This window comes from Rhea pennata, unplaced genomic scaffold (genome assembly GCF_028389875.1).
Source record: "Rhea pennata isolate bPtePen1 unplaced genomic scaffold, bPtePen1.pri scaffold_23_1, whole genome shotgun sequence".
Taxonomy (NCBI): Eukaryota; Metazoa; Chordata; class Aves; order Rheiformes; family Rheidae; genus Rhea; species Rhea pennata.
This window is the reverse complement of record NW_026907675.1, coordinates 4068286-4210341: the sequence shown is the minus strand read 5'-3', so window position 1 is coordinate 4210341 and position 142056 is coordinate 4068286.

The window sequence follows — 142056 nt, the reverse complement described above, 5'->3', positions numbered from 1 at the left end:
CTCTTTGTTTATACCTGCCAAGTCTGGAACTCTTTGGAATTAAGTCAATCCTTCCCCAGTAACCAAAAGGACCAATAGGGATGGTATGGACCAAACTTCCCAGCTCAAAGGTACTGGAAGGAAAATGCTCTCCACGCAAGGGTGTGTTCAAGTCCTTCTCCTTGGTCTAGCAAGGACAGTGCCCGTTTGCGGCCATCCTGTTGCTTTCTTCCTTTGCAACTGCAGGAAGAGAGGAAGCTTTCAACAAAGCTCTAGAGTGCTACATATAGTTACCTCAGAGCTCAGGCCCTGCTCTTTTCACAGCCCTCTTTTCTCCCCACTCCTGGACATGACAACTTGCGACTGTTCCTAATTGAAAGCTGAAGAAAGAAGTCACATTTTCACAGGTTGATCGAGGAAACTGAATACTGCACTGCCCCCGCACACTACAACAGCAGCTCCTGCCTATCTGCTTTCACCAACAGTTTCTCCACACACACCCAGGGTGTTTCAGCTTTCCAGGAGGGGAGAACATCCCGGGGCAGAAGCAGCACAGGAAGCAGCTGCTCTGGTCCTCTCCCTCCCTGCTGCCTGCGGGGTCACTAGTGCTGCAGCTCTCACAGCTCAGGGCTTCTCGGTACCCACCAGGCCGCAGTGCAGGCTGAAACCCCCCACTGTGTCCCCGGGATGCTCACGGGCAAGCTGCTGCCCCCAGCGCAGTGCAGAGGTTTCTCTCCCCTCCATCCCCTCCCCTCCCCTCCTGCAGACTCGCCCAGACCCCGGGGCAGAGCGGGGCCCTGCGGCAGCAGCGCCCGGCAGCAGCGTTTCCCCACGCACCAGCACCAGCAGCCAGGGACACACAGGCCCCGCCCCCACAGCCGGAAGTGACGCCCCCTGCACCACAGACCCTCCCACCCCTCACTCCTCCAATTGGCTCCCGTTGGACGTGACCTCGTGGGGCGGGACCCCAGGGAGGGGCGGGAGGGAGGCAGCAGTGCGCGTGCGCTGTTCAGGGGCCGGGTTTGGGGGGGGGCAGGGGAGCCAAGGGGAGGGACCAAGAGGGGCGTGGCAAAGAGTTGGGGGCGTGGCCGGTCAGGGCAGAGCATGCGCAGTGGCCCAGAGGAGGGCGGTGAGGGGCGGGGTGGGGGCGGGTGCGGGGCTGGCCGGGCCCTGCGGGCGGGGAGGGGGTGAGAGGTGGCTGCTGCCGCGGGGCAGCGTCTCCCGGCCCGGGGCCACCCGGAGCCTTTAGCCACAGCGCCAGGAGCTGCCGCGCCGGGGCCGAGGGCTGCGGGCTGGGCAGAGCGAGCGGCCGTGCGTGCGGGGCAGCCGGAGCCGCCGCGGCCCGGCTGTGTGGCAGCAGCGAATGGGGAAGGCCCGGCCTGGCCTGGGCCGCCTCCGGCCCCGGGGAGCCCCCGGCTCTTGCGTCCTTTCTCCTTGTGGCCCCATGGCTCGGTGCCGGATGCTGTGGTGCCGGTTCCTCAGCACCATCCCAGCTGTGAGGAGAGGGTGCAGGTACAGCGGTGCTTTTCGTGTCTCGAGGCTGGAGGCAGGAGGCAGCCAGTGCCCCGGTGCCCCTGCTGACAGCCCCGCTTTCCCTGGGGCAGGTCCCCAACTCCTCTCTGAGCCCAGCCAGGCTGTGGGCACCGTGAGGAGCAGGACGTGCGGAGGCTCCTGAGGGCTGTGGTCAGAGCCAGGGTCTCGGGTATCGCGGCAAAGCGACTGTGGAAGAGCTGTGCCCTTCTGGAGGGCGCTCACAGCCCCTCCGGACACCTCCCCAGAGAGAGTCAAGGGTCTGAAGGTGACATTTCCTCAGGAGAGCAATGACCCACAGGCACATCACACCCCTGTGTGCTCAGCTCTGCCCCACAAATACCTCCTGGCAGCGAGGCAGTGTTGAGGGGCATCTGCATGTTGGCAGGTGCTCGGGGTAGCGAGGACAGATCCTGCTGGGGTTGGCAAAGGTGCTGCTGGTGCTGTGCATGTCGGGGGAGGAACTTTGTGAGCTTCCTTCAGACCTGCTGGTCTCTCCATCAGCTTTGGAGTCTCAGGCCCTTGTCCAGGCTTCGCAGCTCCTCTCCCTTCCCCCCACCCCAGCAGCTGGGACCTGAAAGCAGAGATGTGGGGAAGCTCCTTGCCTTTGGTGTCATCCCTGCCTGGAGCTACCTGCTGAGAAGCCCCTGGGAAGTGTCCTGGGGGTGAGCAGGAGTTGTGAGGAGCCCTGCCCCATGCAGACCCCTCTCCGTGGGGGAATGACCCTGCCCTGCGTGGGCCACTCCTCCACCCTAGAGCTTCCCCAGCCTGTGTTCAGACTGTTTGTAGTTATCCCTGTGTTGTCCCCAAACTGCGTTCTATTACCCAGTGTGCAAGCAACCAACAGACACACAGGGTCCAGAAAATTGTTTCTTTATTTCTGCACAGAGATGGGTGCCAGGTGGTAGATCCACAACGCTAGCACACCTTCTCTGCTTCTGACTCTTCTTCCCTTCTTTTCCTTGAGTCTTGTTTACTATTTGCAGGGGTTTTTTCACAGCATCGCTGAAACAAGGGTGGCAGCATTTCTTTGGCAGGAGACTTGCCAAGTGCTGAGCTGATGGTGATTCAGCTGGGCAAGCTGGTGGGGGAGCAACCTAGAGGAGACACTGACTGCAAGAAGAGTGAGGAAGCAATGGCATGGGATGGCAAGGAAAGGTGCCAGATGGTGTGGGGAAAAACAAGCCCATCACAACAGCAGCAGGAATGCAGGGAGCTGTGGCGTGGGCTGTACAACGAGCCACTGGAGAGGGCTGAGGATTAGCAGGAAGAGCAAGGGTTGCCCTTGGAGTGGCTGTGTGCTCTGGAGTGCCTGAAGAAGGGCAGCCTGTGCAAGAGGCATGGAGTGCAGGGGTTGAGAGAGGCAACTTGGTGGTGCTGCCCAGCTGTCAGCTGCCAGGCAGGCTCCAAAGCTGAAAGCAGAGGCTTGGAGGCAAGGCCATGGGGACGGGTGTGCCCATGGGGACTGCCAAGGCGTTGTGCTGGGGGTGCCCCCAGCGATCCCCGGGGCTTGGTGAGGGGTGTTTCCATGGTGAGCTGCAGAGCTTTGTGATGGTGGTAGCATGGTGCCTCCAAGGCCCTGGTGATGGGGTGGTCTCCATGGGGACTGTGTCCCTGCTGGAGCAGACCCCCTGGGGTCCTCCCACTGAGGAGAGCCGCTCCCTGAGGAGGCAGCAGCTGCCCTTGGGGCCAGAGCAGCAGGACCCCAGCAGAGGATACTGCAGAGTGACAAGGAGCGGCAGCAAACGTCTGCTCCCAGACTGCACACACACTGCCAGGCACGCCAGAGCGCAGGGGCAAGGTGAGCCATGGGGCTGGAGGCAGGGGCAGGCAGCAGGCATGGGAGCTGCCCGGAGAGCAGGCAGCTGGTTTGGCAAAGGAGCTGGGCTGAAAGAGGCAGGCAGGAGCTGCTGCGGCCAGGGGGGAATTTCTTGCCGGTCCTCGGGACTTTCCCTGGGACAAAGCACAGCAACCTGCGTGCTCCAAGGCCCCCACAGAGCCCGTGAGCTCTGTGCTGAGGGGCAGAGAGCAGCTCTGGGCCCAGCTCAGCCAGGCCGCGTGCAGCCAGAGCTTCCCTTGCCCACGGCCCTCAGGTTTCCTGCTCTTCACCAGCCACTCGGACCAAGTCAACCACCTCCACCCTGTGAGTCCTTCTGCCCACAGGTGGCCAGCAGCAGCTGCACGCAGCAGTGCAGCACAGCCGGAGCCCAGCTTGTTCCCACCAAAGGCACAGGCTGCCTCGGCTGCCCAACGCACAGGGCTCACAGGCTTCTGCATGTGTCCTCGCAAAGGTGCAGAGATGACCATGATGATGACTTTGAAAGCCTCTGCCTGACTCCCCGGAGCTGCCGAGGAGCAGGTGGGAAGTGCTGGCAAGGAGCAGGAGGTCTCTGCCTGCCTGCAGGCTGACTACATGCTTTGCCTGGCGGCCTGCAAGGACATACCTGGGGGTGCCCAAGGCAGCTGCCATTTCCCATCTCTTGCCCCACACTGACAAAGCCTCTGCCCAGACAGCCTGGCTAGCAGGAGAAGCAGAGCACCCTCAAGACCCCTGCCTTGCTCTCTCCTGCTCCTGCCAGGGCTCAGCTCCAGCCGAGGCTGCCTCCTGCAAGGCTTGGCCCTCTCCCAAGTGCTTCTTACAGCCCTGTATCCCTGGCATCATGCGCAACCAGAGGCACCAAACTCCACAAGCCTTCAGAATTGTTTAGCTTTGTACATCATTTCCACTTGGCAGATTTTGGAAGGACATGACTTCTTTGGGGTGTCTGACATGGCATTTTCATACACCACCTGCTTTGCCATCCCACTGCTGTTCGTGCTGGCATCTCGTTATTTATTTTATTTCCCTCACATACACACCCCACTTAGACTTTCTCAATCTTAGCATGCTACTGGAGCAAAGGAAAGGAACTGGGGTGTGTGATGGTGGTAGGCGGGGAATACAGAGGGTGTTGAAAAAGTGCAGAAAGCAGATGTGCAAAAGTAGGGGACTCTGCTGAAAGAGTGAGATTTTTCTGCTGTCTTGCTATGGGCAAAAGCAGGAAATGAAGAGCAAGAAGAGAAAAGAAACTTCTGTCTTCCATAGCAACTCTATGTAAAGAGGTGTGGACAGGATGCAATGGGTCCACATTGGGGCCTTCCGCCAGCAGGCAGTGGGGCAGGGCCTCATTGTAAAGGAGTTTTGGGTGCCAAACCAGGAAGAGCATCCCTCCTCCTCAGCTACAGAGGTGAGCCAAGGACAAGGAGCAAGTAGAGATGGAGGACTGCTGGACCAATACCATCAGCCCAGACAACAGTTCCTTGTTCCCAATGCTCCTGCAGCTCCCTGGGGGCCTTCTGGGGCTCCTGTTTGAGGAGGCACACAGAAACCCTTAACTGAAAAAACTGCTGTGGATCCTGGGCAAAATCCTGCCTGAGAAGCTTGTGTGGCTCGGGAGACCATGTGGCATCCAGGACTCCTGGGTCCTGATTTTGGGGCTGCCCTGATGCCCAAGGCCCCTCTGGGGATGGGGGAAATCCAGGGCCAGGTATCCATGGGAGTGGGATGCCTGTGGTGTGCAAAAATGACCTCTCTCAGGCCTCTTTCTAGCTATTTCCCTGACTTTGCATCATCTGGAGACATTCCTGAAAGGATTTATCAGAAATGTTTGGGAAATAACTGGGGGAAGGGAAGGGATTGCTTTCCAGGACATGAGAGGAAATCTCTCTGCTCCCTGGCTGGGCCATCTCCATGGCGACGGCATAGTGAGCCCCCAGATGACACGAGCTGAGGTCACAGCAGGATGTGCTGCATCACAGGGAGGTCTCCCTGGTGCCATGGGTGGGGGCCCTCACTGCCCTGCGAGGCCCAGGCACTGCTGGGCACTGCTCACGCAGTCCCCACCACTGTCCTTCGTAGTGGCTCCGTGGCAATGACGGGGGACAGGAGGCAACGGGGCTGCACTAGGAGCCCTTGTCAACATGTGGAGGAGCAGCAGCATGTTGGAAAGGAGTATTGGGTGATGAGATGGGAAGAGCGTCCCTTGTCCTGGGCTTGAGAGGTGAGCTGAGGGCAAAGGGACAAGCGAGATAGAGGACTGCTGCAGGGACACCATCAGCCAGGAATGCACTTCCTTGTTTCCAGTGCTTCTGTAGCTCTCCAGTGAGGATTGACTCCGTTTGTATCCTTTTATGATTCTAACTTGGCAGAGCATATTTGGGGCTCTGACATGCCATCGTGAGATGGCCACAGCCTCTGTCCTCCTGCAAAACGGGCTCCAACCTCTGCATCCAAAAGACAGTCTGTTTGGGAGAGCACTTTGTGAACAGGTGGAGGCATCACTGTCACCCCGTAAGTCTTGGCTACCCCAAGGACTTTTCTCTGTGGGGTGCACTGCTGGGGTGAGCCCAACATGGCCATCTCCTCCAGCCCCCTCCTGACGCCACACCTCCACTCCCGGCACCAACAGGCCCAGGGCGCAGGGCAGTGAGGAGCCCCGCAGGCACCATGCAGCAGAGCGGCTGGGCCCAGCGCCCCGCACTGCCCGGGCACCCAGTGCCGGGCTGCCCCCAGACCCCACCGCGCCCCGCACTGTCGCCCACAAGATGGCGCCATCCCGCGGTGGGACGGGAGGGGGCGGAGCTGGCTGCCAGGGCAGGAGGGCGCTGCGTTGCCATGACATCGCCTGAGTGCGGCCCTCCTATTGGCTGTCCTGAGGAGGAGGGCGGGGATGGATTGGAATGACGGCTGCGTCAGCCAATCGGAGTCCAGAGTGGGAAAAGGCCAAGAGAAGAGAGAGGTGCGAGAAGGGAGGGAGCGAAGCAGGCGAGAAGGGAGCGGGAGTGAGAGCGGGTGCGAGTGGGGCTGGTGGGGGCTGAGGGTGCATTCAAATGCTGGCGGGTGCCCTCTCGCTGCAGCAGGGTCAGCGGTGCTGGCAAGGGGGCTGCTTCCCTGCAGGGGCTCCCGAAGGGGCTGTTGGGGCTGTGAGCAGGGGACCCAGCGCCCTGTCACCGAGGGGAACTGACCTGCGAGCCAGGCGTGCCGGCCTGCGCCGAGCAGCTGGGCCTGGGTGGCTTGGTGGGGTTTGGGTGCAGGAAGCTTTGAACCTTTTATGGGTCTGAGATGCATTTTCAAGGGTTTCCCTGATTTGCTGCTGCCCCCACAGCCCCCAGGTGCTGCTCAGAGCTGTGTTTGGGATCTGCTGGTCAAAGTGAGAGCAGGTTGCTGCTGTCCTCGCGAGGTGTCGTGCCCAAGTCGTTGTGCTTGCTCCATAGTTCTTGGTGTGCTCCAGGACCTGTGACTCTGGGAGCAGCTGAAGGGTGTTTACAGAAGAGTTCTGTTAAGTGTGAGGTGTTTTGCTTTTCAGGGGCCTTGGAAGTTGACGAAAGGCCATTTTCACACCCACTGTTGTTATTCCCATAATCCTAGATGAGGAGGAAGAATTGCTGAATTCTGGCTCTGCTGATTTCAGCAATTGAAATGTCCTGGACGAAGTCCTTTGCCATGTCTCAAATTGTCAGTGCATAAAATAGGAGAGTGCTTGTCATGCTCGATGTGTGGAGGATTGGCTGTGCTTGTTCAGCATTTGGGAAGGAAGTAGACTTGTGAGCTGTGGGAAGGCTTCTCCCTCTGACTGGGACACGAGGCCCTGCTCTCTTGCTACATATAGAGACTACCTAGGTGAAAGCTAATGTATTTTTGGGGGGTTGGACCTGCTACGTAATGGGTTCTTTGCTGCACTGTGAGCATTGTGAAGCCAGGAAGTGAATCAGGGAGGCCATTTGGGAGGTGGCTCAGCCGTGGGAAAGGGCAGGGGGAGCTGCAGGCAGCAGCAGGGTGGGCAGTGAGGTCCCTAGTGTTTAAAAGGGCTGTATGAGAAAATGCCCTGTGTGCCATCAAGTGTTTGTAGGTAGCTGGTGGGGCTGGAGGAGGCCCATGGCTCAGCTGTTGATGGTGAGGTCAGTTCTGCGCGAGTCCCTGATAGGCCGGCTGGAGGGAGAAGGCGTGGCTGTTGCTTGTGATGTCACTTCCCGTGGAGCAGTGGATAGGGCAGCAGCAGGTCCGCACTGGGATGTGTTTTTGAGATGGTTTCTGCCTGAGCAGCGGATCAGCCAGGATTTGTCTGCTGGCTGGGGAAGTTCTAGTGAGGTAATTCCTGCCTTGGCGGCTTCTTGGCCACTGACTGAGACCTGGTTGCGCAGGGGACTGTGAGGTCCCATCTGTCTGAGTCCCTGATAGACCGTCAGCAGGCAGTTAGTCATGGGTGTTGAGAGTGAGGTCTCTTTTGTCCAAGTCCCTGCTAGGACAGCAGTGGCTCATGGCTGGGGAAGTTATGTTGAGGAACTGGTGTCTCTGAAGCCCACAGACCAGCAGCAGGCATGTGTTGGGGGTTTGCCCTTGTGAGCAGCTCACAGGTCAGGAGAAGCCACACAGTGGTGGTGAGGTGACTGCTGGGTTTGTTGCGTGTGCCCCGAGGAGGGATTGAGCCCTGCAGAGCTCTATAGCAGTAGAGAAAAGGCAACAAATTAATCAAGCAGAAGTAGATGTCCCCCATCATCTAACACAAATTCTAGTCTACTCTGTCATCCTGCGTTAGTACTGCTATGTTTAAAATGTGGATGATGTTCTCTGATGAACATGGACATGGAGCTTGACTTTGCATTTGCTGAGTTCCTAAGTAGAGGCTTGCAGCCTACTCCTGGTCATCATGGGAGTCCAACTAGATCTTTTAAACTACTGAATAAATCTAGTGCTGGTGTACGCAGTGGTGCTAGTAATCTCTTCTTCCCAGAATGTGTGTTAGGCATGGACGTTGAGTGTGAGGTCTCTTTTGTCTGAGTACCTGCTCGGGCAGCAGTGGTTCATGGCGGGGGAAGTTATTTTGAGGAAACGTGTGTCTCTGAAGCCCATAGCAGCTGTAGGCGTATGTTGGGGGTTTGCCCTTGTGAGGTCACCTCTCTGAGCAGGTGGTAGATCAGGAGAAGACACGCAGCCTGGATGATGGTGGTGAGGTGACTTCTGGGTTTGTTGCGTGTGCCCAGAGGAGGGACTGACTGCTGCAGAGCTCTACAGCAATATGTAAATGTAACTATTCAGTCAAGCAGATGTTCCACATCATCTGACAGGAATTCTGTTCCACTCCATCATCCTGTGTCAGTACTACTACATGAAAAATGTGGGTGTTGTTCTCTGGTGAATATGGACATGGAGTTTGACTTTCCAGTTGTTGCTAAGTAGAAGCTTGCAGGCTGCTCCCGGTCAGCTAGGGAGTCCAGCTAGAGTTTTGAGGCTGCTAAATCAATCTGATGCTGGTGTAAGCACAGGTGTTAGTAATCTCTTCTCCCCATTGTCTGTGTGTGCTTTAGAAATTCCCCCTGTGGAAACAACAAGGAGCTTGTGAGATGTTCCTGCAAGGTCTAAATGCTGTGTCTGTCTTTCAGGTGTCCACCTCCTTTTATGACACATTTGGAACTGTGATACATTAGAGGTTGGTGATTTTCTGTCCAAGTATGCAGCCAGTGGAGAATGGGTGCAAAGTCTGTTGGAGGAGATAGAAGGAATGTCACCCTGAAATAAATATGGGCCACATTTTGAAAGAGATGTTCTTTTCAGAGAAGTTGAGGCACAAATGAGTGACAAGAGGTGGCCTGATCAGGGCTTGTGAGAGCACTCGTCTGCTTCCTGGAGAAGGGAAGTAACCGTGTATAGGACTGTGAGTGGATGCTGAGAGGCAGTGCGTGTTGCAAAGCCTTGGAGAACTAGAAGGGAACTTAAGAGCTGGAGAGCTGGGCTTTCTGTGTTGTGGGGCACTTGTGGTGCCCTGTGCGTTGCTGATGCAGAGGTGCACGTTTGCTGGCCCCCATCTGTGAGGCGAGCAGTGGTGTGTGCAGGGTGTTGCAGTGCAGGGCTGCCGTGTGGTGGGTCCGGGTGGTGGTCCCATTGTTTTGGTGCTCATCATGGGAGGAGATAGCTGGAGAGGGCGGTGCTGTGTGTGGGCAGTGGTGCCAGAGTGGGGAGCTGGGGAGCACTGCAAGGTGAGGGTGTGACTACGCTGGCTGGGCCTAGGCTGCCCTGGTGTCATGGGCCAGAGTTGCTGGCAGCCTGCTGCCTTTGATGCACTGAGGTTCAGGCCCTGGGGATGCTAAGCGATTTCCAGGATCTGCAGCATGGATTTTTCCTGAAGGCCAGGGAGTGTTTCTCCTTGCTCCGGGATGTGAACCAATCCTGTGTTTTCCCTCCTTTCCTCTCATTTCCTCTTGCTCATAAGAGCTTTGGTCTGCAGCAGTGTGTGCTGAGAGGAGCGGACGTTGTGGGAGATGCGCTTTTCTGGCTGGGCCTTAGCCTGCTGGATTCCCTTTGAAGGAGTGAAGGCCTTGTGGTGTTGTGGTCTTTGGAGAAAGGCAGGTAAGTTCTTGGGAGCTGACTGTCAAGGGGCGGAGTCCTTCCTGTAGGAGATCTGTTTGGAGGAGTGCCTTTGAATGGGAGCAGCAAGGCAAAAGTGCCCTGCAAGGGATGTGCAGCCCAGGTCTCTCTTCCTTGCAGGTGCAGTCTCTGCAAGTTACCCCACCATCGTGCTGTAGTGTGAGCTTTCTGTGCTGCAGCGGGGAAATAAGAAAGCAGCCACGTGTAGCCATCAGTGTGCTAAGTGTGGTGTGGTTAGATGCTGACCCTGCTGACTCTGGCAAGGGACTGGATTTTGCCTGCACTTTGGGTGGTGGTGAGGAGCCCCCACTTAGCTCTCACTGCCTTTTGCCATTTCAGAAGAAAGTGTTTGTCCTGCCTCCCAGCTGTCGGGAAGAGAAGGCGTGAGGATGGGCTTCCCTTTGAAAGCTCTAGGGGCCTGTCAGTAGGGAGGCCCCTTTGGGTGAGTGTCTTGAGGGCATGTGAGGCAAAAGTGAGTGGCAAGAGCTGGCCTGATCAGCTGCTGTGAGAGCGCTTGCTCTCTGCTTCCTGGAGATGGGAAGTGACCATGTCAGGGCTGTGAGTGGATGTTCAGAGGAAGCACTGTTTCCAAGGCGTTGGAGGCCTAGAAGGGACTGGAAGGGCTGGAGAGTTGTGCTTTCTGTGTTGTGGGGCCCTTGGGGGTGTCCTGTGTGCTGCCATGTGTGGTGCTGTGCCCTGTGCACCACTGATGCACAGGCACATGTTGGCTCAGTGTTGTGCTGCTCAGCATGGGAGGAGGTGTGTGGAGAGAGCACTCTACTGAAGAGTGTTTGTGTGTGTGTGTGTGTGTGTGTGTGTGTGTGTACCTCTGTGTGTGTGTGTGTATTTGTGCTGGCTTGCCAAACCAGATGTTTGCCCCAGGAATCTAACTAGAACATAAATTGGTGACGAGAAAGGGATTCCCGGGGTTTGCAGCATAGTGAGATTGGTGAAGCGCACAGCTGTACGGAGGCTACGCCACCTGCACTGGTTGGACTCGGTGAGTGGGGTGCACAGCTGTACCGAGGCCAAGCCACCTGCATTGGTGGGACTTGGTCAGTGGGGTGCACAGTTGTACTGAGGCTTTGCCACCTGCATTGGTGGGACTCGGTCAGTGGGGTGCACAGCTGCACAGAGGCTGCACCACCTGCAATGGTGAGACTCGGTCAGTGGGGTGCACCACTGTACCGAGGCTGCGCCACCTGTGTTGGTGGGACTCGGTCAGTGGGGTGCACAGCTGTACTGAGTCTGCGCCACCTGCATTGCTGGGACTCGATCAGTGGGATGCAAAGCTGTACTGAGGCCGTGCTACCTGCATTGGTGGGTCTCAGTCAGTGGGATGCAAAGCTGCACTGAGGCCGTGGTACCAGAATTGGTGGGAGTTGGTCAGTGGGGTTCACAGCTGTACTGAGGCTGAGCCACCATCATTGGTGTGACTCGGTCTGTGGAGTGCACAACTGTACTGAGGCTGAGCCACCTGTATTGGTGGGACTCGGTTAGTGGGGTACACAGCTGTACCGAGACTTCCCCACGTGCATTGGTGGGACTCGGTCAGTGGGGTGCACAGCTGTACCTAGGCTGCACCAGCTGCATTGGTGGGACTCGGTCAGTGGGGTGCACAGCTGTACCGAGCCCGTACTACCTGCATTGGTGGGACTCAGTCAGTGGGGTGCACAGCTGTACCGAGACCTCTCCACCTGCATTGTTGGGACTCAGTCAGTGAGGTGCAGAGCTGTACTGAGGCCGACGTACCTGCCTTGGTGGGTCTCAATCAGTCGGATGCAAAGCTGCACTGTGGCCGTACTACCTGCATTGGTGGGAGTCCGTCAGTGGGGAGCACAGCTGTGCTGAGGCTGCGCCACCTGCATTGGTGGGACTCGGTCAGTGGGGTGCACAGCTGTACCGAGGCCGTGCCACCTGCATTGGTGAGACTCGGTCAGTGGGGTGCACAGCTCTACCGAGGCTGCGGCAGCTGCATTGGTGGGACTCAGTCAGTGGGGTGCACTGAGAAATACTGTTAGAGAAATACTGTGAAAAAAACCTTGCAAATAGGTAACAAGACTCTAGGACAAGGTAGAGAGAAAAGCAGTACTGCAAAGTGTAACGAGCGCCGGCTAAATAGCCTTGATAAACATCAGCGCTTCGAAGAATGCGAGGGTTAGGTAAGACAAAAACAGCACTATAACCCAGAAGTGACCTTAGGTTCATTAAGGCCTGGTCCTCACAGGACAGTGAGGGCCACCTGCCACAGCACCAGGGAGACCTCCGTGTGATGGGGCACATCCCCCTGTGACCTCAGCTTGTGTCATCTGGGGGCTCACTACATCATTGCCATGGAGATGGCACCACCCGAGAGGAGGCAGAGAGATTTCCTCTTGCATCCTGGAAGCAGTCGCCTCCCTTTACCACAATTATTTTCCATAATTTTCTGATGAATCCTTCAGAAACATCTCCAGATAGTACCAAAACCAGTGAAATACCTCAAAGAGGGCACTGGAAAAGTCACCTCTGGGATCATGCACTGACAGCTCATTGCACTGGGCAGACCTGTGCAAGGATCTAGATGTTGGAGTTGGTTTGGGGTTTGGCATTTTTACAGGATCAAAGTCACATTGGATTGAAAAGCAGAAAGTGTGACCACTGGCTGTGCCCTAGGCGGTTGCCCCAGAGGGTTGAGAAGCCCCACAGGGTATGCAGCAGTGATGGGGAGACCCCTCTCAGCCTGCCGGTGTCTGGGGAGAGGTGATGTAGGGTTGTGAGGGGGGCTGGGATAGATGGCTCTGCTGGACTCACCCCAGCACCACCCACCACAGCTCAGAGACAAATCCTTGAGGACAGCCAGGACTGGTGCAGTGGGAATGGGACTCTTTCTCTTTACAGGCTGCTCTCCCAAACTTGCTGTCTTTTGGGTGTAGATGTTTGAGCCCAATTTCCAGGAGGACAGGGGCGGTGGCCATCTTAAGATGGCCCCTTCAGGGCCCAAAACATGCTCTGCCGAACTAGAAGCACAAGAGGATCCAGGGGAAAGGATCAAAGGTTCTCCCAAACAAGCAGATGACTCAAAGTTAATACAAAGTGAAGGATCCATTTCCAGCAAAGGCATTTCCAGCAAGTCTTGAGAAACCCCCAGGAGCTGCAAGACCCCAGCCTCTGTGATACAGGACCCCTCTCCTGCCAGAGCCAGACCCCAAAGCATGTCCCAATCCCAGGGAAACCTGGCCCTGGATTTCCCCCATCCCCTGAGGAGCCCTGGGGCTTCGGGCAGCCCCAGGACCCACGAGTCCTGGTTGCTACATTGTCTCCCAAGCCAGAGAAGGCTCTCAAGCAGGGCTCTTGCAGGAGCCCTCAGCCCTGTCCAGTCACCCCCACAGACTGGGATCCACAACAGGTTTTGCATCTCTCTGCAACACTTCTGGAAGGAGCTCCCCAAAGCCTTACCCTTGGTGGAAAGCAGCAGGAGTGCTGGAAACAAGGAACTGCAGTCCAGGCTGATGTACTGCTCCAGCAGTCCTCCGTCTCGCTTGCCCTTTTACTCTTGGCTTGCCTCTCCAGCTGTGGAAAAAGCATGCTCTTCCTGTCTCATCATCCAAAGCTCTTCTCTGACATGCTCCTGCTCCTCTGCATGTTGGCAAGGGGCCCCAGCATGGCCCTGCTGCCTCCTGTCCCCACTGCTTGCTGTGGAGCATCTCCACAGGGCAGCTGTGGGCAGGGAGGGCATCACTGCAGCAGCAGGGAGACCTCCCTGTGGGGCAGCACATTCTACTGTGACCTCAGCTCATGTCATCTGGGGGCTTGTTCTAGTTAGATTCCCGGGGGCCAAACATCCAGTTTGGCAAGCCAGCATAAACACATACACACACACATGTTCTTCAGAAGCAAGCAGTTTATTAGCAGATACTTACAAACAGACCGACCTGACAGTAATCTCAAGAAGGACCACCTCAACACTTGTCCCGATCATCTGCATGGTGAGAGAGAGAGTCGGCAGGCACAATCCCTTCAGGTGTCCCCGAGGAGGCAACGTGGTCCTCTGTTGTGTAGCAGTCTCCCTCTCCTTCAGAAAAATTCTGGTATTTATTTGCGGTAGGCGGGAGTGCCGACACATTGTGCCAACAAGTGCAGGGAGTCTAGCCCAACTCTGCCCCAGTCGCATAACCGGGCTATGATACAGCGCACGCGTGCAGACTTATTTCGGGGGCCACACTTGACTTTGGGGGTCACTACTTCATTACTCTTCAACTTCTGACCTTCATGTTGACTGCTTCTCACGGTTATTCTGTGGCTGGAAGAATCTATATGTAACCAACTGCTGTTCTTTCTGGCAGATTTCCAAGACCTTGTTTGTTACTTATTGTATTACACTTAACACAGCGGTATTGTTCGAGGCACTAAAAAGTTACAGCACTAGACTATTCCCACCAAGTATCAGGTAGTACAGATACAAAAGTTACAACACGGACCATTCCCACCAAGTATCAGGTAGTACAGATACAGGGCTCAGTAGGTCACTGCTGTGGAGATGGCAGAGCCATCTTTCCTTTTAATTTCTTCAAGTCCTGTATGGCTAATTGAAGAGGTCTTTGTAATGTAGCTGAAAGATGGAGATGGCAACAATACACAAGTATTTCTGAAAGGGTTTTTATTCTATGATCATTATTTTTCAGCTGTCAGAAGAAGGGAAGTCAACAATCCCCAACTGACATCGATCCAGACAGTCTCCTAATGAAGTCTGGACATGCATGAAAAACAGCGTCCTAGACCTCAGACACTGTATAGAGCATCTTCCTCCTCATCTCCCCAACCCTGCCATTTCTCTCATCAGTTGCCTGGCACTTATATGACTCCTACGACAAGCTGCCCTTATTCCACTGAAGTCGGCAACTGAATGCTGCAACACATATGCCCTGATTCCCACCTTCTTTCCTTAGAGAACTAGCTGAAAATAGACAGAGAAGGATTTTTCTTGATTGCAAGGAAAAATAAAATAAAATAAAGCACATGATACAGACTTGGAGATGCCAAGGGAAATCCATCCCACCTGTAGCAAATCCATTGCTCTCCCTGCAGATCTTCCTGGACCCTTGGGCCTGAGACCCTGAGGCTGACGGAGAGACCAGCAGGTCTGTGAGAAAGCTCAGAAAGTGCCCTCCCCCACTCTCTGCCCATGCACAGCACCAGCACCTTTGCTGGCCCCAGCAGCATCTGTCCCCATGGCCCCGAGCACCTGCCAACAGGCAGATGCCCCTCAACACTGCCCCACTGCCAGGAGGTGTCTGTGGGGCACCTGGAGCCACCACCAGCACCGCTGTACCTGCACCCTCTCCTCACAGCTGAGACTGCGCAGAGAAATGGCCTCCGCATGTGGCACCGAGCTGCAGGGCTGCCAGGGGAAAGGGCGCAAAAGTGGAGAGCTCCCATGGGGCCGGAGGCGGCCCAGGCCGGGCTGGGCCTTTCCTGGCCGCTGAAGCCACACAGCTGGGCCGCAGCGGCTCCGACTGCCCCCACGCGCACGGCCACTCACTCTGCCCAGCCTGCAGCCTTCAGCCCCGATGCAGCAGCTCCCAGCATGTGGCTAAAGCCGTGATCACTGCACCCTCGGGAGGGCCGGCAGCTTGCTGTACTCAGCGGCATGGCATTGAGGGTACGGCGTTGCGGAGCCCTGCCAGGAGGGCTGTCCCAGACACTCTTCCCAGCACAGGTGCTGTGCGGAGTCGGGAGCCGGGGGGCATGCCTGGGGAGGGCTGGCGGCAGTGCCCAGAGCCCTGGCGGAGCACGCCTGGGGGGCGAAGGGGACAGCGTGGCCCCAGGGAGTCTGACTGCTGCAGAGATGCCAAGAGACGGCCTGAGGTGTCCATGGCGGACAGGAGCCCTTTGGCTTCCCCTCATCCCTGCTGGGCTGCTTGTGCGGGGGCCAGGCCGCTGCCCAGGCTTTCTCCCCGCTGCGTCTTCTTAGGTGTCCGGAGGGGCAGAGCAGGCCCTGTACTTGCAGACCCTCCCCACCGTGCTGGGCCGGCGGCAGCTCGCCCTTGTGCTGTGCACAGCTCTGCTCGGGTCCCTGCCTCCAGGACCTGTGTCAGGCCGCAGGGGGCAGCAGGCCGCAAGAGCCCACCCGAGTGTCCCTGGAGCAGGACACAGTGCTTCCCTGGGAGACACACTTTCTCCCAAAGCAGACTCCGTGAGGTCCACAGGAGTTCCGGCAAGCCCCACGTGGCCCAAGGTGGCCAGCACAGGGCAAGTGCTGTTCTGAAGGGTCTCCTCTTTCAGCTTGCACAGAGGAATGTGCGGCCAAGGACTCCCACTTCCGAGGGAAGCACCATCTGCCCCAAATACCCAAGGCCACTGAAAGTAAACCCAGAGAGGAGAGAGTCCAGATCAAAACGCCTGCAGCCAGGTGAGACTTGCTGGGGAGGGTGCTGCTGTCACCAGGGGAGTGAGCTCTTGCCTTGCACACAGTGTCCCTGTGAAGCCTGAAGGGGAATGAGTAGTTTTCTTCCCATCGAGGACAGAGTCATTTCTGTGCTGACTCTGCTCCCAGTAGGCAGAGCATTTGGGGAACGCCCCGGGAATTGGGAAGGGAGAAGTGGTGCCTCGTTGGCTCCTTTGTCTGGGGCTGAGCAGGATGTGTTCGCCTGAGGGACCTGTGCTCAGAGTGCCTGGAGACTGCAGCAGGGGCAAGGGGGGCAGAGGCTTTTTCTCCTGGCTTGCCAAGGGGGCAAGTGTTTCTGCACGCTGTGCTCAGCACTGGGCTCTTGCCAGAGAGGAGTGAGAGAGGACTGAGCCTGTTGGGATTACCTGTTGCAATGGGAAGCATGTGTCCAAAGGCAGCGCATAGCTTGTGAGCATGGAGTGGAGAGCAAAGTCCTCCTGTGCACCTACCCACTGCCCATGGTGCTTCTCCCTAGAGTGCAAGTGCCCTGTCTGGCCAGCTGCCCCGGGTAGAGGAGGATGGCAAAAGGAGACTCCTTTATCCAGCTGAAGTCCCGAAGACGCTGCAGGAGTGCAGAGCCTGCCGGGAAATAGCGGCAGCAGGTGCTCAGGGTGGATACATTTCTTATGGCAGCTGTCCCTAGAGAAAAGCCTAGTTGCCTGGCAGTCCCATTTGGAAAAGTGCTTCCTTCGGGCCTTGGTGCAGGAGAGGGAAGCCGCTTGGTAGTTTTGCAGGACACTGTTGCCTCCTGCGTTTCTGTGGACCACAGCAGGGTCCCTTCTGTGGGCACTGTTGATGCCAGCAACAGCAATGGTGGGTTTTCCTGTGAGGGCAAGCATCCCGGCTCTCCTGAGCGCATTGACTGCTGTGGTCACTGCTCATGGCAGAAGAGACCCTTGTGGCTGGATGGGGTTTGGGAGCGTACCATATGTCCATGCCCCAGCAGTGGTGGGCAAAACCCCATGGGCAGAAAGGTTTGTGCCAGAGAGCAGGAGAGAGAGGGAGAGCTACCCAACTCATGCTTGATGGTATTGCCATGCTGTGGCCCTGCAGAAAATCCACAAGCTTCTGAAAAAGTGGGATATGGAATATGGGATACTTCTGGGATGCATATGCCAACCAAACTACATGGCCAGGCTGGAGGAATAAGGTACTGGCAGCCTTTGAAGCCATTCAGCCCTGCACGCCTGCCTCATGTGGCGTGAAGTTTCTTCTCGACGCACCTCCATCTCCACTGCTTTCTCTTTTCCCTCCCTTGCCTGACAGTATCACCACTGGATGGGAGGGATCAGTGTGGAAGACACTTCCCTTGATGTGCACGATCCACTGCTGGCCAAAAGGGAAAGGCTGGAGAGCACAGCCAAGATGCAGGACCATTACAAAAGGCTTTTCTTGGGGAAGGAGGCCCTTCAGGCCACCGTGGGCACTTCTGCATCAAAGCTCGTGAGCTCTTCTCCAGAATCCCAGGTGACAGGCAAAGGCAGAGCAGCCAGGCTTGGTGTGCTCCACACAAGATGGTGTGTGAAGATCTCATGTTGGAGGCGCAGCATGGGTGCCGGAGGGCATCTCTGCCCCAAGGCACCCAGGAAAGAGCCCCACTGCTTGTACTCTTACTTCTCCCAGCCTCACTTCCTTGGCAGCATTTGGGCCCTCCGGTGAGAAGGACTCCTCATCCTCCAGAAGAGCCCAGGAGACAGAGCAAACCCAAAATGCAGGGCGGGAAGCCAGCTGCTCGAGCGAAGAGAGTGACTTTCCAGCTGCCGAAGCCTGGCAAAAGTAAGCGCGCACAGCGGCAGCAAAGGCCTGGCACAGCCCAGTGCCATAGCCCTGCGCACACGACGTCCCCTTTTCCTCTCCCTCATCCGTGGGGCTGGGGGTAGCATTCCCCGGCTTCTGGGGGTCCCAAAGGACCTGGGGGAGACCTTCCCTCCAGGAGCCTCTCTGATGCCCTAACTTCAAGCCCCAAATCCCTACAGGGCCAAAAGGGGCTCTGGGTACCAAAGGGACGGCGTGTGCTGGGGCTGTGGGACGACAGTGGCAGCAGGGCTGCCAGCCAGCGGGTGAGAGAGGATTTGTCACCGCTGTCGCAGGAGCACTTCACCGTGGGGAACGCAGGCTCCATCTCTGCTCAGTGCCCAGGCATTTCTGCGGGAGAAGTGGCTGGAGGCCAAGAGAAAACTCCTGGAGCAAAACCTATGGCAGCAGCACTTCCCTGCATAAGTGCCTGCCAACACGGGGGTGTTTGCTGCTCCCCTGCTTCCCCTTCGGAAAGAGGGTCTGCTCCTCGGGCAGCCCCGGCCTGGGAGCGCAGCAGGCTTGGGAGCCTGGCGCCCGAGTGGGACAGCCTGGCCATCCCCGCTGTTAGGCCCTGAGAAGGAGAGAAGAAGCTGCGAGCTTCTCACCATCAGCAATGGCCTGAGCGTGGCCAACAGCATTTCTTGGCTTCTCTCCTCACGCTCAGCCCCTTCCTGTTTAACTCCGCAGCCCTCGGCAGACATCTCGCCTCCTTGAAGAGAGGGAGAGGTACCGCTGATCCCCAGCTGGGCTCCTGCGCTCTGGATTTTCCTCTGTTGCATTAAACCGAGTGGCCAGGTCATGGGGAACTTTGTTGGAGGAGATGTGAAATGGGCACTTTGCAGTGTGGCTGCTTTGCAGGGGAAGTAAAGCACAGCTGAGGGCACAGGGACTGTGCCGTGCCCCATGCAGCCCCCCTCTCCATGGGGGAATGAGCCTGCCCTGCCAGGAGCTTCCCCAGCCCATGTTCAGCCTGTCTGTAGTTATCCCTGGACGTCGCCTGGAGGGGGCTGGGTTGTGCTTTGTGTCTGCTGGGAGACCGAAGCTGGCGAGGTGTGAATGAAGGATCCACAGGAAACATGTCTCTGGGTAAAAGCTGAACTGGAGGACACGGTCATTTTTTATCACCTTGAGTTTTACCTTTTGAAATCCTGGCAGAGGGGTATTCCCATGCAGGAATGCCTTGCTGGGGGCTGTTGCCACGGTGAGCAGCAGGGCTTTGTGATGGTGGTGGCATGGTGCCTGCAAGGCCACTGTGATGGGGCGGTCTGCATGGGGACTGTGTCCCTGCTGTGAGCAGGGCCACCGGGGTCCTCACTCTGAGGAGAGCAGCTGGGTCAGGAGGGAGCTGCTCCCTTTGGTGCCAGAGAGGCAGGTCCTCAGGAGAGGACCCTGAAGAGGGAGAGGAAGCAGCAGGCAAACACCTGCTCCCCGTCCGTAATGGACTCCCAGGCACACCAGAGTGCAGGGGCGAGGCGAGCCGTGGGGCTGGAGGGAGTGAGAGATGGCACAGATGGGAGCGTGACAGAGAGCACCGGAATGGTTTGGGCTGACCTGCTGGAAAGCAGCTCTGCAGAGGAGGACCTGGGAGTTCTGGTGGTCAATAAGTTGACCATGAGCCAGCAATGTGCCCTTGTGGCCAAGAAGGCCAAAGGCACCCTGGGGTGCATTAGGGCATCCTGTAAATTAGAGAGATCACAGCGAGTGGTAATAACAGGTAACAGATTTGGGGGAGGTACAGGAGATTCAGGTACTGGTGATGAGGTCGGTGACTGTGATACCACTTGTGTGAGGCCCTTGCCACTAAGCCTAACAACTGACCTTAAGCACTACCTCTAATCCTAAACCCTACCCTAACCCTTCCCCCAAGGCCCCATTTCAGTCCCCATCTGATACTCTGATCACAAAGCCCAAACCCAAACCCGTAATTCCTTACAGGTAATGCCCAGCTCTTCCCCCAAGAGTCACTCTAGCTGCTAGCTCTTATGCCTAGCCTTAATATGTAAGCCCCAAACTCCAGCATGAACCCAGTCCTCTAACCCCAAACTCTAAAACATACCTTAGCTGATTACCGGGAACTGTAAGCCAAGCCCCAGCCCTCCCAAAGCCTCTCCCCACTCCCTAACCTCCAAAGTCATTCCCTCCTCTGACCTCCTGCCAGAGCACAGCTCTGACACCTCTGTGCATGCCAACACTGGAAGAGACACACTTGCGATGGCGCAGAGTTTGAGTGTGCTGGTCAGGGTAGAAGTCGTCGACCACCCAGGGGCCTGCAGGTGCCTTTTTGAGAGCTTGAGGCTTTGTCCCAACCCCTACCCTGGACTTTAACCGTCGGCTGAACCTTTTCCGATACCACCAGTCCCAAGGCAGGGGAAAAAGTGGTCTGAGGGGAGCTATTTCGCCAGATACCGTATCCTTTAGTAGCCCTCATAGGGAGCTGGGTTTCTCCAAAAGGCAGCAGGAGGGTGTTGGGGGGCACCGAAAGACACACGGAGAGGGCTGTGGGGGACACCCCTACCCAAGGAGCCACCGAGGAAGCTCTCACCCCCTACCAAGACCTTCCCTCTCCATCAGCACTGAACCCAACCTCTGCTGGAACAAAAAGGGGCAAAATACTCATCGAAGCCCCTGGAACCACCCTCTGGAAAGTATAAGCTTGGTGGTAAGGTAGAAGGAGCCCTTCCAAAAAAATAACTTGAAATGGTTTTTGAAAATAACTATTACAACATTTGTATTTCCAAGTATTTATTTAAATTGATGAGTACTGACATCATGTAATTATTAACTGATGGTTATAGCATTTTCTTAACATTCATAAAGGAAGATTGAGATCAATCTTAACAATGTCACTGTGCCCCAAATTCTGCTAAATCCTGATGAAACTCCAGCAGCACATGGTGGTGTGGGGGGGCATGGGCTGCCTGGGAGGGTAGATGAGGGGTCCCGAGAGGAGCAGACCCTGACTGGAGGCTGGGGGCATAGAAGGCCCCCACAGCCCAGCCGGTTCCAGCTCCCGCGGTGACAGTGACCTGCCAGCGCCCAGCTGTGGGTCACAGCAGTGCAAGGAAGGTCCCTGGCACCCGGCCCCATGTGGACAGCTGCCCATCCGCTGCCGGTCCCAGTGGCCACGTTTGCCTGCCTGCTCGGGGCACAGAGCCAGCTGCGCTTGGGGCCGGGGAGTCTCCTCACATCCCCCCAAAGGCCTCGTGATGCCTCACTGCAGCTCAGGAGGCTGTGGGGGCCGGGCAGGGAGAGGGCAGCAGGGATCAGGCCCTGCCATGGGATCCTGCTGCCTCCTCCCCGCCCCGCTCCCAGGCAAGGAGGAAGAGGGACCCTGCAGCGTTTGGTGAGTTCCCGGGTTACACAGAGCTCCCTGCCCAGGGCCTCCCCAGCAGCATCACTCAGCTCCCCATGGAGAATGCCATACGCTTTTATTTATGTATTCAGTATTACATACTTGTAATACAACTTAACAGTATATAGTAAAATTTACAGTATAGTTTACTCTATCAGACTACGGTACAATTTACACAGAACTGTATCTATTAGAAGTCTGCATGTAGTATAGTACAAGATTATGAGCCTATTGCCTTATGAGCCTTTTCCCTTAAGACCCTTCTACACTGTATCTTGGCTCTCCCCTCCACTATACTCTTGATTTTCTTTTTCTCACTAGTGACTGAAGTGGCGATTTTGGGCTGCCACGGGGGGTGACTGCTGGCTATGCTCTGTCTTCCTGGTGGCTCCTGAAGGCTCGCAATCCAACGCCGCCCATCTCTGGAGGCTAAAGACAATGATGCATTAGAAATTACCACAGTTGTTTCTGACTTTAATTCCTGGTTTTGCCAAGAGAATGATCAAGGAGGCCTGCAGGCCTGTGATTTTGGTGGCAGTGAAAAGCTTGGGTCCCTGTAAGTGTCTCTACCGGGAGGTTATTCTCCCACGACAGCATTTCATACCAGGGCGCTCCTCAAAACAAGCCTCAGGGGAGCGCGTTTGTGCTGAACTGCAGCAGAAGCAGAAGTTGGTGCTGCACAGGAAGGGCTGGGGCTCAGCGTCTGCCCCGTCTGCTTTGCCAGGTGTTACAGCCTACAAGACAGTGCTGTCCTTTGCAGCAATCCCTGTCTTTGGGTACCATCCCAGCATTTTCCAGTATTTTAGATAGTAGATTGAGGCCCCTTTTCCCAGACTGCTAAAACTCTGAGCAGCATTGCAGAAGTCCATTTGTAGCTGCCTTAATCAAATACTTTGTTTTCTCCCGGCTGTGAACATGGCTGTGGTCAGTGCTCTGTGCTAGGGGAGGGGACTGGTAAAGCTGCTGGTGGCTGGTGTGCTCTCCTCTCATGTTACTAGTGCATGCCAGCCCGATGGACTGGGGGCGCCCACGGCTGAGCTCTCTGCTGGCAGGAGCTGTCCCTCGAGCGCTCCTCTCCCCCACTGCTCCCTCCCGCAGAGACCCTTTCCCCAGCAGTGGTGGGGAGCGGGGGCACAGGGTGCCATCCCCCAAACTGCACGGCCCTTAGCATACCTCCTTGCTGTGGTGTGATGAAGGTCACCAGCGCAGGGATCTGGGCTCCTGATGTCAGCTTGGCCAGGTATTGCTGTGTCCTACAGTCACATGTGCTGGGCTCAGCATTGGGGAAGGAGCCCAGAGTGATCCCCCCACATCCCTCTGAGGCCCACTGCCACCACGTGGGTGGCAGCATGGCCTTGGCACCCGGGGCTGGTGGAGCATGGCCCAGGCTGCCATGTGACTTGGCTCTTGGGAGAGGGAGCAACCTAAGCCAGCGTAAGGCCTGTCTTGCAACCCCTAACCACAGCTTGCATGGAGGTGAATCCCTGCCCCGGCTGTGGGCACTGAGCAGGAGCCCCATGTCTGCCCCACTGCCAGCCCCAGTCAATTCCTGACCTGTGAATAATGTCGGCGGTTGGCTGGGCTCGGGGATATGGCAGGAGCACCTGGGAGGCTTTAACAGCCCTGTGCATGCGTGATGCCTGCTGTACACAGGCTCTCACCTTCTTGGCTTGGTCTGGCAGTGGCGTCTTACTTTTCTCCTTGTTGTCCCTCCTTCAGAGCACCAGTCCATTGACTCAACAGGAGCCCCAAGGAGGGAGATGGTGAAAACCTAGGAGGACAAGAGATGCCTTGGCTGTGGGGGTCCATGCCTCAGAGGTGAGCTGGCTGGCACGCCAGGCTGAATACGATACTGGCAGCACAGCCTCTAGGGCACCTTTCTTAGGAGCGTTATGGGGGAGCTGCATGGCTGTGACGGCAGCTTGCCCTTCAGGGAAAGGTGCGAGTGCACCACACGCCTGCCCCAAGCCTGGTCTGAAGATGCAGTCAGAATGAGGCAAAGAGGAAAGGGGGAAAGGAAGGGTCTGGTTGTCAGCGCAATGAGACAAGGTAAGATGATCTCCATCTCTGCCCCAGAGCCATGCCTCCTCTGATACAGATGTTCTGGTGCAGGAGCTCAACGTGACACTCTGCTCCCACATGACCCATGACCTGCGCCCGCTCACAGTGCCCCTCCAAAGCCCTTCCCGACAAGGTCTCTGGCCTCAGCTGACTGCTTTCCTGATACCTGTGCACCGATGACGCTGGTCACCATGTCCTGCTCTGTCTGCTGCTCTGACGTGCTGCTCCTAGCCCTCTTCTGAGCCTGAAAAAGGGAAGGAGGCATTTGCAGGAAGGGGAATGAAGCCAGCCCTAGTCCTGCGGGCACAGCTGGCAAGTGGCAGCATCACCCCACTGCTGAGATGCCTCCCTCCCATCTCTCCTCAGTCCCTTTCCTATGGGGGTAAGAGGAGCACAGAGGAGATGAATCCCACGACTCTGCTGTCAGCTCAGCAATAGCACCCATCTCTTCCTTTGGCTCAAGACCAGCTTGGAAGGTTTTCTCCCTGGAACTTTCCAGGGGTGGAGAGCAGCCCAACAGCACATCCTGAAAGATCTCCCTGTTCCCATCTAGGATCCCCTAGCAGTACACAGGATCCTTCAAGGGAGACTCAAACAGACGCTGGCCTATCTCCGTCCGACCTGTCCCACTGCCTGGGCCAACTGTCCAGGTGCTGTGGACACCGGAGAGCATTTTCTGCCTCAAAGTCACGGGCTTCTACATTTTGGTCCAGACAGGAGGTTTGAGTCTGATGATGCTGGTGGTGTGGTGAGACCTGCTGTGCCTAACTTTCAGACTTTGCATTGAAGCACACAAGGAAAGAGAGCCTGGTCCCACTTCTTGGACCAGTAACAGGGCAGAGTGCCACACCAGGTTGGAGATGCTCTGGTATGGAGAAAAGTTGGACTCTAATCAATTCCAGGAATTCTATCTGCCTAGGTCACTCTGTGCCTATGGGAATACCCAGTACCATGTCAGGCCTGTGCTCCCTATAAAAAGGCCTCACCGGCTCTGGCACCTCCTCTGCAGCAGGCCGTATATGTTGCTTCTTTGCCGGAAGACTCCAAGCGGTCTCTATGTCCATGGTGCTAGACTTCCTGCGCACTGCCTGCAAACACAGCAAGGGCACATTGTCCCGGGGCATCACCAGGGGCAACGTGCTGCTGGGTCCCCAGCAGCACTGGGGCTACACAACAAGCCGCACAGAGGGTACGCATGTTCTGCACAGGCAGGTCCCGCTCAGGCGGGATGTGCATCCCCTCCCAGCACCACAATTGCTCCTGCCTGCCTCGGGGGCACCCAGCACAACAGGGGCCTACTGCCAGCTGCACCCAAACACGGGCACGCTGCAAATGACTGAGGCCCCTCATCAGGCATGGGCTGCCCACACCACCCACAAAGACAGCCCGTCCCCATGGGCACGCCTCACTCGGACAGTGCACGCACTAGTGCTGGCTCTTGCATGCTATCTCACAGGGAGACTACGTGCAGAGCCTCCATTTCTCTCACTGCTTTGAATAGGCCCCTTTTTTTCAGCTCTGCTACAAAACCTCCACCAACAGACTCATCTGCAGAGCCTGGCCAACCTACGTGTGCAGGCAGAGCAGCTCAAGAGTGAGGATGTCAGGGACTATGATAGGCGCTTACCTTTTTCTTGGATGGCATGCCACGCTGAATACCACCACAGCCTCGCTGGCACCTTTCTCAGGAGCATAATGGGGCAGCTGCACGGTTGAGCTGCAGCTCTGAAGGCAACTTGTCCTTCAGGGAAAGGTGCAAATGCACAAGCCTGCCCCAAGCCTGCCCCTGACACAAAGGTGGATTCCCAGCGAGGCAATCCGAAAAGGACGAAAGGATGGGTCTGGTTGTTGGGGCAATGAGACAAGGCAAGATGATCTCCATCTCTGCTCCAGAGCCATGCCTCCTCTGATACAGATGTTCTGGTGCAGGAGCTCAATGTGACACTGTGCTCCCACACAAGCCCATGACCTGCGCCCGCTCACACAGCCCTTCCAAAGCCCTTCGTGACAAGGTCTCTGGCCTCAGCTGACTGCTTTCCTGATAGCTGGCTGGCCACCGATGACGCTGTTCACCACGTCCTGCTCTGCCTTGTGATTCAATGTGTTTCTCAAGGCCCCTGTGTGAGCCTGAAAAGGGGAAGGAGGCATTTGCAGGAAGGGGGATGAAGCCAGCCCTAGTTCTGGGGGCACTGGTGGCAAGTGGCAGCGTCACCCCACTGCCGAGATGCTGAGGAGCAGGTTTCCAGGGAAGGACCTGGGGATCCTGGTCACAAGTTGGTCATGAGCCAGCAACGCGTTCACACAGCAAAAGGGGACAACAGTATCCTCAGCTGAATTAGGAAGAGCATTGCCAGCAGCTCAAGAGAGGTGATCCTTCCCTTCTGCTCAGCACTGGTGAGGCCCCACCTGTGGAATGCTTTTTCCAAATCTAGGCTCTCCTGTACAAGAAAGACATGCACCTGCTGGAAAGAGTCCAGGACAGGGCTATCAAGATGACTACAGGTCTTCCACATCTCTCACCCGAGGAGAGCCTGAGAGAGCTAGGACGGCTTAGCCTGGAGGCAGATGGCAGTGCATGGACTGCTGTGAGCAAAGGAGTTGGCCAACATGGCAACAGAGACAAGAAGGTGCACCACTAGCAGGTAAGTTTTCCAAAGGATGAAAAGGAAGTACAAGGGGCCTCACATCTGGATGCCGAGCATTAGAAATGCTAGAACTAAGAAAGGTGCAGAACACACTCATGGACACTCATCCTAGCCACTTCTAAGCTAGGACGAGTCCTTGCTTCTTCACATCAGGAAATTGTTTTCCTGAAAGAAAGAAAACAACCCCACAATACCTCTAGAGCAAGTGAGCACCCCCACCACTTGGGCCTCAGCATCTCAGCTGAGCAACTGCTCTTCTCAGCCTCTCTGCCTCGGGAGAGAGAGTGAAATTCTCTCACAAGGGCAGCCTGAGGAACAAGCACATGCACAAATTCAGCTGCACCAGGCAGACGAGGCAGCTGCTGCCTCCAGGCCCCTCTGCTGTAGTCCTTTGACCCCCCGCCAGCAACATCACAGCTGCCTCCATCCTGATATCCCCGCCAGAGATTTGTTTTTCTTAATGAACATGGTATGAAAAGAACAGACCTGAAATCAAAAACTCTCTTCTTTCCCTTCCACATCCATAAGCACTGAAAACAACTGAGCCAATCTAGTTGTTTCTAGCAACCCTTTGGCTTCTTTCTTTTTTTCTCGAAATGGTTGTTTTCAGTGTGAGTTTTGCTGTTTTCACAGAACGACAAAAAAGACGATATTGGCAGGGACCTCTGGAGATCCCCTGCTCCAACCCCCCTGATCAAGAAGGGGCACCTACAAAAGCTTACCCAGGTCTAGGTCAGGCAGGTTTAGAGTATCTCACAAAGTCGAAACTCCACAGCCTCTCAGGGAACCTCTTCCAGCATTTAACCACCCTCACAATACCTGAAGGTATTTTCCTACCTTCAGGTGGAAATTCATGATTTGCCATTTTGTGCCCGTTGCCTCTCCTCCTCTCCCCAGCTATCACAGAGAAACACTCAGAGCCACGCTCTCATCTTCCTTACACCTTCCCACCAGATATTTAGACACCCTCAAAGGATGTCTAAAGACACTAGCAGTCTGTTTTACAACAGGAAAACAGTCCCAGCCCTCTCAGCATCTCCTCCTATGGGAGATGCTCCAACCTTTCAGTCATCTTTGTCACACACAGCACCAATGTCTTTCACACCCACAACAACAGCAGACATGACCCGGGGAAATGTCGAGGAGATGCAGGGATGCATTCTGGAGCTGGAGATCCAGAATAGACCGCTTTCTGGACCTTGAGATCCAGAATAGACTGTTTTTCAGGGATCATTAGAAAGAGACGATCCACACAACCACAAGAGAAGATCTCATAACCACAAACAACAGCCATGGGCCTGGTACTCGCCCATCAGGCACCACTGCACAAGTGACCTCAGAACTGCAAACAGCAGCCTAGTGACCAGTGCTGGCTTTCAGGCACTGAGGCACAAGAGACCTCACAAGCACAGCCAGCAGCTGGGGGCCTGGCACTGGCCGACTGGGCACTGAGGCATGAGTGTCTTCACAACCACAAAAAACAGCCACGTGCCCAGCACTGGCCTATCAAACACTGGGGCAGAAGTAACCTACAAACCATGAACACCAGCTGTGTACCTGGCACTGACCTATCAGGCACGCAGGCAGAAGTGACCTCACAGCCACGAGCAGCAGCCATGGGCTTACTACAGTCCTATAAAATATCGCTGCACAAGGGACCTCACAGCAACTAACAGCAGCCTTTGAACCAGCACTGGCCTGTCAGGCACCGAGGCACGGGGGACCTCACAGCAACTATCCGCAGCCACGTGACCAGCACTGTCACGTCAGGCACTGCTGCAGAAGCCACCTCACACCCACAAATAGCGTCTGTAGGCCTGGCTCTGGCCCACCAGGGCCTCAGGCAGAAGTGACCTCACAAGCATAAACGACACCTGTAAGCCTGGCATTGCTCCATCAGGCACCGAGGTACAGGGGACCTCACACGCGCAGCCCGCAGCCATGGGCCTGCCACCGCCCTAGCAGGCAGTCAGGCTGAACTGACCTCACAGCCACAAGACTAATAATGTGTCTCCTTGACCTCTGGTATTTACCATGTGGAAGTCTTTCAAATAGGTATCAAACAACTTAATTGCTACTTGCTCTTTGGTTTGGAGGAAGTAGTGACTTTGCAGGCTTCATCAAAGCCACTGGGCATCTGCTGGCTTATCAGAGAGCAAGGCAATAGGCACCTCACAAGCAGAAACAGCAGCTGTGTGCCTACCACTGGCCTCTCCAATACTGAAACAGCCAGGCACATTTACAGAAGCCGTTGCATGCGTACATAGCCTCATCTCATTCACTTGCAGCTGCTTTCACAGAGGGCTCAAGATGCTGGCAAAGATGTTGACAGCTACAGGGACACACCCTGGCATTCTTCCTCCATTCTCAGCGGCCTGAGAAAAGCACTGGGAATGTACGCAACTGGAGCAACCTAGAAAGACAGACAGAATCGGAGTGTTACTGTCAGTTCTGCTGGCCTTACATAGTTGCAACAGATAGGGGCAAATATCTCCCCACCATGCTGAGCTGTATCTGTGAGAGAACAGCCAGCAAGGCAACTGAGACATTCTAATCCTCTTTTTGGCAGAGATGAGACCATGTCTTTATACCAGGTCCCCAAAACAACAGCTAGGACACGACATGACATGTAGGACATCCTCTCTCAGAGACACTCTGAAATGCAGTTTCCACAACAAAAGAGATTGTTGGGAAGGGCATCTCGTGAGGACACCAGCAACCCGCTCACAATTTGCCCAGCAGATCCCAATACAGCTCTGAGCAGCACCTGGGGGCTGCGGGGGCAGCAGCAAATCAGGGAAACCCTTGAAAATGCATCTCAGACCCACAACACGGACAAAGTTTCCTGCACCCAAACCCCACCAAGACGCCCAGGCCCAGCTGCTCGGCGCAGGCCGGCACGCCTGGCTCGCAGGTCAGTTCCCCTCGGTGACAGGGCGCTGGGTCCCCTGCTCACAGCCCCAACAGCCCCTTCGGGAGCTCCTGCAGGGAAGCAGCCCCCTCGCCAGCACCGCTGACCCTGCTGCAGCGAGAGGGCACCCGCCGGCATTTGAACGCACCCGCAGCCCCCACCAGCCCCACTCGCACCCGCTCTCACTCCCGCTCCCTTCTCGCCTGCATCGCTCCCTCCCTTCTCGCACCTCTCTCTTCTCTTGGCCTTTTCCCACTCTGGACTCCGATTGGCTGACACAGCCGTCATTGAAGTCCATCCCCGCCCTCCTCCTCAGGACAGCCAATAGGAGGGCCGCACTCAGGCGATGCCATGGCAACGCTGCGCCCTCCTGCCCTGGCAGCCAGCTCTGCCCCCTCCTCTCCCACCGCGGGACGGCGCCATCTTGTGGGCGGCGCGGCGGGGCCTGGGGGCAGCTCGGCGTCGGGTGCCCGGGCAGTGCGGGGCCCCGGGCATGGCCACTCTGCCGCAGGGGCCCCGCGGGGCTCCTCGCTGCCCTGCGCCCTGGGGGCCGTGCTGGGCTTGGAGGGCGGCCCTGGGGCCTGTGCTGGTGCCAGCCCTGGTGCCGGCACTGGGGCCCTGGGAATGGCCGGGGTGCCGGAGCCTGCGGGCGACGTGCTGCTGCCGCCAGGGCAGGGCAGTGTCCTCTCGGCCCTTCTGCCCCGGCCCCTTCCCCAGGGTAGCCCCAGGGCTTGGCAGCCCTCCCGCTCCGCCTGGCAGGGCTGGGCCACGGCACAGCAGGGGCTGCTCTGTGTGGGGCTGGACTGTGCCCCGAGGGGTCGCTCCGGAGGGCTAAGGAGCCCCATGGGGGCACAGGGCAGTGAGGGGGGGGACCAGCTCTGAGCCAGCTGGTGCTAGGAAGTGGGGGTGTGGGGTCATGAAGGGACTGGGGGAGATGACTCTTTTGGGCTTACTGCAGCACTGCACCCCATAGCTCAGAGAAAAATCCTTGGGTCAGTCAGGACTTGGCAGTGGGGACCGTGCCTCCACCTGTTTCCAAGGTGCTCTCCCAAATAGGATTTCTTTTGCATGCAGATGTTTTGTGTCCAATCTGCGCAAGGACACAGGCTACGACCATCTCGAGATGGCTTCTCTGAGCCCAAAACATGCTGTACCAACTTGTACCAAGCATGAAAGGAACAGAGGTCCTCTCAAACAGGCAGAGGACCTGGGGTCATTACAAGGTGGTTTCCTTATTGTACATGGACATTTCAGCAGGTTCTTGAGAGCCCCATGAGAGCAGCAGGTTGCCCCAGCCTCTCGGATGCAGGACCCTAATTCTTCTCAGAGCCGGATCGCAAAGGGGGACACGATCCCAGGGAAACCTGCCATGGATTCCCATGCCCCCCCACATACCCCAAAAGGCAATGGAGCTGGCCCCACAGAAGCCTTGAGGCTCAGCGCATCTCCTGCCCCATGACCCAGGAGGCCTGGCTGTCCACTAAGACAGATGGGACCCTCAGAGATGACTCTTGTGGCAGCCCCCAGTCCTGTCCAGCCACCCCCACAGCCCTGGATTCACAGCAGTTTTTGCAGTTACCAATCTTTGTGCAACATCTCGGGAAGAAGTACCCAAAGCCCTTACCCTCAGTGGAGAGCTGCAGGAGCCTTGGGAACAAGGAACTGTGGTCTCGGCTGATGGTGTCCATCCAGCAGTCCTCCATCTCCCCTCTTTGCCCTCGGCTCACCTCTGCAGCCCAGGAGGAGGGATGTTCTTCCCTTCACCCAACACTCCTTTTCATCGTGCTCCTGTTCCTCTGCATGTCAGCAACGGATCCCAGCACAGCCCCCATTAACTCCTGTCTCCAGTCTTGCCATGGAGCCACAACAAGGGCAGCGGCAGGGAGGGCGTGAGCAGTGCCCAGCAGCACCTAGGTCTCAGAGCGAAGTGAGGGCCCTCACCCAGGACACCATAGAGACCTCCCTGTGATGCAGCACATCCCGCTGTGACCTCAGCTTGTGTCATCTGGGGGCACAGCAGGTCAGTGCCATGGAGATCGCACCGCCAGGGAGAGAGCAGAGAGATTTCCTCTCCCCTCCTGGAAAGCAGGCATCTCCCTTCCCCCAGGTATTTTCCCAAACTTTCTGATAAATTCCTTCAAGAATGTCTCCAAGTGGTGCCAAAGTCAGGGAAACATCTGAAGTGGGGACCTGGAGAGGTCACTGCTGTGCTCCTGCACTCCCTGGCTGCTGCACGAGGCAACAGGATTCTGTGCAGGAATCTGCGGTTTGGGGGTTGGATTGGGGTTTGGCATTTTTACAGGATCAAAGTCCAGTGGGATGAAAAAGCACAAAGGGTGGCCACAGGCTGAGATGCTTAGATGAGCCTCAAAGCTGGTGGCTGCTGTGGATCTTGCTTTTATTTGAAGTCGGGTATAGGAGAATAAGGGACAGGACGTAACCTTCCTCCTTTAGGCACCAAAGCAGGCTCTTTGATTTGAGAAGCCTTCAGCAAGGTTTCTCGCTCTGTGGTGCTTAAGATAGAGATGATACGCCAGAAAAGAGCAAGCACACATCATCCAAAGAGCTCTACCCAGGACCCTCGTCCCTGCCAGACTCCAAAGCCATTGGTCAGGCCATGTAGCCAATTGGAGGAAGTTTTCCCATTTCCCATGAACTTAGTCCACCTTTCCTTCTGTGTGAGCCTGAGAAAAGCCAGGTCTCAACTCTGGGCTTCAGATGGTCCTTGGGCTTTTCAGTGTCACTTTGGGGCTCTGCTTCTCCCCTGGGTACGCTCCTCAGCCCCCTGCCCTTCCCCACACCAGCACCCTGGCTCCTCCAGGGATCTGTGCAGCCCAGGCACCCTGGATCCACACTGGCACCCTTGCTCTCCCACGATCTGTACAGCTCTGGCACCCTGGATCTCCCACATTTGAGGATTCAAGGCTTCTCAGGACATCCCTCATACTGCAGTGCTGCTCTCTGGGCTCTGGTGCAGAGCCTACGAGGCAGTGCAATGCCTCAGGGCCTGCATTCAGAAGTTTGTAAGGGCACCTCCCCGCTCTGCACCTGCTAAAGCTTGCGAGCCTCCCTACAGTCAACCTTCCTGCTCTTCCTAGTCTCTGCAGAGCGCTGGGGCAAGTCTTGCAGGAGGGAGACTCCACCCCCCTTAAATACTGTCCGAGATGTGCCTTTCCAAGTCCCTACAGGAGTTAGTTTGCTTAGCCAGCCTCTAGTCATCTGTGACGCAGGGAGCCCAACTCTACCTGCTGGCATCTCTGCCCTTTCTCTCCCTTGTCTCCTGTGTGCCTACCCAGTCTTCTCCATGCACCAGAGGCGTGGGAAGTGTTGCCTGAGAGAACTCAGCTGAACCTATGACACGTTGTGGAGCTGAGGGCCTGACGGAGGCAAGTCTGGGATGACTGTTCCCCCATCTCCTCTCCTACTCCCAGCCCGAGGGTTAAGAAAGTCCTCTGGAGAGAGTGGTTGGTTTGGTATGGCTGGGATGGGTTTCCCTCGACATCGCTGGGTCCTGCCTGTGTTGCTCTGAGTGCCCAGAAAATTTCTCTTCTCTGGGGGCTTGCATCAATGTTTTCCAGACTTTTGTACAGAAAGATAGCTTGCTCCAAGATCCCCCAAATCCCCCCCCTCCCCCAAACACACACCTGCAGGACGGCACAGTCTTGTGGAGATACTTGTTTTGCTTCTCTGTCGTGACAGACATCTTTTGAGCTACCGTCCAGATTACAGCAGGGGAAAAAAATGTTTGTTTAAAAAAATCTTATCCCTGGCAGCAAATACAAACTGACTCCTTACCCCTGCACCTCCACCATTCAGTAGAGCAGCAGCTCATGCCTCTCTGCTTTCCCCGTCAGTTTCACCACCCACCCAGAGTGTTTCAGCTTTCCATTAGGAGGGAACATCAAGCAGTAGAAGTGGCAAAGAAAGCGGCTTCTCTCTTCTTTTCACTCTTCACCTGCTGCCTTAGGTTTCACTAGTGATGGAGCTCTCACAGCTCAGGGCTTCTCTGCACCTCTCAGGCTGCCGTGCTGTGACAAGAATTTCTGCTCTAAAGCAGGATTCAGGAAATGTGGAGGTTGCTGCGAGTTCTTATGCAGGCACAAAGCTGAGTGTATCAGCTAGTTACAGATTAAAAATCTACAAGTAGAATCACAAAGAAAGGAATAGTTTCCCAGCAGATACAGAAGTATTCCTAATGGCACTTGAGGGATAGCATATGACGTACTGTGAGTAACTCTGATTTCCTTGGGAAAAAAAAGGAACTGAGATTGCAACAAAAAGCAACAAAGGCAGGCTATGCAAATGCCCCAGAAGTGAAGTGCCAATCACATGGAAGCACACTAGGAGAATTCAGTTTGACATAGCCAAACTAAGACAGAGGAAACAGGATTGTTCCGTACAGGAGAAGTTGCTCTATGGAGAGAGAATCAGTTACCCTCACAAGCAATGCTGCCACAAGGAGCAATACCCATAAAGTTGCCATCAGGAAATGCCACTTGGATTTGAAAAGACTTCAAATTCCTGAAAAGGAAATTCTGCATGTGGCTCTCAATCAAGGAAATATCTCACAAGGGAACTTAAGTCTATCTATAAAATCGATTCTGTGATAGATTTGCCTGGAGCAGGTGACTGAACTCCAGGACCCAGGAGATTCTTTGGGAGGGGATGAGATGTCAAGGAAAAACAGGCAAATAGGGACCCAAACCTGAGTCACAGCGACAGGCACAGGAAGCTAAGCAGTGCCCCTTTAGCCTCTAGGCTAACCCCACTGCCCAAGCACACAGCGTTCTTCTGTGCATAAGGAATAAGACGACTTAGTAACTGAGGAGCAAACCACAACAAACTAAAAGCTGCTTGTGCCTATGCGATGGAAGGCATCAGGCAGTCTTCTTGCCTCTTTCAACCCCAGCCATCACTTGGGTAAGTTTTAGAGTGGAAAAAAAAGGAGCATGAAGTGTATATGCCAACTTCTCACTGTTCCTTCAGTTTTTCTGAGGAAGAAGATAGGTCCTCCCTGATTAGAGGATACCTCTAGTATGGCCATACTTATCAATTTGTAAGTTATAATGAGACAGGGATAATAAAACTTCTCTCAGACTGTGACACTCTGACAGCGTGTGAGAGACTGGGTCACTCTGAGAAATTGAGACAGGTACATAAAACCATAGAAAAGAGGAAAAAAAAGAAGGAAATGGTCCCTTTGGAGAGATCATTAAGAACAAGCATTTGAGAACTTGCAATTACATGCTGCACTTAGATTCCATTTTCCCTCCTGCTGAGTGCAGTGAAAGAAAAGCAAGGAATTTGAAAAGAAACTTCACATACACAGTCAAGAGGTATGAGAACATGACTACACGGCAGCAGACATTACCTCATCCTTGAACTAGCAAAGGTTCCTTAGTCTATGGATATCCTCAGGGGTGGCAGTGAGGTCGAAAGCACTACTCCTGATCTCCTCTGGCTTGCCTTCTTCCGATGCAGCAGTGAGCTCTCTCACAGTGGCCTGAAAAAACACAGTGAAAGTACAAAGGGCTCACTGAGCGCACGAACCGGGATGGAGCAGTCGCCTGAAAAAAGGCCCATCAAAAAGCCGGTCAAGTTAGACCTTGGAAACTGTCACAGTGTTTCAGAGCAGAGGATCACAGGCTTCAGCTCGCTGCTCAGGTAGCAACAGCAGCCGAGTTCTTTGTTTCACACTCCTCGCTTGGAAGGGCACAGTTGTTTCAGGCTGTTCTCACTTCAGCAGTAACAGGGGAAAGAGAGGAAGCTGACAGAAAACAGGAGGATTAGCACAGGAGGACTAGCACTAGCACTGAAAACAGGAGGGCTACACAAGAAAGCAGCTCAGGAATGAACACGAGAACAGCAAAGGCCTCTTGTGCCACATGACACTGTAGCCCTCCCAACACTGAGGTTTCAGACAACCACAGCAGGCGTTCTCCAGACCAAGGCACCAAAGACAGGAGTCTGGAAGAACTGGAGGCGGGTGAGCTCCAAAGGGAGCTGAGCTGACAACCAAAGGGGAACAGACAACAACACTGGAGTCAGGCAATAAAGACACCACGGTGTGCATTAGAGTGGCTGCAACATGGCTGTTGGCATCCAAGTGTGCTTAAGGAAGGCAAACAACCCCTGGGCCTGTTAGGATAAAACACTTGGATCTGCAGTAGGGATGGGTTCACAAAAAACAGAAAAAGGAAAGAAAGAAAAAATATCCCTTTTTCCTCAGGCTGTAGCATGACTCTGCAGGCCCTTGTTTTCCTAGCCCTCTGAAAGCCAAGTGCTAGCAAACAAGGACAGACCGTCTGACTAGCAGACAGTGCAAAGAGTCTTCCTCATGCATAAAACAGCGAGAAGGATACTTTTGCACACAAAAGCAACCAACCAACCAGCACATTCCTCCCTTTCCAAACTCCCAAGGTCCTTCTTTGGGATGGCTGCTTTCAAACTATCCCACTGTGTACTACTGTTTCTGTGCTCAGAATGGCACAGAAACAAAATAAGTGACAGCAGGCAACCTCTGGGAAAGTGTCATTTCCTGAAGAACGCTCTCCTCTCCCCTGAGGAAAAAATAAGGCAGCAGAGCATTCTTTACAACATACAAAGAGTGCAATGGCTGAATACACTCAACCATCATTCCCTAAAAATGAAATGATAAGGAACACTAGCTTACCTCTGCACTGGCTTGCTTCACTGCTTTGCCCTGGTCACAAGCATTTTCTGCTGGTCTGTAATGCCTGAGAGAAGCAGAGAAAGACAGCAACGAGTTGTTTCAATGTCATCACCTCCAGTGCTGATGAATCCACCTCAGGGTTAGGAGGTGCCCTTTTTGCAGTGCTCAGTCTGGCTACATCCTCCATTGCACAAATGGACAAGGGAAAACATCACATCAGCTTCCAGCACTATTCTTTCTGAGCAGCAAGAGAAAAAAAGAGAAAAGAGAAAGAAGAGCTCACATGCTTTCCCACTGTCTTCTCTCAATGCATGGCAGGAGCCTTTCTCTTTTGCTGTGTCACTTTCACTCATTGGAAAAGGGGGAAGCCACCAGCACCTGCTCTGTAAAGCCCTTGGTGATCTACTGGGGAGGAAGACTGCAAGACGCATGTTATCCTGCCAGGGAAAACAGGAACATTTCCAAGCATGCTTGCCTCCAAGCACAGTTAGCTCACTCCAAGTAAAGACCAGCACACCGAGTTACAACTGGACGTCTCCAAAATGCTCACTTGCATTTTAGAGGCCAGTCAGCAGAGTGACTATCTCCACCTGGAAAGGAGTACCATTAAACCACAGAGACTCTGAACACCAAGCACATACACAGACATTCCCTGTATACACCTCTACTGCCCCCCAAAGCAGTACTTTCACTGTCACCAGAGATGGGACTGTTCACTCTGGCTCAGCCTTTGCGCCTAACACCTGGCTCCTGCTGAGGCCTGTGGTAGGCTGCGGGCAGCACCATTAGGCTACAGCGAGAGCAAACACATACACCACGCCCTCACGGACAAAAAGAATGAGGTCGGCTATCCTTGCAGGTTTTTCAGTAACTCTTTGTTTATACCTGCCAAGTCTGGAACTCTTTGGAATTAAGTCAATCCTTCCCCAGTAACCAAAAGGACCAATAGGGATGGTATGGACCAAACCTCCCAGCTCGAAGGTACGGGAAGGAAAATGCTCTCCACGCAAGGGTGTGTTCAAGTCCTTCTCCTTGGTCTAGCAAGGACAGTGCCCGTTTGCGGCCATCCTGTTGCTTTCTTCCTTTGCAACTGCAGGAAGAGAGGAAGCTTTCAACAAAGCTCTAGAGTGCTACATATAGTTACATTATAGGCAGCATTTCTTTGGCAGGAGACTTGCCAAGTGCTGAGCTGATGGTGATTCAGCTGGGCAAGCTGGTGGGGGAGCAACCTAGAGGAGACACTGACTGCAAGAAGAGTGAGGAAGCAATGGCCTGGGATGGCAAGGAAAGGTGCCAGATGGTGTGGGGAAAAACAAGCCCATCACGACAGCAGCAGGAATGCAGGGAGCTGTGGCATGGGCTGCACAAGGAGCCACTGGAGAGGGCTGAGGATTAGCAGGAAGAGCGAGGGGTAGCCTTGGAGTGGCTGTGTGCTCTGGAGTGCCTGAAGAAGGGCAGCCTGTGCAAGGGGCATGGAGAGCAGGGGTGGAGAGAGGCAACTTGGTGGTGCTGCCCAGCTCTCAGCTGCCAGGCAGGCTCCAAAGCTGAAAGGAGAGGCTTGGAGGCAAGGCCATGGGGATGGGTGTGCCCATGGGGACTGCCAAGGCGTTGTGCTGGGGGTGCCCCCAGCGATCCCCGGGGCTTGGTGAGGGGTGTTTCCATGGTGAGCGGCAGGGCTTTGTGATGGTGGTGGCATGGTGCCTCCAAGGCCCTGCTGATGGGGCTGTCTCCGTGGAGACTGTGTCCCTGCTGGAGCAGAGCCCCTGGGGTCCTCACTCTGAGGAGAGCCGCTCCATGAGGAGGCAGCAGCTGCTCTTGGGGCCAGAGCAGCAGGACCCCAGCAGAGGATCCTGCAGAGGGATGAGGAGCGGCAGCAAACGTCTGCTGCCAGGCTGCACACAAACTGCCAGGCATGCCGGAGCGCAGGGGCAAGGTGAGCCATGGGGCTGGAGGCAGGGGCAGGCAGCAGGCATGGGAGCTGCCCGGAGAGCAGGCAGCTGGTTTGGCAAAGGAGCTGGGCTGAAAGAGGCAGGCAGGAGCTGCTGCAGCCAGTGAGGGATTTCTTGCTGGTCCTCGGGACTTTCCCTGGGACAAAGCACAGCAACCTGCATGCTCCAAGGCCCCCACAGAGCCCGTGAGCTCTGCGCTGAGGGGCAGAGAGCAGCTCTGGGCCCAGCTCAGCCAGGCCGCGTGCAGCCAGAGCTTCCCTTGCCCACGGCCCTCAGGTTTCCTGCTCTTCACCAGCCACTCGGACCAAGTCAGCCACCTCCACCCTGTGAGTCCTTCTGCCCACAGGTGGTCAGCAGCAGCTGCACGCAGCAGTGCAGCACAGCCGGAGCCCAGCTTGCTCCCACCAAAGGCACAGGCTGCCTCGGCTGCCCAATGCACAGGGCTCACGGGCTTCTGCACGTGTCCTCACAAAGGTGCAGAGATGACCATGATGATGGCTTTGTAAGCCTCTGCCTGACTCCCTGGAGCTGCCGAGGAGCAGGTGGGAAGTGCTGGCAAGGAGCAGGAGGTCTCTGCCTGCCTGCAGGCTGACTGCATGCTCTGCCTGGCAGCCTGCAAGGACATACCTGGGGGTGCCCAAGGCAGCTGCCATTTCCCATCTCTTGCCCCACACTGACAAAGCCTCTGCCCAGCCAGCCTGGCTAGCAGGAGAAGCAGAGCACCCTCAAGACCCCTGCCTTGCTCTCTCCTGCTCCTGCCAGGGCTCAGCTCCAGCCGAGGCTGCCTCCTGCAAGGCTTGGCCCTCTCCCAAGTGCTTCTTACAGCCAGGTGGCCCTGGCATCATGTACAACCAGAGGCACCAAACTCCACAAGCATTCAGAATTGTTTGGCTTTGTACGTCATTTCCACTTGGCAGATTTTGGAAGGACGTGACTTCATTGGGGTGTCTGACATGGCATTTTCATACACCACCTGCTTTGCCATCCCACTGCTGTTCGTGCTGGCATCTCGTTATTTATTTTATTTCCCTCACATACACACCCCACTTAGGCTTTCTCAATCTTAGCATGCTGCTGGAGCAAAGGAAAGGAACTGGGGTGTGTGGGGGGGGTAGGCGGGGAATACAGAGGGAAATACTGTTGAAAAAGTTCAGAAAGCAGATGTGTAAAAGTAGGGGACTCTGCTGAAAGAGTGAGATTTTTCTGCTGTCTTGCTATGGGAAAAGCAGGAAATGAAGAGAAAAGAAACTTTTGATTTGCATAGCAGCTCTATGGAAAGAAGTGGGGACAGGATGCAATGGGGCCACATTGGGGCCCCTCGCCAGCAGGCAGTGGGGCAGGGGCTCATTGTAAAGGAGTTTTGGGTGCCAAACCAGGAAGAGCATCCCTCCTCCTCAGCTACAGAGGTGAGCCAAGGACAAGGAGCAAGTGAGAGGGAGGACTGCTGGACCAATACCATCAGCCCAGGCAACAGTTGCTTGTTCCCAACGCTCCTGTAGCTCCCTGGGGGCCTCTGGGGCTCCTGTTTGAGGAGGCACACAGAAACTGTGAACTGAAAAACTTGCTGTGGATCCCGGGCAAAATCCTGCCTGAGAGACATGTGTGGCTCGGGAGACCATGTGGCAGCCAGGACTCCTGAATCCGGGGGCTGGGGCTGCCCTGATGCCCAAGGCCCCTCTGGAGATGAAGGAATTTATCATAAATGTTTGGGAAATAACTGGGGGAAGGGAGGGGATTGCTTTCCAGGAGGGGAGAGGAAATCTCTCTGCTCCCTGGCTGGGCCATCTCCACGGCAATGGCATAGTGATCCCCCAGATGACACGAGCTGAGGTCACAGCAGGATGTGCTGCATCACAGGGAGGTCTCCCTGGTGCCGTGGGTGGGGGCCCTCACTGCCCTGCGAGGCCCAGGCGCTGCTGGGCACTGCTCACGCAGTCCCCACCACTGTCCTTCGTAGTGGCTCTGTGGAAATGATGGGGGACAGGAGGCAACGGGGCTGCACTAGGAGCCCTTGTCGACATGCAGAGGAGCAGCAGCATGTTGGCAAGGAGTATTGGGTGATGAGATGGGAAGAGCGTCCCTCGTCCTGGGCTTGAGAGGTGAGCTGAGGGCAAGGGACAAGCGAGATTGAGGACTGCTGCAGGGACATCATCAGCCAGGAATGCACTTGCTTGTTTCCAGTGCTTCTGTAGCTCTCCAGTGAGGATTGACACCGTTTGTATCCTTTTATGATTCTAACTTGGCAGAGCAGATTTGGGGCTCTGAGATTTCATCCTGAGATGGCCACAGCCTCTGTCCTCCTGCCAAACAGGCTCCAACCTCTGCACCCAAGACAGCCTGTTTGGGAGAGCACTTTGTGAACAGGTGGAGGCATCACTGTCACCCTCTAAGACCTGGCTATCCCAAGGACTTTTCTCTGGGGGGTGCACTGCTGGGGTGAGCCCAACATGAGCAACTCCCCCAGCCTCCTCCTGACCCCACACCTCCACTCCCTGGCACCAACAGGCCCAGAGCTGGTCTCCCCCTCGCTGTCCTGTGCCCCATGGGGCTCCTCAGCCCTCTGTAGTGACCCCTCCAGAACCCCCTCCCAGCCCTGCCAAGCACAGCAGCAGGGCTACCAAGCCCTGGGGCTGCCCTGGGGAAGGTGCCGGGGCAGGAGGGCCGAGAGGACACTGCCCTGCCCTGGCGGCAGCAGCACGTCACCCGCAGGCTCTCTCACCCCGGCCATTCCCAGGGCCCCAGTGCCGGCACCAGGGCTGGCACCAGCACAGGCCCCAGGGCCGACCTCCAAGCCCAGCAGGGCCCGCAGGGCGCAGGGCAGCGAGGAGCCCCGTGGGGACCCTGCTGCAGAGCGGCCATGCCCGGGGCCCCGCACTGCCTGGGCACCCAGTGCCGGGCTGCCCCCAGGCCCCGCTGCGTCCCGCGCTGCCTCCCACAAGATGGCGCCGTCCCGCGGGGGAGGGGGCAGAGCTGGCTGCCAGGGCAGGAGGGCACAGCGTTGCCATGGCATCGCCTGAGTGCGGCCCTCCTATTGGCTGTCCTGAGGAGGAGGGCGGGGATGGACTTCAATGACGGCTGTGTCAGCCAATCGGAGTCCAGAGTGGGAAAAGGCCAAGAGAAGAGAGAGGTGCGAGAAGGGAGGGAGCGAAGCAGGCGAGAAGGGAGCGGGAGTGAGAGCGGGTGCGAGTGGGGCTGGTGGGGGCTGCGGGTGCGTTCAAATGCCGGCGGGTGCCCTCTCGCTGCAGCAGGGTCAGCGGTGCTGGCGAGGGGGCTGCTTCCCTGCAGGGGCTCCCGAAGGGGCTGTTGGGGCTGTGAGCAGGGGACGCAGCGCCCTGTCACCGAGGGGAACTGACCTGCGAGCCAGGCGTGCTGGCCTGCGCCGAGCAGCTGGGCCTGGGCGGCTTGGTGGCGTTTGGGTGCAGGAATCTTTGAACCTTTTATGGGTCTGAGATGCATTTTCAAGGGTTTCCCTGATTTGCTGCTGCCCCCACAGCCCCGGGTGCTACTCAGAGCTGTGTTTGGGATCTGCTGGTCAAAGTGAGAGCAGGTTGCTGGTGTCCTTGCGAGGTGTCGTGCCCAAGTCGTTGTGCTTGCTCCATAGTTCTTGGTGTGCTCCAGGACCTGTGACCCTGGGAGCAGCCTGAAGGGTGTTTGCAGAAGAATTCTGTTAAGTGTGAGGTGTTTTGCTTTTCAGGGGCCTTGGAAGTTGACGAAAGGCCATTTTCACACCCGCTGTTGTTATTCGCATAATCCTAGATGAGGAGGAAGAATTGCTGAATTCTGGCTCTGCTGGTTTCAGCAATTGAAATGTCCTGGACGGGGTCTGTTGCCATATCTCAAATTGTCAGTGCGTAAAATAGGAGAATGCTTGTCGTGCTTGATGTGCAGAGGATTTGCTGTGCTTGTTCAGCATTTGGGAAGGAAGTAGACTTGTGAGCTGTGGGAAGGCTTCTCCCTCTGACTGGGACATGAGGCCCTGCTCTCTTGCTACATATAGAGACTACCTAGGCAGAAGAGAATCTTTTTTTGGGGGGGGAGAGGGGTTGCAACTGCTACGTAATGGGTGCTTTGCTGCACTGTGAGCATTGTGAAGCCAGGAAGTGAATCAGGGAGGCCATTTGGGAGGTGGCTCAGCCGTGGGAAAGGGCAGGGGGAGCTGCAGGCAGCAGCAGGGTGGGCAGTGAGGTCCCTAGTGTTTAAAAGGGCTGTATGAGAAAATGCCCTGTGTGCCATCAAGTGTTTGTAGGTAGCTGGTGGGGCTGGAGGAGGCCCATGGCTCAGCTGTTGATGGTGAGGTCAGTTCTGCGCGAGTCCCTGATAGGCCGGCTGGAGGGAGAAGGCGTGGCTGTTGCTTGTGATGTCACTTCCCGTGGAGCAGTGGATAAGGCAGCAGCAGGTCTGCACCGGGATGCGTTTTTGAGATGGTTTCTGCCTGAGCAGCGGATCAGCCAGGATTTGTCTGCTGGCTGGGGAAGTTCTAGTGAGGTAATTCCTGCCTTAGAGGCTTCCTGGACAGGGACAGCGATGTGGTGGTTCAGGTGGCTGTGAGGTCCCGTCTGAGTCCCTGATAGAGCGGCAGCAGTCAGTTAGGCCTGGGCGTTGAGTGTGAGGTCTGTTTTGTCCGAGTACCTGCTCGGGCAGCAGTGGTTCATGGCTGGGGAAGTTATTTTGAGGCAGCTAGTGTCTCTGAAGCCCGTGGGCCATCAGCAGGCATGTGTTGGGGGTTTGCCCTTGTGAGCAGCTGACAGGTCAGGAGAAGCCTCATGGCCTGGATGGTGGTGGTGAGGTGACTCCTGGGTTTGTTGCGTGTGCCCAGAGGAGGGATTGACCGCTGCAGAGCTCTACAGCAATACAGAAGGTCAACTAATTAATCAAGCAGATGTTCCGCATCGTCTGACACCAATTCTATTCCACTCCATGATCCTGAGTTAGTACAACTGCATTTAAAATGTGGGTGATGTTCTCTAGTGAATATGGACATGGAGTTTGTTTTTCCCCCTTGTTGCTAAGTAGAAGCTTGCAGCCTGCTGCCAGACAGCAAGGGAGTCCAGCTGGGCTTTTTAAACTGCTAAATCAATCTAATGCTGGTGTAAGCAGCGTAAGTTATCTCTGAGTGCCAGCATGTGTGTGTGCTTTGGAAATTCCCCCTGTGGAAACAGGAGGGAGCTTGTGAGATGTTCCTGCAAGGTCTAAATGCTGTGCCTGTCTTTCAGGTGTCCACGTGCTTTTTTGACACATTTGGATCTGTAACACCTTGGAAATTGATGATTTTTGTCCGAGTATGCAGCCAGTGGAGAATGCGTGCCAAGTCTGTTGGAGGAGACAGAAGGAATGTCACCCCCAAACAGGTACCGGCCACATTTTGAAAGAGATTTCTTGTTCAGGGAAGTTGAGGCACAAACGAATTGCAAGAGGTGGCCTGATCAGAGCTTGTGAGAGCACTCGTCTGCTTCCTGGAGAAGGGAAGTAACCATGTGTAGGACTGTGAGTGGATGCTGAGAGGCAGTGCGTGTTGCAAAGCCTTGGAGGACCAGAAGGGAACTGCAGAGTTGGAGAGCAGGGCTTTCTGTGTTGTGGGGCACTTGTGGTGCCCTGTGCATTGCTGATGGAGAGGTGCGTTTTTGCTGCAGCCCTCTGTGAGGCGAGCAGTGGTGTGTGCAGGGTGTTGCACTGCAGGGGTACCCTGTTGGGGAGCCAAGTGGTGGTCCCAGTGTTTTGGTGCTCATCATGGGAGGAGATAGCTGGCGAGGGCGGTGCTGTGTGTGGGCAGTGGTGCCAGAGTGGGGAGCTGGGGAGCACTGCAAGGTGAGGGTGTGACTATGCTGGCTGGGCCTCGGCTGCCCTGGTGTCATGGGCCAGAGTTGCTGGCAGCCTGCTGCCTTTGATGCACTGAGGTTCAGGCCTTGGGGTTGCCAAGCGCTTGCCAGGATCTACAGCATGGATTTTTCCTGAAGGCCAGGGAGTGTATATCTCCTTGCTCTGGGATGTGAACCAAGCCTGTGTTTTCCCTCCTTTCCTTTTGCTCATAAGAGCTTTGGTCTGCAGCAGTGTTTGCTGAGAGGAGCGGACGTTGTGGGAGATGCGCTTTTCTGGCTGGGCCTTAGCCTGCTGGAATCCCTTTGAAGGAGTGAAGGCCTTGTGGTGTGGTGGTCTTTGGAGAAAGGCAGGTAAGTTCTTGGGAGCTGACTGTCAAGGGGCTGAGTCCTTCCTGTAGGAGACCTGTTTGGAGGAGTGCCTTTGAAAGGGAGCAGCAAGGCAAAAGTGCCCTGCAAGGGATGTGCAGCCCAGGTCTCTCTTCCTTGCAGGTGCAGTCTCTGCAAATTACCCCACCATCGTGCTGTAGTGTGAGCTTTCTGTGCTGCAGCGGGGAAATAAGAAAGCAGCCACGTGTAGCCATCAGTGTGCTAAGTGTGGTGTGGTTAGGTGCTGACCCTGCTGACCCTGGCAAGGGACTGGATTTTGCCTGTGCTTTGGGTGGTGGTGGTGAGGAGCCCCATGTATCTCTCACTGCCTTTTGCCATTTCAGAAGAAAGTGTTTGTCCTGCTGTTGTCCCAAATCTGGGTTCTGTTACCCAGTGTGCAAGCAACCAATAGACACACAGGGTCAAGGTATTTGTTTATTTCATTTCTGCACAGAGATGCGTTCTAGGTGGTAAATCCACAAAGCTAGCACACCTTCTCCCCCTCTCATTCTTGATTTATGCACACTTTTCAGGGAGTATTTTATACAAATCTTTCTATTGGTTACATTTCATTACATCAGGTAATTGCTCTGCACTTGCGTTTTAATGCTCTTGTTAATTAGCATAGGAAGTGAAGAAGAGGCAGTAACATCACTATCATGTCGTTTCCATCTCATTATTAATTTAGGGGTGTGATGCTTAAAATATTAATACGCCTTAATGAACGTAAGGTCTCTTCCGGGTTATTCTGCTGTTTTTGTCTTACCTACCCCTCGCATTCTTGAAAGCGCTGCAGTTTCATCAAGGTTATTTAGCCGGAGCTCGTTATACTTTGCAGTACTGCTTTTCTCTCTACCTTGTACTTGAGTCTTGTTACCAATTTGCAAGATTTTTCTCACAGTATTTCTCTAACAGTATTTCTCTGTGCACGCCCCTGACCGAGTCCCAAAAAGGCAGGTGGTGCAGCCTCAGTCCAGCTGTTCACTGCACCGAACGAGTCCTTCCAACGCATGTAAAGGAGCCTGGTTACAGCTGTGCACCCCACTGACCGAGTCCCACCAATGCAGGCGGAGCGGCCTCAGTACAGCTGTGCAGCCCACTGACCAAGTCCCACCAATGCAAGCGGCACGGCGTCAGTACAGCTGTGCACCCCACTGACCGAGTCCCAACAATGCAGGTGGCGAGGCCTCCGTACAGCTGTGCTCCCCACTGACCAAGTCCAACCAATGCACGTGGCTCGTCCTCGGTACAGCTGTGCACCCCACTGACCGATTCCCACTAATGCAGGTGGCTCGGCCTCCGTACAGGTATGCAACCCACTGACTGAGTCTGACCAATGCACGTGGCACGGCCTCGGTGCAGCTGTGCACCCCACTGACATAGTCCGACTAACACAGGTACCTCGGACTCGATACAGTGGTGCTCCGCACTGACAGTGTCCCACCAATGCAGGTGGCAAAGCTTCAGTACAGCTGTGCGCCCTACTGATCGAGTCCCACCAATGCAGGTGGCAAGGCCTCGCTGTAGATGTGCACCCCACTGACTGAATCACACCAATGCAGCTGGCGAGGCCTCAGTACAGCTGTGCAACCCACTGACCGAGTCTGACCAGTGCACGTGGCTCGGCCTCAGTACAGCTGTGAACCCCACTGGCCAAGTCCCACAAATGCAGGTGGTACGGCATCAGTACAGCTGTGCAACCCAATGACCGAGTTTGACTAATGCACGTGGCTCGGCCTCGGTGTACCTGTGCACCCCACTGACCGAGTCCCACCAGTGCAGGTGGCTCAGACTCAGTACACCTCTGTACCCCACTGACCGAGTCCCACCAATGCAGGTGGCTCAGCCTCAGTACAGCTGTGCAACCCACAGACCGAGTCCCACCAATGCAGGTGGCTCAGTCTCGGTGCAGCTCTGCACCTCACTGACTGAGTCCCACCAATGAGGATGGTACGGTCTCGGTGTAGCTGTGCACCCCAATGACCGAGTCTGAAAAATGCACGTGGCTCGGCCTCAGTACAGCTTTGCACCCGACTCACTGAGTCCATCAATGCAGGTCTTGGTGTAGCTGTGGAACCCACTGAACGAGTCCCACCAATGCAGGTGGCGAGGTCTTGGTGAAGCTGTGCATCCCACTGAACGAGTCCCTCCAATGCAGGTGGTGCGACCTCAGTACAGCTGTGCTCCCCACTGACCGTGTCCCACCAATGCAGGTGGCGAAGCCTCCATATAGCTATGACACCCACTGAGCGAGTCTGACCAATGCACGTGGCTACGCCTCGGTATAGCTGTGCACCCCAGTGACGGAGTCCCACCAATGCAGGTCGCTCGGCCTCGTTATATCTGTGCACCCCACTGACTGAGTCCTGCCAATGAGGATGGCACAGCCTCGGTGCAGATGTGCACCCCACTGACCGAGTCCGTCTAATGCAGGTGGCTCGGACTCGATACAGCGGTGCTCCGCACTGACCGAGTCCCACCAATGCAGGTGGGGAAGCCTCGTTATAGCTGTGCTCCCCACTGACCGAGTCCCACCAATGCAGGTGGCGAGGCCACCGTACAGCTGTGCACCCACTCACCGAGTCCCACCAATGCAGGTGGCAAGGCCTCGGTGTAGCTGTGCACCCCACTGACCGAGTCTGACCAGTGCACGTGGCTCGGCCTCAATACAGCTGTGCACCCGACTCACTGAGTCCATCAATGCAGGCGGCGAGGTCTTGGTGTAGCTGTGCACCTCACAGACCGAGTCCCACCAATGCAGGTGGAAAGGCCTCGGTGCAGCTGTGCACCCCAATGACTGAGTCTGACAAATTCACGTGGCTCGGCCTCAGTACAGCTGTGCACCCGACTCACTGAGTCCATCAATGCAGGTGGCGAGGTCTTGGTGTAGCTGTGCAACCCACTGAATGAGTCCCACCAATGCAGGTGGTGCGACCTCAGTACAGCTGTGCATCCCACTGATCGAGTCCCACCAATGCAGGTGGCAAAGCCTCCATACAGCTATGCAACCCACTGAGCGAGTCTGACCAATGCACATGGCTACGCAGGGGTACAGCTGTGCACCCCACTGACCGAGTCCCACCAATGCAGGTGGCTCGGCCTCGTTATATCTGTGCACCCCACTGACTGAGTCCTGCCAATGAGGATGGCACGGCCTCGGTGCAGATGTGCACCCCACTGACCGAGGCCGTCTAATGCAGGTGGCTCGGACTCGATACAGCGGTGCTCTGCACTGACTGAGTCCCACCAATGCAGGTGGCGAAGCCTTGTTATAGCTGTGCTCCCCCTGACTGAGTCCCACCAATGCAGGTGACGAGGCCTCCATACAGCTGTGCATCCACTGACCGAGTCCCACCAATGCAGGTGGCTCGGCCTCGGTACAGCTGTGCATCCCACTGAACGAGTCCCTCCAATGCAGGTGGTGTGACATCAGTACAGCTGTACTCCCCACTGACCGAGTCCCACCAATGCAGGTGGCGAGGCCTCGGTACAGCTGTGCACCCCACTGACCGAGTCCGACTAATGCTGGTGGCTCGGACTTGATACAGTGGTGCACCACACTGACCAAGTCCCACCAATGCAGGTGGCGAGGCCTCCATACAGCTGTGCACCCACTCACCAAGTCCCACCAATGCAGGTGGCAAGGCCTCGGTGTAGCTGTGCACCCCACTGACCGAGTTACACCAATGCAGGTGGTAAGGCCTCAGTACAGCAGTGCAACCCACTGACCGAGTTACACCAATGCAGGTGGTAAGGCCTCAGTACACCTTTGCAACCCACTGACCGAGTCTGACCAATGCAGGTGGCTCGGCCTCAGTACAGCTGTGCACCCCAATGACCTTGTCCAACCAATGCCGGTGGCGAGGTCTTGGTACAGCTGTGCACCCCACTGACCGAGGCTGACCAAAGCAGGTGGCTCGGATTTGATACACCGGTACTCCCCACTGACCGAGTCCCACCAATGCAAGTGGCGAAGCCTCCGTAAAGCTGTGCACCCAACTGATAGAGTCCCACCAATGCAGGTGGCTCGGCCTGAGTACAGCTCTGCACCCCACTGACCAAGTCCCACCACTGCAGGTGGCTCAGACTCAGTACAGCTCTGCACCCCACTGAGCACGTCCGACCAATGCAGGTGGCTCAGACTAAGTAGAGCTGTACACGCCACCGACCAAGTCTGACCAATGCACGTGGCTCGGCCTCAGTACAGCTGTGCACCCGACTCACTGAGTCCATCAATGCAGGTGGCGAGGTCTTGGTGCAGCTGTGCATCCCACTGAACGAGTCCCTCCAATGCAGGTGGTGCGACCTCAGTACAGCTGTGCTCCCCACTGACCGTGTCTCACCAATGCAGGCGGCAAAGCTTCAGTACAGCTGTGCACCCTACTGACCGAGTCACACCAATGCAGGTGGTGAGGCCTCAGTACAGCAGTGAAACTCACTGACTGAGTCCCACGAATGCAGGTGGCAAGGCCTCGTTATAGCTGTGCACCCCACTGACCGAGTCCCATCAATGCAGGTGGTTTGGCCTCAGTACAGCTGTGCAACACACTGACCAAGTCCCACCAATGCACATGGCTCGGCCTCAGTGCAGCTGTGCACCTCACTGACCGAGTCCATCTAATGCACGTGGCTCGGACTCGATACAGCGGTGCTCCCCACTGATTGAGTCCCACCAATGCAGGTGGCAAGGCTTTGGTGTAGCTGTGCACCTCACAGACCGAGTCCCACCAATGCAGGTGGCAAGGCCTCGGTGCAGCTGTACACCCCAATGACTGAGTCTGACAAATTCACGTGGCTCGGCCTCAGTACAGCTGTGCACCCGACTCACTGAGTCCATCAATGCAGGTGGCGAGGTCTTGGTGTAGCTGTGCAACCCACTGAATGAGTCCCACCAATGCAGGTGGCTCGGCCTTGGTACAGCTGTGCATCCCAATGAACGAGTCCCTACAATGCAGGTGACTCGGCCTCGGTACGGCGGTGCACACCACTGAGCGAGTCCCACAAATGCAGGTGGCTCGGCCTCAGTACAGCTCTGCACCCTACCTACCGAGTCCCACCAATGCAGGTGGCTCGGCCTCGGTACTGCTGTGCACCCCACTGACCAAGTCCCACCATTGCAGGTTGCTCGGCCTCGGTACTGCTGTGCACCTCACTGACCGAGTCGCACCAATGCACATGGCTCAGCCTCAGTACAGCTGTGCACCCCACTGACTGAGTCCCACCAATGCAGGTGGCGAGGGCTCAGTACAGCGGTGCACACCACTGAGCGAGTCCCAAAAATGCAGCTGGTGCGGCCTCGGTACAGCTGTGCACCCCACTGACTGAGTCCCACCAATGCAGGTGGCTCAGAATAAGTACAGCTGTGCACCCAACTCACCGAGTCCCACCAATGCAGGTGGCTCGGCCTCAGTACAGTTGTTAACCCACTCACCGAGTCCCACCAATGCAGGTGGCTAGGCCTCGGTGCAGCTGTGCACCCCACTGACCAAGTCCCACCAATGCAGGTGGCACAGCCTCGGTACAGCTGTGCACTCTACCGACCGACTCCCACCAATGCAGGTGGCTCGGCCTCGGTACTGCTGTGCACCCTACTGACCAAATCCCACCAATGCATGTGGCGAGGGCTCGGTACAGCGGTGCACCCCACTGACCGAGTCCCACCAATGCAGCTGGCACAGACTCGGTGCAGCTGTGCACCCCACTCACGGAGTCCCACCAATGCACATGGCTCGGCCTCGGTGCAGCTGTGCACCCCACTGACCGAGTCCCACCAAAGAAGGTGGTGAGGCCTCGGTGTAGCTGTGCACCCCACTGACCGTGTCCCACCAATGCAGGTGGCGAGGGCTCGGTGCAGCTGTGCACCCCACAGACCGAGTCCGAGCAATGCAGCTGGTGAGGCCTCGGTATAGCTGTTCACCCCACTGACCGAGTCCAAAAATGGAGGTGGCGAATCCTCAGTACAGCTGTGCACCCCGCTGACCAAGTCCCACTAATGCAGGTGGCGAGGCCTCGGTGCAGCTGTGCACCCCACTCACCCAGTCCCACCAACACAGGGGGCAAGGCCTCAGTACAGCTGTGCACCCCACTGACCGAGTCCCACCAATACACATGGCTCGGCCTCAGTACAGCTGTGCAACCCACTGACCGAGTCCCACCAATGCACATGGCGCAGCCTGGTACAGCTGTGCACCCCACTGACCAAGTCCGACCAATGCAGGTGGCGAGGGCTCGGTACAGCGGTGCACCCCACTGACCGAGTCCCACCAATGCAGGTGGCGAGGGCTCGGTGCAGTTGTACACCCCACTGACTGAGTCCCACCAATGCAGGTGGCTCAGCCTCGGTAAGCTGTGCACCCCACTGACCGAGTACCACCAATGCAGGTGGCTCACCTCGGTACAGCTGTGCACCCCACGGACGGAGTCCCACCAATGCAGGTTGCAAGGCCTCCGTACAACGGTGCACCCCACTGACCGAGTCCCACCAATGCAGGTCGTGCGGCCTCATTACAGCTGTGTACCGCACTGACCGAGTCCCACTAATGCAGGTGGCTAGGCCTCGGTACTGCTGTGCACCTCACTGACCGAGTCCCACCAATGCATGTGGCTAGGCCTCGGTACTGCTGTGCACCCCACTGACCAAGTCCCATGAATGCAGGTGGCTCGGCCTCGGTACTGCTGTGCACCCCACTGACCAAGTCCCACCAATGCAGTTTGCGAGGGCTCGGTGCAGCTGTGCACCCCACTCACCGAGTCCCACCAATGCAGGTGGTGCAGCCTCATTACAGTTGTGCACCCCACTGACCGAGTCCCACCAATGCACATGTTTCGGCCTCGGTGCAGCTGTGCACCGCCCTGACCGAGTCCCACCAATGCAGGTGACTCGGCCTCGGTATAGCGGTGCACACCACTGAGCGAGTCCCACCAATGCATGTGGCCAGGCCTCCGTACAGCTCTGCACCTCACTCATCGAGTCCCACCAATGCAGGAGTCAAGTACTCATTACAGCTGTGCAACCCTCTGACCGAGTCCCACCAATGCACGTGGTGGAGACATGGCACAGCTGTGCACCCCACTCACCGAGTCCCACCAATGCAGGTAGCGCGGTCTCAGTGCAGTTGTCCATCCCACTGACCAAGTCCCCCCAGTGCAGGTAGAGCAGCCTCGGTGCAGCTGTGCACTGCCTTGACTAAGTCCCACAAATGCAGCTGGTGCGGCCTCGGTAAATCTGTGCACCCCACTGACTGAGTCCCACCAATGCAGGTGGCTCAGACTAAGTACAGCTGTGCACCCCACTGACCGAGTACCACCAATGCAAGTGGTGTAGCCTCGGTACAGCTGTGCACCCCACTGACCGAGTCCCACCAATGCACATGGCTCAGCCTCGGTGCAGTTGTGCACCCCACTGACTGAGTCCAACCAATGCAGGTGGCTCGGCCTCGGTGCAGCTGTGCACTCCACTGACCGAGTCCCACCAATGCATGTGGCTCACCTCGGTACAGCTGTGCACCCCACTCACCGAGTCTCACCAATGCAGGTTGCAAGGCCTCGGTACAACGGTGCACCCTACTGACCGAGTCCCACCAATGCAGGTTGTGCGGCCTCAATACAGCTGTGTACCACACTGACCGAGTCCCACTAATGCAGGTGGCTCGGCCTCAGTACAGCTGTGCACCCCACTGACTGAGTCCCACCAATGCAGGTGGCTAGGCCTCGGTACTGCTGTGCACCCCACTGACCGAGTCCCACCAATGCATGTGGTGCAGCCTCATTACACTTGTATACCCGACTGACCGAGTCCCAACAATGTAGGTGACTCAAACTCAGTGCAGCTGTGCACCCCACTGACTGAGTCCCACCAATGAAGGTGGCGCAGCCTCGGTACAGCTGTGCACCCCACGGACCGAGTCCCACCAATGCAGGTTGCAAGTCCTCGGTACAACGGTGCACCCCACTGACCGAGTCCCACCAATGCAGGTCGTGCGGCCTCAGTACAGCTGTGTACCGCACTGACCGAGTCCCACCAATGCAGGTGGCTCGGCCTCGGTGCAGCTGTGCACCCCACTGACCGAGTCCCACCAATGAAGGTGGTGAGGCCTCGGTGTAGCTGTGCACTCCACTGACCGAGTTTGACCAATGCACATGGCTCGGCCTCTGTGCAGCTCTGCACCCCACTGACTGAGTCACACCAAAGCAGGTCTTGCGGCCTCAGTACAGCGGGGTACCGCACTGAATGTGCATCAGTGGTGCATACGGCACAGCACCACACATGGCAGCACACAGGACACCCCCAAGGGCCCCACAACACAGAAAGCACAACTCTCCAGCCCTTCCAGTCCCGTCTAGGCCTCCAACGCCTTGGAAACAGTGCTTCCTCTGAACATCCACTCATAGCCCTGACATGGTCACTTCCCATCTCCAGGAAGCAGAGAGCAAGCGCTCTCACAGCAGCTGATCAGGCCAGCTCTTGCCGTTCACTTTTCCCTCACATGCCCTCAAGGCACTCACCCAAAGGGGCCTCCCTACTGACAGGCCCCTAGAGCCTTCAAAGGGAGGCCCATCCTCACGCCTTCTCTTCCCTACAGCTGGGAGGCAGGACAAACACTTTCTTCTGAAATGGCAAAAGGCAGCTTCACTTGAACAAAAAAGAAGGACAGATCCACAGGCTCATTCTCCACATGCAGATGAGAGCTTCCCCTGACAGCCCACAAGGTACCCAGAGATGACTGGCTGGGGGCAGGCTTCAGCACCAAGGGAAATGCAGTGGCCTCAGAGACTGCTGGAGCTCATGGCAGCTTTGTGAATCTCTGAAATAAATGCAAGGCTGCTTGAGCATCGCCTGCTGCCAGAGGGATGCTTTGGGCAAGAAAGGGTCAAAGATGGTATTCCATGTCTTAGGTTCACCAGGAAGCATGACCCACCATGCCTGACAGGAGCAGAAGGACTTGACTATCCAATTCAGAAGCCACTCCACAACACTTGACAGCTGAGGTTGGCACTGAAACTCAGTTAGGGAGCACACAGACTTGGGCCCTGGCCTTGATGACCTTTTGCCATCGATCATCCTCAGAGAATCCAGGGAGTGATGCCAGAGGACAAAGCGTGGTGCTGAGCCATCTCCAGAGCAGTACCTGACATGACACAGCTCCTGAGCTTAGGCCTTCCCACAACATAGCCAGCAGTAAAAGGCTTCAAGAACAGAGGGGACATAATGCACGCCAAACAGCTGGGAGGCTAGCAGTGGGATGTATGTGCTCACCACCACTGCCCGGACTTCAGCTACTTCGAGCAATGCAGCTAGAGCTAAGTGGGGCTCCTCACCACCACCACCCAAAGCACAGGCAAAATCCAGTCCCTTGCCAGGGTCAGCAGGGTCAGCACCTAACCACATCACACTTAGCACACCAATGTCTGCACGTGGCTGCTTCCTTATCTCCCCGCTGCAGCACAGAAAGGTCACACTACAGCACGATGGTGGGGTAACTTGCAGAGACTGCACCTGCAAGGAAGAGAGACCTGGGCTGCGCATCCCTTGCAGGGCACTTTTGCCTTGCTGCTCCCATTCAAAGGCACTCCTCCAAAGAAATGTGGTACAGGAAGGATTCCGCCCCTTGACAGTCAGCTCCCAAGAACTCACCTGCCTTTCTCCAAAGACCACCACACCACAAGGCCTTCACTCCTTCAAAGGGATTCCAGCAGGCTAAGGCCCAGCCAGAAAAGCGCATCTCCCACAACGTCCGCTCCTCTCAGCAAACACTGCTGCAGACCAAAGCTCTTATGAGCAAGAGGAAATGAGAGGAAAGGAGGGAAAACACAGGCTTGGTTCACATCCCGGAGCAAGGAGATATACACTCCCTGGCCTTCAGGAAAAATCCATGCTGCAGATCCTGGAAATCACTTAGCATCCCCAAGGCCTGAACCTCAGTGCATCAAAGGCAGCAGGCTGCCAGCAACTCTGGCCCATGACACCAGGGCAGCCGAGGCCCAGCCAGCATAGTCACACCCTCACCTTGCAGTGCTCCCCAGCTCCCCACTCTGGCACCACTGCCCACACACAGCACTGCCCTCTCCAGCTATCTCCTCCCATGCTGAGCACCAAAACACTGGGACCACCACCTGGCTCCCCAACAGGGAACCCCTGCACTGTGACACCCTGCCCACACCACTGCTCGCCTCACAGAGGGTTGCCAGCAAAGTGCACACACACATGCTGGCAATCAGAGATAACTAACGCTGTTTACACCAGCATTAGATTGATTTAGCAGTTTAAAAAGCCCAGCTGGACTCCCTAGCTGTCTGGCAGCAGCCTGCAAGCTTCTACTTAGCAACAACGGGGAAAAACAAACTCCATGTCCATATTCACTGGAGAACATCACCCCCATTTTAAATGTAGTAGTACAAACTCAGGATCATGGAGTGGAATAGAATTGGTGTCAGACGATGGGGGACATCTGCTTGATTAATTAGTTGACCTTCTGTATTGCTGTAGAGCTCTGCAGCAGTCAATCCCTCCTCTGGGCACACGCAACAAACCCAGCAGTCACCTCACCACCACCATCCAGGCCATGAGGCTTCTCCCGACCTGTCAGCTGCTCACAAGTGCAAACCCCCAACACATGCCTGCTGATGGCCCACGGGCTTCAGAGACACTAGCTGCCTCAAAATAACTTCCCCAGCCATGAACCACTGCTGCCCGAGCAGGTACTCGGACAAAACAGACCTCACACTCAACGCCCAGGCCTAACTGCCTGCTGACGGTCTATCAGGGACTCAGAAAGACGGGACCTCACAGTCACCTGCACAACCAGGTCTCTCTCACTGGCGAGGAAGCCCCTAAGGCAGAATTACCTCACTAGAACTTCCCCAGCCAGCAGACAAATCCTGGCTGATCTGCTGCTCAGGCAGAAACCATCTCAAAAACACATCCCAGTGCGGACCTGCTGCTGCCCTATCCACTGCTCCACGGGAAGTGACATCACAAGAAACAGCCACGCCTTCTCCCTCCAGCCGGCCTATCAGGGACTCGTGCAGAACTGACCTCACCATCAACAGCTGAGCCATGGGCCTCCTCCAGCCCCACCAGCTACCTACAAACACTTGATGGCACACAGGGCATTTTCTCATACAGCCCTTTTAAACACTAGGGACCTCACTGCCCACCCTGGGGAAGTTCTAGTGAGGTAATTCCTGCCTTGGGGGCTTCTTGGCCACTGACTGAGACCTGGTTGCGCAGGTGACTGCGAGGTCCCGTCTTTCTGAGTCCCTGATAGACCGTCAGCAGGCAGTTAGTCGTGGGTGTTGAGAGTGAGGTCTCTTTTGTCCAAGTCCCTGCTAGGACAGCAGTGGCTCATGGCTGGGGAAGTTATGTTGAGGAACTGGTGTCTCTGAAGCCCGCAGACCATCAGCAGGCATGTGTTGGGGGTTTGCCCTTGTGAGCAGCTGACAGGTCAGGAGAAGCCACATAGTGGTGGTGAGGTGACTCCTGGGTTTGTTGCGTGTGCCCAGAGGAGGGATTGAGCCTTGCAGAGCTCTATAGCAGTAGAGAAAAGGCAACAAATTAATCAAGCAGAAGTAGATGTCCCCCATCATCTAACACAAATTCTAGTCTACTCTATCATCCTGCGTTAGTACTGCTATGTTTAAAATGTGGATCATGTTCTCTGGTGAACATGGATATGGAGCTTGACTTTGCATTTGCTGAGTTCCTAAGTAGAGGCTTGCAGCCTACTCCTGGTCATCATGGGAGTCGAACTAGATCTTTTAAACTACTGAATAAATCTAGTGCTGGTGTACGCAGTGGTGCTAGTAATCTCTTCTTCCCAGAATGTGTGTTAGGCATGGACGTTGAGTGTGAGGTCTCTTTTGTCTGAGTACCTGCTCGGGCAGCAGTGGTTCATGGCGGGGGAAGTTATTTTGAGGAACGTGTGTCTGTGAAGCCCATAGCAGCTGTAGGCGTATGTTGGGGGTTTGCCCTTGTCAGGTCACCTCTCTGAGCAGGTAGTAGATCAGGAGAAGACACGCAGCCTGGATGGTGGTGGTGAGGTGACTTCTGGGTTTGTTGCGTGTGCCCAGAGGAGGGACTGACCGCTGCAGAGCTCTACAGCAATATGTAAATGTAACTATTCAGTCAAGCAGAAGTAGATGTTCCACATTATCTGACACAAATTCTGTTCCAGTCTGTCATCCTGTGTCAGTACTACTACATGAAAAATGTGGGTGTTGTTCTCTGGTGAATATGGACATGGAGTTTGACTTTCCAGTTGTTGCTAAGTAGAAGCTTGCAGGCTGCTCCCGGTCAGCTAGGGAGTCCAGACAGAGTTTTGAGGCTGCTAAATCAATCTGATGCTGGTGTAAGCAGAGGTGTTAGTAATCTCTTCTCCCCATTGTCTGTGTGTGCTTTAGAAATTCCCCCTGTGGAAACAGCAAGGAGCTTATGAGATGTTCCTGCAAAGTCTAAATGCTGTGCCTGTCTTTCAGGTGTCCACCTCCTTTTATGACACATTTGGAACTGTGATACATTAGAGGTTGGTGCTTTTCTGTCCAAATGTGCAGCCAGTGGAGAATGGGTGCCAAGTCTGTTGGAGGAGACAGAAGGAATGTCACCCTGAAACAAGTATGGGCCACATTTTGAAAGAGATGTTCTTTTCAGGGAAGTTGAGGCACAAACGAGTGGCAAGAGGTGGCCTGATCAGGGCTTGTGAGAGCACCCCTCTGCTTCCTGGAGAAGGGAAGTAACCGTGTATAGGACTGTGAGTGTATGCTGAGACGCAGTGATTGTTGCAAAGCCTTGGAGGACTAGAAGGGAACTTAAGAGCTGGAGAGCTGGGCTTTCTGTGTTGTGGGGCACTTGGGGTGCCCTGTGAGTTGCTGATGCAGAGGTGCACGTTTGCTGGCCCCTGTCTGTGAGGTGAGCAGTGGTGTGGGCAGAGTGTCACAGTGCAGGGGTGCGGGGTGGTGGGTCCGGGTGGTGGTCCCAGTGTTTTGGTGCTCATCATGGGAGGAGATAGCTGGCGAGGGCGGTGCTGTGTGTGGGCAGTGGTGCCAGAGTGGGGAGCTGGGGAGCACTGCAAGGTGAGGGTGTGACTACGCTGGCTGGGCCTCGGCTGCCCTGGTGTCATGGGCCAGAGTTGCTGGCAGCCTGCTGCCATTGATGCACTGAGGTTCAGGCCTTGGGGATGCTAAGTGATTTCCAGGATCTGCAGCATGGATTTTTCCTGAAGGCCAGGGAGTGTTTCTCCTTGCTCCGGGATGCGAAACAATCCTGTGTTTTCCCTCCTTTCCTCTTATTTCCTTTTGCTCATAAGAGCTTTGGTCTGCAGCAGTGTGTGCTGAGAGGAGCGGACGTTGTGGGAGATGCGCTTTTCTGGCTGGGCCTTAGCCTGCTGGAATCCCTTTGAAGAAGTGAAGGCCTTGTGGTGTGGTGGTCTTTGGAGAAAGGCAGGTGAGTTCTTGGGAGCTGACTGTCAAGGGGCAGAATCCTTCCTGTAGGAGACCTGTTTAGAGGAGTGCATTTGAATGGGAGCAGCAAGGCAAAAGTGCCCTGCAAGGGATGCGCAGCCCAGGTCTCTCTTCCTTGCAGGTGCAGTCTCTGCAAGTTACCCCACCATCGTGCTGTAGTGTGACCTTTTGTGCTGCAGCGGGGAGATAACGAAGCAGCCACGTGTAGCCATCGGTGTGCTAAGTGTGGTGTGGTTAGGTGCTGACCCTGCTGACCCTGGCAAGGGACTGGATTTTGCCTGCACTTTGGGTGGTGGTGAGGAGCCCCACTTAGCTCTCACTGCCTTTTGCCATTTCAGAAGAAAGTGTTTGTCCTGCTTCCGAGCTGTAGGGAAGAGAAGGCATGAGGATGCTCTTCCCTTTGAAGGCTCTAGGGGCCTGTCAGTAGGGAGGCCCTTTGGGTGAGTGCCTTGAGGGCACGTGAGGGAAAAGTGAGTGGCAAGAGCTGGCCTGATCAGCAGCTGTGAGAGCGCTTGCTCTCTGCTTCCTGGAGATGGGAAGTGACCATGTCAGGGCTGTGAGTGGATGTTCAGAGGAAGCACTGTTTCCCATGCCTTGGAGGCCTAGAAGGGACTGGAAGGGCTGGAGAGTTGGGCTTTCTGTGTTGTGGGGCCCTTGGGGGTGTCCTGTGTGCTGCCATGTGTGGTGCTGTGCCCTGTGCGCCACTGATGCACAGGCACATGTTGGCTCAGTGTTGTGCTGCTCAGCATGGGAGGAGGTGTGTGGAGAGAGCAGTGCTCTGCTCCCAGAGGCCAGCCTGCCATCCCAGTGTCCTTGTGGGAGCCCTGGGTGAGCACTGGTGCTGACTGTGCTCCCTGCTTGGAGCATCCTGGTGTGAGTGAGGGATGCTTGCAGTTAGTTGTTTTCTGTCAGCTGAGGTTCAGGCTTGCAGTTTCTCAAGGTCTTGATGCTTCCTGAGTCTTCTGGGTTTTATGGACTCTGCTGGAGAAAGTGGTCTGCTCACTCCTTCAAGGCTTTCTGTAGAATCTGGACCCTCCTTGCATCTTCCCCTCTCAGACCCTAATCCATTTTGATCCATCCGAGAGATGGGTAGTTAAGGAGAGCAGTCAGAGCCATTTCTCCACTTTGTGTCTACCCAGACACCGGCAGATGGGGAAGATGCCACCTCACAAGAAGTCAGGGCTCTCAGGGTAATGGACAACTGTCCTTATATACCCCACGCTCCAACACCTGACCGTCTTGGTATGCCTGTGCTGGACTCCCTGCTGTGTGCTTGTGCCTTTGCAGAATTGGAGAGCCCAGACGGGACCCAGTATACAGACACAGTCTCACCAGTGACAAGAAGGTGGATAGAACATGTCAGTGGCCCTGATGGCTGTGCTCTCACAGAGGCAGCTCGGCACAGAGGAGAGACATTTGCCCCTGACTGTTGCGACTATGGAAGGACAGCAGGACTGAGAGTAACGCTCCGATTCTTTTTCTCTTTCTAGGTTGCTCCAATAGTAGAGGCTCCCAATGCAGTCCTCAAGCCACTGAGGATGGAGGCAGGATGCCAGGGTGTGTCCCTGTACCTGTCAGCATCTTTGCCATTATCGTGAGCCTCTGTGAAAGTACCTGCAAGTGAATGAGATGAGGCTACGTATGGATGCGAGGGGTTCGATAAATGCGCTTGGCTTCCATGGGTGACCTAGGGTGAGGGTTCACCTCCTGGTAGCTCTGCTGTGCTGCACATTCTGCATCCCAGAAATGTTTTTACTGCCAACCCACTCAGCAGATGCTAGTGTTCCCCTTCCTTTTCCTAGAAGGTGGTGGTGCCGTGTAGGATGTGTGAAAGACCCTTAAGATAAATGCAGCATGTTTCGAGTGCCTTTGTGTGAGTGCCCCAAAGCCTTGGTAGCTTGAACTGAGAAAGTTTCACAGTTCTTAGGCTCCTGGTCTGTGAGGGCTGAAGATGTGCCAAGGTCACGTTTTCCATGGCACCAGCCCTCAGTGCTGTGTGAACCCAGCTGTGGAGCCGGGACTCCTGCTGCAGAGGCCGCACAGCCAGGAGAGCTGGCATTTCAGCAGCCCTCCAGCCTGGGGCTGTCTCTTTGCTTGGGCCTCATTTCAAAGCCTCTGCATCCTTTCTCCCTTCACAAGGGCTCCATGTCCAAGTAAGGAAAGGAAAGGAAGAGAAGCTACTTTGGGCTCAGGGGGCCTTCAGGACTCTACATTGTATCTGCAACTTCTGTATTCCTAAATAAAATCTGCTTGCCCTCCCCTCACCACCTTCCTAGCTGGAGGTTCCTGAGGGCATGGAGGTAGGAAGCAGCAGCCTGCCCTGCCCAAAGATAGCAGGAACATTCCCAGTGTAAAGAACCACATCATGCCAGGAGCGAGCTCTGTGCCTGATCTTGTGCTGATCATTGGCACATGCCTTGTGAGCCTGGAGTGCCTTGGCCACCTTTGGTGTTAGTGCAAGAGGTTCCCTGCGTGCCTGGGTTTTGGAGTCAAGGGAAGGCAGTGAGGAGAGCAGTGCCTGGGGCATGTGCAAGTGGGGAGTGCCCTGCACGCCTGTCTTCTTGCTGGCACTTGGTTGCCTGTAGTAGACGAGGCAGCTGCGTGGGGCAGAGACGGTGGCACAGCTGGCACAGCAGAGGTGTGGCATTATGTGGAGGGCTGTTGCAGTGCTGAGTTGCTCTGTCAGTGTCAGACAGCCTTTCCAGTGCAGCTGCTGCCTGGGCTGATCTCTCAACATTGGCCCTAGAAATGGAAGTGGCATCCTGCTGTCAATTTGTGGGTGCTTGTATCCGTACTACGTGAGACTTGATGGGAATGGTCTGTGTTGTAACATTTTAGTGCCTAGAACAATACCGCTGTGTTAACTGGCATACAAATACGTAACTAACAAGGTCTTGGAAATCTGTGAGAAACAACAGCAGTTGGTTACATATGGATTGTGTGGCTTCCAGCCACAGAATAACCATGAGAAGCAGTCAACATGAAGGTCAGAAGTTGAAGAGTAATGAAGTAGCAACCCCCAAAGTCAAGTGTGGCCCCCGAAATAAGTCCGCACGCGTGCGCAGTATCATAGCCCGGTTATGCGACTGGGGCGGAGTTGGGCTAGACTCCCTGCATTTGGTGGCCCCATGTGCCAGGACTCCTGCCTACCGCAAATAATCATAAATACCTGATTTTTTCCGAAGGAGAGAGATGCTGCTACACAACAGAGGACCACTTCGTCTCCTCGGGGACGCCCGCAAAGATTGTTCCTGCCGACTCTCTCTCTCGCGATGCAGATGATTGGGACAAGTGTTGAGGTGGTCCTTGTCGAGATTACCATCGGGTCGGTCTGTTTGTAAGTATCTCCTAATAAACTGCTTGCTACTGAAGAGTGTTTGTTTGTGTGTGTGTGTGTGCGTCTGCGTGTGTGTGTGTGTATTTGTGCTGGCTTGCCAAACCAGATGTTTGCCCCGGGAATCTAACTAGAACATAAATTGGTGACGAGAAAGGGATTCCCGGGGTTTGCAGCATAGTGAGATTGGTGAAGCGCACAGATGTACGGAGGCTACGCCACCTGCATTGGTAGGACTCGGTCAGTGGGGTGCAAAGCTGCACAGAGGCGACACCACCTGCACTGGTTGTACTCGGTGAGTGGGGTGCACAGCTGTACCGAGGCCTCGTCACCTGCATTGGTGGGACTTGGTGAGTGGGGTGCACAGTTATACCAAGGCTGAGCCACCTGCATTGGTGAGACTCGGTCAGTGGAGTGCACAGCTGTACAAAGGCTGAGCCACCTGCATCGGTGGGACTCGGTCAATGGGGTGCACAGATGCACAGAGGCTCTACCACCTGCAATGGTGAGACTCGGTCAGTGGGGTGCACCACTGTACCGAGGCTGCGCCACCTGCGTTGGTGGGACTCAGTCAGTGGGGTGCACAGCTGTACCGATGCTGAGCCACTTGCATTGGTAGGGCTCGATCAGTAGGATGCAAAGCTGTACTGAGGCCGTGCTACCTGCATTGGTGGGTCTCAGTCAGTGGGATGCAAAGCTGCACTGAGGCCGTGGTACCAGAATTGGTGGGAGTTGGTCAGTGGGGTGCACAGCTGTACTGAGGCTGCGCCACCTGTATTGGTGGGACTCGGTTAGTGGGGTGCACATCTGTACCGAGGCTGCGCCAGCTGCATTGGTGGGACTCGGTCAGTGGGGTGCACAGCTGTACCGAGACCTCTCCACCTGCATTGTTGGGACTCGGTCAGTGGGGTGCAGAGCTGTACTGAGGCCGACGCACCTGCCTTGGTGGGTCTCAGTCAGTCGGATGCAAAGCTGCACTGAGGCCGTACTACCTGCATTGGTGGGAGTCCGTCAGTGGGGTGCACAGCTGTACTGAGGCTGCGCCACCTACATTGGTGTTACCCGGTCAGTGGGGTGCACAGCTGTACCGAGGCTGCGGCAGCTGCATTGGTGGGACTCAGCCAGTGGGGTGCACAGAGAAATACTGTTAGAGAAATACTGTGAAAAAAAACTTGCAAATAGGTAACAAGACTCTAGGACAAGGTAGAGAGAAAAGCAGTACTGCAAAGTGTAACGCGCGCCGGCTAAATAGCCTTGATAAACATCAGCGCTTCGAAGAATGCGAGGGTTAGGTAAGACAAAAACAGCATTATAACCCAAAAGTGACCTTAGGTTCATTAAGGCCTGGTCCTCACAGGACAGTGAGGGCCACCTGCCACAGCACCAGGGAGACCTCCTTGTGATGGGGCACATCCCCCTGTGACCTCAGCTTGTGTCATCTGGGGGCTCACTACATCATTGCCATGGAGATGGCACCACCAGAGAGGAGGCAGAGAGATTTCCTCTCGCATCCTGGAAGCAGTCGCCTCCCTTTACCACAATTATTTTCCATAATTTTCTGATGAATCCTTCAGAAACATCTCCTGATAGTACCAAAACCAGTGAAATACCTCAAAGAGGGCACTGGAAAAGTCACCTCTGGGATCATGCATGGACAGCTCATTGCACTGGGCAGACCTGTGCAAGGATCTAGATGTTGGAGTTGGTTTGGGGTTTGGCATTTTTACAGGATCAAAGACACATTGGATTGAAAAGCAGAAAGTGTGACCACTGGCTGTGCCCTAGGCGGTTGCCCCAGAGGGTTGAGAAGCCCCACAGGGTATGCAGCAGTGATGGGGAGACCCCTCTCAGCCTGCCGGTGTCTGGGGAGAGGTGATGTAGGGTTGTGAGGGGGGCTGGGATAGATGGCTCTGCTGGACTCACCCCAGCACCACCCACCACAGCTCAGAGACAAATCCTTGAGGACAGCCAGGACTGGTGCAGTGGGAATGGGACTCTTTCTCTTTACAGGCTGCTCTCCCAAACTTGCTGTCTTTTGGGTGTAGATGTTTGAGCCCAATTTCCAGGAGGACAGGGGCGGTGGCCATCTTAAGATGGCACCTCAGGGCCCAAAACATGCTCTGCCAAACTAGAAGCACAAGAGGATCCAGGGGAAAGGATCAAAGGTTCTCCCAAACAAGCAGACGACTCAAAGTTAATACAAAGTGAAGGATCCATTTCCAGCAAAGGCATTTCCAGCAAGTCTTGAGAAACCCCCAGGAGCTGCAAGACCCCAGCCTCTGTGATACAGGACCCCTCTCCTGCCAGAGCCAGTCCCCAAAGCATGTCCCAATCCCAGGGAAACCTGACCCTGGATTTCCCCCATCCCCTGAGGAGCCCTGGGGCTTCGGGCAGCCCCAGGACTCACAAGTCCTGGTTGCTACATTGTCTCCCAAGCCAGAGAAGGCTCTCAAGCAGGGCTCTTGCAGGAGCCCTCAGCCCTGTCCAGTCACCCCCACAGACTGGGATCCACAACAGGTTTTGCATCTCTCTGCAACACTTCTGGAAGGAGCTCCCCAAAGCCTTACCCTTGGTGGAAAGCAGCAGGAGTGCTGGAAACAAGGAACTGCAGTCCAGGCTGATGTACTGCTCCAGCAGTCCTCCATCTCGCTTGCCCTTTTACTCTTGGCTTGCCTCTCCAGCTGTGGAAAAAGCATGCTCTTCCTGTCTCATCATCCAAAGCTCTTCTCTGACATGCTCCTGCTCCTCTGCATGTTGGCAAGGGGCCCCAGCATGGCCCTGCTGCCTCCTGTCCCCACTGCTTGCGGTGGAGCATCTCCACAGGGCAGCTGTGGGCAGGGAGGGCATCACCGCAGCAGCAGGGAGACCTCCCTGTGGGGCAGCACATTCTACTGTGACCTCAGCTCATGTCATCTGGGGGCTTGTTCTAGTTAGATTCCCGGGGGCCAAACATCCAGTTTGGCAAGCCAGCATAAACACATGCACACACACAAACGCTCTTCAGAAGCAAGCAGTTTATTAGCAGATACTTACAAACAGACCGACTTGACGGTAATCTCAAGAAGGACCACCTCAACACTTGTCCCGATCATCTGCATGGTGAGAGAGAGAGTCGGCAGGCACAACCCCTTCAGGCATCCCCGAGGAGGCAACGTGGTCCTCTGTTGTGTAGCAGTCTCCCTCTCCTTCAGAAAAATTCTGGTATTTATTTGTGGTAGGCGGGAGTGCCGACACATGGGGCCAACAAGTGCAGGGAGTCTAGCCCAACTCCGCCCCAGTCGCATAACCGGGCTATGATACTGCGCACACATGCAGACTTATTTCGGGGGCCACACTTGACTTTGGGGGTCACTACTTCATTACTCTTCAACTTCTGACCTTCATGTTGACTGCTTCTCACGGTTATTCTGTGGCTGGAAGAATCTATATGTAACTAACTGCTGTTGTTTCTCACAGATTTCCAAGACCTTGTTAGTTACTTATTGTATTACACTTAACACAGCAGTATTGTTCTAGGCACTAAAAAGTTACAGCACTAGACTATTCCCACCAAGTATCAGGTAGTACAGATACAAAAGTTACAACACAGACCATTCCCACCAAGTATAAGGTAGTACAGATACAAGGCTCAGTAGGTCACTGCTGTGGAGATGGCAGAGCCATCTTTCCTTTTAATTTCTTCAAGTCCTGTATGGCTAATTGAAGAGGTCTCTGTAATGTAGCTGAAAGATGGAGATGGCAACAATACACAAGTATTTCTGAAAGGGTTTTTATTCTATGATCATTATTTTTCAGCTGTCAGAAGAAGGGAAGTCAACAATCCCCAACTGACATCGATCCAGACAGTCTCCTAATGAAGTCTGGACATGCATGAAAAACAGCATCCTAGACATCAGACACTGTATAGACCATCTTCCTCCTCATCTCCCCAACCCTGCCATTTCTCTCATCAGTTGCCTGGCACTTATATGACTCCTACGACAAGCTGCCCTTATTCCACTGAAGTCGGCAACTGAATGCTACAACACGTATGCCCTGATTCCCACCTTCTTTCCTTAGAGAACTAGCTGAAAATAGATAGAGAAGGATTTTTCTTGATTGCAAGGAAAAATAAAATAAAATAAAGCACATGATACAGACTTGGAGATGCCAAGGGAAATCCATCCCACCTGTAGCAAATCCATTGCTCTCCCTGCAGATCTTCCTGGGCCCTTGGGCCTGAGACCCTGAGGCTGACAGAGAGACCAGCAGGTCTGTGAGAAAGCTCAGAAAGTGCCCTCCCCCACTCTCTGCCCATGCACAGCACCAGCACCTTTGCTGGCCCCAGCAGCATCTGTCCCCATGGCCCCGAGCACCTGCCAACAGGCAGATGCCCCTCAACACTGCCCCACTGCCAGGAGGTGTCTGTGGGGCACCTGGAGCCACCACCAGCACCGCTGTACCTGCACCCTCTCCTCACAGCTGAGACTGCGCAGAGAAATGGCCTCCGCATGTGGCACCAAGCTGCAGGGCTGCCAGGGGAAAGGGCACAAAAGTGGAGAGCTCCCGTGGGGCCGGAGGCGGCCCAGGCCGGGCTGGGCCTTTCCTGGCCGCTGAAGCCACACAGCTGGGCCGCAGCGGCTCCGACTGCCCCCACGCGCACGGCCACTCACTCTGCCCAGCCTGCAGCCTTCAGCCCCGATGCAGCAGCTCCCAGCATGTGGCTAAAGCCGTGATCACTGCACCCTCGGGAGGGCCGGCAGCTTGCTGTACTCAGCGGCATGGCATTGAGGGTACGGCGTTGCGGAGCCCTGCCAGGAGGGCTGTCCCAGACACTCTTCCCAGCACAGGTGCTGCGCGGAGTCGGGAGCCGGGGGGCATGCCTGGGGAGGGCTGGCGGCAGTGCCCAGAGCCCTGGCGGAGCACGCCTGGGGGGCGAAGGGGACAGCGTGGCCCCAGGGAGTCCGACTGCTGCAGAGATGCCAAGAGACGGCCTGAGGTGTCCATGGCGGACAGGAGCCCTTTGGCTTCCCCTCATCCCTGCTGGGCTGCTTGTGCGGGGGCCAGGCCGCTGCCCAGGCTTTCTCCCCGCTGCGTCTTCTTAGGTGTCCGGAGGGGCAGAGCAGGCCCTGTACTTGCAGACCCTCCCCACCGTGCTGGGCCGGCGGCAGCTCACCCTTGTGCTGTGCACAGCTCTGCTCGGGTCCCTGCCTCCAGGACCTGTGTCAGGCTGCAGGGGGCAGCAGGCCGCAAGAGCCCACCCGTGTGTCCCTGGAGCAGGACACAGTGCTTCCCTGGGAGACACGCTTTCTCCCAAAGCAGACTCCGTGAGGTCCACAGGAGCTCCCGGCAAGCCCCACGTGGCCCAAGGTGGCCAGCACAGGGCAAGTGCTGTTCTGAAGGGTCTCCTCTTTCAGCTTGCACAGAGGAATGTGCGGCCAAGGACTCCCGCTTCCGAGGGAAGCACCATCTGCCCCAAATACCCAAGGCCACTGAAAGTAAACCCAGAGAGGAGAGAGTCCAGATCAAAACACCTGCAGCCAGGTGAGACTTGCTGGGGAGGGTGCTGCTGTCACCAGGGGAGTGAGCTCTTGCCTTGCACACAGTGTCCCTGTGAAGCCTGAAGGGGAATGAGTAGTTTTCTTCCCATCGAGGACAGAGTCATTTCTGTGCTGACTCTGCTCCCAGTAGGCAGAGCATTTGGGGAACGCCCTGGGAATTGGGAAGGGAGAAGTGGTGCCTCGTTGGCTCCTTTGTCTGGGGCTGAGCAGGATGTGTTTGCCTGAGGGACCTGTGCTCAGAGTGCCTGGAGACTGCAGCAGGGGCAAGGGGGGCAGAGGCTTTTCTCCTGGTTTGCCAAGGGGGTAAGTGTTTCTGCGTGCTGTGCTCAGCACTGGGCTCTTGCCAGAGAGGAGTGAGAGAGGACTGAGCCTGTTGGGATTACCTGTTGCAATGGGAAGGATGTGTCCAAAGGCAGCGCATAGCTTGTGAGCATGGAGTGGAGAGCAAATTCCTCCTGTGCACCTACCCACTGCCCATGGTGCTTCTCCCTAGAGTGCACGTGCCCTGTCTGGCCAGCTGCCCCGGGTAGAGGAGGATGGCAAAAGGAGACTCCTTTATCCAGCTGAAGTCCCGAAGACGCTGCAGGAGTGCAGAGCCTGCCGGGAAATAGCGGCAGCAGGTGCTCAGGGTGGATACATTTCTTATGGCAGCTGTCCCTAGAGAAAAGCCTAGTTGCCTGGCAGTCCCTTTTGGAAAAGTGCTTCCTTCGGGCCTTGGTGCAGGAGAGGGAAGCCGCTTGGTAGTTTTACAGGACACTGTTGCCTCCTGCGTTTCTGTGGACCACAGCAGGGTCCCTTCTGTGGGCACTGTTGATGCCAGCAACAGCAATGGTGGGTTTTCCTGTGAGGGCAAGCATCCCGGCTCTCCTGAGCGCATTGACTGCTGTGGTCACTGCTCATGGCAGAAGAGACCCTTGTGGCTGGATGGGGTTTGGGAGCGTACCATATGTCCATGCCCCAGCAGTGGTGAGCAAAACCCCATGGGCAGAAAGGTTTGTGCCAGAGAGCAGGAGAGAGAGGGAGAGCTACCCAACTCATGCTTGATGGTATTGCCATGCTGTGGCCCTGCAGACAATCCACAAGCTTCTGAAGAAGTGGGATATGGAATATGGGATACTTCTGGGATGCATATGCCAACCAAACTACATGGCCAGGCTGGAGGAATAAGGTACTGGCAGCCTTTGAAGCCATTCAGCCCTGCACGCCTGCCTCATGTGGCGTGAAGTTTCTTCTCGCCTCACCTCCATCTCCACTGCTTTCTCTTTTCCCTCCCTTGCCTGACAGTATCACCACTGGATGGGAGGGATCAGTGTGGAAGACACTTCCCTGGATGTGCACGATCCACTGCTGGCCAAAAGGGAAAGGCTGGAGAGCACAGCCAAGATGCAGGACCATTACAAAAGGCTTTTCTTGGGGAAGGAGGTCCTTCAGGCCTCCGTGGGCAATTCTGGATCAAAGCTCGAGAGCTCTTCTCCAGAATCCCAGGTGACAGGCAAAGGCAGAGCAGCCAGGCTTGGTGCGCTCCACACAAGATGGTGTGTGAAGATCTCATGTTGGAGGCGCAGCATGGGTGCCGGAGGGCATCTCTGCCCCAAGGCACTCAGGAAACAGCCCCACTGCTTGTACTCTTACTTCTCCCAGCCTCACTTCCTTGGCAGCATTTGGGCCCTCCGGTGAGAAGGACTCCTCATCCTCCAGAAGAGCCCAGGAGACAGAGCAAACCCAAAATGCAGGGCGGGAAGCCAGCTGCTCGAGCGAAGAGAGTGACTTTCCAGCTGCCGAAGCCTGGCAAGAGTAAGCGCGCACAGCGGCGGCCAAGGCCTGGCACAGCCCAGTGCCATAGCCCTGCGCACACGACGTCCCCTTTCCCTCTCCCTCATCCGCGGGGCTTGGGGTAGCATTCCCCAGCTTCTGGGGGTCCCAAAGGACCTGGGGGAGACCTTCCCTCCAGGAGCCTCTCTGATGCCCTAACTTCAAGCCCCAAATCCCTACAGGGCCAAAAGGGGCTCTGGGTACCAAAGGGACGGCGTGTGCTGGGGCTGTGGGACAACAGTGGCAGCAGGGCTGCCAGCCAGCGGGTGAGAGAGGATTTGTCACCGCTGTTGCAGGAGCACTTCACCGTGGGGAATGCAAGCTCCATCTCTGCTCAGTGCCCAGGCATTTCTGCGGGAGAAGTGGCTGGAGGCCAAGAGAAAACTCCTGGAGCAAAACCTATGGCAGCAGCACTTCCCTGCATAAGTGCCTGCCAACACGGGGGTGTTTGCTGCTCCCCTGCTTCCCCTTCGGAAGGAGGGTCTGCTCCTCGGGCAGCCCCAGCCTGGGAGCGCAGCAGGCTTGGGAGCCTGGCGCCCGAGTGGGACAGCCTGGCCATCCCCGCTGTTAGGCCCTGAGAAGAAGAGAAGAAGCTGCGAGCTTCTCACCATCAGCAATGGCCTGAGCGTGGCCAACAGCATTTCTTGGCTTCTCTCCTCACGCTCAGCCCCTTCCTGTTTAACTCCGCAGCCCTCGGCAGACATCTCGCCTCCTTGAAGAGAGGGAGAGGTACCGCTGATCCCCAGCTGGGCTCCTGCGCTCTGGATTTTCCTCTGTTGCATTAAACCGAGTGGCCAGGTCATGGGGAACTTTGTTGGAGGAGATGTGAAATGGGCACTTTGCAGTGTGGCTGCTTTGCAGGGGAAGTAAAGCACAGCTGAGGGCACAGGGACTGTGCCGTGCCCCATGCAGCCCCCCTCTCCATGGGGGAATGAGCCTGCCCTGCCAGGAGCTTCCCCAGCCCATGTTCAGCCTGTCTGTAGTTATCCCTGGACGTCGCCTGGAGGGGACTGGGTTGTGCTTTGTGTCTGCTGGGAGACCGAAGCTGGCGAGGTGTGAATGAAGGATCCACAGGAAACATGTCTCTGGGTAAAAGCTGAACTGGAGGACACGGTCATTTTTTATCACCTTGAGTTTTATCTTTTGAAATCCTGGCAGAGGGGTATTCCCATGCAGGAATGCCTTGCTGAGGGCTGTTGACATGGTGAGCAGCAGGGCTTTGTGATGGTGGTAGCATGGTGCCTGCAAGGCCACTGTGATGGGGCGGTCTGCATGGGGACTGTGTCCCTGCTGTGAGCAGGGCCACCGGGGTCCTCACTCTGAGGAGAGCAGCTGGGTCAGGAGGGAGCTGCTCCCTTTGGTGCCAGAGAGGCAGGTCCTCAGGAGAGGATCCTGAAGAGGGAGAGGAAGCAGCAGGCAAACACCTGCTCCCCGTCCGTAATGGACTCCCAGGCACACCAGAGTGCAGGGGCGAGGCGAGCCGTGGGGCTGGAGGGAGTGAGAGATGGCACAGATGGGAGCGTGACAGAGAGCACCGGAATGGTTTGGGCTGACCTGCTGGAAAGCAGCTCTGCAGAGAAGGACCTGGGAGTCCTGGTGGTCAATAAGTTGACCATGAGCCAGCAATGTGCCCTTGTGACCAAGAAGTCCAAAGGCACCCTGGGGTGCATTAGGGCATCCTGTAAATTAGAGAGATCACAGCGAGTGGTAATAACAGGTAACAGATTTGGGGGAGGTACAGGAGATTCAGGTACTGGTGATGAGGTCGGTGACTGTGATACCACTTGTGTGAGGCCCTTGCCGCTAAGCCTAACAACTGACCTTAAGCACTACCTCTAATCCTAAACCCTACCCTAACCCTTCCCCCAAGGCCCCATTTCAGTCCCTATCTGATACTCTGATCACAAAGCCCAAACCCAAACCCGTAATTCCTTACAGGTAATGCCCAGCTCTTCCCCCAAGAGTCACTCTAGCTGCTAGCTCTTATGCCTAGCCTTAATATGTAAGCCCCAAACTCCAGCATGAACCCAGTCCTCTAACCCCAAACTCTAAAACATACCTTAGCTGATTACCGGGAACTGTAAGCCAAGCCCCAGCCCTCCCAAAGCCTCTCCCCACTCCCTAACCTCCAAAGTCATTCCCTCCTCTGATCTCCTGCCAGAGCACAGCTCTGACACCTCTGTGGATGCCAACACTGGAAGAGACACGCTTGTGATGGCGCAGAGTTTGAGTGTGCTGGTCAGGGTAGAAGTCGTCGACCACCCAGGGGCCTGCAGGTGCCTTTTTGAGAGCTTGAGGCTTTGTCCCAACCCCTACCCTGGACTTTAACCGTCGGCTGAACCTTTTCCGATACCACCAGTCCCAAGGCAGGAGAAAAAGTGATCTGAGGGGAGCTATTTCGCCAGATACTGTATCCTTTAGTAGCCCTCATAGGGAGCTGGGTTTCTCCAAAAGGCAGCAGGAGGGTGTTGGGGGGCACCGAAAGACACACAGAGAGGGCTGTGGGGGACACCCCTATCCGAGGAGCCACCGAGGAAGCTCTCGCCCCCTACCAAGACCTTCCCTCTCCATCAGCACTGAACCAAACCTCTGCTGGAACAAAAAGGGGCAAAATACTCATCGAAGCCCCCGGAACCACCCTCTGGAAAGTATAAGCTTGGTGGTAAGGTAGAAGGAGCCCTTCCAAAAAAATAACTTGAAATGGTTTTCGAAAATAACTATTACAACATTTGTATTTCCAAGTATTTATTTAAATTGATGAGTACTGACATCATGTAATTATTAACTGATGGTTACAGCATTTTCTTAACATTCATAAAGGAAGATTGAGATCAATCTTAACAATGTCACTGTGCCCCAAATTCTGCTAAATCCTGATGAAACTCCAGCAGCACATGGTGATGGGGGGGGGGGGGCATGGGCTGCCTGGGAGGGCCGATGAGGGGTCCCGAGAGGAGCAGACCCTGACTGGAGGCCGGGGGCATAGAAGGCCCCCACAGCCCAGCCGGTTCCAGCTCCCGCGGTGACAGTGACCTGCCAGCGCCCAGCTGTGGGTCACAGCAGTGCAAGGAAGGTCCCTGGCACCCGGCCCCATGTGGACAGCTGCCCTTCCGCTGCCGGTCCCAGCAGCCACATGTTTGCCTGCCTGCTCGGGGCACAGAGCCAGCTGCGCTTGGGGCTGGGGAGTCTCCTCACATCCCCCCAAAGGCCTCGTGGTGCCTCACTGCAGCTCAGGAGTCTGTGGGGGCCGGGCAGGGAGGGGGCAGCAGGGATCAGGCCCTGCCATGGGATCCTGCTGCCTCCTCCCCGCCCCACTCCCAGGCAAGAAGGAAGAGGGTCCCTGCAGCGTTTGGTGAGTTCCTGGGTTACACAGAGCTCCCCGCCCAGGGCCTCCCCAGCAGCATCACTCAGCTCCCCATGGAGAATGCCATACGCTTTTATTTATGTATTCAGTATTACATACTTGTAATACAACTTAACAGTATATAGTAAAATTTACAGTATAGTTTACTCTATCAGACTACGGTACAATTTACACAGAACTGTATCTATTAGAAGTCTGCATGTAGTATAGTACAAAATTACGAGCCTATTGCCTTATGAGCCTTTTCCCTTCAGACCCTTCTACGCTGTATCTTGGCTCTCCCCTCTACTATACTCTTGATTTTCTTTTTCTCGCTAGTGACTGAAGTGGCGATTGTGGGCTGCCACGGGGGGTGACTGCTGGCTATGCTCTGTCTTCCTGGTGGCTCCTGAAGGCTCGCAATCCAACGCCGCCCATCTCTGGAGGCTAAAGACAATGATGCATTAGAGATTACCACAGTTGTTTCTGACTTTAATTCCTGGTTTTGCCAAGAGAATGATCAAGGAGGCCTGCAGGCCTGTGATTTTGGTGGCAGTGAAAAGCTTGGGTCCCTGTAAGTGTCTTTACCGGGAGGTTATTCTCCCACGACAGCATTTCATACCAGGGCGCTCCTCAAAACAAGCCTCAGGGGAGCGCGTTTGTGCTGAACTGCAGCAGAAGCAGAAGTTGGTGCTGCACAGGAAGGGCTGGGGCTCAGCTTCTGCCCCGTCTGCTTTGCCAGGTGTTACAGCCTACAAGACAGTGCTGTCCTTTGCAGCAATCCCTGTCTTTGGGCACCATCCCAGCATTTTCCAGTATTTTAGATGGTAGATTGAGGCCCCTTTTCCCAGACTGCTAAAACTCTGAGCAGCATTGCAGAAGTCCATTTGTAGCTGCCTTAATCAAATACTTTGTTTTCTCCCGGCTGTGAACATGGCTGTGGTCAGTGCTCTGTGCTAGGGGAGGGGACTGGTAAAGCTGCTGGTGGCTGGTGTGCTCTCCTCTCATGTTACTAGTGCATGCCAGCCCGATGGACTGGGGGCGCCCACAGCTGAGCTCTCTGCTGGCAGGAGCTGTCCCTCGAGCACTCCTCTCCCCCACTGCTCCCTCCCGCAGAGACCCTTTCCCCAGCAGTGGTGGGGAGCGGGGGCACAGGGTGCCGTCCCCCAAACTGCACGGCCCTTAGCGTACCTCCTTGCTGTGGTGTGATGAAGGTCACCAGCGCAGGGATCTGGGCTCCTGATGTCAGCTTGGCCAGGTATTGCTGTGTCCTACAGTCACATGTGCTGGGCTCAGCATTGGGGAAGGAGCCCAGAGTGATCCCCCCACATCCCTCTGAGGCCCACTGCCACCACGTGGGTGGCAGCATGGCCTTGGCACCCGGGGCTGGTGGAGCATGACCCAGGCTGCCATGTGACTTGGCTCTTGGGAGAGGGAGCAACCTAAGCCAGCGTAAGGCCTGTCTTGCAACCCCTAACCACAGCTTGCATGGAGGTGAGTCCCTGCCCCGGCTGTGGGCACTGAGCAGGAGCCCCATGTCTGCCCCACTGCCAGCCCCAGTCAATTCCTGACCTGTGAGTAATGTTGGCGGTTGGCTGGGCTCGGGGATATGGCAGGAGCACCTGGGAGGCTTTAACAGCCCTGTGCATGCGTGATGCCTGCTGTACACAGGCTCTCACCTTCTTGGCTTGGTCTGGCAGTGGCGTCTTACTTTTCTCCTTGTTGTCCCTCCTTCAGAGCACCAGTCCATTGACTCAACAGGAGCCCCAAGGAGGGAGATGGTGAAAACCTAGGAGGACAAGAGATGCCTTGGCTGTGGGGGTCCATGCCTCAGAGGTGAGCTGGCTGGCACGCCAGGCTGAATACGATACTGGCAGCACAGCCTCTAGGGCACCTTTCTCAGGAGCGTTATGGGGGAGCTGCATGGCTGTGACGGCAGCTTGCCCTTCAGGGAAAGGTGCGAGTGCACCACACACCTGCCCCAAGCCTGGTCTGAAGATGCAGTCAGAATGAGGCAAAGAGGAAAGGGGGAAAGGAAGGGTCTGGTTGTCAGCGCAATGAGACAAGGTAAGATGATCTCCATCTCTGCCCCAGAGCCATGCCTCCTCTGATACAGATGTTCTGGTGCAGGAGCTCGACGTGACACAGTGCTCCCACATGACCCACGACCTGTGCCCGCTCACAGTGCCCCTCCAAAGCTCTTCCCGACAAGGTCTCTGGCCTCAGCTGACTGCTTTCCTGATACCTGCGCACCGATGACGCTGGTCACCATGTCCTGCTCTGTCTGCTGCTCTGACGTGCTGCTCCTAGCCCTCTTCTGAGCCTGAAAAAGGGAAGGAGGCATTTGCAGGAAGGGGAATGAAGCCAGCCCTAGTCCTGGGGGCATGGCTGGCAAGTGGCAGCATCACCCCACTGCTGAGATGCCTCCCTCCCATCTCTCCTCAGTCCCTTTCCTATGGGGGTAAGAGGAGCACAGAGGAGATGAATCCCACGACTCTGCTGGCAGCTCAGCAATAGCACCCATCTCTTCCTTTGGCTCAAGACCAGCTTGGAAGGTTTTCTCCCTGGAGCTTTCCAGGGGTGGAGAGCAGCCCAACAGCACATCCTGAAAGATCTCCCTGTTCCCATCTAGGATCCCCTAGCAGTACACAGGATCCTTCAAGGGAGACTCAAACAGACGCTGGCCTATCTCCGTCCGACCTGTCCCACTGCCTGGGCCAACTGTCCAGGTGCTGTGGACACCGGAGAGCATTTTCTGCCTCAAAGTCACGGGCTTCTACATTTTGGTCCAGACAGGAGGTTTGAGTCTGATGATGCTGGTGGTGTGGTGAGACCTGCTGTGCCTAACTTTCAGACTTTGCATTGAAGCACACAAGGAAAGAGAGCCTGGTCCCACTTCTTGGACCAGTAACAGGGCGGAGTGCCACACCAGGTTGGAGATGCTCTGGTATGGAGAAAAGTTGGACTCTAATCAATTCCAGGAATTCTATCTGCCTAGGTCACTCTGTGCCTATGGGAATACCCAGTACCATGTCAGGCCTGTGCTCCCTATAAAAAGGCCTCACCGGCTCTGGCACCTCCTCTGCAGCAGGCCGTATATGTTGCTTCTTTGCCGGAAGACTCCAAGCGCTCTCTATGTCCATGGTGCTAGACTTCCTGCGCACTGCCTGCAAACACAGCAAGGGCACATTGTCCCGGGGCATCACCAGGGGCAACGTGCTGCTGTGTCCCCAGCAGCACTGGGGCTACACAACAAGCCGCACAGAGGGTACGCATGTTCTGCACAGGCAGGTCCCGCTCAGGCGGGATGTGCATCCCCTCCCAGCACCGCAATTGCTCCTGCCTGCCTCGGGGGCACCCAGCACAACAGGGGCCTACTGCCAGCTGCACCCAAACACGGGCACGCTGCAAATGACTGAGGCCCCTCATCAGGCATGGGCTGCCCACACCACCCACAAAGACAGCCCGTCCCCATGGGCACGCCTCACTCAGACAGTGCACGCACTAGTGCTGGCTCTTGCATGCTGTCTCACAGGGAGACTACGTGCAGAGCCTCCATTTCTCTCACTGCTTTGAATAGGCCCCTTTTTTTCAGCTCTGCTACAAAACCTCCACCAACAGACTCATCTGCAGAGCCTGGCCAAGCTACGTGTGCAGGCAGAGCAGCTCAAGAGTGAGGATGTCAGGGACTATGATAGGCGCTTACCTTTTTCTTGGATGGCATGCCATGCTGAATACCACCACAGCCTCGCTGACACCTTTCTCAGGAGCATAATGGGGCAGCTGCACGGTTGAGCTGCAGCTCTGAAGGCAACTTGTCCTTCAGGGAAAGGTGCAAATGCACAAGCCTGCCCCAAGCCTGCCCCTGACACAAAGGTGGATTCCCAGCGAGGCAATCCGAAAAGGACGAAAGGATGGGTCTGGTTGTTGGGGCAATGAGACAAGGCAAGATGATCTCCATCTCTGCTCCAGAGCCATGCCTCCTCTGATACAGATGTTCTGGTGCAGGAGCTCAATGTGACACTGTGTTCCCACACAAGCCCATGACCTGCGCCCGGTCACACAGCCCTTCCAAAGCCCTTCGTGACAAGGTCTCTGGCCTCAGCTGACTGCTTTCCTGATAGCTGGCTGGCCACCGATGACGCTGTTCACCACGTCCTGCTCTGCCTTGTGATTCAATGTGTTTCTCAAGGCCCCTGTGTGAGCCTGAAAAGGGGAAGGAGGCATTTGCAGGAAGGGGGATGAAGCCAGCCCTAGTCCTGGGGGCACTGGTGGCAAGTGGCAGCGTCACCCCACTGCCGAGATGCTGAGGAGCAGGTTTCCAGGGAAGGACCTGGGGATCCTGGTCACAAGTTGGTCATGAGCCAGCAATGCGTTCACACAGCAAAAGGGGCCAACAGTATCCTCAGCTGAATTAGGAAGAGCATTGCCAGCAGCTCGAGAGAGGTGATCCTTCCCTTCTGCTCAGCACTGGTGAGGCCCCACCTGTGGAATGCTTTTTCCAAATCTAGGCTCTCCTGTACAAGAAAGACATGCACCTGCTGGAAAGAGTCCAGGACAGGGCTATCAAGATGACTACAGGTCTTGCACATTTCTCATCCGAGGAGAGCCTGAGAGAGCTAGGACGGCTTAGCCTGGAGGCAGATGGCAGTGCATGGATTGCTGTGAGCAAAGGAGTTGGCCAACATGGCAACAGAGACAAGAAGGTGCACCACTAGCAGGTGAGTTTTCCAAAGGATGAAAAGGAAGTACAAGGGGCCTCACATCTGGATGCCGAGCATTAGAAATGCTAGAACTAAGAAAGGTGCAGAACACACTCATGGACACTCATCCTAGCCACTTCTAAGCTAGGACGAGTCCTTGCTTCTTCACATCAGGAAATTGTTTTCCTGAAAGAAAGAAAACAACCCCACAATACCTCTAGAGAAAGTGAGCACCCCCACCACTTGGGCCTCAGCATCTCATCTGAGCAACTGCTCTTCTCAGCCTCTCTGCCTCGGGAGAGAGAGTGAAATTCTCTCACAAGGGCAGCCTGAGGAACAAGCACATGCACAAATTCAGCTGCACCAGGCAGACGAGGCACTGCTGCCTCCAGGCCCCTCTGCTGTAGTCCTTTGACCCCCCACCAGCAACATCACAGCTGCCTCCATCCTGATATCCCCACCAGAGATTTGTTTTTCTTAATGAACATGGTATGAAAAGAACAGACCTGAAATCAAAAACTCTCTTCTTTCCCTTCCACATCCATAAACACTGAAAACAACTGAGCCAATCTAGTTGTTTCTAGCAACCCTTTGGCTTCTTTCTTTTTTTCTCGAAATGGTTGTTTTCAGTGTGAGTTTTGCTGTTTTCACAGAATGACAAAAAAGGCGATATTGGCAGGGACCTCTGGAGATCCCCTGCTCCAACCCCCCTGATCAAGAAGGGGCACCTACAACAGCTTACCCAGGTCTAGGTCAGGCAGGTTTAGAGTATCTCACAAAGTTGAAACTCCACAGCCTCTCAGGGAACCTCTTCCGGCATTTAACCACCCTCACAATACCTGAAGGTATTTTCCTACCTTGAGGTGGAAATTCATGATTTGCCATTTTGTGCCCATTGCCTCTCCTCCTCTCCCCGGCTATCACAGAGAAACACTCAGAGCCACGCTCTCATCTTCCTTACACCTTCCCACCAGATATTTAGACACCCTCAAAGGATGTCTAAAGACACTAGCAGTCTGTTTTACAACAGGAAAACAGTCCCAGCCCTCTCAGCATCTCCTCCTATGGGAGATGCTCCAACCTTTCAGTCATCTTTGTCACACACAGCACCAATGTCTTTCACACCCACAACAACAGCAGACATGACCCGGGGAAATGCCGAGGAGATGCAGGGATGCATTCTGGAGCTGGAGATCCAGAATAGACCGCTTTCTGGACCTTGAGATCCAGAATAGACTGTTTTTCAGGGATCATTAGAAAGAGACGATCCACACAACCACAAGAGAAGATCTCATAACCACAAACAACAGCCATGGGCCTGGCACTCGCCCATCAGGCACCACTGCACAAGTGACCTCAGAACCGCAAACAGCAGCCTAGTGACCAGTGCTGGCTTTCAGGCACTGAGGCACAAGAGACCTCACAAGCACAGCCAGCAGCTGGGGGCCTGGCACTGGCCGACTGGGCACTGAGGCACGAGTGTCTTCACAACCACAAAAAACAGCCACATGCCCAGCACTGGCCTATCAGACACTGGGGCAGAAGTAACCTACAAACCATAAACACCAGCTGTGTACCTGGCACTGACCTATCAGGCACGCAGGCAGAAGTGACCTCACAGCCACGAGCAGCAGCCATGGGCTTACTACAGTCCTATGAAATATCGCTGCACAAGGGACCTCACAGCAACTAACAGCAGCCTTTGAACCAGCACTGGCCTGTCAGGCACCGAGGCACGGGGGACCTCACAGCAACTATCCGCAGCCACGTGACCAGCACTGTCACGTCAGGCACTGCTGCAGAAGCCACCTCACACCCACAAATAGCGTCCGTAGGCCTGGCTCTGGCCCACCAGGGCCTCAGGCAGAAGTGACCTCACAAGCATAAACAACACCTGTAAGCCTGGCATTGCTCCATCAGGCACCGAGGTACAGGGGACCTCACACGCGCAGCCTGCAGCCATGGGCCTGCCACCGCCCTAGCAGGCAGTCAGGCTGAACTGACCTCACAGCCACAAGACTAATAATGTGTCTCCTTGTCCTCTGGTATTTACCATGTGGAAGTCTTTCAAATAGGTATCAAACAACTTAATTGCTGCTTGCTCTTTGGTTTGGAGGAAGTAGTGACTTTGCAGGCTTCATCAAAGCCACTGGGCATCTGCTGGCTTATCAGAGAGCAAGGCAATAGGCACCTCACAAGCAGAAACAGCAGCTGTGTGCCTACCACTGGCCTCTCCAATACTGAAACAGCCAGGCACATTTACAGAAGCCGTTGCATGCGTACATAGCCTCATCTCATTCACTTGCAGCTGCTTTCACAGAGGGCTCAAGATGCTGGCAAAGATGTTGACAGCTACAGGGACACACCCTGGCATTCTTCCTCCATTCTCAGCGGCCTGAGAAAAGCACTGGGAACGTACGCAACTGGAGCAACCTAGAAAGACAGACAGAATCGGAGTGTTACTGTCAGTTCTGCTGGCCTTACATAGTTGCAACAGTTAGGGGCAAATATCTCCCCACCATGCTGAGCTGTATCTGTGAGAGAACAGCCAGCAAGGCAACTGAGACATTCTAATCCTCTTTTTGGCAGAGATGAGACCATGTCTTTATACCAGGTCCCCAAAACAACAGCTAGGACACGACATGACATGTAGGACATCCTCTCTCAGAGACACTCTGAAATGCAGTTTCCACAACAAAAGAGATCATTGGGAAGGGCATCTCATGAGGACACCAGCAACCCGCTCACACTTTGACCAGCAGATCCCAATACAGCTCTGAGCAGCACCTGGGGGCTGCGGGGGCAGCAGCAAATCAGGGAAACCCTTGAAAATGCATCTCAGACCCACAAAAGGTTCAAAGTTTCCTGCACCCAAACCCCACCAAGCCACCCAGGCCCAGCTGCTCGGCGCAGGCCGGCACGCCTGGCTCGCAGGTCAGTTCCCCTCGGTGACAGGGCGCTGCGTCCCCTGCTCACAGCCCCAACAGCCCCTTCGGGAGCCCCTGCAGGGAAGCAGCCCCCTCGCCAGCACCGCTGCCCCTGCTGCAGCGAGAGGGCACCCGCCGGCATTTGAACGCACCCGCAGCCCCCACCAGCCCCACTCGCACCCGCTCTCACTCCCGCTCCCTTCTCGCCTGCTTCACTCCCTGGTCCCTTGCAGGTCTCTCTTCTCTTGGCCTTTTCCCACTCTGGACTCCGATTGGCTGACACAGCCGTCATTCCAATCCATCCCCACCCTCCTCCTCAGGACAGCCAATAGGAGGGCTGCACTCAGGCGATGCCATGGCAACGCTGCGCCCTCCTGCCCTGGCAGCCAGCTCTGCCCCCTCCTCTCCCACCGCGGGACGGCGCCATCCTGTGGGCGGCAGTGCGGGGCGCGGCGGGGCCTGGGGGCAGCTGGCACCGGGTGCCCGGGCAGTACGGGGCCCCAGGACCGGCTGCTCTGCCGCAGGGTCCCCGCGGGGCTCCTCGCTGCCCTGCGCCCTGGGGGCCGTGCTGGGCTTGGAGGGCGGCCCTGGGGCCTGTGCTGGTGCCAGCCCTGGTGCTGGCGCTGGGGCCCTGGGAATGGCGGGGGCGCTGGAGCCTGTGGGTGACGTGCTGCTGCCGCCAGGGCAGGGCAGTGTCCTCTCGGCCCTCCTGCCCCGGTCCCTTCCCCAGGGTAGCCCCAGGACTCAGTAGCCCTCCCACTGTGCCTGGCAGGGCTGGGAGGGGATCCTTGAGGGGTCACTCCGGAGGGCTGAGGAGCCCCATGGGGGCACAGGGCAGTGAGGGGGAGACCAGCTCTGGGCCTGTTGGTGCCAGGGAGTGGAGGTGTGGGGTCAGGAGGAGGCTGGGGGAGTTGGTCATGTTGGGCTCACCCCAGCAGTGCACCCCCCAGAGAAAAGTCCTTGGGATAGCCAGGTCTTAGAGGGTGACAGTGGCGCCTCCACCTGTTCACAAAGTGCTCTCCCAAACAGGCTGTCTTGGGTGCAGAGGTTGGAGCCCGTTTGGCAGGAGGAAGTGGCTGTGGCCATCTCAGGATGGCATCTCAGAGCCCCAAATCTGCTCTGCCAAGTTACAGTTATAAAAGGATACAAACAGAGTCAATCCTCACTGGAGAGATACAGAAGCACTGGAAACAAGGAAGTGCATTCCTGGCTGATGGTGTCCCTGCAGCAGTCCTCCATCTCGCTTGTCCCTTTGCCCTCAGCTCACCTCTCAAGCCCAGGACGAGGGACGCTCTTCCCATCTCATCACCCAATACTCCTTTCCAACATGCTGCTGCTCCTCCGCATGTCAACAAGGGCTCCTAGTGCAGCCCCGTTTCCTCCTGTCACCCCTCCTTGCCACGGAGCCACTACAAAAGACAGTGGTGGGGACTATGTGAGCAGTGCCCAGCAGTGCCTGGGCCTCGCAGGGAAGTGAGGGCCCCCACCCACGACACCAGGGAGACCTCCCTGTGATGCAGCACATCCTGCTGTGACCTCAGCTTGTGACATCTGGGGGCTCACTATGCCATTGCCATGGAGATGGCCCAGCCAGAGAGCAGAGAGATTTCCTCTCATGTCCTGGAAAGCAATCCCTTCCCTTCCCCCAGTTATTTCCCAAACATTTCAGATAAATCCTTTCAGGAATGTCTCCAGATGATGCCTAAGTCAGGGAAATCGCTAGAAAGAGGCCCGAGAGAGGTCATTTTTGCACACCACAGGCATCCCACTCCCAGGGATACCTGGCCCTGGATTTCCCCCATCCCCAAAGGGGCCTTGGGCATCAGGGCAGCCCTAACCCCCAGGAGCCAGGAGTCCTGGCTGCCACATGGTCTCCCGAGCCACACAAGCTTCTCAGGCAGGATTTTGCCCAGGATCCACAGCAGTTTTTTCAGTTCAAAGTTTCTGTGTGCCTCCTCAAACAGGAGCCCCTGAAGGCTCCCAGGGAGCTGCAGGAGCGTTGGGAACAAGGAACTGTTTTCTGGGTTGATGGTATTGGTGCAGCAGTCTTCCCTCTCACTTGCTGCTTGTCCTTGCCTCACCTCTGTAGCTGAGGAGGGGGGATGCTCTTCCTGTTTTGTCACCCAAAACTCCTTTACAATGAGCCCCTGCCCCACTGCCTGCTGGCGAGGGGCCCCAATGTGGACCCATTGCATCCTGTCCACACCTCTTTACATAGAGCTGCTATGGAAGACAGAAGTTTCTTTTCTCTTCTTGCTCTCCATTTCCTGCTTTTGCCCATAGCAAGACAGCAGAAAAATCTCACTCTTTCAGCAGAGTCCCCTACTTTTACACACCTGCTTTCTGCACTTTTTCAACACCCTCTGTATTCCCCGCCTACACCCCCGCCACACACCCCAGTTCCTGTCCTTTGCTCCAGCAGCATGCTAAGATTGAGAAAGTCAAAGTGGGGTGTGTATGTGAGGGAAATAAAATAAATAACGAGATGCCAGCACGAACAGCAGTGGGATGGCAAAGCACGTGGTGTATGAAAATGCCATGTCAGACACCCCAATGAAGTCACGTCCTTCCAAAATCTGCCAAGTAGAAATGATGTACAAAGCCAAACAATTCTGAAGGCTTGTGGAGTTTGGTGCCTCTGGTTGTGCATGATGCCAGGGACACAGGGCTGTAAGAAGCACTTGGGAGAGGGAGAAGCCTTGCAGGAGGCAGCCTCGGCTGGAGCTGAGCCCTGGTAGGAGCAGGAGAGAGCAAGGCAGGGGTCTTGAGGGTGCTCTTCTCCTGCTAGCCAGGCTGTCTGGGCAGAGGATTTGTCAGTGTGGGGCAAGAGACGGGAAATGGCAGCTGCCTTGGGCACCCCCAGGTATGTCCTTGCAGGCTGCCAGGTAGAGCATGCACTCAGCATTCGGCAGGCAGACACCTCCTGCTCCTTGCCAGCACTTCCCACTTGCTCCTCGGCAGCTCCGGGGAGTCAGGCAGAGGCTTTCAAGGCCACTATCATGGTCATCTCTGCACCTTTGCAAGGACACGTGCAGAAGCCCGTGAGCCCCGTGCGTTGGGCAGCGAGGCAGCCTGTGCCTTTGGTGGGACCAAATCGTGGTCTGGCTGTGCTGCACTGCTGCGTGCAGCTGCTGCTTGCCACCTGTGGGCAGAAGGACTCACAGGGTGGATGCGGTTGCCTTGGTCCGAGTGGCTTGTGAAGAGCAGGAAACCTGAGGGCCGTGTGCAAGGGAAGCTCTGGCTGCACGCGGCCTGGCTGAGCTGGGCCCAGACCTGCTCCCTGCCCCTCAACGCAGAGCTCGCAGGCTTCGTGGGGCCTTGGAGCACGCAGGTTGCTGTGCTTTGTCCCAGGGAAAGTCCCGAGGACCGGCAAGAAATTCCCCCCCTGGCCGCAGTAGCTCCTGCCTGCCTATTTCACCCCAGCTGCCTGCTCTCCGGGCAGCTCCCATGCCTGCTGCCTGCCCCTGCCTCCAGCCCCATGGCTCACCTCACCCCTGCGCTCCGGCGTGCCTGGCAGTGTGTGTGCAGCCTGGCAGCAGCCATTTGCTACCACTCCTCGTCCCTCCGCATGATCCTCTGCTGGGGTCCTGCTGCTCTGGCCCCAAGGGTAGCTGCTGCCTCCTCAGGGAGCAGCTCTCCTCAGAGGGAGGACCCCGGGGGCTCTGTTCACAGCAGGGACACAGTCCCCATGGAGACAGCCCCATCACCATGGCCTTGGAGGCACCATGCCACCACCATCACCAAGCCCTGCTGCTCACCGTGGAAACACCCCTCACCAAGCCCCGGGGATCCCTGGGGGCACCCCCAGCACAACGCCTTGGCAGTCCCCATGGGCACACCCATCCCCATGGCCTTGCCTCCAAGCCTCTGCTTTCAGCTTTGGAGCCTGCCTGGCAGCTGACAGCTGGGCAGCACCACCAAGTTGCCACTCTCCAGCCCTGCACTCCATGCCCCTTGCAAAGGCTGCCCTTCTTCAGACACTCCAGAGCACACAGCCACTCCAAGGGCAACCCTTGCTCTTCCTGCTAATCCTCAGCCCTCTCCAGTGGCTCCTTGTGCAGCCCACGCCACAGCTCCCTGCATTCCTGCTGCTGTCGTGATGGGCTTGTTTTTCCCCACACCACCTGGCACCTTTGCTTGCCATCCCAGGCCATTGCTTCCTCACTCTTCTTGCAGTCAGTGTCTCCTCTAGGTTGCTCCCCCACCAGCTTGCCCAGCTGAATCACCTTCAGCTCAGCACTTGGCAAGTCTCCTGCCAAAGAAACGCTGCCACCCTTGTTTGAGCGATGCTGTGGAAAAAGAAACTGCCAATGGTAAACAAGACTCAAGGAAAAGAAGGGAGGAAGAGTCAGAAGCAGAGAAGGTGTGCTAGCTTTGTGGATCCAGCACCTAGCACCCATCTCTGTGCAGAAATGAAAGAAACAATTTTCTGGACCCTGTGTGTCTATTGGCTGCTTGCACACCGGGTAACAGAACACAATTTGGGGACAACACAGGGATAACTACAAACAGTCTGAACATGGGCTGGGGAAGCTCTAGGGTGAAGGAGTGGCCCATGCAGGGCAGGGTCATTCCCCCACGGAGAGGGGTCTGCACGGGGTAGGGCTCCTCACAACTCCTGCTCACCCCCAGGACACTTCCCAGGGGCTTCTCAGCATGTAGCTGCAGGCAGGGATGACACCAAAGGCAAGGAGCTTCCACAAGTCCCTGCTTTCAGGTCCCTGTTGCTCGTGTGGGGGGAAGGGAGAGGAGCTGCCAAGCCTGGACAAGAGCCTGAGACTCCAAAGCTGATGGAGAGACCAGTAGGTCTGAAGGAAGCTCACAAAGTTCCTTCCCCGACATGCACAGCACCAGCAGCACCTTTGCCAACCCCAGCAGGATCTTTCCCCGCTACCCCGAGCACCTGCCAACACACAGATGCCCCTCAACACTGCCTTGCTGCTGGGAGGAATCTGTGGGGCAGAGCTGAGCACACAGGGCTGTGATGGTTCTGTGGGTCGTTGCTCTCCTGAGGAAATGTCACCTTCAGACCCTCGACTGTCTCTGGGGAGGTGTCCCGAGGGGCTGTGAGCGTCCTCCAGAAGGGCACAGCTCTTCCACAGTCGCTTTGCCATGATACCCGAGAGCCTGGCTCTGGCCACGGCCGTCAGGAGCCTCCGCACATCCTGCTCCTCGTGGAGCCCACAGCTGGGCTGGGCTCAGAGAGGAGCTGGGGACCTGCCCCGGGGAAAGCGGGGCTGTCAGCAGGGGCACCGGAGCGCTGGCTGCCTCCTGCCTCCTGCCCGGAGCCCCCACAAGCGCCACTGCAGCCACAGCCTCTCCTCACAGCCGGGATGGTGCTGAGAAATGGCCACCACAGCCAGCACCGAGCCGCGGGGCTGTTAGGAGAAAGGGTGCAAGAGCCGGGGACTCCCGGGGGCTGGAGGTGGCCCAGGCCGGGCCAGGCCTTCCCCACCACTGCTGCCACACAGCTGGGCCGTGGCGGCTCCGGCTGCCCCCGCGTGCACGGCCATTCGCACTGCCCAGCCCGTGGCCCTCGGCCCCGGCGCGGCAGATCCCGGCGCTGCGGCCAAAGGCTCCGGGCGGCCCGGGCCGGGAGATGCTGCCCCGCGGCAGCAGCCGCCTCTCGCGCCCTCCCCGCCTGCCCACAGGGCCTGGGCAGCCCCGCCCCTGCCCCGCCCCTCACCGCCCTCCTCTGGGCCACTGCGCATGCTCCTCCCTGACCGGCCACGCCCCTACACTCCCCTCAGGGCCCCTCCTTTCAGCTGCCCTGCCCACCCCTCCCCACCCGGCCCCTGAACAGCGCACGCGCCCTGCTGCCTCCCTCCCGCCCCTCCCTGGTGTGTCCCACCCCACGAGGCCACGCCCCACGGGAGCTATTGGAGGAGTGAGGGGTGGGAGGGGCTGTGGTGCAGGGGGCGTCACTTCCGGCTGTGGGGGCGGGGCCTGTGTGTCCCTGGCTGCTGGTGCTGGTGGGTGGGGAAACGCTGCTGCCGGGCGCTGCTGCCGCAGGGCCCCGCTCTGCCCCGGGGCCTGGGCGAGTCTGCGGGAGGGGAGGGGAGGGGAGGTGAGGGATGGGAGAGAAACCTCTGCACTGCGCTGCGCTGGGGGCAGCTGCTGCCCATGAGCATCCCGGGGACACAGTGGGGGTTTCAGCCTGCGCTGCAGCCTGGCAGGTGCCGAGAGCTGAGAGAGCTGCAGCACTAGTGACCTCGCAGGCAGCAGGGCAGGAGGGAGAGGAACAGAGCAGCTGCTTCCTATGCTGCTTTTGCCCCGGGATGTTCTCCCCTCCTGGAAAGCTGAAACACCCTGGCTGTGTGTGGAGAAACTGTTAGGAAAAGCAGATAGGCAGGAGCTGCTGTTGTAGTGTGCTGGGACAGTGCAGTATTCAGTTTTCTCGATCAACCTGTGAAAATTTGATTTATTTTCAGCTTTAAGGTACAAACATTAGCAGTCTGTCCTCTGCAGTAAAAAAAAAGAGGAAAGAAGATGGCTGTGAAAAGAGCAGGGCCTGAGCCCTGAGGTATGTACATGTAGAGCTCTAGTGCTGTTTTGTTATCTTCCTCTTGTCCTCCTTTTGCTAAGGAGGAAAGGAAAAAGATGCCCACAAATGGGCTCTGTCCTTGCTAGAGCAAGGAGAAGGATGTGAACAAACCCTTGCATGGAGAGCTATTTCAAAGAGCTTACAGGTCAGGGCCCGTTGTTTCTGTTTATTTCTATTGACCCCGGTGTCCTTACTCCTTTTTCCCAGGCCCTTGGTTAAACCTACATTTTAAAGCCAGAGCATAAGGTGTGCATTGCTGTTGTAGAGGAAGATATCTAAGCAGAGATAGATTATTTTTTCTTGCGTCTGCGTTGTGGCCATCCATGTTCCCTGGCTGCAGCTGCTTTGGCAAATCCAAGCTCTCTCCATTCATTCCTGAATATGAAGAGAAAATGGCTCTTCCTGTATGGTCAAACTACTTCTGACCCCCAGAGTATTTGATAAGGGCAGAACAAGGTCTCCCACATGGTGAGTGCTCTCCTAAAACTGGAGAAAGATGTGCTTCTGTTCAACAGTAGGTATTGCTACTACAGCCAGGTATTTAAACTGTCGTCATCCCTGAATGTCACCTTGAGCAGGCTGTAGTGTTCTTTCTCTCTGCTGGCAGGCAGATGCTGGCCAGTTGTGACTGAAGAGAGCTCGGCACAAACTTGTGTCTTGCTCAAAGTTGACCTGGGGGACACAGAAATCATAAAAATCATAGAACCACAGAATAGGAAGGGTTGGAAGGGACCTCTGGAGATCATCTAGTCCAACCCCCCTTCTCCAGCAGGGTCACGTAGAGCATTTTAGAGAGGGTTGCATTCAGACAGGCTTTGAATATCTCCAGAGAAGGAAAAAGATTCTGCCCTTATCACATGGGACAACTGAAAAAGAGTTTGTCCCTGTCCCCTTGACACCCTCCCTTCAGATACTTAAGACATTGATAAGATCCCCCCTCAGGCTTCTCTTCCCCAGGCTAAAGAGGCCCAGCTCTCACAGCCATTCCTCACAGGGCAGACTTTGAGCATCTCTCTCTGCTGGATTCTGACCTGCGCTTGCCCGCCTTGCGGTCACTCCTGGTAGTAGCAGCTGGACAGTGTGCATTTAGAAGTATAGCAACTGGTGCATAGGTGAAAATCCATTCCAAATGATATACTCAGACAAATGGGGACTATCAAAATGTAAAAGTACCACTGAGACTGATGTTACTTCCTGCCTCCTGGGCACAGAAGCAAGACCATCCTAGTTGGGAACCGTACTATTTTAACACAGTGAAAAGACCTAAAAGATTAAATCAGTTAATGCGTGCACTGTTCCCAAGTGTGGGTGTCATCTCTGCCACCCTTGAAATCATTCAAAACACCGGTCCATGTGCCTCAAGAAACCTAAAAGTAGAAGCGAAGTCTTTCTCCCCATTAGCCCTCTAGAATCGCTGGGCTTTAGATTACCTAGTGGCCACACAGCGGGGCGTGTGTGTGTATTGGCATGCACTGTCTGTGTTTTTTATGGAAACAAATAAAAACAAATATTATGCAAATGTCATTCAACGACATGTGCGTGCCTTCCATCAAGTAGCCAAGGAGCAGTAACTGCTTAATTTCCTAGCAACAGAACTGGTCATGGTTGTGGTCATGGCTACCAGGTCTGGGAGTGTGGACCAGATGTATTTTAATAATTTTAACATTAATCCTGGCAGTAGGAACGGTGCTTTTCTCTTGTCTCATGCATGGGTCAAATATGCCTCTCCATGTGTAAGGAGATATCGGTGTAGACCAGCGTAATATTGCAGGGTGGTATGCATGAAATAAAAGGAGGGAATGTTAAGGAAATTTCGACTGTCCTCTAGTTTTGCAGAAAAAGAACATGGAAGCTCATGTACCCTGCAAGCAGAACATCTTATCTGACTTCGCCTTAGGCCTGTTCTTGTACAAAGTTGAAGATCTGCAAAGAAGCCAGGTTAATCCAGCCAGCAGTACAAAAGTTGTTCCAAGGTACCAGCAGAAGAGGTGCAAAATCAGCTCATGAAGAAGATGGACCATAGGAGGCTGTCACGGAACTCTCTTGTACTGTAACACAGCAAGAGGATGGGTAGAAGTAAAAATTGTGGCTAGATCTGGCAGGTTATGTAAATTAAAGCATTGAACATGTAACAATTAACTATTGCTTAAAAGTTGTAACAAAAAGCTGCTTGCGGCCCCTTCTTGTGCTGCCAGACAAGAGGCAGCTTGTTGCTAGCAATAAAAATTAAAAAAAACTTAAAAATCTGACTCCTGCTGCTCATTACTGGTGCCTGTGAATGCACAAACGAGAACAGGTAATTTTGACACCATAACCCGCTTCCTGCTCACACAGTACCTCTGCCCTTCAACAGTTTTCATCCCCTGCCCAGCAGTTTTGCGGCCTCGTGTCCCAGCAGGACCTCTGGCTCATGTGTTCCTATCACATTCATTTTCTCTCTTTCCCACCCAGGCCCCTCAGACTTTTCTTGGCTCTCCCACTGGTGGGATCTGTGAGTGGAAGACCGTTTTCCCGACCTCTGGACGCCTCTCCTGCCTTCTGCTGACACGTTCACTTCAGTGCAGGAGCAGGACCTGCACAAACCTCCCAGCTCGCCAGACTCGAGCAATGCACTTGTGGGTGAAAAGGCTCCCTGCACTTGTGAATAGGGGGCTGTCTGGTTTGACAAGGAACGCTTTTCGGGATTGTCTAACAGCAGAGAAGGAAGGCTGAAAGCGATGTAGGAAAAAAGAAGGATTGGGGTGAAATGTGAGGAAAGGTTATTGAAATTCTTTTTTACTCAGCAATATTGCCTGCCTCCTGGAGGCTGGGTTACAAAAAGCACTTAAGGTGCGCCTTACTCTGCTTCTTTACTGGCACGTCCTTTCCAAAGTCTATCAGCAGGTGTTACGTAGTTAAGCCTTGTTCTTGGCGCATACTCACTGTTAAAAGGTATGGCCTTCTCCTAGAGCAGGCAGCAGATTGCTGAGCACATCACCTTTTCTATTCTGATTACAACACCCTGGGGTGAATTAGGGGCTGAAATTCTGTACTTGCGCACAGCTGTACAGGGATCCTTCACAACGTCTCTTGCCCCTCTCCACCCTAGTTGTGTCCTGATCCAGCTGAGCAGTCCAAAGGACTTGGAAGGATAACCATTTTCCTTTCCAAAAGGGAAACCTTAATGGGAGACCCGATGAGGACACCTCCAGGAGGCTGGGGGATCAACAGTGTTAGGACCAGCACCCAGCACAAGGCATACACTTTACTAGCGCTAAAATATAATCAGTCAGGGTTACTGAAGGCTCTCTCTTCTGCCCTGTGTCATCTTCCAAGAAAGAGAAGAGCGAGCATCCTGAGCAGCCACAAATGAACCCCAAGAGTTTGCCAAAGCATCTGCCTGTGTCTTCACTGGCCTCTTGATGTGCTGGGAACCTTCTTGTGCCTCCCCTGCTCACGGGAAATGCTCTTTTCTGCTACCAGGAACTGACCCGGGAAACCCAGAGGGAAAAGGGAAAATTCCCCTCCCCACATCAGACAGGAGTTGTTCAATTCAGCACTGCCTACAAGAGCACAGGACATGTAAGCACTGCCTACAAGAACACAGGACATGTAGTTCAGACTTCTCCCTGCTGCTCAGTCCCAATGTTAAATAAAATAAAATAAAATAAAATAACTCACAAGTCCAGAAGCACCTACAATGGCTGGATTTGTTTTATTCAAAGTTGAAAAATACCAACTGCCAACAGCAGCATGGCAATTAGGTGGCCAAGAAATTACAGTGATGCACTGCTAATCTGTTCTGCACCGTGCACACGGGCTCAATCAACATCCTCATCAAAGATGCTCCTGTTCCTGACTCAAGACCAGCCCAGATGGAGTCTTTGGGGGCAGTGGGTGGTCTGCAGTCACTGTCCCTACAGGCAAACATTTTCAAGTTCATTCTCAAAGCTGCCCAAGCAATCACCTGCTTCTCCCCACTCCTCTCACTTGAGCTCAGTCACAACAAAAGCCAAACATCTCTGGAGGGAACATCCCTTGGGAGCTGGCTCTGGGTCAGCAGATCTGCTGCTGCCTGGGACATGCATGTTGCTATGGGACATCCTTTCTGGACCATATGGGATGGCCAGAGAAGCTGAAGAGCAGCACGGAGGATGCATGCACGTCTTGCTGGAGCTGAGCTGAGCTGAGCTGTGCCATCCCCCTCCCTGATACAAAGGACAGACGAGGGACCAGCATGTATCCACGCTGAGTGATCATGTCTGCACATCTCCCTCCTGAATGGGGAGAAGGGAGGGTGCAGTACTGTGGGGCAGCCAAGGAGCCCAGTTCAGTCCCTGCTCCTGTGACTGTGTGGGAACGTGGGAGCGCTTCAGAGCTCTGCCTGCTGTGCAGACAGCTCTGCCAGAGACCCCTGTGGCAGCGTTAGACCTTTATCTGCCCGGAGCACAACCTCAGCTGAGTGGGCAGTGCTCTTCCTCCAGTCTATGCTCGATCCTTGGCCTGACTTTTTGGCTGGAGAGAAGCTGAGACTGGAGATGGAGCAGGAAGTCCTGTGTCACAGATGCAGCTGAGCTCCTGCTGGGACAGCAGGGTTCAGCAGCAGCAAGAGCTGCTGAGGGGTTGCAGCAGCAGGGCTCTTCCCCTGTGCAGAGACAGGAGCTGCCAGGTGCTGCAGTTGGGCTGACTGCGGCCAGGGGAACCTGGGGGGGATGCAGACATTTGTGCCGTGAGCTGGCACAGAGAACAAAAAGTTCAGGAGATGTAGAAATACCCAGTACATTTGTAGAGCAAAACTGAGTACCAGCCTCTGATCTGGGGCTCTTGTGAAGCCAAGGTTTTACAGTCAGGTTTCATCCTACCTGCTGCATCCCAGGGGAGTCACTGCGATTCTGCTGTGCCTTGGGCCCTTTCAGCAGGAAGGAGCTGATGCAGAGGAACATTCATTAGGGGTCCCAGGCAGATCTCTCCGTGCTCTTTCTCTTCCACAACACAGCCTGCTTTTTCTTTCCCTTTTACACCTCTCATTCCAAGCACCAGCTCCAAGAAATCTTTGGGAAATTAATCACAGCCACGGATTCCGCAGTTTTAACCATTCCAAAAAGGAAACCTTAATGGCAGCCCTAAAGAGGACACCTCAGGGAGGCTGGGTACAAAGAGATCCATCCCTTCATGGCCTCCAGCACTTCACCTCAAGTCTTCAGCAGCTGCCACTGGCTTGGGAACAAGCGTCTCTCCTGGTTTAAACAATGTCATGCTTTATAAGAAACACCCTAGCAGAAACCTGAGCCCTTTGAAGGGACATCCCTAACAAGGAGAGGTGCCTGTGGAAATCCACATTGTGATACAGACCTCTGGAAAACATCCCCACGGGCTCATAACTGGAACCGCCCAACCAGTGGTCTAGGTGCCTTCAGGGTGTCTCCAGGCTGCTAAGGGCATTGCAGCATCAGCTGTGGCCCCCTGAAAAAACACAGTATGCATTTATACAAAGATACACAGGCTTGGAGTGATCAGGTTCAGCTGCTGTCAACAGAGACTCTTTTTCTGCAGAATCCAATGACATGCATGTACCTGAGAAAGAGTCATCACTAGGATCGGAGCTGCTCCAGCCTCTAGGCTGAGGCAAAAAATATGAGATATCACCTTTAGAACACAGGGTGTCCTAATGCACTAGCAGTGGACTGAAGCTATTCTTCAAGTCCATATTTTCCACAGCAATATGTCAGCCTCCTGCCTTCCTCGGCCTGAATTTGCTCTGCCCTCTTCCCTTTTACGGGCAGTGTTGGTGACAGGCCTAACTGGTTCCCTGATAGAATAAAAGCAAGCTTCAGCACACCGTATGAATCACGTTGGTATGAATCATGAGGCCAATTAAGAAAATTTGAGAGCAGAAATCTCAACAGGACTGTTGACAGCTCACTTTGCATTCCACAGCACTAGAGCTCTGAATTCCTAAGAGCAGCCATCCCACTAATACATGGGGAAAATAACCCAATTTACCCTTCTCTCTTCTTCAGCAGCAAAGGGGCTACTACCACCAAGACTACCCTCGCCACTACCACACCGGAGATGACTTCAGAAGTTATTACAATGTGTTTGTGTAGATCTTTATGAGCTGAAGCCTCCACTTTCTTCTTCTTATCCCACCTGGAGGAAAATACTACCATTCTGCGCATTAGAGTGGTAGACTCTGCATTACTCCTCACCTAATGGTGCCTCCAGATTTCCCAGGCAAGCTGAGGAGTTAACATCTCTGCCTGAGAGAAAACCCTGCAGCTGCAACGTTTTCTAGGTTCCACGAGGAACAGCGGGAACTCCCAGCTCCCTGCCAAGGAAGGCACTTCCAGCTCAGCATCCTAAGCCCAGCTCACAGAGGCAGGCTCTCTTGTGCTCCTGCTCTCTTGCTCAGGGACATTGGGGGCCCTGGCTGCAGAGAGGCACAGTTGCAGCTGGAACAGTACCAGCTGCACTCTCCAGCCCAGCAGTCACTGTGTGCTCTGGCTTCCCTAACACACAGGCATCACCTCACCTTCCTCCTCTCACAGCTCTTCCAGGGAACACTTGAATGCATCTGGGTTTCAGCACTGCTCTCTGGGGACTTTTGCATCCCCTCACAGCACCAAAGGCATGCAGCTAAGTGTGGGAAGCCCAGAAATAATCGTTACACCTACAAGCTGGTCCTCTAGCCTTGGCCAACAGAAAAACGCCCTTTAGGTCTCAGAGGCTCCCCTGAAGATGTATGTGAGCATCAAGGGAGCTTTCACTGCCACATTCCTCCTACAAGCAGCACCATTGCTGCACTCACAGAATCTTCCAAAATGTGCACACTACCTTTCTGACAAGAGCAGGCTGCTCTACAAGACTCAGGAGAGAACTAGAATTCACATGGTGCTTTCCGAGGTTCGATTGGATGAGACCAAAGCGACACACCTCGGCTTCAGAATTAAAAGCACCAAACACACCAAGAGTCTTGCACAGGGTCTCCTCCTCCTGTCTCACTGCACATGAGGGTCCCCTTGCAGTTACACAGACTGCAACAACATCTGCCCCAGTAAATCACAAACAGCAGTAATTGCCACATACCAGAGATGAAAGGCCTCTCCAAAAAGCCACTGCTGGCCGATCTTCCTATCTCCTAAGGAAGGAGCCCAGAGACACACAAGCAGTTAGAGGTATTACACCAGGTGACAAGGGACAGCAATTACCTGGCATCCCTCTTCCCTCTATACGCTTGGCTCCTCTATCGGAGACAAGCACTCTGTGACTGCCTCCTTCCCAAAACATCTTCCAAGATGTGCACAACATCTTCCAAGAAACTGGTGCAGACAGCAAAACCAGACAGACTGGATGATGAGAAACTTGCCTGTGCTCTTCCTGCTCACATGCCACTTTTTGGCATTTGGGGGGAGGGCAACTGTAAGAGGACATTGAAGGATTCACATCACAGAGGACAGGAAAAAGGGGCAGGCATTTCAGCTGGGGACAAAATCCTTCTGAGAAGCAAGTCCCATCATGCCAGGGAGCTTATCAGAAATTCCCCCTGTACTATTTTCCTCACAGCTTCTGAAAATCCCGCAGAATATTCAGATGCTTTATCTGGGAAGTTTCTCTCCAAGGATCTTCAGAGAAAGTAGTAAGTTACATTTCAAAGAATACAACACAAAAACAGAAAGGATTCTTTGTGCACGGAAATGCACAGAGACCATTAACCCACAGGATCCCTCCCAGGCTTTGAAGTCAGGAGCCACCTGAGAGGCAGGGTCACAAGTGTCTACAGGCACATCTACAACCAAATACAAATGAGAAGGTACCAGTGTGATTTTTCCAATATGATACAAACTGCAGGGAAGGCGAGTGGATCATGTCACTGCACAGGATGTACATGTGGGTCTAGATTCTCAAAGTTGCAGAGCAGAGCAGGCGCCCTTTCAACTGGAACTGGCACCTCCCCAAATCCTGCATTGATGCAGGATTTTACATCCCTCAAAGATCAGCTGCACCAACAGCCTGGCCCTTGGTGCAATGTCCCTGACAAGGAGGTCTCTAATGGGACACCAAAGAAGCCACAGCTGGAGAGGCAGCATTTTGCCCCAGCACACAAAACAGACCCTTTACACTTGCCTTGTACAAGAGCCCACTGGGCAGGCAAAGCCTGAGTCCTAACTACCCCTGACTCTTCCTCTGGGCTTCATACCAAAGATGTTTGCTGGGTAACCTCGATTCATCTGGAGGGCAGACAGATATTACAAGAGAAAAGACGATTCGTGCCAGTATTGAATAGCCACACCTCACCTGTGCAATTCAGACCTCTCTCCAAAACCTCAGCTAGCTGAGAATCAGCAGAAGCCTCCCTCCAGCCACATCTGCAACTGGAGAAGAGATTTCCTTCACTTATGTATTCAGATATATGGCTTTGGAGTCACAAAAGTGATCACTGGAGTGCAAAGAGAAATTACGTAACATCACAAGCTGCTTCATTCAGGGAAAAAAGTATTAACTACTTGCCTGTAGCGTTCTGCAGAGAGGCCAAAACCTTGTCCAGATGAAAGGCTGGGAAAGCTTCACCTACAGGCGCATCTGCAATCAGAGAGGAGATTGGTTTTGCTTCTATGTCATGGTAGAAATCTTTTGAGCTACCATCCAGATTACAGCACGAAAAAAAATGTTTAAAAAAATCTTGTCCCTGGAAGCAAACAAAAACTGATTCCTTAACCCTGGGGTCCTGCAGAGGCTCCCAAACCTCATCCAGCTGAGCAGCCACATGTGCAGCATCCACAGGCACATCTGTAAGCCCCGAGGCACTGCCAGAGGCTGCTGGAGGGCTGCAGCAGAGCCAGCGACAGCCGCTCCCGTCTATGGCATAGCTCGGGGCAGCAGCAGGTTTGCAGGCAAAGCCAGTGCTGGGCTTAGCCCTGCTTTCCTCTTCCAGCCTCTTCAGGATGTCTGCTGCCGCACCAGCTCCCAAAAAGGCCCCGTGGGCCCCATGTCCCCTCCTGCCCTGCACCTCCACACTACCTTCCCACCACCTGCGCGCTGCAGGGGTCTGTATTGGCTCCAGCACCAGCCCCAGCACCAGCACCAGTGGTGCTGCCAGCCAGGCCAGCGGTGCTGCTGTCTCTGTGCTGTCTGTCCACCCTACCTGGGCCCAGCACTCCCTGCGCAGCAGCCTGCGCATCCTGGGCACACAGAGACCCTTTCAAAGGTGAGAGAGTGCAGCCTTGCAAGGACCTAGGCTAAAACGTTCAGCTCCCATAGACACAAACTGTGAGGGCCCCACGCACTTCTATGGGCAGAGCTCTGGCAAGGAATCCCTCCCTTGACACTTGCACGCTGCCTGTAGTTCATCTCCCCCACAACCCCCCTCCACTAAGCATAGGAGCCTGGGGGGCGGATGTTGTTGTTGAAGACCAAGGCAAAGAAGGCACCAAGGACCTCACCTTTACCTGCCTCTGCTCTCTTTCTCCTACTACTCATGCAGTGACAGAAGATTTTCTTATTGCCCTTGATAAACCTCGCAAGGCTCAGCTCCAGATGAGCTTTCTCTTTCCTAAGGCCATGCCCACGTGCCTGGACAATGCTTCTAAACTCTTCCTCTGTAGCCTTGTCCCTTCTCCCTGCTCCTATCTCCCACGTGCTGCCTTTTTGCCTTCTAACTGCATCAGGAATTCGCTGTTTAGCAGCAGTGGTCTCCTGCTGTGCCCGTTCTCCTGAGCATGGGGCTGCACTCTTCTGGCACTTGGAGGCAGCTGCTTTTAAAGGCTTGCCAGCTTCCCTGCTCTCCTTCCCCCGTCAGAGCTGCCTCCCATGACATGCCACTACCAGCTGCCTCTAGGAGGTGAAGTCTGCTCTCTCAAAGGCCACATCTGTCCATTTGATACTGTCCTTCCCCACTGCCCTCAGCATCTTGAACCTCCAGGACTGCATGGCGACTACAGGCACCAGCACCTGCCCACCAGCATCCTGGGCTGCATTAGGTGTGCAGTCACCTCCACGTGATTCTTCTCCTCTCCTCAGGCCCAGTGAGGCCACACCTGGACTACTGTGTGCATTTCTGCCCTCCCCAGTACAGGAGAGACATGGCCATACTGCAGCAAGTCCAGCAGAGGGCCATGAAGATGATTACGGGACTGCAGCATCATATGTGCAGAGGCTGAGAGAGCTGGGAGTGGTCAGCGTGGAGAAAAGAAGTCTCGGGGGGAATCTGATCAATGTGTTTCAACACATCGGAAGAACAGCGGATGGAGGCCGACTCTTCTCCCTGGGGCCCAGTGACAGGACAAGAGGCAATGGGCACAAACTGGCATCTAGGAAATTCTCTTGAAACACAAGGGACAGGTTTTTCACTCAGAGGGGGTGGTCAAAAACTGCCCAGGTCACCCAGAGAGGTTGTGGGGTCTCTGCTGTTGGAGATACTGAAAACCTGACTGAATGCGACCCCAAGCAACCTGCTCTAGCTGACCCCCACCCTCTGCCGTTCCGTGGTTCCATGACCCTGAGGTTGTTGATGTTCAAATCTCGGAACAAGCCTGAGTTCTCCCAGGCAGAGAGGACGCCACGCAGCAAGCTAGAAAGCTTCCTGGTCTTCAGAGGTATACAGACAGTGCATTAAGAGAGAGCCAACAGGTAAATCTTCCTTTAAAAAGCAGAATCACCCAGAACTCACTGAGATCAAGGGCAGGTCCTCGCCACCTCCCTCTGCTCTGCAGGAAGCATGTCTGCTTGCCCTTAGATTGTTCTCGGTAGTTCTGCGTATCCCGCCCCACTTTCGCGCCTCAGCTATACATTACCTGACACCCCCGTCCCCACCCCTGCCCCCTCCACAGGCAGCTCTGTCTGGCGAATGCTTCCCTTCCTCCTTCAGAAATGCTGGGCAATTCCACAGATTCATCCCGTATTTCTGCCTCTCCTCATGTTACCTCTGACGACTTCTCTGAATTCCGGATCGGTTGCGGCCTTATTTACACGGTTTGAGGTACCAAGCCACAGGTTGGATTTTCCCCTAACTGCAGCCTGTTCCCTTCACAGCCACACGCACATACACACAGAGCCCTCCAGCCTGACAGCACCGCGCGGAGAGCGCACCTGAACCCTTGGAGGAGCCGAGACGCACCTGCGTTCCCCACGCGCACTGCCCCCAGCAGAGAAGTCCATGGAGGTGGGTGCCATCCGCTCTCACTGAGCAGCCCACAACTGACGGGACACGCGGAGCGACGGGGCTTGCTCTTATCGTGCTGAGAGAGGCCGTCACACTGCCGCCTGCCACCAAAGCCCCCGCCCTGCCCACTGTGAAGACACTGTCAGCTTGGGGAAGCTGCAGGGTCAGGAGAGGCCCCCGTCCTCTCCTCCAGCTCATCACCTCTCCACCCTGCCTTGAAAAGAGCAGGGTCCAGAGCTGCCAGGGACACGGGGTGTTGCTGAATTCTGCTGCCTTTGGCTGGATGGCAGCGCTGAGGGGCCCTCTCTCTGCCCAAAGAAGTAACATTGCTCCCTGACAGAGAACTCACATGTCTGGGCCTGAACCTTCAACCAGACAGCTCAGGAAGCACCCTGAAAGCTGTGGAAAAGCGCAAAGATCCAGGAAGGCTTGCCAAAGGTGTCCAAGCCTTGGCACCATGTCCTTTCCCAAAGGAACACTGGTCCTGTGGTCAGGGCGTCCTCTCTGTGCAGCTCAGGGCACCCTTGTGATGGCACCTCTGAGCTTCTGGGGCTGCTCTGCTCTCCGTGCAGCTCCCCAGGGGCAGAGTCCTGCCCAGCTTAGCTCACCCCCAGGCTGCTGATGAGCCTGTGTGCAAGACACAGCAGGAGCTCCGCTCACGCATGCCACTCTCACGGGGGCTGGGATGTTTTGGGGCTAGCAGCAGCCCAGGGTGCTCAATTCCAAAGGTGCCTTCTGTCTTTCCCATACTCCCACTGGGCTCACTGAGCTGACAGCAAGGCTGTGCATCTATGGCCAGTGCTCTGTGGGCACCAAGAGGCTGCAGGGGTCTCTGGAAACACTCAGGCACCTCGCTGCCTCTTCCTCAGTGTCCACCGGCAGCTCTGCGCTGCACCTGGCAATGTCCCGCAGGCTAGGCTAGGCAAGGAAGGGGTGATGGAGAGTGGGCTTTGGGGAAGTGCTGAGTCCCAAGCAGCACAGCAATGCTTTTGAAGAGGAGAAGCGGAAAGGGCTGCGCTGAGGCTGGGTACCCAAGAATGGCAAGGCCGCCCGTCGTCCCCAGGCACAGTATGTTGGTTCCCCAGGTACCTGGCTGCTCCCAGTTCATCAAGGAAGAGTTGCTCTGAGGCATGACTGAATGCCTGTGCCCACAGCCTCCCGTGTTCGGCTGATGAAAGTTGTATTGGTGCAAACGGGCCTCTCCTCTTTCTGCGGAAGGAGGCAGAGAGCTTTGCACATCCTAGGCAGTTCCTGAGCCTGAACATTTTTCAGTGCCTTTCCTTGCTCTCTTCCTTAGTTGGCAGGAGCTTGACCCACAACACCTCCCTTTTTGAGGGCACCCAGGCCTTCCAGGTTATTAGCCCACCAGCGCCCACATTCTTTTGTCTCAGCCCCAAAGGTGCCTCCTCTGAGTTTCGGTGTGTGCCAATGGTTCTTCTGCACCCCCGCCTGCACCATAGTCCAGCCCCCACTTCACCCTCACAGTCTTCCTGACAAAGGGAATCATCTTGGCCTCTCTTTCTTCAGCAGAGCACAGCAGCAGCAGCTGAGACACCTCCCATGGATGGTAGTTCCTCATCCTCAGCTCTCCCCAGCCCTCTGCAGCACACCACACCAACACCAGCAGCTCCAGATGCTACATGTCCCATCTGTCTGGACACCTTAGACGATGTTGCCTACGTGAAACCCTGCTTCCACAAGTTCTGCTTTGGTTGTGTGCTCCGCTGGTCGAAAACAAAGGCCGAATGCCCCCTCTGCAAGCAGGTTTTCCAGTCTATTCTGCACACAGTGCTGGCAGAAGATGACTACCAGGAGTATGTTGTGAGGCCTCCCAAAGATAGTTCTGGTGCCAGGCGGCCGCGACAGACAGCTCCTCGGCGCCCTGCCACCAGGAGGCATCGTCGCCCTGCAGTTCACCCGCAGCAGCAGTCCCCTGCTCCTCAGATGCCATCCTCTGCCCAGGACGGCAGCAGCCTGGAGGGGCCTCCAAGCCACAGCAGGCAGAGGCAGAGTGCCGGAGGGCTGCGGGAGCCAAGCAAGGGGCTGTCTCTGCACAGGCAGGCCAGTGCTGAGAGCAGACCTCAGAGACATGTGCCAGCGACAGAGGAGGAGATGCTGAACTTCCGCCGCACTCTGTACCGCACAGGGATGCGTGTGCAAAGGGTTCCGCATGGCGGCCACCCCCAAGACATCTCCACAGAGTTCTTCTCCCGCAATCCGGACAGCATTCAGAGGTTGCTGCCCTGGCTCCAGCACGAACTGAGAGTCCTCTTTGGAGTCCACCAGTCACTGATCACCATCACGGAGCTCATCGTCCTGACAAACCTCAGGAGGTATGACCTGGACAGTCAGGCCTTTGCTGACGACTTAGAGCTGCTGCTGCTGAGTCGCACCAGGCATTTCGTCCACGAGCTCATCAGCTTTACCCAGTGCTCATGCAGCATGGAGACCTACAACCAGCAGGCCATATATGATTGCCACTCTCACAGCCAGCACGAAGGAGGCCCCTCAGCATCATTAAGCCCAGCAGCTGCTGCGGGTACAGCCACGACTCCAGGGCCAGCCCAGAGTCCATCCCCAGCTGGCAGCCCTGGCTATACAACGCTTCCTGTCACCTCGTATGCAGGCCCCCGTGACATTGCCACAGCCACACAATCTCACCAAGATCTACAGACAAACTCTGACAACAGGGCAGCTCAAGCAGGAGGAGAAGCCCAGAGACAGTTGCCGGCTCCTGCCAACCCCCAGGACAGTGACTCCTCGTCAGACAGCTGTGTCCTTGTGGGATATTGGAAGCCCTCGGCAGAGAGAAGCCCTGAATGCATTGTGCTCTCCTCAGACTTGGAGCACTCAGCCCCAGCAGAGGAAGGTGACACGAGGCAGAAAGAGCAGCCACTCCACACACCCAGCTGCAGCCACAGCAAAGCCAGGGCGGGCAGCTCGCTAGTCTCTGCCATGCCAAACCAAACTAGCTGGAGCCATCCCAGCTGCTGCCCTGCTGCCTCCAGGGAGGAGAGAGAGCTCCAGCAGGGGCACATGGAGGACACGGCTGCTTGCGCTGTGCAGGGCTGCAGCCACGTCCCCTTTGCTGATGGCAGGGACAGGCAGCGCTCACCCGGGAGGACCCAGCTGCCCACCAAGAGGAAGGCAAGCAGCTCTGAGGCCTGTGTCCAGCCCAGCAAGAGGCACGCATGGCCTCAGCAGTAGGAGGGAGAGTGGGACTGCCCAGCAGACGGTCAGCAAGCAGAGATGAGAGCAGTCCAAGAAGCCTGGGGAGATGAGGACTACAAAAGAACACCAAAGTAAGTGGAAAGGGGGCTGGAGTGCTGCGCTCTGAGGGCTGTCTTCAGCACGACGAGCTCTGATAGTCAGTTGGTGAGTAGTGTCATCCTTGGTGGAGGGGGAACTGCAATGCTAGGGGCAAAGACTCGTTAAGGTCCTTCTCAATGAGCTGAAGAAGGGCATGAAGGGCTCCTGGGGAAACCTTGGAGCACGAGCTGGGCTAGGCACTGGCAGGTGCAGAGCCCGCACACATGACCACGTCTGTCTGTCCCCACATCTGTTAGTCGAGGAGCTGGCTGTCTAAAAGTACCTTTGGCAGGACACTGCAGCACCAGGTTTATAGAAAGACCAGCGCAATGCAGCTGGGTGCCATGACAAATGCTGAGCAGAGGGAAGGTGTCAGAACATCCCCATGCTGGGGATTCAGGGAGACCCTGAGGAGTCCCAGTGAGACAGTTTTCTTGTTGTCTGTGCCCTTTACACTAGTCTAAGAGATGAACGCCAACACCACTCCAGATACAGCATCTGGGCCCTGCAACATGGGCTCTCCTACTGCAGGATTTGTGTTTTCAATGGACACAGACCACTGCTGTGCTGTCCAGGAGCCCCAGGCGGACATGTGAGGATCGATGGCAGAGAGCAGTAAAAGGCTGTGCCAAGAGAGCAGCTGAGCACCGAGAGAGCAGGTCCTGTCTGGAAGCAAAGTCCCACAGCTGTGCGATGTCCCCAACATCTCCCTCCTCCATACCGGAGCTGACTTCTAAGAGGTTCCTCAGCATGACTCACTTGCCTCCTGTCACCCTCTGCTCTCCCTCAGCAGGCAAAGGAACGACACCCTGACTCCTGTCCTTCCCTGCTCTGTCTGGTGTTCCTGCTGGTGCCTTGTTTGTAGGAGCTCTGCACAGCCATTGGAAGCTGGACAGAGGCAGGTAAGTGCGGTGGGAGAATTATGTGCACTGAGCTGCTTCGGGTAGGAATGGTTTGGATTGGGGTTTGGGTTTAGGTTGCCTCCACGTTTTGCTCCTTTCACTCTCACCCCACCTGCCCATGGGATTTTATCTCCTTGTGTGTTTTAATTCTTCCCCTTTGTGCTGTTGCTGTGCAGTGCAAGCCACGGTGTTGGGGCGGGAGCTACCTTCCAGGTAAGAAGCTGGCACTGGCTCTCTTCAGCAGTGCTCTTGCTCTTGTTCATTTCAACTCCCTTAAGCCATGTAGCATGGGAGCTGCTGGAGAGCTGCCAGAGCTCAGGACACAAGAAGATTGCCTTCAGTTGCCTCGCTCTCCTCTGCTTGGAGGCAGAGCTAGCAGCACCAGGACATGACAACTTGACAACCCCACTTGGAAGCTTCTTTTAAGCAGCAGCAAGATCACCTCCGGGAGGTGCGTCACCTCAGCACGTCCAATGGCTCCTGCGAACTGGGCTGCAGCCCTGGTGAGTATGGCTTTGGCTGTGGGAGTTGGCAGGGCTGAGCAATGCAGGCTCTGGCACTCTCTCCCCAGGGCCCCTGCAATGAGGTGAGGAAATGCATGGCGTCTCTGATGTCTCCTCCCAGGGCCACCCTGCAGATCTGCAAGAGCAGATCACGCTGCCTGACCCCTGCTCATCTTTCTCACAGGCACTTCCCCACCCCCATGCTCCCGGTGTCACCTCAGCACAAGACAGGGGGGCAGCTTCCAGCATGAGCCCTTGTGCTGTTATGATGGAGAGCAGGCAGGTTGCTGAGAGCACTGGGCAGGAGAGAGGCTGGTGCCAGATCAGGTGCAGACAGGAGCGTTGGCAGCTGGGCTGTAGGAAGGGCGGCCTGGGGAAAGCAGAGTGAGCTGCTGGGGGATGAGGGCTTCGTGATGGCGTGCCTGGCTTCAGGTCGCGGGTGGACAATTCCAACTGTTTGCTTTCCTGTCTCCTGCCGAGCACCATCTTTCCATGCCATCTGCATGGCTCCTCAGCGCTTCTGTCTCCCTTCTATGACTCACACGTGCTTTACGCTGGGGACGATGAAGCGTGTCCCATGTGAGCGAACGCTGACCTGTCCGGTTCTTCTCCCAGCCTGCATTGCATCACCCACCTCGCGCACGGTGAAGTCCAAGGTGCTCTTGAGGTGCGTGAACAAAAGGCCATGGGCTGATAGGATGCGGCTGGAGAGACCCTGCAGAATGAGTCCATATTTCCCACTGCCAGCGACATTCCTGCGCATTCCACACCACAAGTTTCATGGGCAGGTACTTTGCAGAGCCCTAACCTTCCCACACAAGGATTTGGGCATGACTACGTTGGGAGGGGGTACATCCATTTGTGATGTTGCACAGCTTTGGGGACCAGGCACTCTCCCCACATCGTCATGCAGTGCCCCACAGCCTGGCTCAGAGGAGCTCATCTCTTTGCCTTTAGGGTGGTGGAAACAGACGGCACTAGGAGACCAGGCCCAAGACGCTGTGGCTGAACTACTTGCTGGAATATTGTTCCCATTTACCATAGAAGGGAATAGGGGAGTGGCAGTATGTACCTTTAGCATCTCAGTAGGGTACTGGATTCTTGGTCTTCAGGGCCATCAGAGTTCAAAAGAGTAAGTGGTATGCAGAAAAGAGAGGGGGGCAGATGACAGCCTCCGTTTCCAGCTTGATGCATGTACCACTGTTGGCTCGACCCAATTTACCTCTGAAAGTGGCCAGCTTACTGGTGGAAGTGCCAGCAGAATCAAACAACTTAGCTCCCTAGCTTTGGTGAATGAATTTAATTGACGTTCCATTTCCAAAGGGGACCTGAGAAGCGTAAAACTCTCAGCTCCTTTGCACACCACTCGTGCTTGCAGGATGGGCAGCCTCACCTCAGTCTGACAGGCAGCAGGGTAAACTCTCCAGGGGGTCTGTCTCCCAGCAAGTTTTGGAGCCTCTAGAGAGCCCTGTGGATCTCAAGGCGGACAAGGCCTAGTGCACCTTGTGTCTTCAGCTGTGGGCTTGTGGAGTAGGGGAACGACACTTTGGCAGCTGCTGCTTCTCTGCAATGATGGTAAATGGAGCACAGAGAGAGTCATCCACAGGCAGACATCTGCATCACAAGGGTCTAAGGCTGCACAGGATGAATGCAGCACTCGCTGGGGGGTGATGTTAGCTTTCCCAGGGAGATTTGTGCCCTTTTTCTCTTCTGCTCTCCCACCAGGAATGATGCCAAAGAGAAACCTTCAAGTGGCAGCCTCTGAGATTTTTCCTTCCTACAAACTGAGCCCAGCCAAGAGCCTCACTGAGCCCAGCTCCATGTTTGTGCCTGCCGCGTAACTCTTTGCTGCAAGTGGGGAAATGCAACCACCACAAGCATCTACAAAATGACAGCAGGATGCCACTTCCATTTCCAGGGCCTACGTAAAGGGATCAGCCCAGGGAGCAGCTGCACTGGAAAGGCTGTCTGACACTGACAGAGCAACTCAGCACTGCAACAGCCATCAACCTCATACCAGACCTCTGCTGTGCCAGCTAGTCTACAAACACACTGTCTCTGCCCCACACAACTGCCTCGTCTGCTACATGCAACCAAGAGCCAGCAAGAAGATGGGTCTGCAGGACACTGGCCACTCACACTCCCCAGGCACTGCTCTGCTCACTGCCTTCCCGTCCCTCCAAAACACAGGCACACAGGGAAGCTCTTGTGCTAACATCACAAGGTAGCCAAGGCACTCTAGGCTCACAGGGCATGTGCAAATGATCAGCACAAGATCAAGCACAGGGCTGGCTCATTGGGCAATGCTGCTGTTTTCAGAGGGGAGGGTTCTGCTTTCTTCAGGCAGAGCAGGCTGCTACTTTCCACCCCCACAATCTCAGGAACCTCCACCTACTCAGGGCAGGGATGGGGTTTTTCTTTAATAATACAACGCTACAGATATAACGTAGAAACATTTGAGAGTCCTTAAGGCCTCCTGAGATTGAGGCCTCCTGAGACCAAAGTAACCTCGCTTCCTTTCCTTTAGTTACTTGGACAAGAAGTCCCTGTGAAGGGAAAAAGTGTGCAGAGGCTTTGAAATGAGGCCCAAGCAAGCAGACAGCCCCAGCCTGGCGGTCTGCTGAAATGCCACCTGTCTGGCTGCACAGGCTTTGCAGCAGCACTCTGAGCTCCACAGCTGCATTCACAACCTGACCCTGGGCACATCTTCACCCCTCACAGAGACAGGAACCCAACAACTGTGAGACATCCTCAATTTCAAGCTACAGAGGCTTTGGGACACTCAGACAAATATGTGGCACCACAACCTTCTTGGAAAAGGAGGGAACACAGTAGCATTTGCAGAGCAAGCTGGCACTAACAGCATTTGTGCGATGCAGAAGTTGCAGCACAGCGGACGTGAACCTACACCCCAAGTCATCCATGGAAGCCAGGCGCACTTACAGAAGCCTTCACATCCACTCGAAGTAGCCTCACCTCATTCAGCACCTCACCTCTTGCAGCTGCTTTCACAGACAGATCACAATGGTGGCAAAGATGTTGACAGGTACAGGCACACACCCTGGCATCCTGCCTCCATCCTCAGCAGTTCTAGGACTACACCAGCAACATACGGGACTGGAGTAACCTAGAAAGAAAGAGAAAATCAGCGTGTTACTGTCAGCTCTGCTGGCCTTCCACAGTCGCAACAGTCGGTGGCAAATGTCTCCCCTCTGCGCTGAGCTGTATTTGTGAGAGTACAGCCTGTGGGCCACTGAAAGCTTCTACTCCTCTTTTTGGCACAGCTGAGACCATGTCTGTATATCGGGTCCCCTCTGGACACCCCAGTTCTGCAAAGGCACAAACACACAGCAAGGGGTCCAGCACAGGGACACCAAGACAGTCAAGGCCTGGAGCATGGGGCATACAGGTAGAGGCTGAGAGAGCTGGGATTCTTAAGTCTAGACAAGACAAAGCCAAGAGGGACACTCATGCTGTGCACAGCTGGCTTATGGAGGGCACAGACAAGACAGAGATGGATTTTTTTGGAGGTGCACACTGAGAGCGTGAGAGGCCACAGGGACAAATTGGACAATGGCAAATTCTTCTTACATATTAAGAACCCTTGTTTTCCAGGAGGGTGGCCAAACTGTGGCACAGGGATCCAGGCACGTCCCCACATCTCCATCCAGGCAGATAATCAAAACTCTACTGAGAAAGGCCCAAATAGACCTGCTCCACTGGGACCTGCCTTCAGCAGGCTGTTAGATCCCTATCTCCAGATGTCTCCCCATTGCAGGCTCAAGGCATCTGCTGTTCTCAGACTCCTTCCAAAGGCACCAGTGGCGTTGCAGATGCTGCCTCCACCACTGACCAAGGACAGAAAGCCTTGAAGGAGTGAGAAGATTGCTTTCTCCAGGGGAAACGGTAAAATCTCAAAGACTCAGGAAAGCACAAGACCTTCAAAAACTGCAAGCCTGAACCTCAGCTGACAGAAATCACCAAACTGTAAGCATCTCTGGCTCACACCAGGATACTCTAAGGTCAGAGCACGGTCACCAAGAGTCCTCACCCACGTTTCCCAGAAGGACACAGTGATCGCAGGCTGGGCTCTAGGAGCACAGCACTGCTCTGTCCAGGCACCTCCTCCCATGGCTGAGCACCAAACCACTGGGGCCACCACACAACTCCAACACAGCCCCTTGACAGTCAGCTCCCAAGAACATACCTGCCTGCCTCCAACAACCATCTTGCCAGAAGGCCTTCACTCCTTCAAAGAGCTTACAGCATTCCCTTGCCCACTTCCCAACCAGCATCCCCCGCCTGCTCCTCCTCTCTCAGCAAACACTGCTGCAGATAAAAGATTTCATCGGGAAAAGCAAACAAGAGGCAAGGAAGGAAAAAGCAGGCTTTGTTTGCATCTCAGAACAAGGAGAAACACTCCGGATCCTTTAGGCAGCATCCTACCTGCACATCCTGGCAAGAGCTTAGCAAGCTCAAGGCCTGGACCTCAGCGCACTGAAGGCAGCAGTCTGCCAGCATCTCTGGCCCATGACACCACAGCAGCCTCGGTCCTTTGAGCAAACACCTCCTTACTTCACAGGGCTCCTCAGCTCCCCAACCTGGCAGCACTCTGTGCTGTACTGGCTACTCCTGCACTGTACTGCGCTCTCCAGCTACCTTCCTCCATGCTGAGCACCGAGACATTGCAGCTACCACCCAGCCCCACCACAGGCCATGCCTGCACAGGGATGCAAACCGCATTCATCGCCCCTCGCCTCTAAAAAGTGTTGTCAGCCAACATCCACAATTGTGTCAGCGACACACACAGCACTGCACCACATATGACAGCTGGCAGGGCACCCCTATGTGCCCCACAACACACAAAGCCCAACTCTACAGCCTTCAACTCCCTTCTGCTCCTCCAAGGCCTTGCAACAGGCACTACCTCTCAGCATCCACTCACAGCCCAGGGCCTGCTCACTTCCCACCTCCAGAAAGCACAGAGCAAGGGGCTCTCACAAGGGAGGAGCAGGCCAGCTCTTGCCTCTTGCTTGTGTCTCAGCTTCCATGAAAATGAAATCTCTTTGAAAATGGGGCCCATAACTTTGGGGGGATGACATTCCTTCATTTCCCTCCAACACCCTTTGCACTCCTTCTCCAGTGACTGCATACTCGGACAGAAACTCAGAGACCTCTAACGTGTTACACTTCCAAATGCGTCATAAAAGCAGGTGGACACCTAAAAGACAGGCGCAGCATTCAGACCTTGCAGGAAAATCTCACAGCCTCCCTACTGTTTCAACAGGGGGAATTTCTAAAGCACACACACACCCTGGGAATCAGAGATTACTAATATCATTGTGCACATCAGCACTAGATTCATTTAGCAGCTTCAAAACTCTACTTGGACTCTAGCTGACCAGGAATAGGCTGCAAGACTCTACTCAGCAAGAAGTACAAAGTCAAACTGCATGTCCACGTTCACCAGAGAACATCATCTGCATTTTAAACGTAGCAGGACTAACGCAGGATGATGGAGTGGAACAGAATTTGTGACAGATGGTATGGAGCATGTACTTCTTCTTGACTGAGTAGCTGCAGTTCCATATTGCTGCTGAGCTCTGCAGGGGTCAACTCCTACCCTGGGCACAAACCCAGGAGTCACCTCACCACTACCATCCAGGCCATGTCGCTTCTCCTGACCTGTCAGCTGCTCACAGAGAGGGGACCTCACAAGTGCAAACCCCCAACACATGCCTGCTGCTGCTATGGCCTTCAGGGACAGAAATTTCCTCAAAGTAACTTCCCCTGCCACAAACCACTGCTGCCTGAGCAGGGACTTGGACAAGAGACCTCACACTCAACGCCCAGGCCTAACTGCCTGCTGCCGGTCTATCAGGGACTCAGAAAGACGGGACCTCACAGTCACCTGCACAACCATGTCTCTGTCTTTCTTTGGCCAAGAAGACTCTGAGGCAAAAATTACCTCACTAGAACTTCCTCAGCCACGAGACAAATCCTGGCTGATCAGCTGCTCAGGCAGAAATGATCTCAAAAACACACAGCCCCGCCGCAGACCTGCTGATGGCCGTGGTCACAGCCCCAACAGCCTCTTCGGGAGCTCCTGCAGGAAAGCAGCCCCCTCGCCAGCACCGCTGACCCTGCTGCAGCGAGAGGGCACCCGCCGGCATTTGAACGCACCCGCAGCCCCCACCAGCCCCACTCGCACCCGCTCTCACTCCCGCTCCCTTCTCGCCTGCTTCGCTCCCTCCCTTCTCGCACCTCTCTCTTCTCTTGGCCTTTTCCCACTCTGGACTCCGATTGGCTGACACAGCCGTCATTCCAATCCATCCCCGCCCTCCTCCTCAGGACAGCCAATAGGAGGGCCGCACTCAGGCGATGCCATGGCAACGCTGCGCCCTCCTGCCCTGGCAGCCAGCTCTGCCCCCTCCCCCGCGGGATGGCGCCATCTTGTGGGCGGCAGCACAGGGCACGGCGGGGCCTCAGGGCAGCCCAGCGCCGGGTGCCCGGGCAGTGAGGGGCCCCGGGGGCGGCCGCTCTTCCGCAGGGGCCCCGTGGGGCTTCTTGATGCTCTGCGCCCTGGGGGCCGTGCTGGGCTTGGAGGGCAGCCCTGGGGCCTGTGCTGGTGCCAGCCCTAGTGCCGGCGGTGGGGCCCTGGGAATGGCCGGGGCGCCGGAGCCTGCGGGCGACGTGCTGCTGCTGCCAGGGCAGGGCAGTGTCCTCTCGGCCCTCCTGCCCCGGCCCCTTCCCCAGGGTAGCGCCAGGGCTTTGCAGCCCTCCCGCTGCGCCTGGCAGGGCTGGGCCACGGCCCAGCAGAGGCTGCTCTGTGTGGGGCCGGGCTGTGCCCCAAGGGGTCGCTCCAGAGGGCTGAGGAGCCCCATGGGGGCACAGGGCAGTGAGAGGAGGGACCAGCTCTGAGCCTGCTGGTACCAGGGAGTGGGGGCGTGGGGTCATGAAGGGGCTGGGGGAGATGGCTCTTTTGGGCTTACTGCAGCACTGCACCCCATAGCTCAGAGAAAAATCCTTGGGTCAGTCAGGACTTGGCAGTGGGGACTGTGCCTCCACCTGTTTCCAAGGTGCTCTCCCAAATAGGCTTTCTTTTGCATGCAGATGTTTTGAGTCCAACCTGCGCAAGGACACAGGCTATGACCATCTCGAGATGGCTTCTCTGAGCCCAAAACATGCTGTACCAACTTGTACCAAGCATGAAAGGAACAGAGGTCCTCTCAAACAGGCAGAGGACCTGCGGTCATTACAAGGTGGTTTCCTTCTTGTACATGGACATTTCAGCAGGTTCTTGAGAGCCCCATGACAGCAGCAGGCTGCCCCAGCCTCTGGGATGCAGGACCCCGATTCTTCCCAGAGCCAGATCGCAAAGGGGGACACGATCCATGGAAAACCTGCCATGCATTCCCATGCCCCCCACAGACCCCAAAAGGCAATGGAGCTGGCCCCACAGAAGCCTTGAGGCTCAGCGCATCTCCTGACCCATGACCCAGGCATCCTGGATGTCCACTAAGACAGATGGGACCCCCAGAGATGACTCTTCTGGCAGCCCCCAGTCCTGTCCAGCCACCCCCACAGCCCTGGATTCACAGCAGTTTTTGCAGTTACCAATCTTTGTGCAACATCTTGGGAAGAAGTACCCAAAGCCCTTACCCTCAGTGGAGAGCTGCAGGAGCCTTGGGAACAAGGAACTGTGGTCTCGGCTGATGGTGTCCATCCAGCAGTCCTTCATCTCGCCTCTTTGCCCTCGGCTCACCTCTGCAGCCCAGGAGGAGGGATGTTCTTCCCTTCACCCAACACTCCTTTTCATCATGCTCCTGTTCCTCTGCATGTCAGCGACGGATCCCAGCACAGCCCCCATTAACTCCTGTCTCCAGTCTTGCCATGGAGCCACTACAAGGGCAGCGGCAGGGAGGGCGTGAGCAGTGCCCAGCAGTGCCTAGGTCTCGGAGGGAAGTGAGGGCCCTCACCCAGGACACCATGGAGACCTCCCTGTGATGCAGCACATCCCGCTGTGACCTCAGCTTGTGTCATCTGGGGGCACAGCAGGTCAGTGCCATGGAGATGGCACCACCAGGGAGAGAGCAGAGAGATTTCCTCTCCCCTCCTGGAAAGCAGGCATCTCCCTTCCCCCAGGTATTTTCCCAAACTTTCTGATAAGTCCTTCAAGAATGTCTCCAGGTGGTGCCAAAGTCAGGGAAACATCTGAAGTGGAGATCTGGAGAGGTCACTGCTGTGCTCCTGCACTCCTTGGCTGCTGCACGAGGCAACAGGATTCTGTGCAGGAATCTGCGGTTTGGGGGTTGGATTGGGGTTTGGCATTTTTACAGGATCAAAGTCCGGTGGGATGAAAAAGCACAAAGGGTGGCCACAGGCTGAGATGCTTAGGTGAGCCTCAAAACTGGTGGCTGCTGTGGATCTCGCTTTTATTTGAAGTAGGGTATAGGAGAATAAGGGACAGGATGTAACCTTCCTCCTTTAGGCACCAAAGCAGGCTCTTTGATTTGAGAAGCCTTCAGCAAGGTTTCTTGGTCTGTGGTGCTTAAGATAGAGATGATATGCCAGAAAAGAGCAAACACACATCATCCAGAGAGCTCTACCCAGGACCCTCATCCCTGCCAGACTCCAAAGCCATTGTTCAGGCCACGTAGCCAATTGGAGGAAGTTTTCCCATTTCCCATGAACTTAGTCCACCTTTCCTTCTGTGTGAGCCTGAGGAAAGCCAGGTCTCAACTCTGGGCTTCAGATGGTCCTTGGGCTTTTCAGTGTCACTTTGGGGCTCTGCTTCTCCCCTGGGTACGCTCCTCAGCCCCCTGCCCTTCCCCACACGAGCCCCCTGGCTCCTCCAGGGATCTGTGCAGCCCAGGCACCCTGGATCCACACTGGCACCCTTGCCCTCCCACGATCTGTACAGCTCTGGCACCCTGGATCTCCCACATTTGAGGATTCAAGGCTTCTCAGGACATCCCTCATACTGCAGTGCTGCTCTCTGGGCTCTGGTGCAGAGCCTACGAGGCAGTGCAATGCCTCAGGGCCTGCATTCAGAAGTTTGTAAGGGCACCTCCCAGCTCTGCAGCTGCTAAAGCTTGCGAGCGTCTCTACAGCCATCCTTCCTGCTCTTCCTAGTCTCTGCAGAGTGCTGGGCAAGTCTTGCAGGAGGGAGACTCCACCCCCCTTAAATACTGTCCGAGATGTGCCTTTCCAAGTCCCTACAAGAGTTAGTTTGCTTAGTCAGCCTCTAGTCATCTGTGACGCAGGGAGCCCAACTCTACCTGCTGGCATCTCTGCCCTTTCTCTCCCTTGTCTCCTGTGTGCCTACCCAGTCTTCTCCATGCACCAGAGGCATGGGAAGTGTTGCCTGAGAGAACTCACCTGAACCTACGACACGTTCTGGAGCTGAGGGCCTGATGGAAGCAAGTCTGGGGTGTCTGTTCCCCCGTTTCCTCTCCTACTCCCAGCCCAAGGGTTAGGAATGTCCTCTGGAGAGAGTGGTTGGTTTGGTATGGCTGGGATGGGTTTCCCTCGACATCGCTGGGTCCTGCCTGTGTTGCTCTGAGTGCCCAGAAAATTTCTCTTCTCTGGGGGCTTGCATCAATGTTTTCCAGACTTTTGTACAGAAAGATAGCTTGCTCCAAGAGCCCCCAAATCCCTCTCCACACACACACACCCGCAGGATGGCACAGTCTTGTGGAGATTTGTTTTGCTTCTCTGTCGTGACAGACATCTTTTGAGCTACCGTCCAGATTACAGCAGGGAAAAAAAATGTTTGATTAAAAAAATCTTATCCCTGGCAGCAAATACAAACTGACTCCTTACCCCTGCACCTCCACCATTCAGTAGAGCAGCAGCTCATGCCTCTCTGCTTTCCCCACCAGTTTCACCACCCACCCAGAGTGTTTCAGCTTTCCATTAGGAGGGAACATCAACCAGTAGAAGTGGCAAAGAAAGCGGCTTCTCTCTTCTTTTCACTCTTCACCTGCTGCCTTAGGTTTCACTAGTGATGGAGCTCTCACAGCTCAGGGCTTCTCTGCACCTCTCAGGCTGCCGTGCTGTGACAAGAATTTCTGCTCTAAAGCAGGATTCAGGAAATGTGGAGGTTGCTGCGAGTTCTTATGCAGGCACAAAGCTGAGTGTATCAGCTAGTTACAGATTAATAATCTACAAGTAGAATCACGAAGAAAGGAATAGTTTCCCAGCAGATACAGAAGTATTCCTAATGGCACTTGAGGGATAGCATATGACGTACTGTGAGTAATTCTGGTTTCCTTGGAGAAAAAGGAACTGAGACTGCAACAAAAAGCAACAAAGGCAGGCTATGCAAATGCCCCAGAAGTGAAGTGCCAATCACACGGAAGCACACTAGGAGAATTCAGTTTGACATAGCCAAACTAAGACAGAGGAAACAGGATTGTTCCGTACAGGAGAAGTTGCTCTATGGAGAGAGAATCAGTTACCCTCACAAGCAATGCTGCCACAAGGAGCAATACCCATAAAGTTGCCATCAGGAAATGCCACTTGGATTTGAAAAGACTTCAAATTCCTGAAAAGGAAATTCTGCATGTGGCTCTCAATCAAGGAAATATCTCACAAGGGAACTTAAGTCTATCTATAAAATCGATTCTGCGATAGATTTGCCTGGAGCAGGTGACTGAACTCCAGGACCCAGGAGATTCTTTGGGAGGGGATGAGATGTCAAGGAAAAACAGGCAAATAGGGACCCAAACCTGAGTCACAGGGACAGGCACAGGAAGCTAAGCAGTGCCCCTTTAGCCTCTAGGCTAACCCCACTGCCCAAGCACACAGCGTTCCTCTGTGCATAAGGAATAAGACGACTTAGTAACTGAGGAGCAAACCACAACAAATTAAAAGCTGCTTGTGCCTATGCGATGGAAGGCATCAGGCAGTCTTCTTGCCTCTTTCAACCCCAGCCATCGCTTGGATAAGTTTTAGAGTGGAAAAAAAAGGAGCATGAAGTGTATATGCCAACTTCTCACTGTTCCTTCAGTTTTTCTGAGGAAGAAGATAGGTCCTCCCTGATTAGAGGATACCTCTAGTATGGCCATACTTATCAATTTGTAAGTTATAATGAGACAGGGATAATAAAAGTTCTCTCGGACTGTGACACTCTGAGAGCGTGTGAGAGACTGGGTCACTCTGAGAAATTGAGACAGGTACATAAAACCATAAAAAAGAGGAAAAATAAGAAGGAAATGGTCCCTTTGGAGAGATCATTAAGAACAAGCGTTTGAGAACTTGCAATTACATGCTGCACTTAGATTCCATTTTCCCTCCTGCTGAGTGCAGTGAAAGAAAAGCAAAGAATTTGAAAAGAAACTTCACATACACAGTCAAGAGGTATGAGAACATGACTACACGGCAGCAGACATTACCTCATCCTTGAACTAGCAAAGGTTCCTTAGTCTATGGATATCCTCAGGGGTGGCAGTGAGGTCGAAAGCACTACTCCTGATCTCCTCTGGCTTGCCTTCCTCTGATGCAGCAGTGTGCTCTCTCACAGTGGCCTGAAAAAACACAGTGAAATGCAAAGGGCTCACTGAGTGCAGGAACTGGGATGGAGCAGTCGCCTGAAAAAGGCCCACCAAAAAGCCGGTCAAGTTAGACCTTGGAAACTGTCACAGTGTTTCAGAGCAGAGGATCACAGGCTTCCTCAGCTTGCTGCTCAGGTAGCAACAGCAGCCGGGTTCTTTGTTTCACACTCCTCGCTTGGAAGGGCACAGTTGTTTCAGGCTGTTCTCACTTCAGCAGTAACAGGGGAAAGAGAGGAAGCTGACAGAAAACAGGAGGACTAGCACAGGAGGACTAGCACTAGCACTGAAAACAGGAGGGCTACACAAGAAAGCAGCTCAGGAATGAACATGAGAACAGCAAAGGCCTCTTGTGCCACATGACGCTGTAGCCCTCCCAACACTGAGGTTTCAGACAACCACAGCAGGCGTTCTCCAGACCAAGGCACCAAAGACAGGAGTCTGGAAGAACTGGAGGCAGGTGAGCTCCAAAGGGAGCTGAGCTGACAACCAAAGGGGAACAGACAACAACACTGGAGTCAGGCAATAAAGACACCACAGGGTGCATTAGACTGGTTGCAACACGGCTGTTGGCATCCAAGTGTGCTTAAGGAAGGCAAACAACCCCTGGGCCTGTTAGGATAAAATACCTGGATCTGAAATAGGGCTGGGTTCACAAAAAACAACAACAAAAAAAAATAAATAAAGAAAAAATATCCCTTTTTCCTCAGGCTGTAGTATGACTCTGCAGGCCCTTGTTTTCCTAGCCCTCTGAAAGCCAAGTGCTAGCAAACAAGGACAGACCGTCTGACTAGCAGACAGTGCAAAGAGTCTTCCTCATGCATAAAACAGCGAGAAGGATACTTTTGCACACAAAAGCAACCAACCAACCAGCACATTCCTCCCTTTCCAAACTCCCAAGGTCCTTCTTTGGGATGGCTGCTTTCAAACTATCCCACTGTGTACTACTGTTTCTGTGCTCAGAATGGCACAGAAACAAAATAAGTGACAGCAGGCAACCTCTGGGAAAGTGTCATTTCCTGAAGAACGCTCTCCTCTCCCCTGGAGAAAAAATAAGGCAGCAGAGCATTCTTTACAACATACAAAGACTGCAATGGCTGAGTACACTCAATCATCATTCCCTAAAAATGAAATGATAAGGAACACTAGCTTACCTCTGCACTGGCTTGCTTCACTGGTTTGCCCTTGTCACAAGCATTTTCTGCTGGTCTGTAATGCCTGAGAGAAGCAGAGAAAGACAGCAACGAGTTGTTTCAATGCCATCACCTCCAGTGCTGATGAATCCACCTCAGGGTTAGGAGGGGCCCTTTTTGCAGTGCTCAGTCTGGCTACATCCTCCATTGCACAAATGGACAAGGGAAAACATCACATCAGCTTCCAGCACTATTCTTTCTGAGCAGCAAGAGAAAAAAAGAGAAAAGAGAAAGAAGAGCTCACATGCTTTCCCACTGTCTTCTCTCAACGCATGGCAGGAGCCTTTCTCTTTTGCTGTGTCACTTTCACTCATTGGAAAAGGGGGAAGCCACCAGCACCTTCTCTGTAAAGCCCTTGGTGATCTACTGGGGAGGAAGACTGCAAGCTGCATGTTATCCTGCCAGGGAAAACAGGAACATTTCCAAGCATACTTGCCTCCAAGCACAGTTAGCTCACTCCAAGTAAAGACCAGCACACCGAGCTACAACTGGACGTCTCCAAAATGCTCACTTGCATTTTAGAGGCCAGTCAGCAGAGTGACTATCTCCACCTGGAAAGGAGTACCATTAAACCACATAGACTCTGAACACCAAGCACATACACAGACATTCCCTGTATACACCTCTACTGCCCCCCAAAGCAGTACTTTCACTGTCACCAGAGATGGGACTGTTCACTCTGGCTCAGCCTTTGCGCCTAACACCTGGCTCCTGCTGAGGCCTGTGGTAGGCTGCGGGCAGCACCATTAGGCTACAGCGAGAGCAAACACATACACCACACCCTCACGGACAAAAAGAATGAGGTCTGCCATCCTTGCAGGTTTTTCAGTAACTCTTTGTTTATACCTGCCAAGTCTGGAACTCTTTGGAATTAAGTCAATCCTTCCCCAGTAACCAAAAGGACCAATAGGGATGGTATGGACCAAACTTCCCAGCTCAAAGGTACTGGAAGGAAAATGCTCTCCATGCAAGGGTGTGTTCAAGTCCTTCTCCTTGGTCTAGCAAGGTCCTGTTGCTTTCTTCCTTAGCAACTGCAGGAAGAGAGGAAGCTTTCAACAAAGCTCTAGAGTGCTACATATAGTTACCTCAGGGCTCAGGCCCTGCTCTTTTCACAGCCCTCTTTCCTCCTCACTCCTGGACATGACACCTTGCGACTATTCCTAATTGAAAGCTGAAGAAAGAAGTCACATTTTCACAGGTTGATCGAGAAAACTGAATACTGCACTGCCCCCGCACACTACAACAGCAGCTCCTGCCTATCTGCTTTCACCAGGTTTCCCCCCCACACACCCAGGGTGTTTCAGCTTTCCAGGAGGGGAGAACATCCCGGGGCAGAAGCAGCACAGGAAGCAGCTGCTCTGTTCCTCTCCCTCCTCCCCTGCTGCCTGCGCGGTCACTAGTGCTGCAGCTCTCACAGCTCAGGGCTTCTCGGCACCCGCCAGGCCGCTGTGCAGGCTGAAAACCCCCACTGTGTCCCCGGGATGCTCACGGGCAAGCTGCTGCCCCCAGCGCAGCGCAGAGGTTTCTCTCCCATCCCTCCCCTCCCCTCCCCTCCCACAGACTCGCCCAGGCCCCGGGGCAGAGCGGGGCCCTGCGGCAGCAGCGCCCGGCAGCAGCGTTTCCCCACGCACCAGCACCAGCAGCCAGGGACACACAGGCCCCGCCCCCACAGCCGGAAGTGACGCCCCCTGCACCACAGACCCTCCCACCCCTCACTCCTCCAATAGCTCCTGAGGGGCGTGGCCTCGTGGGGCTGGACCCCAGGGAGGGGCGGGAGGGAGGCAGCAGTGCGTGTGCGCTGTTCAGGGGCCGGGTTTTGGGGGGGGCAGGGGAGCCAAGGGGAGGGACCAAGAGGGGCGTGGCAAAGAGTTGGGGGCGTGGCCGGTCAGGGCGGAGCATGCGCAGTGGCCCAGAGGAGAGTGAGGGGCGGGGTGGGGGCGGGTCCGTGGCTGGCCGGGCCCTGCGGGCGGGGAGGGGGCGAGAGGCGGCTGCTGCCGCGGGGCAGCATCTCCTGGCCCGGGGCCGCCCGGAGCCTTTAGCCGCAGCGCCAGGAGCTGTCACGCCGGGGCCGAGGGCAGCGGGCTGGGCAGAGCGAGTGGCCGTGCGCGCGGGGCAGCCGGAGCCGCCGCGGCCCGGCTGTGTGGCAGCAGCGAATGGGGAAGGCCCGGCCTGGCCTGGGCCACCTCCGGCCCCCGGCAGCCCCCGGCTCTTGCGTCCTTTCTCCTTGTGGCCCCATGGCTCGGTGCCGGATGCTGTGGTGCCGGTTCCTCAGCACCATCCCAGCTGTGAGGAGAGGGTGCAGGTACAGCGGTGCTTGTGGTGTCTCGAGGCTGGAGGCAGCAGGCAGCCGGTGCCCCTGCTGACAGCCCCGCTTTCCCTGGGGCAGGTCCCCAACTTCTCTCTGAGCCCAGCCCGGCTGTGGGCACCATGAGGAGCAGGACGTGCGGAGGCTCCTGAGGGCTGTGGCCAGAGCCAGGCTCTCGGGTATCACGGCAAAGTGGCTGTGGAAGAGCTGTGCCCTTCTGGAGGGCGCTCACAGCCCCTCGGGACACCTCCCCAGAGACAGTCGAGGGTCTGAAGGTGACATTTCCTCAGGAAAGCCATGACCCACAGGCCCATCACAGCCCTGTGTGCTCAGCTCTGCCCCACAAACACCTCCTGGCAGCGAGGCAGTGTTGAGGGGTATCTGCATGTTGGCAGGTGCTCGGGGTAGCGAGGACAGATCCTGCTGGGGTTGGCAAAGGTGCTGCTGGTGCTGTGCATGTTGGGGGAGGAACTTTGTGAGCTTCCTTCAGGCCTGCTGGTCTCTCCATCAGCTTTGGAGTCTCGGGCTCTTGTCCAGGCTTGGCAGCTCCTCTCCCTTCCCCCCACCCCAGCAGCTGGGACCTGAAAGCAGAGATGTGGGGAAGCTCCTTGCCTGTGGTGTCATCCCTGCCTGGAGCTACCTGCTGAGAAGCCCCTGGGAAGTGTCCTGGGGGTGAGCAGGAGCTGTGAGGAGCCCTACCCTGTGCAGACCCCTCTCCGTGGAGGAATAACCCTGCCCTGCGTGGGCCACACCTTCACCCTAGAGCTTCCCCAGCCCGTGTTCAGCCTATTTGTAGTTATCCCTGTGTTGTCCCCAAACTGCGTTCTATTACCCAGTGTGCAAGCACCCAATAGACACACAGGGTCCAGAAAATTGTTTCTTTCATTTCTGCACAGAGATGGGTGCCAGGAGGTAGATCCACAAAGCTAGCACACCTTCTCTGCTTCTGACTCTTCTTCCCTTCTTTTCCTTGAGTCTTGTTTGCTATTTGCAGGGTTTTTTTCACAGCATTGCTCAAACAAGGGTGGCAGCGTTTCTTTGGCAGGAGACTTGCCAAGTGCTGAGCTGATGGTGATTCAGCTGAGCAAGCTGGTGGGGGAGCAACCTAGAGGAGACACTGACTGCAAGAAGAGTGAGGAAGCAATGGCCTGGGATGGCAAGCAAAGGTGCCAGGTGGTGTGGGGAAAAACAAGCCCATCACGACAGCAGCAGGAATGCAGGGAGCTGTGGTGTGAGCTGCACAACGAGCCACTGGAGAGGGCTGAGGATTAGCAGGCAGAGCGAGGGGTGTCCTTGGAGTGGCTGTGTGCTCTGGAGTGCCTGAAGAAGGGCAGCCTGTGCAAGGGGCATGGAGTGCAGTGGTGGAGAGAGGCAACTTGGTGGTGCTGCCCAGCTGTCAGCTGCCAGGCAGGCTCCAAAGCTGAACGCAGAGGCTTGGAGGCAAGGCCATGGGGATGGATGTGCCCATGGGGACTGCCAAGGCGTTGTGCTGGGGGTGCCCCCAGCGATCCCTGGGGCTTGGTGAGGGGTGTTTCCACGGTGAGCAGCAGGGCTTTGTGATGGTGGTGGCATGGTGCCTCCAAGGCCCTGGTGAAATGGGCTGTCTCCATGGGGACTGTGTCCCTGCTGGGAGCAGAGCCCCTGAGGTCCTCCCTCTGAGGAGAGCCGCTCCCTGAGGAGGCAGCAGCTGCCCTTGGGGCCAGAGCAGCAGGACCCCAGCAGAGGATCATGCAGAGGGACGAGGAGCGGCAGCAAACGTCTGCTGTCAGGCTGCACACGCACTGCCAGGCACACCGGAGCACAGGGGCGAGGTGAGCCATGGGGCTGGAGGCAGGGGCAGGCAGCAGGCATGGGAGCTGCCCGGAGAGCAGGCAGCTGGTTTGGCAAAGGAGCTGGGGTGAAAGAAGCAGGCAGGAGCTGCTGCGGCCAGGGGGGAATTTCTTGCCAGTCCTCGGGACTTTTCCTGGGACAAAGCACAGCAACCTGCATGCTCCAAGGCCCCCACGGAGCCCGTGAGCTCTGCGCTGAGGGGCAGAGAGCAGCTCTGGGCCCAGCTCAGCCAGGCCGCGTGCAGCCAGAGCTTCCCTTGCCCACGGCCCTCAGGTTTCCTGCTCTTCACCAGCCACTCGGACCAAGGCAACCACCTCCACCCTGTGAGTCCTTCTGCCCACAGGTGGCCAGCAGCAGCTGCACGCAGCAGTGCAGCACAGCCGGAGCCCAGCTTGCTCCCACCAAAGGCACAGGCTGCCTCAGCTGCCCAACGCACAGGGCTCACGGGCTTCTGCACGTGTCCTCACAAAGGTGCAGAGATGACCATGATGATGGCCTTGAAAGTCGCTGCCTGACTCCCCGGAGCTGCCGAGGAGCAGGTGGGAAGTGCTGGCAAGGAGCAGGAGGTCTCTGCCTGCCTGCAGGCTGACTGCATGCTCTGCCTGGCAGCCTGCAAGGACATACCTGGGGGTGCCCAAGGCAGCTGCCATTTCCCATCTCTTGCCCCACACTGACAAAGCCTCTGCCCAGACAGCCTGGCTAGCAGGAGAAGCAGAGCACCCTCAAGACCCCTGCCTTTCTCTCTCCTGCTCCTGCCAGGGCTCAGCTCCAGCCGAGGCTGCCTCCTGCAAGGCTTGGCCCTCTCCCAAGTGCTTCTTACAGCCCCTGTGTCCCTGACATCATGCACAGCCAGAGGCACCAAACTCCACAAGCATTCAGAATTGTTTAGCTTTGTACGTCATTTCCACTTGGCAGATTTTGGAAGGACGTGACTTCTTTGGGGTGTCTGACATGGCATTTTCATACACCACCTGCTTTGCCATCCCACTGCTGTTCGTGCTGGCATCTCGTTACTTATTTTATTTCCCTCACATACACACCCCACTTTGACTTTCTCAATCTTAGCATGCTGCTGGAGCAAAGCAAAGGAATTGGGGTGTGTGGGGGGGGTAGGCGGGGAATACAGAGGGTGTTGAAAAAGTGCAGAAAGCAGGTGTGTAAAAGCAGGGGACTGCTGAAAGAGTGAGATTTTTCTGCTGTCTTGCTATGGGCAAAAGCAGGAAATGAAGAGAAAAGAAACTTCTGTCTTCCACAGCAGCTCTATGGAAAGAAGTGGGGACAGGATGCAATGGGTCCACATTCGGGCCCCTCGCCAGCAGGCAGTGGGGCAGGGGCTCATTGTAAAGGAGTTTTGGGTGCCAAACCAGGAAGAGCATCCCTCCTCCTCAGCTACAGAGGTGAGCCAAGGACAAGCATCAAGTGAGATGGAGGACTGCTGGACCAATACCATCAGCCCAGGCAACAGTTCCTTGTTCCCAATGCTCCTGCAGCTCCCTGGGGGCCTTCTGGGGCTCCTGTTTGAGGAGGCACACAGAAGCTCTGAACTGAAAAGCCTGCTGTGGATCCCGGGCAAAATCCTGCCTGAGAAGCTTGTGTGGCTCGGGAGACCATGTGGCAGCCAGGACTCCTGGGTGCTGGGGCTGGGGCTGCCCTGATGCCCAAGGCCCCTCTGGAGATGAAGGAATTTATCAGAAATGTTTGGGAAATAACTGGGGGAAGGGAGGGGATGGCTTTCCAGGACGTGGGAGGAAATCTCTCTGCTCCCTGGCTGGGCCATCTCCACGGCAATGGCATCATGAGCCCCCAGATGACACGAGCTGAGATCACAGCAGGATGTGCTGCATTACAGGGAGGTCTCCATGGTGCCATGGGTGGGGGCCCTCACTGCCCTGCGAGGCCCAGGCGCTGCTGGGCACTGCTCATGCAGTCCCCACCACTGTCCTTCGTAGTGGCTCCGTGGGACTCAGTCTGTGGGGAGCAGAGCTGTATCGAGTCTGAGCCACCTGCAATGGTCAGACTCGGTCAGTGGAGTGCACAGCTGCACCGAGGCCGAGCTACCTGCATTGATGGACTCAGTCAGTCGGGTGCAGAGCTGTACCGAGGCCAAGCCACGTGCATTGGTGGTACTCCTTCAGTGGGATGCACAGCTCTACCAAGGCCGAGCCACCTGCATTGATCGACTCGGTCAGTGGGTTGCACAGCTGTACTGAGGCCGAGCCACGTGCAGTAGTCAGACTCGGTCAGTCGGTTGCACAGCTGTACTGAGGCCGAGCCACGTGCATTGCTCAGACTCGGTCAGTGGGGTGCACAGTTGCACCTAGACCTCGCCATCTGCATTGATGGAGTCGGTCAGTAGGGTGCACAACTGCACCGAGGCCGAGCCACGTGCATTGGTGGGACTTGATCAGTAGATTGCACAGCTGTACTGAGGCCCTACCACCTGCATTGGTGGGACTCAGTCAGTGGGGTGCACAGCTGTACTGAGACCTCGCCACCTGCATTGGTGGGACTCGATCAGTTGGGTGCACAGTTTTACGGAGGCTTCGCCACCTGCATTGTTCGGACTCGTTCAGTGGGGTGCACAGCTGTACCGAGGCTGCGCCACCTGCATTGCTTGGACTCGGTCATTGGGGTGCACAGCTGTACTGAGACCTCGCCACCTGCATTGTTGGGACTCGATCAGTTGGGTGCACAGGTTTACGGAGGCTTCGCCACCTGCATTGGTGGGACACATTCAGCGGGGTGCAGAGCTATACCAAGGCTGAGCCACGTGCATTGGTGGGACTCGGTCAGTGGGGTGCACACCTGCACCGAGGCCTCGCCACTTGCATTGGTGGGACTCGATGAGTGGGGTGCAAAGCTGTAATGAGGCCTTGCGACCTGCATTCGTCAGAGTCGGTCAGTTGGGTGCACAGCTGTACTGAGGCCGAGCAACGTGCATTGGTCAGACTCGGTCAGTGGGTTGCACAGCTGTACCGAGTACTTTCCACCTTCATTGGTGTGACTCGGTGAGTGGGTGCGTAGCTGTACGGAGGCCTCGCCACCTGCATTGGTGGGACTCGGTCAGTGGGGAGCACCGCTTTATGTTGTCCGAGCCACCTGCATTTCTCGGATTCGGTCAGTGGGGTGCACAGTTGCACTTTGACCTCGCAATCTGCATTGATGGAGTCGGTCAGTAGGGTGCACAGCTGTACCGAGGCCGAGCCACGTGCATTGGTGGGACTCGGTCAGTTGGGTGCACAGCTGCATGTAGGGTGCGCCAGCTTCACTGGTGGGACTCGGTCATTGGGGTGCACAGCTTCACCGACGCCGAACCACGTGCATTGGTCAGACTCGGTCAGTCGGTTGCATAGCTGTACGGAGGCTGCGCCACCTGCATTGGTGGGACATGGTCAGTGGGGAGCACAGCTGTAACGAGGCTTCGCCATGTGCATTGGTGGAACTCAGTCAGTGGGGTGCACAGCTGCACCGAGGCCTTGCCACCTGCATTGGTGGGACTTGGTCAGTGGGGAACACCGCTGTATCGAGTCCAAGCCACCTGCATTGGTGGGACTCGGTGTAGTGGGGTGCACAGGTACACCGAGGCCGTGCAACTTGCATTGGCGGGACTCAGTCAGTGGGGTGCACAGCTATAACGAGGCCGAGCCACCTGCATTGGTGTGACTCGGTCAGTGGGGTGCACAGCTGTACAGAGACGTAGCCACGTGCATTGGTCAGACTCAGTCAGTGGGTTGCATAGCTGCACAGAGGCTTCGCCACCTGCATTGGTGGGACTCGGTCAGTGGGGTGCACAGCTGTAACCAGGCTGCGTTACATGCATTGGCAGGACTCGTTCGGTGCAGTGAACAGCTGTCCTGACACTGCGCCACCTGCCCTGTTGGGACTCGGTCAGTGGGGTACACAGAGAAATACTTCGAGAAAAGCCTTGCAAATTTGTAACAAGACTCTAGGACAAGGGAGGTAGAAAAGCAGTACTGCAAAGTATAACCAGCTCCAGCTAAATAACCTTGATGAAACTGCAGCGCTTTGAAGAATGCGAGGGGTAGGTAAGACAAAAACAGTAGAATAACCCAGAAGAGACCTTACGTTCATTAAGGCGTATTAATATATTAAGCTTCACACCCCTAAATTAATAATGAGATCGAAATTACATGATAGTGATGTTACTGCCTCTTCTTCACTTCCTATGCTAATCAACAAGAGCATTAAAACGCAAGTGCAGAGCAATTATCTGATGTAATGAAACTGTAACCAATAGAAAGATTTGTATAAAATACTCCCTGAAAAGTATTTCTCAAGAATGAGAGGGGTGAAGGTGTGCTAGCTTTGTGGATTTACCACCTAGAACCCATCTCTGTGCAGAAATGAAATAAACAAATATCTTGACCCTGTGTGTCTATTGGTTGCTTGCACACTGGGTAACAGAACCCAGATTTGGGACAACAGCAGGACAAACACTTTCTTCTGAAATGGCAAAAGGCAGTGAGAGCTACATGGGGCTCCTCACCACTACCACCCAAAGCACAGGCAAAATCCAGTCCCTTGCCAGGGTCAGCAGGGTCAGCACCTAACCACACCACACTTAGCACACTGATGGCTACACGTGGCTGCTTCCTTATCTCCCCGTTACAGCACAGAAAGCTCACACTACAGCACGATGGTGGGGTAAATTGCAGAGACTGCACCTGCAAGGAAGAGAGACCTGGGCTGCGCATCCCTTGCAGGGCACTTTTGCCTTGCTGCTCCCATTCAAAGGCACTCCTCCAAAGAAATGTGGTACAGGAAGGACTCAGCCCCTTGACAGTCAGCTCCCAAGAACTCACCTGCCTTTCTCCAAAGACCACCACACCACAAGGCCTTCACTCCTTCAAAGGGATTCCAGCAGGCTAAGGCCCAGACAGAAAAGCGCATCTCCCACAACGTCCGCTCCTCTCAGCAAACACTGCTGCAGACCAAAGCTCTTATGAGCAAGAGGAAATGAGAGGAAAGGAGGGAAAACACAGGCTTGGTTCGCATCCCAGAGCAAGGAGATATACACTCCCTGGCCTTCAGGAAAAATTCATGCTGCAGATCCTGGAAATCACTTAGCATCCCCAAGGCCTGAACCTCAGTGCATCAAAGGCAGCAGGCTGCCAGCAACTCTGGCCCATGACACCAGGGCAGCCGAGGCCCAGCCAGCATAGTCACACCCTCACCTTGCAGTGCTCCCCAGCTCCCTACTCTGGCACCAATACCCACACACAGCACCGCCCTCTCCAGCTATCTCCTCCCACGATGAGCACCAAAACACTGGGACCACCACCTGGCTCCCCAACAGGGAACCCCTGCAGTGAAACACCCTGCCCACACCACTGCTCACCTCACAGAGGGTTGCCAGCAAAGTGCACCTCTGCATCAGCAACGCACAGGGCACCACAAGTGCCCCACAACACAGCCCAGCTCTCTAGCTCTTCAGTTCCCTTCTAGTCCTCCAAGGCTTTGCAACACGCACTGCCTCTCAGCATCAATTCACAGTCCTACACATGGTTACTTCCCTTCCCCAGGAAGCAGAGGAGTGCTCTCACAAGCCCTGATCAGGCCACCTCTTGCCATTCGTTTGTGCCTCAACTTCCCTGAACAAGAAATCTCTTTCAAAATGTGGCCGGTACCTGTTTGGGGGTGACATTCCTTCTGTCTCCTCCAACAGACTTTGCACCCATTCTCCACTGGCTGCATACTCGGACAAAAATCATCAATTTCCAAGTGTTACAGATCCAAATGTGTCATAAAAGCACGTGCACACCTGAAAGACAGGCACAGCATTTAGACCTTGCAGGAACATCTCACAAGCTCCCTCCTGTTTCCACAGGGGGAATTTCCAAAGCACACACACATGCTGCCAATCAGAGATTACTAACGCTGCCTACACCAGCATTAGATTGATTTAGCAGTTTAAAAAGCCTAGCTGGACTCCCTAGCTGTCTGGCAGCAGGCTGCAAGCTTCTACTTAGCAACAAGGGGGAAAAACAAACTCCACGTCCATATTCACTAGAGAACATCACCCGCATTTTAAATGTAGTAGTACTAACTCAGGATCATGGAGTGGAATAGAATTGGTGTCAGACGATGGGGGACATCTGCTTGATTAATTAGTTGACCTTCTGTATTGCTGTAGAGCTCTGCAGCAGTCAACCCCTCCTCTGGGCACATGCAGCAAACCCAGGAGTCACCTCACCACCACCAGCCAGGCCATGAGGCTTCTCCTGACCTGTCACCTGCTCACAGAGAGGGGACCGCAAAAGTATAAACCCCCAACACACGCCTGCTGATGGCCTATTTGCTTCAGAGACCCTAGTTGCCTCAACATAACTTCCCCAGCCATGAACCACTGCTGCCCGAGCAGGTACTCGGAGAAAGGAGACCTCACACTCAATGCCCAGGCCTAAAATCCTGCTGCCGGTCTATAAGGGACTGAGAAAGACGGGAATTCGCAGTCACCTGCACAATCACGTCTCTGTCACTGTCCAGGAAGCCCCTAAGGCAGAATTACCTCACTAGAACTTCCCCAGCCAGCAGACAAATCCTGGCTGATCCGCTGCTCAGGCAGAAACCATCTCAAAAACACATCCCAGTGCGGACCTGCTGCTGCCCTATCCACTGCTCCATGGGAAGTGACATCACAAGCAACAGCCACGCCTTCTCCCTCCAGCCGGCCTATCAGGGACTCGCGCAGAACTGACCTCACCATCAACAGCTGAGCCATGGGCCTCCTCCAGCCCCACCAGCTACCTACAAACACTTGATGGCACACAGGGCATTTTCTCATACAGCCCTTTTAAACACTAGGGACCTCACTGCCCACCCTGCTGCTGCCTGCAGCTCCCCCTGCCCTTTCCCACGGCTGAGCCACCTCCCAAATGGCCTCCCTGATTCACTTCCCGGCTTCGCAATGCTCACAGTGCAGCAAAGCACCCATTACGTAGCAGTTGCAACCCCCCAAAAATACATTAGCTTCCACCTAGGTAGTCTCTATATGTAGCAAGAGAGCAGGGCCTCATGCCCCAGTCAGAGGGAGAAGCCTTCCCACAGCTCACAAGTCTACTTCCTTCCCAAATACTGAACAAGCACAGCAAATCCTCCACACATCGAGCACGACAAGCATTCTCCTATTTTACGCACTGACAATTTGAGACATGGCAACGGACTCCGTCCAGGACATTTCAATTGCTGAAACCAGCAGAGCAAGAATTAAGCAACTCTTCCTCCTCATCTAGGATTATGGGAGTAAGAACGGCGGGTGCGAAAATGGCCGTTCGTCAACTTCCAAGGCCCCTGAAAACCAAAACACCTCACACTTAACAGAGCTCTTCTGCAAACACCCTTCAGGCTGCTCCCAGGGTCACAGGTCCTGGAGCACACCAAGAGCTATGGTGCAAGCACAACGACTTGAGCACGACACCTCGCAAGGACAGCAGCAACCTGCTCTCACTTTGACCAGCAGATCCCAGACACAGCTCTGAGCAGCACCCGGGGCTGCGGGGGCAGCAGCAACTCAGGGAAACCCTTGAAAATGCATCTCAGACCCACAAAAGGTTCAAAGCTTCCTGCACCCAAACCCCACCAAGCCGCCCAGACCCAGCTGCTCGGCGCAGGCCGGCACGCCTGGCTCGCAGGTCAGTTCCCCTCGGTGACAGGGCGCTGGGTCCCCTGCTCACAGCCCCAACAGCCCCTTCGGGAGCCCCTGCAGGGAAGCAGCCCCCTCGCCAGCACCGCTGACCCTGCTGCAGCGAGAGGGCACCCGCCGGCATTTGAATGCACCCGCAGCCCCCACCAGCCCCACTCGCACCCGCTCTCACTCCCGCTCCCTTCTCGCCTGCTTCGCTCCCTCCCTTCTCGCACCTCTCTCTTCTCCTGGCCTTTTCCCACTCTGGACTCCGATTGGCTGACACAGCCGTCATTCCAATCCATCCCCGCCCTCCTCCTCAGGACAGCCAATAGGAGGGCCGCACTCAGGCGATGCCATGGCAACGCTGCGCCCTCCTGCCCTGGCAGCCAGCTCTGCCCCTCCCACCGCGGGACGGCGCCATCTTGTGGGCGGCAGCATGGGGCGCGGCGGGGCCTCGGGATACCCTGGCACCGGGGGCCCGGGCAGTGCTACGGTTTCCCGCACTGCCCCCGCTGCCCACGCAGCGATGGAGCTGGCCCACACAAGCCTTTGGGCTCCGGGCAGCCTTAGCCCAGGACCCAGTTCTGGCTGCCACATTGTCCTATGTGCCATGTGAGACCCTCAGGCAGGGCTCTTGCAGCAGCCCCCAGCCACCCCCAGAGCCCAGGATCTGCAGCAGTTTTTTGCAGTTAACAGTCTCTGTGTAGCACCTCGGGAAGAAGCCCCCGAAGCCCTTACCCTCCATGGAGGGCCACAGGAACACTGGGAAGAAGGAGCTGCTGTCCGGGCTGGTGCTGTGCATTCAACAGCCTTCCATCTTGCTTGCCTCCTTGCCATCAACTCACCTCTCCAGCCGGTGGACGCTCTTCCCATCTCGTCACCCCAAACTCCTTTCCAACGTGCCCCTGCTTCCCTGCCTGCCCCTGGTCCTCTGCCTGCTCATGATGGGCCCTAGTGCAGCTCCACTGCCTTCAGTCCTCCCTCCTTGCTGTGGAGCCACTGCGAACGGCAGCAGAGGAGAGTGTGTGAGCAGTGCCCAGCAGTGCCTGGGCCTCACAGAACAGTGAGGACCACCTGCCACAGCACCAGGGAGACCTCCCTGTGATGGGGCACATCCCCCTGTGACCTCAGCTTGTGTCATCTGGGGGCTCACTACTTCATTGCCATGGAGATGGCACCACCAGAGAGGAGGCAGAGAGATTTCCTCTCGCATCCTGGAAGCAGTCGCCTCCCTTTACCACAATTATTTTCCATAATTTTCTGATAGATTCTTCAGAAACACCTCCAGATAGTACCAAAACCAGTGAAATACCTCAAAGGGGGCACTGGAAAAGTCACCTCTGGGATCATGCACTGACAGCTTGTTGCACTGGGCAGACCTGTGCAAGGATCTAGATGTTGGAGTTGGTTTGGGGTTTGGCATTTTTACAGGATCAAAGTCACGTTGGATTGAAAAGCAGAAAGTGTGACCACTGGCTGTGCCCTAGGCAGTTGCTCCAGAGGGTTGAGAAGCCCCACGGAGTATGCAGCAGTGATGGGGAGACCCCTCTCAGCCTGCCGGTGTCTGGGGGGAGGTGATGTACGGTTGTGAGGGGGGCTGGGATAGATGGCTCTGCTGGACTCACTCCAGCACCACCCACCACAGCTCAGAGACAAATCCTTGAGGACAGCCAGGACTGGTGCAGTGGGAATGGGACTCTTTCTTTTTACAGGCTGCTCTCCCAAACTTGCTGTCTTTTGGGTGTAGATGTTTGAGCCCAATTTCCGGGAGGACAGGGGCGGTGGCCATCTTAAGATGGCACCTCAGGGCCCAAAACATGCTCTGCCAAGCTAGAAGCACAAGAGGATCCAGGGGAAAGGATCAAAGGTTCTCCCAAACAAGCAGACGACTCAAAGTTAATACAAAGTGAAGGATCCATTTCCAGCAAAGGCATTTCCTGCAAGTCTTGAGAAACCTCCAGGAGCTGCAAGACCCCAGCCTCTGGGATACAGGACCCCTCTCCTGCCAGAGCCAGACCCCAAAGCATGTCCCAATCCCAAGGAAACCTGGCCCTGGATTTCCCCCATCCCCTGAGGAGCCCTGGGGCTTCGGGCAGCCCCAGGACCCACGAGTCCTGGTTGCTACATTGTCTCCCAAGCCAGAGAAGGCTCTCAAGCAGGGCTCTTGTAGGAGCCCTCATCCCTGTCCAGTCACCCCCACAGACTGGGATCCACAACAGGTTTTGCATCTCTGTGCAACACTTCTGGAAGGAGCTCTCCAAGGCCTTACCCTTGGTGGAGAGCAGCTGGAGCGCTGGAAACAAGGAACTGCAGTCCAGGCTGATGGTACTGCTCCAGCAGTCCTCCTTCTCGCTTGCCCCTTTACTCTTGGCTTGCCTCTCCAGCTGTGGAAAAAGCATGCTCTTCCTGTCTCATCATCCAAAGCTCTTCTCTGACATGCTCCTGCTCCTCTGCATGTTGGCAAGGGGCCCCAGCATGGCCCTGCTGCCTCCTGTCCCCACTGCTTGCTGTGGAGCATCTCCACAGGGCAGCTGTGGGCAGGGAGGGCATCACCGCAGCAGCAGGGAGACCTCCCTGTGGGGCAGCACATTCTACTGTGACCTCAGCTCATGTCATCTGGGGGCTTGTTCTAGTTAGATTCCCGGGGGCCAAACATCCAGTTTGGCAAGCCAGCATAAACACATACACACACACAAATGCTCTTCAGAAGCAAGCAGTTTATTAGCAGATACTTACAAACAGACCGACCCGATGGTAATCTCGACAAGGACCACTCTAATGCTTGTCCCGATCGTCTGCATGGTGAGAAAGAGAGTCGGCAGGCACAATCTTTGTGGGCGTCCCCGAGGAGGCAACGTGGTCCTCTGTTGTGTAGCAGCCTCCTTTCCTTCAGAAAAAATCAGGTATTTATTTGCGGTAGGCAGGAGTCCCGACACATCGGGCCAACAAGTGCAGGGAGTCTAGCCCAACTCTGCCCCGGTTGCATAACCGGGCTATGATACCGCACACGCGTGCAGACTTATTTCAGGGGCCACATTTGACTTTGGGGGTCGCTACTTCATTACTCTTCAACTTCTGACCTTCATGTTGACTGCTTCTCACGGTTATTCTGTGGCTGGAAGAATCTATATGTAACCAACTGCTGTTCTTTCTCACAGATTTCCAAGACCTTGTTAGTTACATATTGTATTACACTTAACACAGCGGTATTGTTCTAGGCACTAAAAAGTTACAACACGGACCATTCCCACCAAGTATCAGGTAGTACAGATACAGGGCTCAGTAGGTCACTGCTGTGGAGATGGCAGAGCCATCTTTCCTTTTGATTTCTTCAAGTCCTGTATGGCTAATTGAAGAGGTCTCTGTCATGTAGCTGAAAGATGGAGACGGCAACAATATACAAGTATTTCTAAAAGGGTTTTTATTCTATGATGATTATTTTTCAGCTGTCAGAAGAAGTGAAGTCAACATTCCCCAACTGACATTGATCCAGACAGACTCCTAATGAAGTCTGGACATGCATGAAAAACAGCGCCCTGGACGTCAGACACTGTATAGACAATCTTCTCCTCATCTCCCCAACCCTGCCATTTCTCTCATCAGTCACCTGACACTTACATGACTCCTACGACAAGCTGCCCTTATTCCACTGAAGTCGGCAACTGAATGCTACAACACACATGCCCTGATTCCCACCTTCTTTCCTTAGAGAACTAGCTGAAAATAGACAGAGGATTTTTCTTAGTTGAGGCAAAAATAAAATAAAAGAACATGATACAGACTTGGAGATGCCAAGGGAAATCCATTCCACCCGTAGCAAATCCATTGCTCTCCCTGCAGATCTTCCTGGACCCTTGGGCCTGGGACCCTGAGGCTGACGGAGAGACCAGCAGGTCTGTGAAGAAGCTCAGAAAGTGCCCTCCCCCACTCTCTGCCCACGCACAGCACCAGCACCTTTGCTGGCCCCAGCAGCATCTGTCCCCATGGCCCCGAGCACCTGCCAACAGGCAGATGCCCCTCAACACTGCCCCACTGCCAGGAGGTGTCTGTGGGGCACCTGGAGCCACCACCAGCACTGCTGTTCCTGTACCCTCTCCTCACAGCTGAGACTGCGCAGAGAAATGGCCTCCGCATGTGGCACCGAGCTGCAGGGCTGCCAGGGGAAAGGGCGCAAAAGTGGAGAGCTCCTGTGGGGCCGGAGGCGGCCCAGGCCGGGCTGGGCCTTCCCCGGCCGCTGAAGCCACACAGCTGGGCCGCAGCGGCTCCGACTGCCCCCACGCACACGGCCACTCACTCTGCCCAGCCTGCAGCCTTCAGCCCCGATGCAGCAGCTCCCAGCATGTAGCTAAAGCCGTGATCGCTGCACCCTCGGGAGGGCCGGCAGCTTGCTGTACTCAGCGGCATGGCATTGAGGGTACAGCGTTGCGGAGCCCTGCCAGGAGGGCTGTCCCAGACACTCTTCCCAGCACAGGTGCTGCGCGGAGTCGGGAGCCGGGGGGCATGCCTGGGGAGGGCTGGCGGCAGTGCCCAGAGCCCTGGCGGAGCACGCCTGGGGGGCGAAGGGGACAGCGTGGCCCCAGGGAGTCCGACTGCTGCAGAGATGCCAAGAGACGGCCTGAGGTGTCCATGGCAGACAGGAGCCCTTTGGCTTCCCCTCATCCCCCCTGGGCTGCTCGTGTGGGGGCCAGGCCGCTGCCCGGGCTTTCTCCCTGCTGCCTCTTCTTAGGCGTCCGGAGGGGCAGAGCAGGCCCTGTGCTTGCAGACCCCTCCCTGCCGTGCTGGGCTGGCGGCAGCTCGCCCTTGTGCTGTGCACAGCTCTGCTCAGGTCCCTGCCTTCGGGACCTGTGTCAGGCCATGGGGGGCAGCGGGCGGCAAGAGCCAACCCGCGTGTCCCCGGAGCGGGACACAGCGCTTCCCTGGGGGTCATGCTTTCCCCTAAAGCAGACTCCATGAGGTCAGCAGGAGCTCCCAGTGAGCCCCACGTGGCCCAAGGTGGCCAGCACAGGGCAAGTGCTGTTCTGAAGGGTCTCCTCTTTCAGCTCGCGCAGAGGAATGTGCGGTCAAGGACTCCCACTCCCGAGGGAAGCACCATTTGCCCCAAATATCCAAAGCCACTGAAAGTAAACCCAGAGAGGAGAGAGTCCAGATCAAAACACCTGCAGCCAGGTGAGACTTGCTGGGGAGGGTGCTGCTGTCACCAGGGGAGTGAGCTCTTGCCTTGCACACAGTGTCCCTGTGAAGCCTGAAGGGGAATGAGTAGTTTTCTTCCCACCGAAGACAGTGTCATTTCTGTGCTGACTCTGCTCCCAGTAGGCAGAGCATTTGGGGAATGCCCTGGGAATCGGGAAGGGGGAAGTGGTGCCTCGTGTACTCTTTTGTCTGGGGCTGAGCAGGATGTGTTTGCCTGAGGGACCTGTGCTCAGAGTGCCTGGAGACTGCAGCAGGGGCAAGGCGGGCAGAGGCGTGTTTGCCTGAGGGACCTGTGCTCAGAGTGCCTGGAGACTGCAGCAGGGGCAAGGCGGGCAGAGGCGTGTTTGCCTGAGGGACCTGTGCTCAGAGTGCCTGGAGACTGCAGCAGGGGCAAGGCGGGCAGAGGCTTTTCTCCTGGTTTGCCAAGGGGGTAAGTGTTTCTGCGTGCTGTGCTCAGCACTGGGCTCTTGCCAGAGAGGAGTGAGAGAGGACTGAGCCTGTTGGGATTACCTGTTGCAATGGGAAGCATGTGTCCAAAGGCAGCGCATAGCTTGTGAGCATGGAGTGGAGAGCAAAGTCCTCCTGTGCACCTACCCACTGCCCATGGCGCTTCGCCCTAGAGTGCAGGTGCCCTGTCTGGCCGGCTGCCCCGGGTAGAGGAGGATGGCAAAAGGAGACTCTTTTATCCAGCTGAAGTCCCGAAGATGCTGCAGGAGTGCAGAGCCTGCCGGGAAATAGCAGCAGCAGGTGCTCTGGCTGGATGCATTTCTTATGGCACCTGTCCCTGGAGAAAAGCCTTGTTGCCTGGTGGTCCCTTTTGGAAAAGTGCTTCCTTCGGGCCTTGCTGCAGGAGAGGGAAGCCGCTTGGTAGTTTTGCAGGACACTGTTGCCTCCTGCGTTTCTGTGGAGCACAGCAGGGTCCCTTCTGTGGGCACTGTTGATGCCAGCAATGGCAATGGTGGGCTTTCCTGTGAGGGCAAGCGTCCCAGCTCTCCTGAGCGTATTGACTGCCATGGTCACTGCTCATGGCAGAAGAGACCGTTGTGGCTGGATGGGGTTTGGGAGCATACCATATGTCCATGCCCCAGCAGTGGTGAGCAAAACCCCACGGGCAGAAAGGTTTGTGCCAGAGAGCAGGGGAGAGAGGGAGAGCTACCCAACTCATGCTTGATGGTATTGCCATGCTGTGACCCTGCAGAAAATCTGCAAGCTTCTGAAGAACTGGGATATGGGATACTTCTGGGATGCATATGCCAACCAAACTACATGGCCAGGCTGGAGGAATGAGGTACTGGCAGCCTTTGAAGCCATTCAGCCCTGCATGTCTGCCTCATGTGGCATGAGGTTTCTTCTCGCCTCACCTCCATCTCCACTGCTTTCTCTTTTCCCTCCCTTGCCTGACAGTATCACCACTGGACGGGAGGGATCAGTGTGGAAGACACTTCCCTGGATGTGCGCGATCCACTGCTGGCCAAAAGGGAAAGGCACAGCTGCCCGGGGGGCGACAAGCACCTCTCCCAGAGCCACCTTTCCACTTCTGTTCTCTCTCCTGCTCCCGGAGGGTTCCAGTTCACGGGCTTCCCACCTTCCCTTTCCTCCCTGTGCCTTGGCTCTGGCCATTGTAAGTGTAATCTAGCGGCTCGATCATGAGAGACACAAGGCTCATTAATATAAACACATTTATTAACAACTAGGTTAAAAAAAAAAAAAAAAAGGAGCAACATTAGCAATGCAGGAGGGTTCCCCATAGCTCCCATGGTGGCCTGCGAGACAGACAGCAGGGCTGCCCTGAGCATGGCTCTGATGTGAGGAACTCCCACTGTCTCTCACTTTTACGTTTTATAGACAGCTTGTTCTTTTCACACAGATTTATGGGGTACATGTGTATTACATCTTTATCCTAAGATACAAAACATAAACAGCTTAGCACATCTGTGAGCAGATATTTATAGTTGCTGATTAGTAACATTTGCCCTGACACCGGGTTATTCGTCGGACCTGCATGCCGGACAAGGCAATTTACATAATGTTGAAAGTAATACACATAGTGTTATGATAGCCAGCAATGCTGTGAGATTGCCTGGATACGGTGTCCAAGCCATCCAGGCAAGGAGCCCACCACTCAGCCAGCCATGCGTCACCATCATGCTGGACAAGCTCTTCGATATGAGCAACATCATACTCATAGACAAAGATTCATCAGTTCAATTAAAACATCATGTTCTTACAAAGCTGTGGAATCTGTGGTTATTGCATGGAAGCAAAGAGTCACTTACCAATCTCTTCTGCAGTACTCCTCGACGTAGCTCTTGTATGAGGTGATAGCCTTGAATGTCCAATTTAGACCCTGTGCCAGTGCACAAGCTACACGTTCCAATTGCCAATAGTTATGGGTCAGCACCCCCGGGATCCCTACTAGGCCTAGCAGCAACCCTAGAGCTTCTCCATGTGAAAAAAGGCTTCCATGGGGGTTACATGTGTTGTCCAGAACATGCTGTGGAGATCTAGTTTTATTTAACACGTAAGGCAAGATACTTAATGTTACTCTTCCCACGGCACAGGGACCTCCTGCAGAATTAGCAGGTACATATGTGTAAGCTGTAGTTCCACATAAAAAGAACCGTCCAAAAGGAAAGATTAAGTAACTCCTCCCCTTACTCTTTGTTCATTCCCGTATCGAGCTGCTGGTTTGCACTCCAGGGAGTTTAAAGCTTGTTCTGCTTTTTAGGAGCCTGTCCCTTTAGCCAAATCCACAGCAACTTCAGCCTCTTTCTCACAGGCCTCCCACTAACACCCCCATCAAGCACCCAAGCCCTCCATTGTTACTAACGACATCAGACTACACCTGCCCACACATAAAGCTTGCCTCCTTCCTCAAGGAAAGCAACACACTAAAGATTACTAGGCCAGCTCAGAGCAGAAGGAAACATGTAAATCACTACCTTCTGTAAGCTCCAGAAAGAGAAAAGCAACTCACAGGCACCCACTGAAGTCGTGTCCTACCAAAGGAGGCCTCAGGAGCTAGGCCTTTCAGTAAGTCTCAGCTGCACACTTCCTTACCAGGCAGTGAGGAAGGCAATACCCAGGTGAAGCATTTGGTCAGCAGATACAAAGATGGAGGCTTGCGAGTAGTTCTGCTTCAGGAACAGAGACTGAAAGCTGTTGACAAGTTTTATTCTGCTTGCTTTCCAAAAGACTAGGCAACACTGTAGGGATTCTTCAAACCTTCTTCAATAAAAGCACTTCTTTTCAACACTTTTGCTCCCAAACCCAGCTGCTACCATCACGACAGGACCACCTCCCTTTTGTGTCAGGTGCACAGAAGCTTCCTACCACAGAACTAAGATCCTTAGTTGCACTTTCCATGTATTTGCTGTCAAAAGACTACTCAAGCCAAGCAGAAATCTTTGGGGGCTAGACAACAAATGTAAATCTATTCCTATAAAAATAGAATCCTAGAATGGTAAGGTTGGAAGGGACCTCGGGAGATCATCTAGTCCAACCCTCAGCATAGCCCATACAGGAATTGACCCCACGACCTTGGCATTAGCAGCACCACGCTCTAACCAACTGAGCTGAACCTGCCCCCAAATACATTCTTGTTCAGCACGGTCTGCTACTTCAGAAAGTAAAACTCAAGCGCACAAAACATTTCTGTGTCCCCCAGGTCAACTTTGAGCAAGACACAAGTTTCTGCCGAGCTCTCTTCAGTCACAACTGCCCAGCATCTGCCTGCCAGCAGAGAGAAAGAACACTACAACCAGCTCAAGGTGACATTCATGGATGATGACACTTTAAATACCTGGCTGTAGTAGCAATACCTACTGTTGAACAGAAGCACATCTTTCTCCAGTTTTAGGAGAGCACTCACCATGTGGGAGACCTTGTTCTGCATTTATCAAACACTCTGGGCGTTAGAAGTAGTTTGACCATACGGGAAAAGCCATCTTCTCTTCATATTCAGGAATGAATGGAGAGAGCTTGGATTTGCTAAAGCAGCCGCAGCCAGGGAACACGGATGGCCGCAACACAGGCGCAAGAAAAAGAAATCTATCTCTGCTTAGATACCTCTGTCTCCAGCAGCAGTGCACACCTTATGCTCTGGCTTTAAAATGTAGGTTTAACCAAGGGCCTGGGAAAAAGGAACAAGGACACCGGGGTCAATAGAAATAAACAGAAACAACGGGGTCTGACCTGTTAGCTCTTTGAAATAGCTCTCCATGCAAGGGTGTGTTCACATCCTTCTCCTTGCTCTAGAAAGGACAGAGCCCATTTGTGGCCATCTTTTTCCTTTCCTCCTTAGCAAAAGGAGGACAAGAGGAAGCTAACAAAACAGCACTAGAGCTCTACATGTACATACCTCAGGGCTCAGGCCCTGCTCTTTTCACAGCCATCTTCTTTCCTCTTTTTCTTTACTGCAGAGGACAGACTGCTAATGTTTGTAACTTAAAGCTGAAAAAAGTCACATTTTCACAGGTTGATCGAGAAAACTGAATACTGCACTGCCCCCACACACTACAACAGCAGCTCCTGCCTGTCCGTTTTCCCCAACAGTTTCCCCACACGCACCCAGGGCGTTTCAGCTTTCCACGAGGGGAGAACATCCCGGGGGCAGAAGCAGCACAGGAAGCAGCTGCTCTCGTCCTCTCCCTCCTCCCCTGATGCCTGCGGGGTCATTAGTGCTGCAGCTCTCACAGCTCAGGGCTTCTCGGCACCCGCCAGGCCGCAGCGCAGGCTGAAAACCCCCCACTGTGTCCCAGGGATGCTCACGGGCAGCAGCTGCCCCCAGCACAGTGCAGAGGTTTCTCTCCCATCCCTCCTCTCCCCTCCCCTCCCGCAGACTCGCACAGGCCCCGGGGCAGAGCGGGGCCCTGTGGCAGCAGCGCCCGGCAGCAGCGTTTCCCCACGCACCAGCACCAGCAGCCAGGGACACACAGGCCCCGCCCCCACAGCCGGAAGTGACGCCCCCTGCACCACAGACCCTCCCACCCCTCACTCCTCCAATAGCTCCCGTGGGGCGTGACCTCGCGGGGCGGGACCCCAGGGAGGGGCGGGAGGGAGGCAGCAGTGCGCATGCGCTGTTCAGGGGCCGGGTTTGGGGGGGGCAGGGGAGCCAAGGGGAGGGACCAAGAGGGGCGTGGCAAAGAGTGTAGGGGCGTGGCCGGTCAGGGCGGAGCATGCGCAGTGGCCCAGAGGAGGGCGGTGAGGGGCGGGGTGGGTGCGGGGCTGCCCAGGCCCTGCGGGCGGGGAGGGGGCGAGAGGTGGCTGCTGCTGCGCGGCAGCGTCTCCCGGCCCGGGCCCGCCTGGTGCCTTTAGCCGCAGCGCCGGAATCTGCCGCGCCGGGACCGAGGGCGGCGGGCTGGGCAGAGCGAGCAGCCGTGCGCGCGGGGGCAGCTGGAGCCGCCGTGGCCCGGCTGTGTGGCAGCAGCGAATGGGGAAGGCCCGGCCTTGCCTGGGCCACCTCCGGCCCCCGGGAGTCCCCGGCTCTTGTGTCCTTTCTCCTTGTGGCCCCATGGCTCGGTGCTGGATGCTGTGGTGCGGGTTCCTCAGCACCATCCCAGCTGTAAGGAGAGGGTGCAGGTACAGTGGTGCTTGTGGTGTCTCGAGGCTGGAGGCAGGAGGCAGCCAGCGCCCTGGTGCCCCTGCAGACAGCCTTGCTTTCCCCGGGGCAGGTCCCCAACTCCTCTCTGAGCCCAGCTGGGCTGTGGGCTGCAGCTGGTAAGGGTGAATCAGCTGGGCAAGCTGGAGAGGAGAGCACCAGCAACTTGTAGGAGAGGGTAACTGTAAGATAAGCGAGTAAGGAAGAGATGGCCTCGGATGGCAAGGAAAGGTGCCGGGTGGTGCCAGGAGGATTAGTAGGCAGAGCAAGGGATGTCCTTGGAGTGGCTGTGTGCTCTGGAGTGCCTGAAGAAGGGCAGCCTGTGCAAGGGGCATGGAGTGCAGGGGTGGAGAGAGGCAACTTGGTGGTGCTGCCCAGCTCTCAACTGCCAGGCAGGCTCCAAAGCTGAAAGCAGAGGCTTGGAGGCAAGGCCATGGGGATGGGTGTGCCCATGGGGACTGCCAAGGTGTTGTGCTGGGGGTGCTCCCAGCGATCCCCGGGGCTTGGTGAGGGGTGTTTCCATGGTGAGTAGCAGGGCTTTGTGATGGTGGTGGCATGGTGCCTCCAAGGCCCTGCTGATGGGGCTGTCTCCATGGGGACTGTGTCCCTGCTGGGAGCAGAGCCCCTGGGGTCCTCCCTCTGAGGAGAGCTGCTCCCTGAGGAGGCAGCAGCTGCCCTTGGGGCCAGAGCAGCAGGACCCCAGCAGAGGATCATGCAGAGGGACAAGGAGTGGCAGCAAACGTCTGCTGCCAGGCTGCACATGCACTGCCAGTCACTCCAGAGCGCAGGGGCAAGGTGAGCCATGGGGCTGGAGGCAGGGGCAGGTAGCAGGCATGGGAGCTGCCCGGAGAGCAGGCAGCTGGTTTGGCAAAGGAGCTGGGGTGAAAGAGGCAGGCAGGAGCTTCTGCGGCCAGGGGGGAATTTCTTGCTGGTACTCGGGATTTTAGCTGGGACAAAGCAGAGCAACCTGCATGCTCCAAGGCCCCCAGAGAGCCCGTGAGCTCTGCGCTGAGGGGCAGAGAGCAGCTCTGGGCCCAGCTCAGCCAGGCCGCGTGCAGCCAGAGCTTCCCTTGCACACGGCCCTCAGGTTTCCTGCTCTTCACCAGCCACTCGGACCAAGTCAACCGCATCCACCCTGTGAGTCCTTCTGCCCACAGGTGGCCAGCAGCAGCTGCACGCAGCAGTGCAGCACAGCCGGAGCCCAGCTTGCTCCCACCAAAGGCACAGGCTGCCTCGGCTGCCCAACGCACAGGGCTCACGGGCTTCTGCACGTGTCCTCGCAAAGGTGCAGAGATGACCATGATGGTGGCTTTGAAAGCCTCTGCCTGACTCCCCGGAGCTGCCGAGGAGCAGGTGGGAAGTGCTGGCAAGGAGCAGGAGGTCTCTGCCTGCCAGCAGGCTGACTGCATGCTCTGCCTGGCAGCCTGCAAGGACTTACCTGGGGTGTTCCCAAGGCAGCTGCCAATTCCCATCTCTTGCCCCACACTGACAAAGCCTCTGCCCAGACAGCCTGGCTAGCAGAAGAAGCAGAGCACTCTCAAGACATCTGCCTTGCTCTCTCCTTCTCCTACCAGGGCTCAGCTCCAGCCGAGGCTGCCTCCTGCAAGGCTTGGCCCTCTCCCAAGTGCTTCTTACAGCCCCTGTGTCCCTGACATCATGCACAGCCAGAGGCACCAAACTCCACAAGCATTCAGAATTGTTTAGCTTTGTACGTCATTTCCACTTGGCAGATTTTGGAAGGACGTGACTTCTTTGGGGTGTCTGACATGGCATTTTCATACACCACCTGCTTTGCCATCCCACTGCTGTTCGTGCTGGCATCTCGTTACTTATTTTATTTCCCTCACATACACACCCCACTTTGACTTTCTCAATCTTAGCATGCTGCTGGAGCAAAGCAAAGGAATTGGGGTGTGTGGGGGGGGTAGGCGGGGAATACAGAGGGTGTTGAAAAAGTGCAGAAAGCAGGTGTGTAAAAGCAGGGGACTGCTGAAAGAGTGAGATTTTTCTGCTGTCTTGCTATGGGCAAAAGCAGGAAATGAAGAGAAAAGAAACTTCTGTCTTCCACAGCAGCTCTATGGAAAGAAGTGGGGACAGGATGCAATGAGTCCACATTGGGGCCCCTCGCCAGCAGGCAGTGGGGCAGGGGCTCATTGTAAAGGAGTTTTGGGTGCCAAACCAGGAAGAGCATCCCTCCTCCTCAGCTACAGAGGTGAGCCAAGGACAAGGAGCAAGTGAGAGGGAGGACTGCTGGACCAATACCATCAGCCCAGGCAACAGTTCCTTGTTCCCAATGCTCCTGCATCTCCCAGGGGGCCTTCAGGGGCTCCTGTTTGAAGAGGCACACAGAAGCTCTGAACTGAAAAACCTGCTGTGGATCCCGGGCAAAATCCTGCCTGAGAGGCTTGTGTGGCTCGGGAGACCATGTGGCAGCCAGGACTCCTGGGTGCTGAGGCTGGGGCTGCCCTGATGCCCAGGCCCCTCTGGAGATGAGGGAATTTATCAGAAATGTTTGGGAAATAACTGGGGGAAAGAAGGGGATTGCTTTCCAGGACGGGAGAGGAAATTTCTCTGCTCCCTGGCTGGGCCATCTCCATGGCAATGGCATAGTGAGCCTCCAGATGACACAAGCTGAGGTCACAGCAGGATGTGCTGCATCACAGGGAGGTCTCCCTGGTGTCGTGGGTGGGGGCCCTCACTGCCCTGGAGGCCCAGGTGCTGCTGGGCACTGCTCACGCAGTCCCCACCACTGTCCTTCGTAGTGGCTCTGTGGCAATGACGGGGGACAGGAGGCAACGGGGCTGCACTAGGAGCCCTTGTCGACATGTGGAGAAGCAGCAGCATGTTGGAAAGGAGTATTGGGTGATGAGATGGGAAGAGCGTCCCTCGTCCTGGGCTTGAGAGGTGAGCTGAGGGCAAAGGGACAAGCGAGATGGAGGACTGCTGCAGGGACACCATCAGCCGGGAATGCACTTCCTTGTTTCCAGTACTTCTGTAGCTCTCCAGTGAGGATTGACACCGTTTGTATCCTTTTATGATTCTAACTTGGCAGAGCACATTTGGGGCTCTGAGATGCAATCTTGAGATGGCCACAGCCTCTGTCCTCCTGCAAAACAGGCTCCAACCTCTGCACCCAAAAGACAGCCTGTTTGGGCAAGCACTTCGTGAACAGGTGGAGGCACCACTGTCACCCTGTAAGACCTGGCTACCCCAAGGACTTTTCTCTGGGGGGTGCACTGCTGGGGTGAGCCCAACATGAGCAACTCCCCCAGCCCCATCCTGACCCCACACCTCCACTCCCTGGCACCAACAGGCCCAGAGCTGGTTTCCCCCTCGCTGCCCTGTGCTCCCATGGGGCTCCTCAGCCCTCTGGAATGACCCCTCCAGGACCCCCTCCCAGCCCTGGCAGGCGCAGCGGGAGGGCTGCCAAGCCCTGGGGCTACCCTGGGGAAGGGGCTGGCGCAGGAGGGCCGAGAGGACACTGCCCTGCCCTGGCGACAGCAGCATGTCGCCCACAGGCTCCGTGCCCCGGCCATTCCCAAGGCCCCATCGCCAGCACCACGGCTGGCACCAGCACAGGCCCCAGGGCTGCCCTCCAAGCCCAGCACAGCCACCAGGGCACAGGGCAGCGAGGAGCCCCGCGAGGCCCCTGCGGCAGAGTGGCCAGGCCCGGGCCGCCGCACTGCCCGGGCACCCGGTGCCGGGTTCCCTGAGGCCCCGCCGCGCTTTGCGCTGCTGCCCACAAGATGGCGCCGTCCCGTGGAGGAGGGGGCAGAGCTGGCTGCCAGGGCAGGAGGGCGCAGCGTTGCCATGGCATCGCCTGAGTGCGGCCCTCCTATTGGCTGTCCTGAGGAGGAGGGTGGGGATGGATTGGAATGACAGCTGTGTCAGCCAATCGGAGTTCAGAGTGGGAAAAGGCCAGGAGAAGAGAGAGGTGCGAGAAGGGAGGGAGCGAAGCAGGCGAGAAGGGAGCGGGAGTGAGAGCGGGTGCGAGTGGGGCTGGTGGGGGCTGCGGGTGCGTTCAAATACCGGCGGGTGCCCTCTCGCTGCAGCAGGGTCAGCGGTGCTGGCGAGGGGGCTGCTTCCCTGCAGGAGCTCCCGAAGGGGCTGTTGGGGCTGTGAGCAGGGGACCCAGCGCCCTGTCACCGAGGGGAACTGACCTGTGAGCCAGGCGTGCCGGCCTGCCCCGAGCAGCTGGGCCTGGGCGGCTTGGTGGGGTTTGGGTGCAGGAAGCTTTGAACCTTTTGTGGGTCTGAGATGCATTTTCAAGGGTTTCCCTGAGTTGCTGCTGCCCTCGCAACCCCCAGGTGCTGCTCAGAGCTGTGTTTGGGATCTGCTGGGCAAAGTGTGAGCAGGTTGCTGCTGTCCTCGCGAGGTGTCGTGCCCAAGTCGTTGTGCTCTCTCCTTAGTTCTTGGTGTGCTCCAGGTCCTGTGACCCTGGGAGCAGCCTGAAGGGTGTTTGCAGAAGAGCTCTGTTAAGTGTGAGGTGTTTTGCTTTTCAGGGGCCTTGGAAGTTGAGGAAAGGCCATTTTCACACTCACCATTGTTATTCGCATAATCCTAGATGAGGAGGAAGAATTGCTGAATTCTGGCTCTGCTGGTTTCAGCAATTGAAATGTCCTGGACGGAGTCTGTTGCCATGTCTCAAATTGTCAGTGCGTAAAATAGGAGAATGCTTGTCGTGCTCGATGTGTAGAGGATTTGCTGTGCTTGTTCAGCATTTGGGAAGGAAGTAGACTTCTGAGCTGTAGGAAGGCTTCTCCCTCTGACTGGGACATGAGGCCCTGCTCTCTTGCTACATATAGAGACTACCTAGGTGGAAGCTAATGTATTTTTGGGGGGTTGGAACTGCTACGTAATGGGTGCTTTGCTGCACTGTGAGCATTGTGAAGCCGGGAAGTGAATCAGGGAGGCCATTTGGGAGGTGGCTCAGCCGTGGGAAAGGGCAGGGGGAGCTGCAGGCAGCAGCAGGGTGGGCAGTGAGGTCCCTAGTGTTTAAAAGGGCTGTAGGAGAAAATGCCCTGTGTGCCATCAAGTGTTTGTAGGTAGCTGGTGGGGCTGGAGGAGGCCCATGGCTCAGCTGTTGATGGTGAGGTCAGTTCTGCGCGAGTCCCTGATAGGCCGGCTGGAGGGAGAAGGCGTGGCTGTTGCTTGTGATGTCACTTCCCGTGGAGCAGTGGATAGGGCAGCAGCAGGTCCGCACTGGGATGTGTTTTTGAGATGGTTTCTGCCTGAGCAGCGGATCAGCCAGGATTTATCTGCTGGCTGGGGAAGTTCTAGTGAGGTAATTCCTGCCTTAGGGGCTTCCTGGACAGTGACAGAG